This window comes from Pectinophora gossypiella, unplaced genomic scaffold, assembly GCF_024362695.1.
Source record: "Pectinophora gossypiella unplaced genomic scaffold, ilPecGoss1.1 Pgos_32, whole genome shotgun sequence".
Taxonomy (NCBI): domain Eukaryota; kingdom Metazoa; phylum Arthropoda; class Insecta; order Lepidoptera; family Gelechiidae; genus Pectinophora; species Pectinophora gossypiella.
In genome coordinates this window covers 25,529-169,707 of record NW_026063242.1, presented here as the reverse complement: position 1 = coordinate 169,707, position 144,179 = coordinate 25,529, and the positions used below count along the sequence as shown (strand labels likewise).

The window sequence follows — 144,179 nt, the reverse complement described above, 5'->3', positions numbered from 1 at the left end:
ATAGCATTACTAAGCAGGTCGTATTTGGCGTATTTGTTTACTAGTAAGTGGTGAAATAGACAACTAGAAGACAGTGTTGGTCGCATTTGTTTAGGTAGATAGCGTTAACTGCACGTCTTAACATTGATTATTGAGGTGTACACACCTCTTGTTCTAATCTATTGTAATAGTTGAAGCAACTAGCCCTGTCGCAATCGCATACAATGAACCAAATTTTATTTTACTTTGAGAGCTCTAAAATATGATGAATCTTCAGAAGTGAAGGGCAACAACATTTTCATGAAGAGTCACACTAAGTGCCATAATTGACACCAAACAATCACACAAATTCTATAAATAAACACATAAATAGCCATATATGTTCCACTGCTGGGCACAGACCTCTCAATCTGGAAGGGGTATGGAGCATACTCCACCACTCTGTTCCAGTGCGGGTTGGAACAACAACTAAATTATTATCTGTTAGTACTGGTTACTATCTACAGGCATGACTGATGCCTTCCAAACATTTTAGATTGAGTACCGATGCTCGCCACCTTTTTTGTCGTTTGGGTTACTCTATTTCGCCATAGAGTAACTAGACGTCGCTAGCAGCATAAGCTTAACATAAGTGCCATCTAGTGACAGTATGTTGTATCATTATGAACACTTTGACAGTTAGTACAACCGATCGCCGCGCTCCATTTGTGTGCGTTTATTAGGGTACGTATCATAAAATATAAAATTAAAAAATATAAGTTTTTAATGTATAAGTTCAAAACATATAAAATTATAAAATATAATGGTTAAAATAACTAATAATCTAAATTCATAAAGTTCATAATCCATAATAGTCGAAATGCATAAGTTCAAAACATATAAAATTATAAAATATAATGGTTAAAACAACTAATAATCTAAATTCATAAAGTTCATAATCCATAATAGTCGAAATGCATAAGTTCAAAACATATAAAATTATAAAATATAATGGTTAAAACAACTAATAATCTAAATTCATAAAGTTCATAATCCAACAAATAATAATAAAAATCCATAACGTATATGTACGGTTCACGTAACGGTATTATTATTTTCATTGGGTGTCAATATGAGTGGGTACATTTATAATTTGCTTAATAATTGTATTTTTATTAATGTCAATATGAGTGGGTAGATTTATAATTTGTTAGAGCAAATGAGTCTGTAGTGCGTTGTGTTTATTGCTGTCGGTTAATAATGTCTGAAGTCCAGTTATTTAAAAGTCAAAAAGGAGTACAAAAAGTATATCGAAATGGTTTTGCCTACTTCAAAAATAGAACGTGCGGTAGTAAAGTGTATTGGTGTTGTGAATTAGTCTATAATAGTACCTACAAATGCCGTGCCAGGTTGACAACGGTAATGGAAGGTGAATCATTATCCGTGTTATCATGTAGTGGTGACCATAATCACGAACCAAACCCGATCAGAGCAACCGTTGCCAATAATATTAGTGATTTGAAATCAAATACAAAATATCAGCGGATGGCCAAAACTTGTCAAATTGTCCAGGAACATATTGCATCAACTTCTATTGATATTGCGAGCTATTTACCTACAAAAGACGCATTAAGACAAATTGTTAATCGAGAAAAAAAGAAAGTATTCAAAACGATCAAAGAACCAACTACATTTGACTTTCAGCTTCAAGATGATGCAACGACGATGGAGGAGGGTGATAACTTTGTTATCAAAGACAAAATTTTTGGATCGACTAAAAGGGTGATTTTGTTAAGTACGAAACCATTAATGACCCATCTTGGGCAAGCTTTGTATTGGGTCATGGACGGAACATTTAAGATCGTACCTACCGTGTTCCAGCAACTGTATACCATCCATGGCCCTGTGCTAAACAGTGATAAAACATTTCCACTATTATTTGTTTTATGTACGAATAAAGATAAAGCTTCCTATGACGTAATGTTTGAATTGATTATTGAGTACTGTTCTGATAACAACATACGTTTGAATCCCTCGTTTGTCATAATGGATTTCGAAAAAGCAGCCAGTTTAAGCCTGAGACAAAATTTTGAATATGTCACTGTAAAAGGATGTTTTTTTCATTTACGCCAAATAATTTACCGGAAAATTCAAAAAGAAGGGTTCAGTACCAAATATAACACTGACCAAACATTTAATAATGATATAAAAAGTATTTTAGCATTGTGCTTCATTAATCCCCAGAACATACCAGCGTATTTTAATGCACTCATTCAATCATTGACCGACGACGACGCCCTAAAAATTGCACAATGGTTTGGACAACATTACGTTATTGGTAAGAATAACCAACCACCCCAATATAATCCAAACTTCTGGTGCCGCAGCAACGCCCCGAATATACCACGCACACAGAACAGTGCTGAATCGTTCCATCATCATATCAATCAAATTTGTGCAAAGCGACACATAGGATTTTATCGTTTAGTAGCAGAACTGATTAAAGAGACAAAAGTCAATAACGTTATTATTGAAAAATTACGAAATGGAGAACCTGAGGCCAAGAAAAGGAAGCAGAAAAACGAAGTTAAATTACAAAGAATAGATACTATTTCACAAAATATTAGTGACTACACATATACACAGTTCTTGAGAGCAATTGCTGCTAACCTGTAATTGTTTAGATTTATAAAAAATTTCACCAAAAAGTAATTAATCTTTGGTGAGAGACGTACCGTGATGTATTTGATTATTATCCGCGTTATTTGATTATTAAACAATTATTTAAATTCTTTTCTTTTATTGACCTTGTTTTTAAGAGACTTTGAAAACAATCGACAAAATTTTAGGAGATATTCTACAAACGATTAGAAAATGTGTTTTGGTACTTACCTACTTACGAAGAAGAAGTGACATTTTATGATAATTTTACTTTAAGTACTCTTATTTTCAATAATGAATACGACCTGCTCCTTAAATTTTATCAATCGAATCCAAAGTCACCCTGTATATATAAAACCCTTAACCTCTATAATAATGTTATATATTTTGCCCATTATTCATTCCAAGCTTAGTTGTTTTGAACTTATACATTGAAAACTTATATTTTTTAATTTTATATGTTATGACCATTATTGATTCCGAGACTAGTTGTTTTGAACTTATGGCAAATAACTTTATATATTTTGAAACATTATATATTTTGATTTTATGTGTTTTGAACTTATACATTGAAAACTTATATTTTTTAATTTTATATTTTATGATACGTACCCGTTTATTATATTGTTAGTTCCATACTAGAGTTCTGTACTTTAGCTTAAAAAAGTCAAAATGGACATAAGTTTACATCAGTTACAATAATTTAAAAAGATAATTTTGTACAATCGCCCAGCGTTAGATAATCGCACAGTTCAGTTACAGTTCTGTGTATCAGAAAGGTATCTGATTAGAATAAAAATTGTATTGAAAAGATGAAAGTGAACGTGTTTTTGTGGTGTTTAGGGTTCGAAGAGGGGTACGGTCTCCAGTTTCTGTTTGACCTCGTCGTTGGCGTCGTCGCAGAGCAGCAGGGAGTGGGAGTAGCCCATCGCGACCTGGGTCACATTCAGCCCCTCCATCTTTGTCACCTCTTTGGGCCGCGCGGTCGACTTCTTTATCTCCCCTGTGCCCTGTAATTAGCAATGATATTACAACATACCGTTTCAGTGGTATTTAATATTTTATCATATAAGCTGTTGGTGTACCTTTTTATAAGTAAATAAGTATGAAGTAGAAAGTTGTATGTATGAAATAATTAATTGTATGTTACCAGCTCGCCGTAGGTGGGTGATACGCCCCAGGCGATAACGGAGTCGTCCGCCGCGATCACAATCGAGGTGTTACTGCACCCTATGCTCCGGATGTTCCAGCCTGGAATGAGAAATACCTCGCTTAAGGTGATTCGTTTTCCATACAAAAGTTGATGCAGTGCTACAGGAAAACGGATAGAGGAATATTGTTATAAAACCGATAAATAGTAATATTTTGGTGTATTATTTTCGCAAACTAACAAAAATTTAGGGTCCGCATACGAGAAGTACCATATTTCAGACTCTCAATTTTGATCAATTCTACATTTGTAGTGGTGCAGATTACAGTGTATTTGCTGAGCGTGTAGAGGTGTCAATGTTAGTTTGTGTGCGTGATAGTTTTTTTTCTCTAAAGGCTTTGACTACTTGACAAGTGTAATAGAATGTCAGTGACAATTTATAAAGAGATTTTGTATGAAGAGAATAAATATAAATAAAAAACTAAAAATACTACAATCAGAGAAAAGGAATATTGGAAAAATATTTTTGTTTTAACGCATATTATTTAAACATTTTTAAATAATGGGTAAGTACCGTGTTTTAAAAGAGGACATATATTATAATAAAAAATCAATACATAAAATGAAATGGCTGTATGGGCATAGTTCCCTTTGCCTTACCCTTCGGGGAAAACCAAATCAAAAAAAAAGTTGTTGTATTTGCCGGCCTAAATAGTAGTCATTTATAATTAATTGTTTTTCCATCCAACATACAGATTTATTTATATTCTCTTTGCCGCGGACTTTTTGGTGGGAACGGGAAGGTTGCTTTCTTCATTGAATAATCTAAATAATCAATACGAAGTGGTGTTTTGTAGTTAAAGATCACATTAAGTTAGTCGGAAAACATTCCCGATAGTATTATTAAATCGGAATATTCAATAAACAAAGTGTACCTATCTATTTTCACTTTGCGCCAACAAGCCGCTTACTTCGTTTGGGGTTCGGAGTAGGAGTCCGCTCCGAGGGTGGGGGCTTAGGTTTCATTAATCATCATCAAGAAAAAAAAACACAAGACATGGCTGTATGGGCATAGTTCCCTTTGCCTTGCCCTTTGGGAAAAAAAATAAGATATATTTTGAAATTCTTATGTATAATAAACAAACATCACAGACATCATGACAGATCTAAAACTAACGAAAATCTTTTTTCTATTTGACTTATTTATGAATTTTAATCAAGAAAACGTGATAATAAGTTCGACAGCAATCAGTTCAGGTCCCCGAAACAGCCCATTTCAGGCCGCATATATATGGAAATATTACTTCAATACGTCCCAGCCTCGTCTTTTTTTTAACGTCCTCGTTAAAAAAAGACGTCCTAACCTGAACTAGCTAACCTAACAATAAACACCACGCGTAAATATAAGTCCAGAAATGCGCTGCAAGTCGTCTGGACTGGGCGCGAAAACAACATAGAATTCGATTAGCTGCTAAGTGTCCCGCATGCTAATCCATATGAAAATCCGTTCAGTAGTTTTTTAGTTAGCCGCATGTTCACTGATGCGATTAATGTCTGTTAGAATTTTACAAATTAAAAAATACGGAAATTACGGAAGGTACTTTAGTGCAAAGTACATTATTGTATAATTATAATATTATTGGTAAAAGTGATTCTTTTTGAAAATTCCGTAATAAATAGACGGGTTCGCCAAATTCAATTGTAAAAAAAATACAAAAAGTAAAGACAATTAAAACATGCACTTGGGTTTGAACCGTGAAACTTAAGAATGGCGGCGACTGCTTTACCAAATGCGCCATTTAGAAGTTAGAAGTAGACTTCAAATTATGCATCTCTTTTAATAGCTAACCTAGTTCGCATGTGTGTGTGACAGCTTCGTGTTTGTACACAAATTGAAATGACACCAACTTTTGATGCAATGTTTCAATATGATATCTGCAGTAAATACTTCAAAATTGTAGCTTAACTTAAAAATAATGTATGTAAGATTTCGCCACCTAACATTTCACTGGGTCAGAACTCAACACTAAACGAATAAATGGAAAGAAATACGAAAACTGCAGAAGTAACGCCATCTGTTGACGCAGCGTTACCTAGCTGACTGAAACGCATCACCTTAAAGTTCGGATTCCACCAGGGCGGAGGCTTACTGTTAGACATTAAGTAGAGGGTAGTTAGAATACTTTTGGCCGTTGGCTGCGCTCCACGGCTCGTAGTAAGGCAGTCGAATAAATCCTATGAACGCGTGAGGTTGTTTCCATTATCTCCGTTTCGACTCCCTCCTATACGCAGGAATAACAGTTGCGACTTGGTATATCGGAACCGCGTGCGTAATTAATAATGGCGAAACATACGATCGGTACATTAAGTGCGTTTAACCACGAAACACAAGAGTGGATTGTGTACAAGGACAGGTTGGATCAGTGGTTTTTAGCAAATGACCTGTTGGAGGACGGAGACAAAGCGTGTACAAAAAGACGCGCCATCTTGTTAAGCAATTTAGCGGAACCAACGTACAAACTAGTTCGTGATTTGGCTTTGCCAAAACAAGTGGGAACTCTAAATTACGAAAAAGTTATTGAATTACTTGACAATCATTTCGAAAGTAAAAAGTGTGGTTTCGCGGAAAGATTTAAATTTCATAGTGCGACACAGCAAGCTAACGAAAGTATGGCGGAGTGGGCGGCTCGGCTGCGCGGACTCGTTATCCACTGCGGGTACGCAGCAGACGGGCTGGATGAGCAACTGCGGGATCGGTTCGTGCTCGGGATGGTGATCGGACCTGAGCGCGATATGTTATTCACCAAAGACATGTCGAGTCTTACGCTTAGCAAGGCACTAGAAACGGCAGAGAACATGCGCAGCGCGCGAGTAGGTGCTAAGCAAGCGGTGACGATGGCGGGTACGGTACAAGATCCGCTGCAGGTGTTGAAGGTGGCGGGGCAGGCGCGCACGTCCCGTGCAGCCAGCTGGAGCACGCGTCCCGGTGCTCCTGTTGGCGGCAGCAGCTGCGCAGTGTGCGGCTACATGGGCCATCGGGCGGAGTCTTGCCGGCTTAAGGGGTATACGTGTAACCAATGCGGAGTGAAAGGACACTTGAAGAGAATGTGTTCGAAGCGGGTAGCACGACAACATTTTGTCGAGTGCAGTGCGGATGACGGTGACGATGGTAAGCAAGTTGTATGCAATATTAGGACTTATCAAGGTGAGCCCATGAAGGAATCTGTATTAGTTGATGAAGTAAAGCTTGAATTTGAAGTCGATACAGGATCCCAAGTAACCGTTATATCAGAGCAGGTGTATCAAAATTATTTCCAAAACTTAAAATTGAAGCCGACCGATCTGTTGTTGCGGGGTTATAACGGCGGTCGTATTGATACACTAGGTACGGTCTCGCTTCCGTTTGCATATAAAGAGAAGAAATGTGTACTTTTAGTATATATTGTGCGTGGTAACGGACCACTATTATTAGGACGAGATTTTATTTCAAAATTTAATCTTCAGATGTGTTCTATTAATTTATGTGGAAGAGAAGAACCGCAAGATTTAATAAATCGATATCCGAAGTTATTTGCGGATAAATTAGGTTGTTGCAAAGACGTAGAAGTAGAATTAAAATTAAAAGAAGGATCAAAGCCAATATTTTGTCGAGCGCGTCCTCTCCCTTTCGCGATGCGTGAAGGAGTTGAACGGGAACTAAACCGGTTAGAAACGCTAGGTATATTAGTGCCTGTACAATATTCGGAATATGCCAGTCCCATTGTGCCAGTGTTAAAGCAGGATAAGTCAATACGATTATGTGCCGACTATTCAGTATCGCTGAATAAACAATTATTAGTAGAAAAATATCCCCTACCAAAAATTGATGAGTTATTTGCCAAATTGAATGGCGGGATACAATTTTCAAAACTAGATTTGTCACGCGCATATAATCAGTTACGTCTGTCCGAGGAATCACAGTCCTTAACGTGTATTAACACGCACAAAGGGTTGTATAAATATACAAGATTAGTATTCGGGTTGTCAAGTGCGCCGGCGATTTTTCAACGCGTCATGGAGACCTTATTAACTGGCATAGACGGTGTTCTAATATATTTAGACGATATATGTGTTACGGGTAGAAATAAAAAAGAGCATGTGGAAAGATTAAATGAAGTATTTAATAGATTACAAGAAGCAGGACTAGTTTTGCAGAAAGAGAAGTGTTCATTCTTCCAGGATTCAGTGAGTTATTTAGGATTTAAAATAGATAAAGAGGGAATTCACAAATCTTAAGAAAAAGTTGAAGCAATTTTAAACGCAAAAACACCCACTAATGTTAGTGAGCTAAAGTCTTTTTTAGGGCTCGTTAATTATTACAGACAATTTGTAAAGAATGCGTCATCTATTTTAAATCCTTTACATGATCTTTTAAATAAAAAGAGTACTTGGGACTGGAAGCAAGAACACAACAATGCGATATTAAAAATAAAAAGTGAGTTAGCTTCGGAAAGGAATTTAGCACATTTTAATCCAGAAGCGAAACTTATTTTAACAGTTGATGCATCATCCAGTGGTCTAGGTGCGATCCTGTCGCAAGTAGAAAATAATGTGGAAAAACCAGTGTCATTTGCGTCGCGATCGTTGTCGGCGGCGGAAAAGCGTTACAGCCAGATCCAGAAGGAAGCCACAGCAATAATTTTCGGAGTACGTAAATACCATCAGTATTTATTTGGCAGGGACGTTCCGTTTGTCTTGAGAACTGATCATAAACCTTTGTTGTCAATTTTCAATCCTAGTAAAGGAATACCAGAAGTGTCAGCAAATAGACTACAACGTTATGCAATTTTCTTATCAGCCTATAACTATCAATTAGAATACGTATGTAGTGCAAAAAACACAGCTGATTTTCTGAGTCGATCTACTCATGAGAAACAGGTTCCTAATACCACAGATCATATAATACTAACGTACAGATGCCTCACGTCATACAACGAAAAGCACTAGATGCCGCTAAAACGCCCTTTTTTTTAGCGGCATCTAGTGGTCATTTATTGATGGGATCGAACGAATCGAGCGACATCTAGTGAAATTTCAGCTTACTGAGTGCAAGTTATTGCAAGCACAATATATTACTTAGAGTTAGAGTAAAATTAAGATAATAGATGGCGCAAACGGATTTTTTTTTCTCAACGTTGACATATTAGTATTATAATCTGTGACAATGATCTGTGACATTGTCAAGGTGACAGTTGTTAGTTGACATACGATTATTTCTGATGTTTGGTGGTCTTCATTTTGTATTGGCAAAAATATATCTCCAACTCCTGTAAGTATCTAATTAGTTACTAAAACTGGAAGATAATTAAAAACATAGATAAGGTCCTACCTAGAACGCAATCGTCCCTTATCATCCCGGGCGTTTCGTAAAACCGACTGAGGAGAACCTTTATAAAAAACAAGTCTTTTCTAGCATGATGAATCATTACATTGGACCACCGGTTAAGCACCTGAGGACTTTGTATAAAGTGCTTCCAAATTGGTCTCTGTTTACTCGTGGCTCTGCCCAGCCTAATCGGGATTACAGGCGTGAGTATAAGTATGTATGTAGTAGATACTTTTTTTGTGTAGCTGTCACCTATCTATGGTACAAATCATAATATACTGTTTGTTGAAAAAAGTTAAATAAGTCTAGTTAGGCAGTGAGCGTGTTGTGAATTTAAGCCTGTAACTTATTTCAGATCTCTAAAGACGATGATAACCATTGTGAAGAATGACATGCAAAGGCTATTAGAACCACATATTAACAATTTTCTGACCATGACCAAGTGATGAATATGATAAAAGTCTACCTCATGAAAGCCACACTACTTTTCAAAGAAAAATATTTTCTTTGGAGTTGTAGGTATTATAGTGAAAACTTAATCTTGACTTCTGTTCTGCATAAATGAGAATCGCACTATGCCAGGTATGTATGCTTAAATTATTATCCCATTTCTTTGAGCCCGAATATCTAAATGTTCAATAAAGTGGATAAATTTCAAACTCATCGGATTACATGCGTAATAGGTCATCCACGTGTCTAAATGTAAAAAATAGAACCTACTATTACTACTCCATTCCACCAATCTACTCATTGGTATAAGAGAGTATTAACTCACACTTACTCTCCTTAAGTCTCCTTCTCAGGGCGGACAGAGCAGAGTTTTGGCACACAAGGTGTATATACATTGCAATATACCTACTATTATTATAAAGTCACTATTACTCTAATATAAAATAGGTCATAATGGTACACTTGTTTGCATCTCAAACGATGAACACCAGTTCAAACCCTGGTACCGGACTTGCATTAATTTATTTTAAACAGTTCACATCTAGTACAGTTGGCTCGACCATTATAGGTAACGATACGGCCTATCGTTAGCCTAACAGAAAGCTTGTGAGGTGCGTGTGCTTAGTTCATCTTGTGATGAATGTTACTTTTGACTACCTCAATGGGATGCAAGATCTTGCTTATGTTATGTTATTATATTATCTGTGATACATAGATAAACTAATGCCTATAATACCTGATGGGTGGTAGAAATGTTTTGTTCTGAATATCATTGCCGAAAATTAATGTGCATGTTAAATTAATGTGCTCTTTTAATAACTATTATATTTTCATTTGTAGGTAACATAATGTAGCGAGTACCCTGGTTGAGTCAAGATAATATAAAATAAGTGGAAAGATAATGTGGCTCAAGTAGTAAAGGAAAGGATGTGCAAACAGCCGAATGTGAATCTGGCAATAATGTGCCTGTTTAAATGAGTTTTAGTTGAGTACCAAATAGTTACCTAGGTTTTCCTGGGAAAAACACTGATCCAGCCTTTCTGATTCAACTGAGTTTTTGTATGGTTTTGAATAAATAACTAAACAATAGAAATGTGTCTTTTTTATTTTACTATCCCCTTTCCATTACATAGATAGGTATCATTTAAAGTAACTATAAATAATTAATTGTTCATTACAATTTATATACAAATAGTATTAGTTTATGATAATTAAGATACCTACTTGATTATTAAAATTAACAAATGACAATGGGCACTTTTGTATGAAACTTGGTCCAAGAACCTCCACTGATGAGACTTATATGTAATGAAAGCTTATGCTTTCCCTATGAATCTGGCAAAGTTCTATCAGATTCTGTCCCGGGGTTCTTTTTTTACGGCCATGTTTGTCCTGGCTAAAAATGTGATAAAATACAGTGGGAGCTAACATCGACTCAAGATTTCTTGCTGGATAACTAAGTGTACATAAATAATTATGTATCATATTGTATATCATTTTAAAGAAAATCTTTTCCAGAATCCGAAACAAAAAAAAAACAAAAAAAATCTTTTTGTTAGCGAATTATAGTCAATTTATATCTGCAGCGCCATTGTTTCTCGGTAGCTAAGTTCAAGTTTCATGCCTTTTACCCCTTCCAAAAGTATCTTACCGATTTTTTTTATATTGCTTCCGGAATTTGATCTGAGTGATAATAACAAGAAAAATAAATAAACACCTCTCCGATAGAGACCGCCTAAGCTATTGCCTATTGCAAGAAATCGTCATCATTAGCAAGTCATTACGGTATTGCATATAAGCTTATCAGCAACTTGGAACTTGGTCCAAGAACCTCCACTGGTGAGACTTGCATGTAATGATAGCTTATACTTGTCCTATGATTCTGGCAAAGTTCTATAAAACTCTGTCCTAGGGTTTTTTTACGGCCAAGTTTGTCCTGAGTGTACAGTAGTGGACTGCAAAATCACCTCAGGATCTGTTGTCGAAAAACTATTTAACTAAGTCTATATACATAATTATATATCATAATGTATATCAATTTTAAAGGGGAAGGTTATCAGAATCAGAAACACAAATAAAATGCATTATGTAAACGACTTTTAGCCAACTCACGTCCGTAGCACCATTTTTCTTAGCAGCTACGTACGAGTTTCGCGCCTTCCAACCTTTCCAAAGGAGCCCAATCATTTTTTCCTTCTTCTGATATTGCATTCTTAACCTGACAAGTGACAACAAAGAAAAAAAAAATAAGAAGAAATAAAATAGATACCATTCCGATAGCGGCCGCGTAAGCTATGGACCTATTGCAAGATAACGTACTCAAAGGCTAGTCATTATAATCCAACAGACGTAACATAATTAGAATGCGGCGGGACGGAAATGTAGTACATCGCCTTATGCGAAAGAGACGAAATATGTGTCTCTTTAACACTAACAGTATATAGCTTAGTACGAGAGAAACAAGAAATAAGTCATTCTAATCAAGATGCAATGTAATGACTCTATTGTATACAAAAGAAACACATTTATTAAACAAGTTCAGGCAATAACTGGTGCAAAAGGCGGCTTTATTGCCAAGGTAGCAATTACTACCAGGCAACCTTACGTTTACGATACGTTTGTTGTACCATTCGGCATTGTTTATAAGACAAGATATAAGCCTGGATTAATAAAACAAGATTGTGGTGAAAGAAAACATACTACATTTGCGTCCTCCCGCATTCTAATCATGTTACGTCTGTTGGATTATAATGACTACCCTTTGAGTACGTTATCTTGCAATAGGTCCATAGCTTACGCGGCCTCTATCGGAATGGTATCTATTTTATTTCTTGTTGTTGTCACTTGTCAGGTTAAGAATGATTCTTCGTGCCGTGGTCGAGTTATGATGACCGGAATCCTCCAACGCGCGGCCAATGCCTTGGGCAAGTGGTTTCGCAAATGGAGAATCGAGGTAAACCCGGAGAAAAGTGCAGCGGTGTACTTTTCAAAGGGCTATTATAACACGCCACGGTCACGCCGTCAACTTAAAATCATTAAGATGTTTGGCAAGCCGATCCCTTGGGAGGAGCAAGTCAAATATCTCGGCGTAGTCTTAGATAGACGTCTTACTTTCAAGGCCCATATCAAACGTGTGCGCGATCGCGCCGCGTTTGTAATGGGCCGTCTTCACTGTCTTCTTAACAAGCGAAGTAAATTGTCCCTTAGGAATAAGGTGAAAATCTACACGACTTGCATCCGTCCGATCATGACCTATGCAGGGGTAGTTTTCGCTCATGCGAGTCCCTCTCAAATCCACCGTCTACAGGTAATACAAAATCGTTTCATGCGGAAAGCCACGGGAGCTCCGTGGTTCCTTCGCAATGAAAATCTGCACATTGACCTAGGTCTGCCAACCATTGCCCAATGGCTCAAATTAGCTTCCAAACGTTTTTTCGATTCTGCTCCGCACCACCCAAATCCCCTGGTAGTTGCGGCTTCCGAATACATCCCGCTTAGGGACGGTACTGAAAAGTATCGGCGTCCGAAGGACGTAATATACGATCCCGACGACCCGATTACTCTAGCCATAGAGGCAGCCAATCAGCTCGCGACACCAAACACTTCAGGACCCCGATACCGACCCCGCCGGCGTGGTCGACGATTTCCCTCATTCAGCGCTTATCGCTAATTCTTTCAATTCGCTCGATTAATTCTTTCAAATATTTTTCCTCTCAGACGACGCCCTGAGCCGAGGTTCGCGCCCAACTGGGCACCCTCAGGCCTGTTGTCTTAAACGTTGTACCGGGTGAGAGCCTTCAGCGCTCCCCATTTGTCCGGCCAAGTAGTTAATGCCATCTGCGGCAAATCTACAATAAGTCACGTCAAAAAAAAAAAAAAAAAAAAAAAAAAAAAAAAAAAAAAAAAAAAAAAAAAAAAAAAGTTAAGAATGCAATATCAGAAGAAGGAAAAAATGATTGGGCTTCTTTGGAAAGGTTGGAAGGCGCGAAACTCGTACGTAGCTGCTGAGAAAAATGGTGCTACGGACGTGAGTTGGCTAAAAGTCGTTTACATACTTAATGCATTTTTTTTATTTGTGTTTCTGATTCTGATAACCTTCCCCTTTAAAATTGATATACATTATGATATATAATTATGTATATAGACTTAGTTAAATAGTTTTTCGACAACAAATCCTGAGGTGATTTTGCAGTCCACTACTGTACACTCAGGACAAACATGGCCGTAAAAAAACCCTAGGACAGAGTTTTATAGAACTTTGCCAGAATCATAGGACAAGTATAAGCTATCATTACATGCAAGTCTCACCAGTGGAGGTTCTTGGACCAAGTTCCAAGTTGCTGATAAGCTTATAATATGCAATACCGTAATGACTTGCTAATGATGACGATTTCTTGCAATAGGCAATAGCTTAGGCGGTCTCTATCGGAGAGGTGTCTATTTATTTTTCTTGTTATTATCACTCAGATCAAATTCCGGAAGCAATATAAAAAAAATCGGTAAGATACTTCTGGAAGAGGTAAAAGGCATGAAACTTGAACTTAGCTACCGAGAAACAATGGCGCTGCAGATGCAAATTGACTATAATTCGCTTACATAAAGACATTTTTTTTTTTTATGTTTCGGATTCTGGAAAAGATCCTCTTTAAAATGATATACAATATGATACATAATTATTTATGTAGACTTAGTTATCCAGCAACAAATCTTGAGCCGATTTTAGCTCCCACTGTTTTTTTACCCACGACGGAACGGAGCAGGTATATGCGTTTAGGGTGAGAGATGTTTGTGTGTGCGTTTGTGCAAAGAAATGTTATTAATTATCTTCTAAACTAATAATCCGATTTTGATGCGGTTTTCAATAACGGGTTTGTGTTTGATGAGTTCATGTTATTAGACAGGTGTCATGTCTGTAACTCACTAGGGGGCGCCACAATATTAGAGTTTAGAGTCAATATTATTCGAAACGCCTCTTCAGTTTATAATAGCAATTTATTTGCAATTTATTTGCAATAGTTTTTATTAGTTAATTGTTTCTGACAGGCGTTTTTTTTTCGGTTCCATTGATTACACGTAATTACGTCGAACACGGTGCTGTTTCATTGCTACCTAAATCCCTTAAAAATCAGTAAAAAGGCATATCAGGCATATTCATGGTCCTTCGAGCCAGATTTCAGAGAAGATCACAATCAATAAATTGTAGATAATACGAAGTGATTGGCGAAGATTAAAGAAAAATCAAGATCGACTATAAGTGGCACGTGGATTGTGTGGTCAAGTGAATCAAATTCATCCAATTAATCCTCATTTAATTCATAAACTTGAACCCATCACTCAATAATCAGGTAGTATTAAGTAAACAGCCTCCGTGGTCTAGTGGTTAGAGCGTTAGGCTCACGATCTGGTGGTCCGGGTTCGATTCCCGATGGGGACATTGTCGAAATCACTTTGTGAGACTATCCTTTGTTTGGTAAGGACTTTTCAGGCTTGAATCACCTGATTGTCCGAAAAAGTAAGATGATTCCGTGCTTCGGAGGGCACGTTAAGCCGTTGGTCCCGGCTATTAGCCGTAAAAATACCTCCATCAACCCGCAGTGGAGCAGCGTGGTGGAGTATGCTCCATACCCCCTCCGGTTGATTGAGGGGAGGCCTGTGCCCAGCAGTGGGACGTATATAGGCAGTTTATGTATGTTATGTATTAAGTAAAGCAAAGTGTTGTTAATTTACGGTTAGTATAATTTTAATTACATTTATTACCCCCGACGGAACGGAGCAGGTATATGCGTTTAGGGTGAGAGATGTTTGTGTGTGCGTTTGTGCAAAGTAATGTTACCACCTATCTTTTAAACTAATGATCCGATTTTGAGGCGGTTTTCAATAACGGGATTGTGTTTGATGAGTTCATGTTCTTAGACAGGTGTGATGGCTGTAACTCACTAGGGGGTGCCACAATATTAGTGCAAAACAATGTTGCAATATAATCAAAACGAAATGTCCGATTACAATAAATTCTGTTTTCGGCAATGTGTACGTGGTAGCTTATTGCATGTTCCCAAATAATATAAAAATTACGTCTTTCTAGAGGGTGCTACAATATTAGTGAAAAATAGTATTGCAATAATATTAAAACGAATTGTCCAATTTCAATGCGGTTTTCAGCAATGGGTTCGTAGTTGAATGGTGCATGGTCTAAGATAAGTCTTATGATATTAACTCACTAGGAGGCGCTGCTATATTAGTGTGAAACGTTTATATTGCAATATTATTAAAATTAAAACGTATTGTCTGATTTCAATGCGGATTTCAGGAATGAGTTCGTGGGTGATTGGTGCATGTTTTCAGATGAGTGTTATAGAGGTAACTTTAAACAGAAAGCAACTGTATAATATATAATAAGGGACTTAATATTATGTGGTAGGATGAATCACACTTATTGTTTTGCGAGATCTTACCTACACATTATATAGATTATAATTCGTATATGCTCTCTAAAAAGTCTGAAATAAAATTAAGCAAAATTAAAAATTTTGGAAAAACCCACGACGGTAAAAATATCATCGAAAAAGAATAAAATAACTCAAAACCCCCGACTTAACCCAATTATTATGTAACGAAATATTATATTAGACTTAAAAATACTTTCTAAAAAAAAGAGTTGATATCTCGAGACATCGGTAATAGATATACTTAAGTACCTAAACAATGAATATGGATGTTTACAGTTTTTTCCTAACGTGTCTGTTTCTCGAAGATATACTTAAATGTAGCGATAATAATTTTACCATAATACATAACCGAGGAATATCCGTCGGGGGCTGCCATTAACCCAGCTAAAGTTTTTCTAGTGACGTGAATACAATTATTGAAGAATTGTAGATGTTTAACGACGACATAAAATACACTTATGAGTATGATTAAATTTCTGTTGAAATTTCATATAGAAAAGGCAGCCCCCGACGGATATTCCTCGGTTATGTATTATGGTAAAATTATTATCGCTACATTTAAGTATATCTTCGAGAAACAGACACGTTAGGAAAAAACTGTAAACATCCATATTCATTGTTTAGGTACTTAAGTATATCTATTACCGATGTCTCGAGATATCAACTCTTTTTTAGAAAGTATTTTTAAGTCTAATATAATATTTCGTTACATAATAATTGGGTTAAGTCGGGGGTTTTGAGTTATTTTATTCTTTTTCGATGATATTTTTACCGTCGTGGGTTTTTCCAAAATTTTTAATTTTGTTTATCACATTTTTAGCCAGGACAAACATGGCCGTAAAAAAAGAACCCCGGGACAGAATCTGATAGAACTTTGCCAGATTCATAGAGAAAGCATAAGCTTTCATTACATATAAGTCTCATCAGTGGAGGTTCTTGGACCAGATTCGCCCATTCTCCTTTAATGCAGTTGGATTTTTTTAATGACTAGAATGAAAATACAATAAATATTCAATTAAACTACTTCTTTAATTCAAAAGGTATTACATTTTGTTTTTGTTAGATACAATACTAATTTCTTTTTTAATACTTTGCATTTTGGCGTGTCTTCAGTAATTGACAACCGTCTTCTCTTCGGCGTGTTACACTGGTATGCTACTGCTGGCGGCTCCACGAGCTCTTCAAGTTCGCAGTCGCGAAGCCGTTTATTTTTGTACACCTTTTTCGGTGTCAGTACTTTAAAAGTACCTGATGAACCTAAAAAGAAAAATAGTATGTATTAAATAATGTCGTGAATCTTATTTTCTTGTCGTGGGTGGAATACCAGCCTAATCAACCCTAGTGTCAGGGTTATGATTGAGTCGCCAAAGGCCCCAAAAGGTGAATGTAAAGCAAAGTTGTTGGAGGTAACATACCTAACATAAAGGAAGAAAAGGGCAATTATAACATTCATTAAAGTAGGTAGGTAACTAACGTATTAACGTAGCCATTTTATAAATATTAAATAAAATGTGTATGATAAGTGATTCCTAAAAGATAGACATAGGTAGGTACTTATAAAATTCCACAATACATTGTTTTGTTATATCTCAAAACCATGAGGCAGCTTTTTCGATGAAAGCTAGTTAATTGTAATGTTTTCTGATACCTAGGTACTAACTACTTAATTACAATCACGCATGTAAGAAACTGTAATAACCCACTCAGTAAAGGAACAAACGGGTTTTACATTTAGAGGGGCTAAGGGGCGCCAAAGTGACGTCACCACTGAAAGAAACATTCGTGTAATGGTGACTGGAGTGGACGCCACGTAATAATAATAATATCTTTATTTCGTACCATTAAAGCCTTAAATATATGACAATATTTGTTTACATTTATAAATATGTAGTTACAGGCTGTGACATAATTGCTATGAGTCGGCTGTTATCCCTAAAAGTTTTAAAACTGAGCTAAGGATACCAGCTACCATCCAAAAGTTGTATGCAAAAGCCAAAAGTGAGGGTGCTGACAATGAATATTGTTATAATATTTAAAATTTGAATGATATCAAGTTATCAATAAAAAGAGAAAATAATAATTAATAGTTAAGGTAAAATGCCTAGGCCCTTGGTCTTGGTTCCATACAAGACCATTAACCCGGCCCCAGGGGGGACAGAGTCATCTTCTCTGCCCTCCACTGGGGCAATTCCTGTTCGGCGCGTCCTTGCCGCGGGGGTGGGCGCCTCTTACTTTAGTAGGCCGGAGTGAGATGGTGGCTGAGTTCGAATAGGGACCCAGACCTACGGGGTATAACGTAGAACCCTTGCCCAGGGATACGGGTGAAGAACTCAACGGCTGCAGAGGCGGAGATGGGAGCCATCGGTACGGCAATGCAGGACGGAAGGGGCATGTCACAGGGACTGTAACCTGGAACCTGACAGAGGGCAGCAGTAACTGTCAGTACTATTCAGAGGCAGAGGACAGGAGTCCTAGTATGGCTTTGTAATAGACTACTCTGGGCACCATCCCACTCGCGTCATACAGAGTACTGCGGGGTGGAAGGCAAGAGGGAAACCACTGCCCTATTTTTCCCTAAAAAAGTAGCATGGAGAGTATTTTACTGAAAAGGAACGTTCTTGACAACGGGCTTCCACGATGTCACATCCCGTGGCGGTCTGAGTCCGGCAGGGGTAGTAATAGCAAGGCTACCTCGGTCGTCAGCATGCGAAACCCTTGCTCTATTGGCACATGGAATGTGCGAACAATGTTAGAAGATGGAAAGATGGAGGAAGTGAAGTTGGAAATGGAAAGAATGAGAATAGATATTTTGGGACTTAGTGAAATGAGGTGGGAAGGCAGCGGTGACTACTGGAGTGATAACTTTAGAATAATTTACACAGGTGATATAAAACAGGGAAGTAATGGAACAGCAATAATCTTGAACAAAAAATGGGGAAATAAAGTGGAAAATACTATTCATCACAGTGATAGAATTACAGCGATTAAAATCAAAGCAGAACCTAAAGATCTTGTTATAATTCAAGTGTACATGCCAACAGGAGATCGTAAATATGACGAAGAAGTTGAAATTATGTATGAACAGCTCGACTCAATAATAGATGCTGTAAAGAAAAATGATAATTTAATTATAATAGGCGATTTTAATGCTGTAGTGGGGGAAGGGAAGGATGAAAATATTGTGGGTAGGTTTGGCCTAGGAAAAAGAAATGACAGAGGAGATAGATTGGTACAGTTCTGCAAAGAAAATAACATGACTATTTGCAATACGCAATTTCAGCTGCCAAAAAGAAGGCTCTATACCTGGAAAATGCCGGGAGACATTGGACGATACCAATTAGACTACATAATAGTTAGAATGGAAAATAGGAACCTAGTCACTTCATGCAAAGCCTACCCAGGAGCTGATCTAAATACGGATCACAATCTTCTCCTGAGCAAGTTTAATTTAGGATTAAAAAGGACCAAAAGGACACACAAATATAAGAATATTGATCTCAATAAATTAAAGTATACCAAATATCAAGTGCAATATAGTAATAAATTGAAAGATAAATATTTAGAATATAAGAAAAATCGTGATTTAGAGGTAAATAGTATAGAAGAGAAGTATAATAAGGTTAGAGATATAATTAAAAGTACCGCAGAAGAATGCTTAGAAAGCGAAAAGTTAGTCCCAAGGAAGAAATGGCTAAGCCAAGATATTATTGATATTATGATAAAAAGGAGAACGTTAAGAAATAAGTCGGATGACGCCAGTATTGTTGAATATAGAAAACTTACTAACAGAATAACAACACAATGTAGGAACCGTAAAGAAAAAGACTTAGAAAAGGATTGTGATCTCGTTGAGCATTATATGAAAGCAGGTAAAATGGATCTAGCATATAACATAATAAAAAGTTTAAATAGGAAGAAAAAGACAAGAAGTACAGCAATACTAGATGAAGATGGAAAGATTTTGATTGATAATGAGGATATAGCTAACAGATGGAAGAGATACATAGAAGGATTATATCAGGGAGATGGACTAACCGAGGACGATATAGAGGATGAACAAGAGGTGGAAGAGGATGATCGTGGCCCGGACATCTTGAGAGAGGAATTTGATAAAGCTTTAAACAGTTTAAAAAATAAAAAAGCGGCCGGAGACGACAAGTTGTTTATAGAATTGCTAAAATCTGCAAACCCCTTAGTTTTGAACGAAATTTACGAATTAATCAATCTAATGTATACAACTGGCAAAATACCAACAGACTTTCAAGTTAGTAAAACTTTGGCATTACCAAAAAAACCAAATACTTTGAAATGCGAAGAACACCGGACACTGAGCATAATATCACAGGCTTCAAAAATTTTAGATTATCTCGTTGAGAGCAGACGTGTGTGTCGCTGGTCAACTTGGAGTGAAAATATTATTTCCTTAAATTTAAATAACTTTTTGTCTCGGCTTTTGTGAACATCGGTCGCTCTCTTACTAGCTTTGAATACTCGCCATTTAACGCACGCGCCATATTGAAAATTGTATAGCGGCATCCCTCTCGGCTGTCGTCATTAGCATCAGTGCATAGAAACTATACAAAGTGCAAACAAGAAAAATATACTGTGAAAAGAAAGTGCGGATGCGGGACTCGAACTCGGTGTCTGATATTCTGCGACCAGCGTTGTTCGAACGCGCCAACTAGAATCTGCAGCCTGCGGCGAAATAGTGACTCACATACAAGGTGTACGATTAGCCCTATACCACCTTCGCAGCGATAGATTAACGATTCGTCACACTATCGCTTTTAATACATCGACCGCTACCACGATACGTATACTTTTAATAATTATTATTTACTTAACTCACCTACGCAACTCAGCGTATTGGACAAATACTGCTCAAAAAAAGCTTTTACCATGTTTCATTCATCGAACATAAACAAAGACTACTCTAGTAATCCTGATCTTGCATCTGGGTCCGACCTTAACACCACGCACAGGAAACGCAAACAACCCGACGATGACCTCACAGAGACCTTTTGTGGTCTTGCAAAAGAGCTGAAAGCTACATTACACGAGTGGAAATCAGATTTTGACAAAAAATTTGAAATTATAACCGATATAAAAACGGCCACAGATAGTCTAACCAAATCCATTGAAGACATTAAATCAGAAATAAGTTCCCTAAGCACTAACCAACAATCATTGAAACAAGACATAAATAAGTTGAGTCGCGAAAATACTGAAGTTAAAAAGAGCTTGTCAACCTTGGAAACAGCGGTGCAGTTCCACGCTGATCAACAAGAAGACATCTTATGCCGCGTTTCCAAATTAGAGACTGCTATGAAGAACTCGCATGATCCGCAAAAAAAGATTACTAATTTAGAAGCTAAAATAAACTCTTTAGAGCAACACGCACGCCAGTACAACATTGAAATCAACAACGTACCGGAAAGAAAGGGCGAAAACCTTATGAACATAATAATAGACATTGGCAAACAGATTCATGTGCCTCTGTCTTTGAATGATGTTACGTCCATACATCGTGTTCCACACGCCAAACAAGGGCAAAATAATCCGAAGAATATAATCGCCAAATTTGCTTCAAGAAACTTGCGCGACAACTATTTAAGCGCTTATCGAAAAAACAAAGGACTAAAATCAGACCAAATCAACATCTCTGGTACGGCACAAGTGATATACATGAATGAACACCTTACCCTGCAGAACAAGATTCTTTTTCGCGAGGCCAGGGAGGCTGCTACTCGTCATAATTTTAAATACGTGTGGGTCAAACACGCTACTATACTCATACGGGAATCAGATACTTCACCTATTTTCGCAATTAGAACCCATAATGATCTTCAAAAAATCAAAAATCGCGACGCTTCCAATTGATATCGTTTACCTTTGCTATCACTTATACATATTCTCTTATATCGTAGATGCAACTGTTAAGGACCTGGAAATGAACACCCGTATGTCACAATATGTCAGGAAACTCAAAAAACTTATTAAAGATCTTGCCAACGCCTATTTTATATTTAAAACATCTAATTCTATATATACACTATTTACAAAGGTTCCAACTAGTATTAACACTCTAAATTTAATACCAAGTATAGAAACTCGAGATTATGGCTAACAAACTAAGTTTATATTACCAGAACTGTAAGGGGCTACGTACTAAATTGAATATCTTATACATGAATATCCTGGCCTTCTCATATGATGTAATTATATTGACGGAGACCTGGCTTGTCCCTGAAATATCAGATAGTGAATTCATAGACAAGCGTTATGTTGTCTTCCGGGAAGATCGAGACCGGGTATCTACTAATAAAGCTGATGGAGGAGGAGTCTTAATAGCTGTACTACGAGAACTAAAACCTGTCAGGCTTTACCCAATCAGAGACACGGTCCTTGCTGCTTGCTTAGAATTCTTATTCATTGAAATCACAGTATCCAACACTCGTAATACTATCAACGTAACATATATACCACCTGATACAAAACTTGACAATTACCTTGAATACTTGAATATGCTTTCTGAAAAACTAAATACTCTTGCAAACTTTGTTGTAATAGGCGATTTTAATTTACCACATATAAAATGGACTCCAAGTCCGATAGGTAAACGCGGTCTAACATGTGGCGGCACATCTAACATAGAATGTGAATTAAGCAATTTTTTGGCGCTATTGGATGCTACACAATATAACCATATAGAGAACAACTTAAACAGAATCTTAGATCTAATAATGTCTAATGTGGAATGTAGTGTTTCACTGTCTAACGTACCCTTGACAAAAGTTGACCCTCTACACCCTCCTCTCTTAGTATCAGTACCTTTTGGAATAACCACTTCTTATATAGCAAAACATACAATAATAAAGCCCAATTTCCACAAAGCAAATTACGAAGATATTAATAAGTCATTTGCAAAGATAGACTGGAATACACTCTTAGATGATTTACCAGCAGAAGCTGCTGTTGCAACATTTTACGAGCAGCTATATAGTATTATCAAATCCCACGTTCCAACAACAGTGCGTAAGGGTACTAATTTCCCACCCTGGTTTTCCCCGTCATTAATTCATATATTTAAAAACAAAAACAAAGCTTGGATAAAATGGAAAATCTATGGCAACGAAAGTGACTATCATATTTTTTCCATGTACAGAAAGCGATTTAAAGACGAGTGTCACAATGCGTATGTAAAATACAAACGTTCACTGGAAACAAATATCAGGTCAAACGTAAAATATTTCTGGAAATTCGTTTCAGGTCTCAGAGACAAGCCGGGTATCCCAACCAAGATGGTATACGAGAACAAGAATGCTGGAACACCATTAGAAATATGTAATTTATTTGCAATGTTCTTTAAATCGGTTTACGAGATATCCGCATTAGACATTGAAAATTACTGTCCACCACAAGATCACAGTAATAATGACATAATCATTAGTCAAATGCGCATTCACGACAGTGAAATAAAGTCTGAACTGAAAAAAATAGATCATACAAAAGCTCCTGGGTCTGATGGTGTTCCAGCATTGTTTCTCAAGAACACTGCGAGTCATATCTGCAAACCCCTATTCATTATTTTCAATAAATGCTTGTCTGAAGGGGTATTCCCGGACATATGGAAGCAAGCAAATGTTACGCCCATTTACAAAAGCGGGACTAAAGAGAATATTGCAAACTATCGCCCAATTTCAATTTTACCCGCCTTGTCCAAGCTCTTTGAGAGACTGGTCCATCGCCAAATTTACCCCATTGTTCACAAAATTATTATTAAAGAGCAGCACGGATTTGTTAAAAACCGATCTACCTGCACTAATCTGCTACTGTTTGTTGAAAACCTTTTCAAAAATATGGATAGAAACATACAAATCGACGCGGTATACACTGACTTTCAGAAGGCTTTCGATAAGGTGGACCACAAAATGCTGCTTGATAAGATTGCATTTAACGGAATCAAAGGTAACTTACTGCGATGGTTTGCTTCTTATATATCGGGGCGAAGTCAAAGAATAGTCATCTCAGGGCATAAATCCGAAGCGATTCTCGTGACCTCTGGCGTCCCGCAGGGATCCATACTGGGACCGCTATTGTTTGTCGTTTACATTAATGATATTGGCCAATGTTTTCATCATTCCAATTTTCTGTTATATGCAGATGACTTGAAAATATTCCGACCAATCACGTCTATTCACGATTGCCATCTAATACAAGACGATCTGGACCGCCTTGATAATTACTGTCTCGAAAATAAGCTATATCTTAGTATTTCAAAATGCAATTTTATTAGATTCACAAAAAAAAGAAAGGAAATTCAATTTAACTATAAATTAAACAACATTCAACTGAAGAACGTACGCTCACTGCGGGACCTGGGCATACATCTGGATTCAAAACTACACTTTGATGTTCATATCCAAAAGATCGTTAATAAAGCTTTCAGTATGTATGGTTTTGTAATGAGATCATCTAAATACTTTGAATCGCCCCACACTTTTCTGTATCTGTTCAAGACATTAATTAGATCACAATTAGAATACGCCTGTCAAATTTGGAACCCATATTACGATAAGTATAGTAACATAATAGAAAACGTTCAAAGAAAATTTTTAAAATCTATGATTTACAAATGCAAAATAGGTCGTTTATCATATGTACAATCGCTTATCAAATATAAACTTCACACTACAAAAAACCGTCGATTACTTTTAGGAGCCATGCTGCTCTATAAGATCTGCAATCATAAGTTAGATTGTATCGACATTCATAACATGGTGCGTTTTAACGTACCACGAGCTGCTCGACAGCGATCATTACGAACCCGCCCGGTGTTCGCGCCTATTAGCAGTCGCACAAACGCTGGTAGGCGCGCGCCGCTCAACGCGCTCATGACATCCTATAATGTTCATTTCCAGGATATTGACATTTTCTCACTGCCTGCGCCTACATTTAGAACCTCAGTACTAAATAAAATTGGTGCTATGAGCGGCAGCAGTTTAACCGGCCAATCGCATAATCAGTAGGTACTTAAGATTTCTGTTAGGTTAAAGAAAAAAACCGGACTGTAGGGATGGCGCATTGTTACAGTGATTTGTTTCAGTTTATCAATTCGACACACCCAAGAATAAAACCTATAATTACATAAATAACGTTGAGTCTACTAACACTGGCGCCATCCACCTGGGAAATTTATTTCAATATTTCAATATTATATACTTAAATAGAAACTGTACCTATTTTCATATGCCTACATTTACGTATAGTTATACATAACTGCGTATAGTTATGCGTAAATGTGGGTACAGTTGTCAGCACGCATCTTAACGAGATCCTAAAAATGTAAACTGTATACATAAGCTGTGGATAATGTAGTTGGTTGCATGTTAAGATAAATTTTGTTTTAAGCTATTACAATTTGTAACATTATAATATGTAACTGTTTGTTATCCCAAATAAAAAAAAAAAAAAAAAAAAAAAAAAAAAACCCGACTGAGACCTAAAGCTGAGGGATGTCTGGGAGATGACCAGTATGGGTTCAGGGAAAAGAAAGGTACAAGAGAAGCAATATTAGCTTTAAGACTGATAATTGACAGGAGATTGGATTTAAGCATGGATACCAGCGTGGCTTTTATAGACCTTGAAAAGGCTTTTGACAAGGTAAACTGGAGGAAAATGATGAGGGGGTTGAAGGAAGTAGGAATGGATTATAGAGACCGAAGGATAATATACGAACTATATAAACACCAGGAAACTGTCGTAGAAATAGGAGAAGTGAAGAGAAAAGCTAGAGTACGGCAAGGTGTAAGACAGGGCTGTTCCTTATCTCCACTAATATTTAACATTTTCATAGAGGGTGCCATGAAGGAAATAGCTAAAATCAGTAACGGAATAACAATAAATGGACAGAATATAATTAGTATCAGATTTGCAGACGATATTGCGGCACTGGCCAGTAATAAAGAAGACCTAGAAACCCTACTTAACACAATGAACACAGTTTTTGAAAAATACGACCTTAAAATTAATATAAGTAAAACCAAAATTCTAACAATTTCCAAAACTCCAAAAATAGACAGCCAAATAATTAAGTTAAATAATATCCCGATTGAAAATGTAAAGAACTTTAAGTATCTAGGCAGCATAATAACGAATGACTCAAGATGTACTTTAGACGTTAAAACCAGAATAGCAATGGCAAAACAAGCTTTCCATAACAAAGGGTGCATATTCAAGGCTAGGATTGCCAAATCTATCAGAAAAAGATGTGTCAAAACCTTCGTATGGAGTATAGCCCTCTATGGATGTGAAACTTGGACACTGACACAGAAGGACAGAGAGAGACTCGAGGCCTTTGAAATGTGGTGTTGGAGGAGGATGGAAAGAATAAGTTGGACAGAAAGGGTTACAAATGAGGAAGTGCTAGTAAGAGTAAGGGAAAAGAGACAAATACTGAGAATTATTGAGGACAGAAGAGGCAAGATGATTGGACACCTAATAAGACACGACGAATTCATTAAAAACATCATAGAAGGAAAGCTAGAAGGAAAGAGAGGAAGGGGAAGACCAAGAAGAGCTTACATGGAACAGATTAAAGAAAAGGTTAACGTCGTGTCTTATAGGGAAGTCAAGGAATTGGCCTTTGATAGACTGGAATGGAAAATGCTACACCGACAAGAGCGTGGCTCTTAAATTGATGATGATGAAGGTAAAATGCAACTTGCTATGTGCGTGTGTGTGTGTGTGTGTGTGTGTGTGCGTGTGCGTGTGTGTGTGTGTGTGTGCGTGTGTGTGTGTTGTGTGAGGTGTATCTACTTGTATATTATTATGTTTACTAAAGGTAATCAACCAACAGGTTTAAGTAAATTCTCCGTGTCATCGTATGATAGTCTTTGTAACCATTTGGTAACAGCCTTTTTGCAAAGTAGTGTTGATTGGGAGTGAATGAAAAGATTACGTTGAAGCGTGTTGTACAGAAAGGGACCCAAAAAGCAGAAGAATCTATGGCTACAACTGGTATTGAAGAAGGAAGATTTTGCGACTAAGTGGTTACGCCTTGTATATGTAACGTCGATGTCAACGGGAGTCTGGGAGTGTTGCATAAGTATAGTATGAAGAATGAACAGTTGTCGGACGGTAAGTACGTCACATACCTCATAGAGTAGAGAGGTGGAAAATAGCACAGGTTTGAATGTAGCTACTTTTAACAGTGCCCTTTGTGCACGTTCTACAGATTTGAAAATGGTTTTTGGTGCACCGCCCCATGTAGTGATGCAATAAATAAGTATTGATTGACAAAGTGCTATATAAATCATTTTTAAAGTTGGAGGGTCTGCTACATGTCTTAAATGTTTAAATACAAATATTAATTTACGGACTCTATTTGATATGAGGCTAATGTGTGAGTTAAAAGTGAGGTTGCTATCTATAAGGACTCCGAGGTATTTAATGCTATTAGTTCTTTCTATTTTAGGACAATTACAAGGTGAAGTATGAGGGATTTGAGTGGAGTGTGCAGCGATGGTAAATATTGCCGGAAGATGTTTAGTACGCAAAGTAAAAATCATATGCTACATTTAAGGTGAGCAGGTTTTGGTTCAACCAATCAGACACTACATTGAACCCAAGCTCCCACTAGTCTTGATTTTTTTCGGACATAGATTGAACATCATCGCTCAAAAAGTGGGACGCAAAGTTACTGTTAATATAGCGACGTGAGTGACAGTTTAGTGTTAACTTGTGTGCCTTAGGGGGTGGGGTTTCCCTAAGGGAGTCTCTACGTTATCGACCTTGGTGTGTTATTGGGGCTCATGAATAAAATCACTTAATAGGGATCACTGTCTATTTTCCAGAAAAACATAGTAAATTTACATTACACTTTATCAACACAGTAAAGCGCGCGTTCTACATAAAATATTAGAAAAGCCAATTCTGAGGCGTGTTGCCCCGTTGCCCGGACCGTAGAGACTAAATGTAAAGTGAGGCGAGGGGCTGCCTCCGCTAGCTGTGCGCTAGCGCTGTGTCAGCACCTACAATACTCCCCCCCTTTTATAAAAAATTAAATAAATTTGAAAAGAAAAAAAAATAAAGAATGTCCTAAAATTTACAATCATAGGGTAACCCTTACTTTAATTTGTTACAGTACAAAATAACGCTATTGACTTTATAAACAAAGTATGCATTTGCTGACACATGACTCGAACACACAGTGGCAACGGGCACGGGTGTAAAATTACATTCACTGAATTGAATACAATGCTATGCAAAACAAAAATAAGGACTGATTGTTACATGTTGTTATGAACAAGTAGTTGCCATCTCTTACGGGGTAGACAGTACATATAAGTTACGTTATCTAATTTAAAATTACACAGAATTACGAAAATGGAAATACAAAAATGTTATGTGTAAGCCTATTATACTTACTGACTCTACTTAAAAATTTAACACAATACGCAATAATTAAACAATACCGTTATCAATAAAATGTAGAAGATGCAGAGGAATTGGGAGGTTTCGCGGCCGGCGGGCCTGCTGTTTGGGCTACTGCCCCGGCTGCGCGTCCCTGCTCTGCCATCGAGATGATATCCTTCATTACTCTTTCCTTCACACTTCGGCCACATCTTCTACACCTCACGTAGATACATATACACATGATTATCACTATCATCGCTATAGCAAGTAAACTAAAAAGTTCTAACTTTCTCTCAATAGCGGCAGTGGCCGAGTTATCTGATCCTTGCTGAGCAATAACAACTTCAGCGTTCTTAGATTGTTGTTTGCCCATAGTCACTATGATAGGCATCTATCACAATATTTAAACAAAGTATACTCTTGAGAGTTCTACGTAAAATGATTGAAACTTTGAGGTTACATTTACAAGAAATTTCATATGACATACATTTAATGATTACTCTATATTATATAAGAAAACGCACCGGTGGCCTACTGGTTCTGCCACACCGGGTGGTATAAGTGATTAACTTATCGTTATTCTCTCTACTTAATTCTGAATTTAAATCTACGTTTGTACTGCCTGATATTGGACCTGATTTCTCAACACATGTTTCTGACTCTAATAAATATGCAGGTTTTAACCTATCTATAGCTATATTTACCTGTCTGTTGTCTAACTGAACTTTAAAAACTTTATCTGTCCTACTTATGACGCTGTATGGGCCATCGTAAGTAGGGGTCAAAGGTTTCTTCACTGCGTCATTCCGGATAAATACACTTTTGCAAGTCTTGAGATCTTTATGTATAAATAACTTACGAGGATCGCTATCAACTCGAGGCTTGGGTCGCACACTGTGCACTATGTTGCGTAACTTCTCTACAAAAGTATATTGATCAACAGAACTGAGACATGTGTCGTTATAAAAATCTCCGGGTAAGCGTAATGACTGACCTGTTACTAACTCGGCTGCACTAAGGCCTGTGTCACACCGGCTGGCGGCGCGTAGTCCAAGCAGTACGGTGGGTAATTCTTCATCCCATGACGTGTTATCAATTAACCGGCTAGTAAGTGCTGCCTTTAGAGATCGATGCCATCTCTCTATCTTACCATTACTCTGTGGATGGTAGGGTGTTGTCCTGATCCGCTGTACTCCTAGTAATCGAAGTAGGCTGCTAAAGAGTTCGCTTTCAAACTTCCTACCTTGATCACTAGTCAGCTGGGAAGGGCAACCGAATCTACTAATCCAGTTGTCGTATAATGCTCTGGCTACTGTATCTGCTGTGATGTCACTGGTAGGTACTGCCTCTGGCCAATGCGTAAATCTGTCTATTATTGTAACCAAATACCTGTGACCTCGTTGCGTGGTGGGTAACGGACCAACAATATCTATGTGTATATGCTGAAATCTTTCGCTGGGCAAAAACTGACCTAAACTCGATACTGTATGACGATTTACCTTACTCTTTTGACAATTTACACAAGTTTTCGCCCATGTACGTACATCCTTATTAATACTCGGCCAAAAGAACCTAGAAGCAACCATCTTCATTGATGTTCTGATGCCTGGGTGACTAATTTGATGAACTGACTCGAAAACTTGTTTCCTGAACTTCTCTGGAATATAAGGTCGAATATTACCTGTTGATACGTCACAATAAATACCTTTGTTCGCGCCTGGCAAGCTGAGTCGTTTCAACTGCACGCTCCCCACACTGTATCCGCCCTGAGTCTGCGAAATTAGATCGTCGTTTTCCTGCGCTGTTGCGAGTTCGTCGAAGTCTACATTCGTGGGGCATGTTATCGTCTCAACACGTGATAGCGCGTCAGCTACTATGTTTTCGCTTCCGCTCACATGTTGAATGTTACTGGTATACTCACTGATATATAACAATTGTCGTATACGCCTATGGGTTTCCTTTTCTGAACTCACCTTTGTTAATGCATAAGTTAACGGCTTATGATCTGTGAATACCGTAAGTTCGCGTCCTTCAATAAGGTTCCTGAAATGCATTATTGACATGTATATGGCAAGTAGCTCTCGGTCGTACGTACTATATTTACGTTGCGTCTCTGATAGACCTTTACTGAAATAACCCAACGGTTGCCATACATTGTTGACTCTCTGCTGTAAGACTGAACCTACGCACGTGTTTGATGCGTCTGTCATCAACGCTAATGGAACTTCTGTTGCTGGATGTGATAGTGTAGCGGCGCTTTTTAGGCTTTCCTTACACTTCTCAAATGCAGCTACTGCCTCAGTGTCCCATTCAATCTTAGTCTGATCCTTTTTCCTAGAGTTATGTAAGAACTTGTTAAGATGAGCATGATCTTGTGCTGCATGCGGCAAATGCGATCTATAAAAGTTAACCATCCCTAAAAATCGTCTTAACTGTTCAATCGTTCCAGGTTTTGGAAAATCTGATATTGCCTGTACCTTATCCGGAAGGGGTGAAATTCCTTCTGACGTAACGTTATACCCCAAAAAATCTACTTGTTCTTGCCCAAATATGCATTTACTCAAATTAATTGTCATTCCAATTTTGTTTAACTGTTCAAAAATCATCTTAACATGTTCTCTATGTACCTCGTCATTTTCTGATGCAATGATGACATCATCGATGTAACAAAATAGTGTGGATGTTCCTTTATCAGATGACCCAATACTTTCGATGCCATAAAGTACAGTGTTGTCCATAAACCTTTGGAAAGTTTGTGCTGCGTTTCGTAACCCGAAGGTCATTCGCGGGAACTCGAACAATCCAAACGGTGTTATGATTGCTGTCTTCTCTATGTCTTTCTCCGCTACCTCAATGTAATGATAAGCACGGTTAATATCAATTCTACTAAACACTTTTTTACCTGACAATCCATAGGTAAAGTCGTGAAGTCTCGGAACTGGGTAGCGATCGGGTTTCGTTACGGCGTTAAGGCGACGATAGTCTCCGCATGGTCGTAACTTACCGTCCTTTTTTGGTACAACATGTAATGGTGAAGCCCATTGACTTCTTGATGGTCTGCAAATGCCGGCTTCCTGCATAAAACGGAATTCTTCCCTTACCTTAAGAAACTTGTCTGGCGGCAGGGGTCTCGGCCGCGCGTGGACGGGTGGGCCGGTCGTTTCGATGTGGTGCTTCACTGCATGTGACGGTGTTTTCTCCTTGAATGACACGGGACGGGTTATCTCTGTAAATTGTTCCAATAAATCACGATAAGGGTTATCATCCTGAATACTTTTGATTACTGGTTCATCATGACTTACGATGATACCTATCGCACATAATTCGGTTACTCCATCTACCAATTTTTTATTGTACAAATCGACTAACAATTGATGTTTGTTTAAGAAATCAGCTCCAATAATAGGTTTGTTTACATTACAAATAATAAACGGCCATGTGAAACTTCGCCTTAAGCCTAAGTTAAGTTCTAGCGTTACTATACCGTATGTTTTTATTTCCGTACCGTTCGCAGCGAAAAGTTTATATGAACAGTTTGTATCATATTTATTAGGGTTCACTTTAGACATGGGGACAACGGATACATTAGCACCGGTATCTATAAGAAAGTTCATTCCCGACTTTGAGTCTGTTACACACAAGCGATGATTTTCATTGTAACTCGTACACTCCGCCACCGCACCAGACTGTACCGACGTTAGTTTCCCGGACTGTTCGTATTGTCTCTCTGCACAGTAGGCTTGTTTACCCAGTTACAGGGCGCCTCACACTTCCACGCTGCTCCGCGGTATCGGTAGTGATGCTTACATAACCAGTCAGGGCTCTGTGGTGTACGTCTTGGCCTGGACTGCGAGCGGGATCTGCTGCGACCCCAGCGGCCGTTTCCGCGCTGTAATGGTCGGCCGCGTCCTCTGATGCTGTTCACCTCACATCGTAAGGCCTTGAGCTCCATTGACAGGTCTCTTACTTGCGATAACAGCTCCAATTTGACGGCTGATGTAGATGCCGTCGGTGTGTCCACTGCTGCTATGTCACCACTCCGTAGATTGTCCATAATCTTGTCTGCCATGCTCGCGAGGTCATCAAGCTTCGTGTCCGCGCTTGAGCTTGCTAATATAGCACGTACCCAACCCGGTAGTCGAGTCATCCACAGGTTCTTAAGAGTGTCACCTGCTGTACCTGAGTTCTTCGCTAGTTCACGCATCTTGGCAAGCAACTGTGATGGACGCTGACTACCTAAGTCCATCTCCTTGACGAGCTTGTGGAACTGAGCCTCTGCACTCTCTTGAAATATCTTCATCAGACGATTCTTGAGCACTGTATAACGTTGCTGTTCTGGTGGGTCGTCAATCAAGTCGGAAATCTGGCTTAACTCCTCTTTGTCTAGCTTTGATAGCACAAGGTCAAACTTAACTGCTTCGCTTTGATGCTGAGACCCTATGACGGCTTCAAAACGGGCAAACCACATGCGCGGCATATCGCGCCAAAACGCTGGGATCCTCGACACAAGGCTGATAGCAGCCAGGTCATGGCTGACTTCTTGCCGCAACTGACGTCGCTGCTGATCTTCCTCCTGGCGTGGCGGTGGTGGCGGCTGCGCCATGATGCAGGAATGCCACACTTTTTGACACACTGATCCTCCGTAACGCACGCGTGAATGTCCGAGCAACGGGCGGGGTCACCACTTTAGTGTTAACTTGTGTGCCTTAGGGGGTGGGGTTTCCCTAAGGGAGTCTCTACGTTATCGACCTTGGTGTGTTATTGGGGCTCATGAATAAAATCACTTAATAGGGATCACTGTCTATTTTCCAGAAAAACATAGTAAATTTACATTACACTTTATCAACACAGTAAAGCGCGCGTTCTACATAAAATATTAGAAAAGCCAATTCTGAGGCGTGTTGCCCCGTTGCCCGGACCGTAGAGACTAAATGTAAAGTGAGGCGAGGGGCTGCCTCCGCTAGCTGTGCGCTAGCGCTGTGTCAGCACCTACAACAGTATTTCTCCGCGGTGCGCGATTAGGCGCCGAACTGGCAACATGCGAAGTGCGTGGTAAAAAGTTGCAAATATAGAAGCTCAAAGAAAAAAATATATAACACTTCTTAAGTCATGACATTGGTGCTAATTCCTGTAAACACATCTAATTTTATTTTAAGTTATATCTGTCATTATTTTTTTTTTTTTCTTTTGAGTTAGCCGCCAACAAACAGACGAGCGAATGGCGTGGGAGCTTTGTTTTATAATGTTATTATAATGACAGATAGAATAAAAAAATAATAATGACAGATATAACTTAAAATAAAAATAATGATTAGATTACTGACGTGTTAAAGGCAACCAGACGAGATATAGAATGTAAACAAAGTTTCAGAGGTTCAAAACATTTATATTTGAATAAATTATCATAGAGTTCGAATTTTAATCGCTGTCGTCTGTACTAGACAAAGATGATTCGTCGGAAGAGTCCGAGTCAGCTGTGTTTATGATAAAACTATCTATCGTATTATCAATCATGTTGTCAATACTGTGTTTAAATCAACAACTACTCACAATACTAGCAAAAATCAAAAATAAAAGTAACAGAAACGGAATAATAAGAACAAAAATCTAAGTAGGTAAATACGGGGACGAAAAAATATGTATCACTTCGAACGCAATCCAAACAGGAATGAACTTGTTCATAAAATGGCGGTCCAAATGTTGACAGCTGCGGTACCGACTGCTTTCCTGTAGGTACCTACCACGAAACACAACGACAGCTATCGTTGATTAACTGACGCCATAACTGCGCGTACGAGTGATAAGGACAGAGATGATAATCCCTGGTTATCGCAATGTAACTCAGTAATGGTCCGTTTGTTTACGTTTTTTATCTCGTCTGGCTACGCTGCGGTAAAGGTTTTGCGTTAAAGAGCCACAAACATAGTAGGTACCTACCTACTTAAGTAAGTGGAATGATAAGGTTTTATTACCTACATTAACTCGATTCATCTGCCACACACGTTGCGTCAGGTCATCGTGTGTACCAATGTAACCTACCTACCTACCTATAAAATGTATGACGAAATCGTGGGTCGCCCACCAATGAACTATTTATTATAACACCGCCCGATCCCGATGCCCGAGCCCGCGATCTCGAGTAATCTCGACGCATCGCGTTTGGGTAGTTTAATAACCGCTATAATATGTATATGTCACCGTAAAATTGTAATATACCTATAAGCCCTGTAAGCGCGGTGCACTGTTTTGTACAAGATTGTAAACAACTACGTCTCAATTACGTGTGTCGAGCAACTATAGACTTTATGTCATTATAAAGATAAGATCCATTCTGGCTTGTTGCGTTGCGCGAGGTCACGTGTTATTACGATTGTAGGTAGGCAGGTACCTACCTACTGGCTGAGTCGCGCTAACGCAAATGATAGGTCCGATGCGATGCGATGCGTAGTAGGTATGTAGGTAAATCTGCCTATATGTTTGTTACCTCTTCAGACTTAAACAAATGGTTACGTTATGGTAGGTTACATTACCTACGCATCTACGACAATCGCCGTCTGCGTAAAGTTGAAAGCGAAAAGCTACTTTTTCTACCTATAGCTACCTAACTTACCTATTAGGGTATTAAGTAGGTATTATAGATAGTAGGTAGGTATCTTGGTATAGGTACAATCCGTACAATAAAGTCGTAAATTTCTGTTTTCATAATATTTTACGTCTTTAATTATTTTAAACCCTACAATTTATGTTAATACGGCTTTATTATAGTTTTGTTACTGAAAATGGTTCAGAATCGAGACGTCTATAGGCACCTATCGAACCTAACTATCATCACAGCCCGGACACTTCATACAAACAACCTATCCCCTACTTTAAACATTTAACTAGGTAGGTAGGTACCTACATTAACTTGTCTACATCTAAGTAGTAGGTAAGTTGTAATTAGCTAGGTACCTAACATTTCAAAAAACTCAAGGTCGGTAGGTATCATTCACGTAATAACTCACTATCACTATACTAAAACCCAATATTATGTAGATATTCAAGCAATAGGTAGGTACCTAAACTACAATAAAAATTTTGATTGTATTTGTATTAATTCGGTGGTAGGTAAGTACCTACCTACCCAATTGTAGGTAATAACTTGACAAATTAATTGTGCTTACCTGGTGAGGAAGTGCTTGAGCGATTTTGAAGGTCTTGAGTCTGATATGGTTCTGGAACTGCACTTCTCTGGAGTCTTTTTCTATGACCAGTCTCATTTCGTACATACTTGATATTGAAATGGTCAATGCATAAATACCTTGACTGCAAATTTTCTGCAGGCAAGTGGGCAATGTTCATATTACCTACAAGAAAAGAATATAATGTTCAATAAAACATAAATAGCCTATAGATGTTCCACTGCTGGATCGTCTCTACCCTCTACCCTCAAATAACAGGAGGTAATCGTTTTGGTGGTAGCCCGGACCAACTATATAATTTCTGAAGCAAAGCTTACTCTTAGACTAAGAGGGCGCTGCAGTCGCCACGTAAAGATCTAGTCCATGTTATTTAAATTTTTAATAATCAAAGAAAGCAATATCCAGTCATAATTTTGATAGTTATATGTGGAACAACTTGATTTAAAGTACCAGTATTGGAGTGATCAAAAAAGGATCAATACTTACGGTGATATAGTGCAACAAATGTTTATAACAACAAAGTGAATAGTGAATAGGTTTCAGCATAAATATTATTATAAATACTTACAACAAGCTTTGCTGTGAATATTGGATGACAATTACTTAACAAATAAGGACTTAAACAGTGAGTAAGAACTATTATTACGAAATAACCACCCGTGATGTCCGTTGAACAATTTGAATATAAACATAAGACAGCTGAGCACTGACTCATTTACCGATGGTCAAGTCCAACCTATACCTACCGACCGAGCAACTTTGGAAGAAATTGCTTAAACAGGCCTCCCGTTTGTACTGTAGTAGGTATGTTGCATAAATTTTTGTATGTTCTAACTGTTTGTAATCATTAAAAATATTTGATTTGTGATGAATAATCTCACAAAGTAATTTTGATAATATCAGGAACAGTATCCGGACCTCCAGATCATAAGCCTAATGTTCTAATCAATAATACACAGAGGCAGAATCCACTAAAACAGCAACTTTTGACATGTCTTATTAAGTTCTTGTAGGTACCTACCTATACATAATGTATGTATAGATTGGTACCTGCTGAAAGGTGGTCAGGCGTGAGCGAGACCAAGATACTAGGTATACCTCATTTGGGTTCCTGGCTTCTGTACACAGTCCCGATGTGTGAAATTGGTATAAAACTGTAGGTTTGGTAGATAGTAATTTATCTTAGGTACCTATTAAGACTGTATAAGAAGAAATAAATTAATGTTTTATTTTTATTTATTTTCAACTTAAATTAAAAGTAAATGTGTAAGTAGATATCTAAGTAGATGTCAAAATGGCTACATCAAAGCAATTCATCTAAGAAAGCAATATTGCTATTTGACAATTTGTTTGCATCGCACACTTACTTTTATATGCACAAATGTGAAACTGCAATATTGCTTACATAGATGAATTGCTTCAATGTGGGTATTTTAACTGCCCTGGTCTATAAACTGTTCAATAAAACAGTCCAAAATTCAAAAATAATTATGAACTTGATTGACTTTTTTTAACTTTTGTCCCTTTTATTCCACAGTTCACTTGGAAATATAAATGCATCGCATACAGTATTGGCATATAGTAGGTACTTTACAAGTTTTTGACTATTCCAGTGCTTTAGTAGTTCCCAGTAAGAATATGTTAAAAATCACTAATTAAGACTTTCAAGTTTGATTAGTATATCTATATGCCATGCTAAATTACCCAATTGTACAAAAGTTAATTTAATAATTCCAAATTGACATTGAGCACAATACCTAATTATATTATGTTCTTCAGACAGAAAAACCTGTTCTACTGCTCTAAACTGTTGATCTCAGCTTGATTTTAAGTATTACATTAATTATGGTAAACTAAATGGTGACAAATGATAAACCGATTGTCAAAATAATAGTCTAGCAAATAGGGGGAGTGGCAATAACTTTACCACCATGTTAAGTAGGTATTTCTTTTTATTTTATTCCAGTCTTGATTGTCATTGATTCTTTCAAATTGTTTGTTTGATAACTTTTTGCAGTTTAATATTAAAAATAAATAAAAGTAAACATTTAACTACTTACCGCAATTCTCAAGCCATACTTTTAGGCGGTTGACGTCATTCCACGGAAAACGGAACATTGACTTCTGTTCCGAAGAATTTGTACAATTATAATAAGAACAATTGTCTGCAGGCATTTTTTATAACCACTGTTCCTGTGTCGCTACGTGAAAGCAGGTTTCATGAAGCCAAATCAAAGTCCGATTTCAGTCCAGGGTCAGTTTGTAAATCACAATACACAAAACGTAGAAGGCGCGTTCGACTCGGAATTCAAACGAACGAAAACAAACATTTTCAAACATAGGTATATAACCTACCTACGTTATTTGAAAGTTGCGTTTTTTTTGTTCTCAAATTTAGTTTCTAATGATATCTATAGGTGGTTATATTATTTTTAAAATTTGATATTGTATCTCCCATAATTATTACAACGGAATTACAACTAAACATTTAATAAATTCAATAAAAATGTATTTTGCAAATAAACACAAACTTTTAAAAACGTAATATTTTATTATCTGTGGCAAAGCTAGATCGATGTTGCAATAATTAACGATAGATGGCGCAACTTTAAGCGAGCTTCTTACACACAATTATAGATGGCGTTGATAAAAACGAGACCGTTCAACCCCTCAACAAGCTCCATACTCGACGTAGTTCCGACGTAAATCCGCTAGAGTAACCACTAAATTTAAAAATATAAAAATCTCCATTAAATGCCAATATCTTTGATTAACTTTTGGTTGGAGTATAACTTTTAAATTATAAAACATAATTTTAGTGCCTATTTATCGATTATTGGCTTTTAAAGAAACTTTAATTAAGTTAACTTTAACTTTAATTAACTTTAACTTTAATTAAGACACGACGTTAACCTTTTCTTTAATCTGTTCCATGTAAGCTCTTCTTGGTCTTCCCCTTCCTCTCTTTCCTTCTAGCTTTCCTTCTATGATGTTTTTAATGAATTCGTCGTGTCTTATTAGGTGTCCAATCATCTTGCCTCTTCTGTCCTCAATAATTCTCAGTATTTGTCTCTTTTCCCTTACTCTTACTAGCACTTCCTCATTTGTAACCCTTTCTGTCCAACTTATTCTTTCCATCCTCCTCCAACACCACATTTCAAAGGCCTCGAGTCTCTCTCTGTCCTTCTGTGTCAGTGTCCAAGTTTCACATCCATAGAGGGCTATACTCCATACGAAGGTTTTGACACATCTTTTTCTGATAGATTTGGCAATCCTAGCCTTGAATATGCACCCTTTGTTATGGAAAGCTTGTTTTGCCATTGCTATTCTGGTTTTAACGTCTAAAGTACATCTTGCGTCATTCGTTATTATGCTGCCTAGATACTTAAAGTTCTTTACATTTTCAATCGGGATATTATTTAACTTAATTATTTGGCTGTCTATTTTTGGAGTTTTGGAAATTGTTAGAATTTTGGTTTTACTTATATTAATTTTAAGGTCGTATTTTTCAAAAACTGTGTTCATTGTGTTAAGTAGGGTTTCTAGGTCTTCTTTATTACTGGCCAGTGCCGCAATATCGTCTGCAAATCTGATACTAATTATATTCTGTCCATTTATTGTTATTCCGTTACTGATTTTAGCTATTTCCTTCATGGCACCCTCTATGAAAATGTTAAATATTAGTGGAGATAAGGAACAGCCCTGTCTTACACCTTGCCGTACTCTAGCTTTTCTCTTCACTTCTCCTATTTCTACGACAGTTTCCTGGTGTTTATATAGTTCGTATATTATCCTTCGGTCTCTATAATCCATTCCTACTTCCTTCAACCCCCTCATCATTTTCCTCCAGTTTACCTTGTCAAAAGCCTTTTCAAGGTTGTTACGTAACCGGTACCTTCGCCCGCCTGCTCACACCCATACGCCGTGACCAGCGTCGTTCCACGAGTTCAAGTCAGCGTAATTAATGGAACAGCCAGCCTGCTGAGCCAGCGCCCGAACGCGATGCGCTGACGTCAATCACGCCACCAAATTGTGACCTCGATTTAGCCATAATGTAAAATAGTTTTTAAGTAAAATTCAGTGTAGTCCTAACTTCGGACTCATTCGCACCTAGGTTAGTTAGGTTTAGCTGTAAATTTAAAATATAATTTCATTCTAAGTGATTCTAGTTTCTCTTCTTCACCCTCCGTCTGTCGCTCACTTAATTGGCGCAGTCGGTAGGATACTCGCGGGTCAGTTTGCGAGCAAATTCAGGCGTATCTCACATCGAACACCGTGCTCCGGGCTGCCCGGGTGACTATCAAGCACCATCTCGAGTATTCAGAATCTACGTGAAGTCACAACGGAGGTTATCCAAGCATCGATAATGAAGAAGGGAACAGAGTGTAAATTAAGCCAAGAAAAAATGTAAGAAAAAAGAAAAAGAAGAAAATTAAGTGAAGAAAAAAGAGGTCAGAAAAAAAGAAGAATAATTACTTCGCCGGTGCAGTACCTTATGGTTCGTCCCAGTCCTTCAGTGCATCCAGGTCTTCTAGGAATCCCAGAAGCAGGACACCGATGGATATGCAGTATGCCCTGAAGACTAATGTATATGCGTACCTCGCCATCCCCGAAGTCCACCAGGCACCCATGCTCGGGCAATAGACCACCTATCCACCGCTCCGCGTCGTAATAGGCCATGAATTTCCAACATCAGAACGGTGAATTCCTTTCCCGCCTAGGGCAATGGAAATGAAGCGCAGCGAGGACCACACAAGCCACTAAAGGTTCAGTTTCCATATTTTTTCCCAACAGGAAGAGAGGAAAAGATGTCGAGATTTAATGCAACACGACAGACGTACTTACAGAAATGCACCAAAACCTAACAGTGTGGGAACTTCGAGATGAAGCCACTTCAAATTACAAGTAACGACGAAAATTTCAAATGTTATCTGAGTTACTTGCAAGCAATTACTACGATACTGCCGTAATCTGACCGGGAAGAATCCAAGAACCTAACATGATATCAAACCATCGATTCAACCAGGAACATCGATTCTCCGTGCAGGAAGGCCAGGGTATACCACCCTGAAAAAAGATAACCCAAGAAATGGTGACCAGCACTATTCTCCACGATAGTCTTCGAATAGGTGCTGTTCTGAGGGTGGAGATGTTACGTAACCGGTACCTTCGCCCGCCTGCTCACACCCGTACGCCGTGACCAGCGTCGTTCCACGAGTTCAAGTCAGCGTAATTAATGGAACAGCCAGCCTGCTGAGCCAGCGCCCGAACGCGATGCGCTGACGTCAATCACGCCACCAAATTGTGACCTCGATTTAGCCATAATGTAAAATAGTTTTTAAGTAAAATTCAGTGTAGTCCTAACTTCGGACTCATTCGCACCTAGGTTAGTTAGGTTTAGCTGTAAATTTAAAATATAATTTCATTCTAAGTGATTCTAGTTTCTCTTCTTCACCCTCCGTCTGTCGCTCACTTAATTAGGTCTATAAAAGCCACGCTGGTATCCATGCTTAAATCCAATCTCCTGTCAATTATCAGTCTTAAAGCTAATATTGCTTCTCTTGTACCTTTCTTTTCCCTGAACCCATACTGGTCATCTCCCAGACATCCCTCAGCTTTAGGTCTCAGTCGGTTTTGAATGATTTTAAGTAAAATTTTTGAAGCCTGTGATATTATGCTCAGTGTCCGGTGTTCTTCGCATTTCAAAGTATTTGGTTTTTTTGGTAATGCCAAAGTTTTACTAACTTGAAAGTCTGTTGGTATTTTGCCAGTTGTATACATTAGATTGATTAATTCGTAAATTTCGTTCAAAACTAAGGGGTTTGCAGATTTTAGCAATTCTATAAACAACTTGTCGTCTCCGGCCGCTTTTTTATTTTTTAAACTGTTTAAAGCTTTATCAAATTCCTCTCTCAAGATGTCCGGGCCACGATCATCCTCTTCCACCTCTTGTTCATCCTCTATATCGTCCTCGGTTAGTCCATCTCCCTGATATAATCCTTCTATGTATCTCTTCCATCTGTTAGCTATATCCTCATTATCAATCAAAATCTTTCCATCTTCATCTAGTATTGCTGTACTTCTTGTCTTTTTCTTCCTATTTAAACTTTTTATTATGTTATATGCTAGATCCATTTTACCTGCTTTCATATAATGCTCAACGAGATCACAATCCTTTTCTAAGTCTTTTTCTTTACGGTTCCTACATTGTGTTGTTATTCTGTTAGTAAGTTTTCTATATTCAACAATACTGGCGTCATCCGACTTATTTCTTAACGTTCTCCTTTTTATCATAATATCAATAATATCTTGGCTTAGCCATTTCTTCCTTGGGACTAACTTTTCGCTTTCTAAGCATTCTTCTGCGGTACTTTTAATTATATCTCTAACCTTATTATACTTCTCTTCTATACTATTTACCTCTAAATCACGATTTTTCTTATATTCTAAATATTTATCTTTCAATTTATTACTATATTGCACTTGATATTTGGTATACTTTAATTTATTGAGATCAATATTCTTATATTTGTGTGTCCTTTTGGTCCTTTTTAATCCTAAATTAAACTTGCTCAGGAGAAGATTGTGATCCGTATTTAGATCAGCTCCTGGGTAGGCTTTGCATGAAGTGACTAGGTTCCTATTTTCCATTCTAACTATTATGTAGTCTAATTGGTATCGTCCAATGTCTCCCGGCATTTTCCAGGTATAGAGCCTTCTTTTTGGCAGCTGAAATTGCGTATTGCAAATAGTCATGTTATTTTCTTTGCAGAACTGTACCAATCTATCTCCTCTGTCATTTCTTTTTCCTAGGCCAAACCTACCCACAATATTTTCATCCTTCCCTTCCCCCACTACAGCATTAAAATCGCCTATTATAATTAAATTATCATTTTTCTTTACAGCATCTATTATTGAGTCGAGCTGTTCATACATAATTTCAACTTCTTCGTCATATTTACGATCTCCTGTTGGCATGTACACTTGAATTATAACAAGATCTTTAGGTTCTGCTTTGATTTTAATCGCTGTAATTCTATCACTGTGATGAATAGTATTTTCCACTTTATTTCCCCATTTTTTGTTCAAGATTATTGCTGTTCCATTACTTCCCTGTTTTATATCACCTGTGTAAATTATTCTAAAGTTATCACTCCAGTAGTCACCGCTGCCTTCCCACCTCATTTCACTAAGTCCCAAAATATCTATTCTCATTCTTTCCATTTCCAACTTCACTTCCTCCATCTTTCCATCTTCTAACATTGTTCGCACATTCCATGTGCCAATAGAGCAAGGGTTTCGCATGCTGACGACCGAGGTAGCCTTGCTATTACTACCCCTGCCGGACTCAGACCGCCACGGGATGTGACATCGTGGAAGCCCGTTGTCAAGAACGTTCCTTTTCAGTAAAATACTCTCCATGCTACTTTTTTAGGGAAAAATAGGGCAGTGGTTTCCCTCTTGCCTTCCACCCCGCAGTACTCTGTATGACGCGAGTGGGATGGTGCCCAGAGTAGTCTATTACAAAGCCATACTAGGACTCCTGTCCTCTGCCTCTGAATAGTACTGACAGTTACTGCTGCCCTCTGTCAGGTTCCAGGTTACAGTCCCTGTGACATGCCCCTTCCGTCCTGCATTGCCGTACCGATGGCTCCCATCTCCGCCTCTGCAGCCGTTGAGTTCTTCACCCGTATCCCTGGGCAAGGGTTCTACGTTATACCCCGTAGGTCTGGGTCCCTATTCGAACTCAGCCACCATCTCACTCCGGCCTACTAAAGTAAGAGGCGCCCACCCCCGCGGCAAGGACGCGCCGAACAGGAATTGCCCCAGTGGAGGGCAGAGAAGATGACTCTGTCCCCCCTGGGGCCGGGTTAATGGTCTTGTATGGAACCAAGACCAAGGGCCTAGGCATTTTACCTTAACTATTAATTATTATTTTCTCTTTTTATTGATAACTTGATATCATTCAAATTTTAAATATTATAACAATATTCATTGTCAGCACCCTCACTTTTGGCTTTTGCATACAACTTTTGGATGGTAGCTGGTATCCTTAGCTCAGTTTTAAAACTTTTAGGGATAACAGCCGACTCATAGCAATTATGTCACAGCCTGTAACTACATATTTATAAATGTAAACAAATATTGTCATATATTTAAGGCTTTAATGGTACGAAATAAAGATATTATTATTATTACGTGGCGTCCACTCCAGTCACCATTACACGAATGTTTCTTTCAGTGGTGACGTCACTTTGGCGCCCCTTAGCCCCTCTAAATGTAAAACCCGTTTGTTCCTTTACTGAGTGGGTTATTACAGTTTCTTACATGCGTGATTGTAATTAAGTAGTTAGTACCTAGGTATCAGAAAACATTACAATTAACTAGCTTTCATCGAAAAAGCTGCCTCATGGTTTTGAGATATAACAAAACAATGTATTGTGGAATTTTATAAGTACCTACCTATGTCTATCTTTTAGGAATCACTTATCATACACATTTTATTTAATATTTATAAAATGGCTACGTTAATACGTTAGTTACCTACCTACTTTAATGAATGTTATAATTGCCCTTTTCTTCCTTTATGTTAGGTATGTTACCTCCAACAACTTTGCTTTACATTCACCTTTTGGGGCCTTTGGCGACTCAATCATAACCCTGACACTAGGGTTGATTAGGCTGGTATTCCACCCACGACAAGAAAATAAGATTCACGACATTATTTAATACATACTATTTTTCTTTTTAGGTTCATCAGGTACTTTTAAAGTACTGACACCGAAAAAGGTGTACAAAAATAAACGGCTTCGCGACTGCGAACTTGAAGAGCTCGTGGAGCCGCCAGCAGTAGCATACCAGTGTAACACGCCGAAGAGAAGACGGTTGTCAATTACTGAAGACACGCCAAAATGCAAAGTATTAAAAAAGAAATTAGTATTGTATCTAACAAAAACAAAATGTAATACCTTTTGAATTAAAGAAGTAGTTTAATTGAATATTTATTGTATTTTCATTCTAGTCATTAAAAAAATCCAACTGCATTAAAGGAGAATGGGCGAATCTGGTCCAAGAACCTCCACTGATGAGACTTATATGTAATGAAAGCTTATGCTTTCTCTATGAATCTGGCAAAGTTCTATCAGATTCTGTCCCGGGGTTCTTTTTTTACGGCCATGTTTGTCCTGGCTAAAAATGTGATAAACAAAATTAAAAATTTTGGAAAAACCCACGACGGTAAAAATATCATCGAAAAAGAATAAAATAACTCAAAACCCCCGACTTAACCCAATTATTATGTAACGAAATATTATATTAGACTTAAAAATACTTTCTAAAAAAGAGTTGATATCTCGAGACATCGGTAATAGATATACTTAAGTACCTAAACAATGAATATGGATGTTTACAGTTTTTTCCTAACGTGTCTGTTTCTCGAAGATATACTTAAATGTAGCGATAATAATTTTACCATAATACATAACCGAGGAATATCCGTCGGGGGCTGCCTTTTCTATATGAAATTTCAACAGAAATTTAATCATACTCATAAGTGTATTTTATGTCGTCGTTAAACATCTACAATTCTTCAATAATTGTATTCACGTCACTAGAAAAACTTTAGCTGGGTTAATGGCAGCCCCCGACGGATATTCCTCGGTTATGTATTATGGTAAAATTATTATCGCTACATTTAAGTATATCTTCGAGAAACAGACACGTTAGGAAAAAACTGTAAACATCCATATTCATTGTTTAGGTACTTAAGTATATCTATTACCGATGTCTCGAGATATCAACTCTTTTTTAGAAAGTATTTTTAAGTCTAATATAATATTTCGTTACATAATAATTGGGTTAAGTCGGGGGTTTTGAGTTATTTTATTCTTTTTCGATGATATTTTTACCGTCGTGGGTTTTTCCAAAATTTTTAATTTTGCTTAATTTTATTTCAGACTTTTTAGAGAGCATATACGAATTATAATCTATATAATGTGTAGGTAAGATCTCGCAAAACAATAAGTGTGATTCATCCTACCACATAATATTAAGTCCCTTATTATATATTATACAGTTGCTTTCTGTTTAAAGTTACCTCTATAACACTCATCTGAAAACATGCACCAATCACCCACGAACTCATTCCTGAAATCCGCATTGAAATCAGACAATACGTTTTAATTTTAATAATATTGCAATATAAACGTTTCACACTAATATAGCAGCGCCTCCTAGTGAGTTAATATCATAAGACTTATCTTAGACCATGCACCATTCAACTACGAACCCATTGCTGAAAACCGCATTGAAATTGGACAATTCGTTTTAATATTATTGCAATACTATTTTTCACTAATATTGTAGCACCCTCTAGAAAGACGTAATTTTTATATTATTTGGGAACATGCAATAAGCTACCACGTACACATTGCCGAAAACAGAATTTATTGTAATCGGACATTTCGTTTTGATTATATTGCAACATTGTTTTGCACTAATATTGTGGCACCCCCTAGTGAGTTACAGCCATCACACCTGTCTAAGAACATGAACTCATCAAACACAATCCCGTTATTGAAAACCGCCTCAAAATCGGATCATTAGTTTAAAAGATAGGTGGTAACATTACTTTGCACAAACGCACACACAAACATCTCTCACCCTAAACGCATATACCTGCTCCGTTCCGTCGGGGGTAATAAATGTAATTAAAATTATACTAACCGTAAATTAACAACACTTTGCTTTACTTAATACATAACATACATAAACTGCCTATATACGTCCCACTGCTGGGCACAGGCCTCCCCTCAATCAACCGGAGGGGGTATGGAGCATACTCCACCACGCTGCTCCACTGCGGGTTGATGGAGGTATTTTTACGGCTAATAGCCGGGACCAACGGCTTAACGTGCCCTCCGAAGCACGGAATCATCTTACTTTTTCGGACAATCAGGTGATTCAAGCCTGAAAAGTCCTTACCAAACAAAGGATAGTCTCACAAAGTGATTTCGACAATGTCCCCATCGGGAATCGAACCCGGACCACCAGATCGTGAGCCTAACGCTCTAACCACTAGACCACGGAGGCTGTTTACTTAATACTACCTGATTATTGAGTGATGGGTTCAAGTTTATGAATTAAATGAGGATTAATTGGATGAATTTGATTCACTTGACCACACAATCCACGTGCCACTTATAGTCGATCTTGATTTTTCTTTAATCTTCGCCAATCACTTCGTATTATCTACAATTTATTGATTGTGATCTTCTCTGAAATCTGGCTCGAAGGACCATGAATATGCCTGATATGCCTTTTTACTGATTTTTAAGGGATTTAGGTAGCAATGAAACAGCACCGTGTTCGACGTAATTACGTGTAATCAATGGAACCGAAAAAAAAACGCCTGTCAGAAACAATTAACTAATAAAAACTATTGCAAATAAATTGCAAATAAATTGCTATTATAAACTGAAGAGGCGTTTCGAATAATATTGACTCTAAACTCTAATATTGTGGCGCCCCCTAGTGAGTTACAGACATGACACCTGTCTAATAACATGAACTCATCAAACACAAACCCGTTATTGAAAACCGCATCAAAATCGGATTATTAGTTTAGAAGATAATTAATAACATTTCTTTGCACAAACGCACACACAAACATCTCTCACCCTAAACGCATATACCTGCTCCGTTCCGTCGTGGGTAAAAAAACAGTGGGAGCTAAAATCGGCTCAAGATTTGTTGCTGGATAACTAAGTCTACATAAATAATTATGTATCATATTGTATATCATTTTAAAGAGGATCTTTTCCAGAATCCGAAACATAAAAAAAAAAAAATGTCTTTATGTAAGCGAATTATAGTCAATTTGCATCTGCAGCGCCATTGTTTCTCGGTAGCTAAGTTCAAGTTTCATGCCTTTTACCTCTTCCAGAAGTATCTTACCGATTTTTTTTATATTGCTTCCGGAATTTGATCTGAGTGATAATAACAAGAAAAATAAATAGACACCTCTCCGATAGAGACCGCCTAAGCTATTGCCTATTGCAAGAAATCGTCATCATTAGCAAGTCATTACGGTATTGCATATTATAAGCTTATCAGCAACTTGGAACTTGGTCCAAGAACCTCCACTGGTGAGACTTGCATGTAATGATAGCTTATACTTGTCCTATGATTCTGGCAAAGTTCTATAAAACTCTGTCCTAGGGTTTTTTTACGGCCATGTTTGTCCTGAGTGTACAGTAGTGGACTGCAAAATCACCTCAGGATTTGTTGTCGAAAAACTATTTAACTAAGTCTATATACATAATTATATATCATAATGTATATCAATTTTAAAGGGGAAGGTTATCAGAATCAGAAACACAAATAAAAAAAATGCATTAAGTATGTAAACGACTTTTAGCCAACTCACGTCCGTAGCACCATTTTTCTCAGCAGCTACGTACGAGTTTCGCGCCTTCCAACCTTTCCAAAGAAGCCCAATCATTTTTTCCTTCTTCTGATATTGCATTCTTAACTTTTTTTTTTTTTTTTTTTTTTTTTGACGTGACTTATTGTAGATTTGCCGCAGATGGCATTAACTACTTGGCCGGACAAATGGGGAGCGCTGAAGGCTCTCACCCGGTACAACGTTTAAGACAACAGGCCTGAGGGTGCCCAGTTGGGCGCGAACCTCGGCTCAGGGCGTCGTCTGAGAGGAAAAATATTTGAAAGAATTAATCGAGCGAATTGAAAGAATTAGCGATAAGCGCTGAATGAGGGAAATCGTCGACCACGCCGGCGGGGTCGGTATCGGGGTCCTGAAGTGTTTGGTGTCGCGAGCTGATTGGCTGCCTCTATGGCTAGAGTAATCGGGTCGTCGGGATCGTATATTACGTCCTTCGGACGCCGATACTTTTCAGTACCGTCCCTAAGCGGGATGTATTCGGAAGCCGCAACTACCAGGGGATTTGGGTGGTGCGGAGCAGAATCGAAAAAACGTTTGGAAGCTAATTTGAGCCATTGGGCAATGGTTGGCAGACCTAGGTCAATGTGCAGATTTTCATTGCGAAGGAACCACGGAGCTCCCGTGGCTTTCCGCATGAAACGATTTTGTATTACCTGTAGACGGTGGATTTGAGAGGGACTCGCATGAGCGAAAACTACCCCTGCATAGGTCATGATCGGACGGATGCAAGTCGTGTAGATTTTCACCTTATTCCTAAGGGACAATTTACTTCGCTTGTTAAGAAGACAGTGAAGACGGCCCATTACAAACGCGGCGCGATCGCGCACACGTTTGATATGGGCCTTGAAAGTAAGACGTCTATCTAAGACTACGCCGAGATATTTGACTTGCTCCTCCCAAGGGATCGGCTTGCCAAACATCTTAATGATTTTAAGTTGACGGCGTGACCGTGGCGTGTTATAATAGCCCTTTGAAAAGTACACCGCTGCACTTTTCTCCGGGTTTACCTCGATTCTCCATTTGCGAAACCACTTGCCCAAGGCATTGGCCGCGCGTTGGAGGATTCCGGTCATCATAACTCGACCACGGCACGAAGAATCATTCTTAACCTGACAAGTGACAACAACAAGAAATAAAATAGATACCATTCCGATAGAGGCCGCGTAAGCTATGGACCTATTGCAAGATAACGTACTCAAAGGGTAGTCATTATAATCCAACAGACGTAACATGATTAGAATGCGGGAGGACGCAAATGTAGTATGTTTTCTTTCACCACAATCTTGTTTTATTAATCCAGGCTTATATCTTGTCTTATAAACAATGCCGAATGGTACAACAAACGTATCGTAAACGTAAGGTTGCCTGGTAGTAATTGCTACCTTGGCAATAAAGCCGCCTTTTGCACCAGTTATTGCCTGAACTTGTTTAATAAATGTGTTTCTTTTGTATACAATAGAGTCATTACATTGCATCTTGATTAGAATGACTTATTTCTTGTTTCTCTCGTACTAAGCTATATACTGTTAGTGTTAAAGAGACACATATTTCGTCTCTTTCGCATAAGGCGATGTACTACATTTCCGTCCCGCCGCATTCTAATTATGTTACGTCTGTTGGATTATAATGACTAGCCTTTGAGTACGTTATCTTGCAATAGGTCCATAGCTTACGCGGCCGCTATCGGAATGGTATCTATTTTATTTCTTCTTATTTTTTTTATTTTTTTTTTCTTTGTTGTCACTTGTCAGGTTAAGAATGCAATATCAGAAGAAGGAAAAAATGATTGGGCTCCTTTGGAAAGGTTGGAAGGCGCGAAACTCGTACGTAGCTGCTAAGAAAAATGGTGCTACGGACGTGAGTTGGCTAAAAGTCGTTTACATAATGCATTTTATTTGTGTTTCTGATTCTGATAACCTTCCCCTTTAAAATTGATATACATTATGATATATAATTATGTATATAGACTTAGTTAAATAGTTTTTCGACAACAAATCCTGAGGTGATTTTGCAGTCCACTACTGTACACTCAGGACAAACTTGGCCGTAAAAAAACCCTAGGACAGAGTTTTATAGAACTTTGCCAGAATCATAGGACAAGTATAAGCTATCATTACATGCAAGTCTCACCAGTGGAGGTTCTTGGACCAAGTTCCAAGTTGCTGATAAGCTTATATGCAATACCGTAATGACTTGCTAATGATGACGATTTCTTGCAATAGGCAATAGCTTAGGCGGTCTCTATCGGAGAGGTGTTTATTTATTTTTCTTGTTATTATCACTCAGATCAAATTCCGGAAGCAATATAAAAAAAATCGGTAAGATACTTTTGGAAGGGGTAAAAGGCATGAAACTTGAACTTAGCTACCGAGAAACAATGGCGCTGCAGATATAAATTGACTATAATTCGCTAACAAAAAGATTTTTTTTGTTTTTTTTTTTGTTTCGGATTCTGGAAAAGATTTTCTTTAAAATGATATACAATATGATACATAATTATTTATGTACACTTAGTTATCCAGCAAGAAATCTTGAGTCGATGTTAGCTCCCACTGTATTTTATCACATTTTTAGCCAGGACAAACATGGCCGTAAAAAAAGAACCCCGGGACAGAATCTGATAGAACTTTGCCAGATTCATAGGGAAAGCATAAGCTTTCATTACATATAAGTCTCATCAGTGGAGGTTCTTGGACCAAGTTTCATACAAAAGTGCCCATTGTCATTTGTTAATTTTAATAATCAAGTAGGTATCTTAATTATCATAAACTAATACTATTTGTATATAAATTGTAATGAACAATTAATTATTTATAGTTACTTTAAATGATACCTATCTATGTAATGGAAAGGGGATAGTAAAATAAAAAAGACACATTTCTATTGTTTAGTTATTTATTCAAAACCATACAAAAACTCAGTTGAATCAGAAAGGCTGGATCAGTGTTTTTCCCAGGAAAACCTAGGTAACTATTTGGTACTCAACTAAAACTCATTTAAACAGGCACATTATTGCCAGATTCACATTCGGCTGTTTGCACATCCTTTCCTTTACTACTTGAGCCACATTATCTTTCCACTTATTTTATATTATCTTGACTCAACCAGGGTACTCGCTACATTATGTTACCTACAAATGAAAATATAATAGTTATTAAAAGAGCACATTAATTTAACATGCACATTAATTTTCGGCAATGATATTCAGAACAAAACATTTCTACCACCCATCAGGTATTATAGGCATTAGTTTATCTATGTATCACAGATAATATAATAACATAACATAAGCAAGATCTTGCATCCCATTGAGGTAGTCAAAAGTAACATTCATCACAAGATGAACTAAGCACACGCACCTCACAAGCTTTCTGTTAGGCTAACGATAGGCCGTATCGTTACCTATAATGGTCGAGCCAACTGTACTAGATGTGAACTGTTTAAAATAAATTAATGCAAGTCTGGTACCAGGGTTTGAACTGGTGTTCATCGTTTGAGATGCAAACAAGTGTACCATTATGACCTATTTTATATTAGAGTAATAGTGACTATATAATAATAGTAGGTATATTGCAATGTATATACACCTTGTGTGCCAAAACTCTGCTCTGTCCGCCCTGAGAAGGAGACTTAAGGAGAGTAAGTGTGAGTTAATACTCTCTTATACCAATGAGTAGATTGGTGGAATGGAGTAGTAATAGTAGGTTCTATTTTTTACATTTAGACACGTGGATGACCTATTACGCATGTAATCCGATGAGTTTGAAATTTATCCACTTTATTGAACATTTAGATATTCGGGCTCAAAGAAATGGGATAATAATTTAAGCATACATACCTGGCATAGTGCGATTCTCATTTATGCAGAACAGAAGTCAAGATTAAGTTTTCACTATAATACCTACAACTCCAAAGAAAATATTTTTCTTTGAAAAGTAGTGTGGCTTTCATGAGGTAGACTTTTATCATATTCATCACTTGGTCATGGTCAGAAAATTGTTAATATGTGGTTCTAATAGCCTTTGCATGTCATTCTTCACAATGGTTATCATCGTCTTTAGAGATCTGAAATAAGTTACAGGCTTAAATTCACAACACGCTCACTGCCTAACTAGACTTATTTAACTTTTTTCAACAAACAGTATATTATGATTTGTACCATAGATAGGTGACAGCTACACAAAAAAAGTATCTACTACATACATACTTATACTCACGCCTGTAATCCCGATTAGGCTGGGCAGAGCCACGAGTAAACAGAGACCAATTTGGAAGCACTTTATACAAAGTCCTCAGGTGCTTAACCGGTGGTCCAATGTAATGATTCATCATGCTAGAAAAGACTTGTTTTTTATAAAGGTTCTCCTCAGTCGGTTTTACGAAACGCCCGGGATGATAAGGGACGATTGCGTTCTAGGTAGGACCTTATCTATGTTTTTAATTATCTTCCAGTTTTAGTAACTAATTAGATACTTACAGGAGTTGGAGATATATTTTTGCCAATACAAAATGAAGACCACCAAACATCAGAAATAATCGTATGTCAACTAACAACTGTCACCTTGACAATGTCACAGATCATTGTCACAGATTATAATACTAATATGTCAACGTTGAGAAAAAAAAATCCGTTTGCGCCATCTATTATCTTAATTTTACTCTAACTCTAAGTAATATATTGTGCTTGCAATAACTTGCACTCAGTAAGCTGAAATTTCACTAGATGTCGCTCGATTCGTTCGATCCCATCAATAAATGACCACTAGATGCCGCTAAAAAAAAGGGCGTTTTAGCGGCATCTAGTGCTTTTCGTTGTATGACGTGAGGCATCTGTACGTTAGTATTATATGATCTGTGGTATTAGGAACCTGTTTCTCATGAGTAGATCGACTCAGAAAATCAGCTGTGTTTTTTGCACTACATACGTATTCTAATTGATAGTTATAGGCTGATAAGAAAATTGCATAACGTTGTAGTCTATTTGCTGACACTTCTGGTATTCCTTTACTAGGATTGAAAATTGACAACAAAGGTTTATGATCAGTTCTCAAGACAAACGGAACGTCCCTGCCAAATAAATACTGATGGTATTTACGTACTCCGAAAATTATTGCTGTGGCTTCCTTCTGGATCTGGCTGTAACGCTTTTCCGCCGCCGACAACGATCGCGACGCAAATGACACTGGTTTTTCCACATTATTTTCTACTTGCGACAGGATCGCACCTAGACCACTGGATGATGCATCAACTGTTAAAATAAGTTTCGCTTCTGGATTAAAATGTGCTAAATTCCTTTCCGAAGCTAACTCACTTTTTATTTTTAATATCGCATTGTTGTGTTCTTGCTTCCAGTCCCAAGTACTCTTTTTATTTAAAAGATCATGTAAAGGATTTAAAATAGATGACGCATTCTTTACAAATTGTCTGTAATAATTAACGAGCCCTAAAAAAGACTTTAGCTCACTAACATTAGTGGGTGTTTTTGCGTTTAAAATTGCTTCAACTTTTTCTTAAGATTTGTGAATTCCCTCTTTATCTATTTTAAATCCTAAATAACTCACTGAATCCTGGAAGAATGAACACTTCTCTTTCTGCAAAACTAGTCCTGCTTCTTGTAATCTATTAAATACTTCATTTAATCTTTCCACATGCTCTTTTTTATTTCTACCCGTAACACATATATCGTCTAAATATATTAGAACACCGTCTATGCCAGTTAATAAGGTCTCCATGACGCGTTGAAAAATCGCCGGCGCACTTGACAACCCGAATACTAATCTTGTATATTTATACAACCCTTTGTGCGTGTTAATACACGTTAAGGACTGTGATTCCTCGGACAGACGTAACTGATTATATGCGCGTGACAAATCTAGTTTTGAAAATTGTATCCCGCCATTCAATTTGGCAAATAACTCATCAATTTTTGGTAGGGGATATTTTTCTACTAATAATTGTTTATTCAGCGATACTGAATAGTCGGCACATAATCGTATTGACTTATCCTGCTTTAACACTGGCACAATGGGACTGGCATATTCCGAATATTGTACAGGCACTAATATACCTAGCGTTTCTAACCGGTTTAGTTCCCGTTCAACTCCTTCACGCATCGCGAAAGGGAGAGGACGCGCTCGACAAAATATTGGCTTTGATCCTTCTTTTAATTTTAATTCTACTTCTACGTCTTTGCAACAACCTAATTTATCCGCAAATAACTTCGGATATCGATTTATTAAATCTTGCGGTTCTTCTCTTCCACATAAATTAATAGAACACATCTGAAGATTAAATTTTGAAATAAAATCTCGTCCTAATAATAGTGGTCCGTTACCACGCACAATATATACTAAAAGTACACATTTCTTCTCTTTATATGCAAACGGAAGCGAGACCGTACCTAGTGTATCAATACGACCGCCGTTATAACCCCGCAACAACAGATCGGTCGGCTTCAATTTTAAGTTTTGGAAATAATTTTGATACACCTGCTCTGATATAACGGTTACTTGGGATCCTGTATCGACTTCAAATTCAAGCTTTACTTCATCAACTAATACAGATTCCTTCATGGGCTCACCTTGATAAGTCCTAATATTGCATACAACTTGCTTACCATCGTCACCGTCATCCGCACTGCACTCGACAAAATGTTGTCGTGCTACCCGCTTCGAACACATTCTCTTCAAGTGTCCTTTCACTCCGCATTGGTTACACGTATACCCCTTAAGCCGGCAAGACTCCGCCCGATGGCCCATGTAGCCGCACACTGCGCAGCTGCTGCCGCCAACAGGAGCACCGGGACGCGTGCTCCAGCTGGCTGCACGGGACGTGCGCGCCTGCCCCGCCACCTTCAACACCTGCAGCGGATCTTGTACCGTACCCGCCATCGTCACCGCTTGCTTAGCACCTACTCGCGCGCTGCGCATGTTCTCTGCCGTTTCTAGTGCCTTGCTAAGCGTAAGACTCGACATGTCTTTGGTGAATAACATATCGCGCTCAGGTCCGATCACCATCCCGAGCACGAACCGATCCCGCAGTTGCTCATCCAGCCCGTCTGCTGCGTACCCGCAGTGGATAACGAGTCCGCGCAGCCGAGCCGCCCACTCCGCCATACTTTCGTTAGCTTGCTGTGTCGCACTATGAAATTTAAATCTTTCCGCGAAACCACACTTTTTACTTTCGAAATGATTGTCAAGTAATTCAATAACTTTTTCGTAATTTAGAGTTCCCACTTGTTTTGGCAAAGCCAAATCACGAACTAGTTTGTACGTTGGTTCCGCTAAATTGCTTAACAAGATGGCGCGTCTTTTTGTACACGCTTTGTCTCCGTCCTCCAACAGGTCATTTGCTAAAAACCACTGATCCAACCTGTCCTTGTACACAATCCACTCTTGTGTTTCGTGGTTAAACGCACTTAATGTACCGATCGTATGTTTCGCCATTATTAATTACGCACGCGGTTCCGATATACCAAGTCGCAACTGTTATTCCTGCGTATAGGAGGGAGTCGAAACGGAGATAATGGAAACAACCTCACGCGTTCATAGGATTTATTCGACTGCCTTACTACGAGCCGTGGAGCGCAGCCAACGGCCAAAAGTATTCTAACTACCCTCTACTTAATGTCTAACAGTAAGCCTCCGCCCTGGTGGAATCCGAACTTTAAGGTGATGCGTTTCAGTCAGCTAGGTAACGCTGCGTCAACAGATGGCGTTACTTCTGCAGTTTTCGTATTTCTTTCCATTTATTCGTTTAGTGTTGAGTTCTGACCCAGTGAAATGTTAGGTGGCGAAATCTTACATACATTATTTTTAAGTTAAGCTACAATTTTGAAGTATTTACTGCAGATATCATATTGAAACATTGCATCAAAAGTTGGTGTCATTTCAATTTGTGTACAAACACGAAGCTGTCACACACACATGCGAACTAGGTTAGCTATTAAAAGAGATGCATAATTTGAAGTCTACTTCTAACTTCTAAATGGCGCATTTGGTAAAGCAGTCGCCGCCATTCTTAAGTTTCACGGTTCAAACCCAAGTGCATGTTTTAATTGTCTTTACTTTTTGTATTTTTTTTACAATTGAATTTGGCGAACCCGTCTATTTATTACGGAATTTTCAAAAAGAATCACTTTTACCAATAATATTATAATTATACAATAATGTACTTTGCACTAAAGTACCTTCCGTAATTTCCGTATTTTTTAATTTGTAAAATTCTAACAGACATTAATCGCATCAGTGAACATGCGGCTAACTAAAAAACTACTGAACGGATTTTCATATGGATTAGCATGCGGGACACTTAGCAGCTAATCGAATTCTATGTTGTTTTCGCGCCCAGTCCAGACGACTTGCAGCGCATTTCTGGACTTATATTTACGCGTGGTGTTTATTGTTAGGTTAGCTAGTTCAGGTTAGGACGTCTTTTTTTAACGAGGACGTTAAAAAAAAGACGAGGCTGGGACGTATTGAAGTAATATTTCCATATATATGCGGCCTGAAATGGGCTGTTTCGGGGACCTGAACTGATTGCTGTCGAACTTATTATCACGTTTTCTTGATTAAAATTCATAAATAAGTCAAATAGAAAAAAGATTTTCGTTAGTTTTAGATCTGTCATGATGTCTGTGATGTTTGTTTATTATACATAAGAATTTCAAAATATATCTTATTTTTTTTCCCAAAGGGCAAGGCAAAGGGAACTATGCCCATACAGCCATGTCTTGTGTTTTTTTTTTCTTGATGATGATTAATGAAACCTAAGCCCCCACCCTCGGAGCGGACTCCTACTCCGAACCCCAAACGAAGTAAGCGGCTTGTTGGCGCAAAGTGAAAATAGATAGGTACACTTTGTTTATTGAATATTCCGATTTAATAATACTATCGGGAATGTTTTCCGACTAACTTAATGTGATCTTTAACTACAAAACACCACTTCGTATTGATTATTTAGATTATTCAATGAAGAAAGCAACCTTCCCGTTCCCACCAAAAAGTCCGCGGCAAAGAGAATATAAATAAATCTGTATGTTGGATGGAAAAACAATTAATTATAAATGACTACTATTTAGGCCGGCAAATACAACAACTTTTTTTTTGATTTGGTTTTCCCCGAAGGGTAAGGCAAAGGGAACTATGCCCATACAGCCATTTCATTTTATGTATTGATTTTTTATTATAATATATGTCCTCTTTTAAAACACGGTACTTACCCATTATTTAAAAATGTTTAAATAATATGCGTTAAAACAAAAATATTTTTCCAATATTCCTTTTCTCTGATTGTAGTATTTTTAGTTTTTTATTTATATTTATTCTCTTCATACAAAATCTCTTTATAAATTGTCACTGACATTCTATTACACTTGTCAAGTAGTCAAAGCCTTTAGAGAAAAAAAACTATCACGCACACAAACTAACATTGACACCTCTACACGCTCAGCAAATACACTGTAATCTGCACCACTACAAATGTAGAATTGATCAAAATTGAGAGTCTGAAATATGGTACTTCTCGTATGCGGACCCTAAATTTTTGTTAGTTTGCGAAAATAATACACCAAAATATTACTATTTATCGGTTTTATAACAATATTCCTCTATCCGTTTTCCTGTAGCACTGCATCAACTTTTGTATGGAAAACGAATCACCTTAAGCGAGGTATTTCTCATTCCAGGCTGGAACATCCGGAGCATAGGGTGCAGTAACACCTCGATTGTGATCGCGGCGGACGACTCCGTTATCGCCTGGGGCGTATCACCCACCTACGGCGAGCTGGTAACATACAATTAATTATTTCATACATACAACTTTCTACTTCATACTTATTTACTTATAAAAAGGTACACCAACAGCTTATATGATAAAATATTAAATACCACTGAAACGGTATGTTGTAATATCATTGCTAATTACAGGGCACAGGGGAGATAAAGAAGTCGACCGCGCGGCCCAAAGAGGTGACAAAGATGGAGGGGCTGAATGTGACCCAGGTCGCGATGGGCTACTCCCACTCCCTGCTGCTCTGCGACGACGCCAACGACGAGGTCAAACAGAAACTGGAGACCGTACCCCTCTTCGAACCCTAAACACCACAAAAACACGTTCACTTTCATCTTTTCAATACAATTTTTATTCTAATCAGATACCTTTCTGATACACAGAACTGTAACTGAACTGTGCGATTATCTAACGCTGGGCGATTGTACAAAATTATCTTTTTAAATTATTGTAACTGATGTAAACTTATGTCCATTTTGACTTTTTTAAGCTAAAGTACAGAACTCTAGTATGGAACTAACAATATAATAAACGGGTACGTATCATAAAATATAAAATTAAAAAATATAAGTTTTCAATGTATAAGTTCAAAACACATAAAATCAAAATATATAATGTTTCAAAATATATAAAGTTATTTGCCATAAGTTCAAAACAACTAGTCTCGGAATCAATAATGGTCATAACATATAAAATTAAAAAATATAAGTTTTCAATGTATAAGTTCAAAACAACTAAGCTTGGAATGAATAATGGGCAAAATATATAACATTATTATAGAGGTTAAGGGTTTTATATATACAGGGTGACTTTGGATTCGATTGATAAAATTTAAGGAGCAGGTCGTATTCATTATTGAAAATAAGAGTACTTAAAGTAAAATTATCATAAAATGTCACTTCTTCTTCGTAAGTAGGTAAGTACCAAAACACATTTTCTAATCGTTTGTAGAATATCTCCTAAAATTTTGTCGATTGTTTTCAAAGTCTCTTAAAAACAAGGTCAATAAAAGAAAAGAATTTAAATAATTGTTTAATAATCAAATAACGCGGATAATAATCAAATACATCACGGTACGTCTCTCACCAAAGATTAATTACTTTTTGGTGAAATTTTTTATAAATCTAAACAATTACAGGTTAGCAGCAATTGCTCTCAAGAACTGTGTATATGTGTAGTCACTAATATTTTGTGAAATAGTATCTATTCTTTGTAATTTAACTTCGTTTTTCTGCTTCCTTTTCTTGGCCTCAGGTTCTCCATTTCGTAATTTTTCAATAATAACGTTATTGACTTTTGTCTCTTTAATCAGTTCTGCTACTAAACGATAAAATCCTATGTGTCGCTTTGCACAAATTTGATTGATATGATGATGGAACGATTCAGCACTGTTCTGTGTGCGTGGTATATTCGGGGCGTTGCTGCGGCACCAGAAGTTTGGATTATATTGGGGTGGTTGGTTATTCTTACCAATAACGTAATGTTGTCCAAACCATTGTGCAATTTTTAGGGCGTCGTCGTCGGTCAATGATTGAATGAGTGCATTAAAATACGCTGGTATGTTCTGGGGATTAATGAAGCACAATGCTAAAATACTTTTTATATCATTATTAAATGTTTGGTCAGTGTTATATTTGGTACTGAACCCTTCTTTTTGAATTTTCCGGTAAATTATTTGGCGTAAATGAAAAAAACATCCTTTTACAGTGACATATTCAAAATTTTGTCTCAGGCTTAAACTGGCTGCTTTTTCGAAATCCATTATGACAAACGAGGGATTCAAACGTATGTTGTTATCAGAACAGTACTCAATAATCAATTCAAACATTACGTCATAGGAAGCTTTATCTTTATTCGTACATAAAACAAATAATAGTGGAAATGTTTTATCACTGTTTAGCACAGGGCCATGGATGGTATACAGTTGCTGGAACACGGTAGGTACGATCTTAAATGTTCCGTCCATGACCCAATACAAAGCTTGCCCAAGATGGGTCATTAATGGTTTCGTACTTAACAAAATCACCCTTTTAGTCGATCCAAAAATTTTGTCTTTGATAACAAAGTTATCACCCTCCTCCATCGTCGTTGCATCATCTTGAAGCTGAAAGTCAAATGTAGTTGGTTCTTTGATCGTTTTGAATACTTTCTTTTTTTCTCGATTAACAATTTGTCTTAATGCGTCTTTTGTAGGTAAATAGCTCGCAATATCAATAGAAGTTGATGCAATATGTTCCTGGACAATTTGACAAGTTTTGGCCATCCGCTGATATTTTGTATTTGATTTCAAATCACTAATATTATTGGCAACGGTTGCTCTGATCGGGTTTGGTTCGTGATTATGGTCACCACTACATGATAACACGGATAATGATTCACCTTCCATTACCGTTGTCAACCTGGCACGGCATTTGTAGGTACTATTATAGACTAATTCACAACACCAATACACTTTACTACCGCACGTTCTATTTTTGAAGTAGGCAAAACCATTTCGATATACTTTTTGTACTCCTTTTTGACTTTTAAATAACTGGACTTCAGACATTATTAACCGACAGCAATAAACACAACGCACTACAGACTCATTTGCTCTAACAAATTATAAATCTACCCACTCATATTGACATTAATAAAAATACAATTATTAAGCAAATTATAAATGTACCCACTCATATTGACACCCAATGAAAATAATAATACCGTTACGTGAACCGTACATATACGTTATGGATTTTTATTATTATTTGTTGGATTATGAACTTTATGAATTTAGATTATTAGTTGTTTTAACCATTATATTTTATAATTTTATATGTTTTGAACTTATGCATTTCGACTATTATGGATTATGAACTTTATGAATTTAGATTATTAGTTGTTTTAACCATTATATTTTATAATTTTATATGTTTTGAACTTATGCATTTCGACTATTATGGATTATGAACTTTATGAATTTAGATTATTAGTTATTTTAACCATTATATTTTATAATTTTATATGTTTTGAACTTATACATTAAAAACTTATATTTTTTAATTTTATATTTTATGATACGTACCCTAATAAACGCACACAAATGGAGCGCGGCGATCGGTTGTACTAACTGTCAAAGTGTTCATAATGATACAACATACTGTCACTAGATGGCACTTATGTTAAGCTTATGCTGCTAGCGACGTCTAGTTACTCTATGGCGAAATAGAGTAACCCAAACGACAAAAAAGGTGGCGAGCATCGGTACTCAATCTAAAATGTTTGGAAGGCATCAGTCATGCCTGTAGATAGTAACCAGTACTAACAGATAATAATTTAGTTGTTGTTCCAACCCGCACTGGAACAGAGTGGTGGAGTATGCTCCATACCCCTTCCAGATTGAGAGGTCTGTGCCCAGCAGTGGAACATATATGGCTATTTATGTGTTTATTTATAGAATTTGTGTGATTGTTTGGTGTCAATTATGGCACTTAGTGTGACTCTTCATGAAAATGTTGTTGCCCTTCACTTCTGAAGATTCATCATATTTTAGAGCTCTCAAAGTAAAATAAAATTTGGTTCATTGTATGCGATTGCGACAGGGCTAGTTGCTTCAACTATTACAATAGATTAGAACAAGAGGTGTGTACACCTCAATAATCAATGTTAAGACGTGCAGTTAACGCTATCTACCTAAACAAATGCGACCAACACTGTCTTCTAGTTGTCTATTTCACCACTTACTAGTAAACAAATACGCCAAATACGACCTGCTTAGTAATGCTATCAGCAAAATAAGCATACAATACACGATAATACTACATATAGAAGAGACACTCTTCGCCCCGCGCCGTTATGAACTTGTTTTACCTCACCCCCCGTTGCGGTTCACTTTAGACTAAGCCGTTAAGTGGCAAGGAAGCGCGCGTGGGCCGTGTCTAGCGCGCACACTGTATTTATGTATGTATGAGTAAGAACCACATTTTTGTATGGAGTATCTGAGATGTGACATAGGTTAGAAATGTACCATGCAGTGAAACAGGACCTAAACCTTGCCTTGTGATTATGCACGTCACTGCCATAAAGTAATAGTAGAATTGTCAATTTTAAACAAATTTAAGATTATGGTATCAAAGTTATGCGTATTCCAAATGACTCGTTTACCTAACCTGAAGATTTGACAGGTCCGGTGACACGCGACTGCCTGTCTGACCTTCTAACCGCGTATTGTTTATTTGTCCTGCCTACATTAGCCAATTAAAATACACGATGGGAAGAGAGTTAGTGGTAAGCAGTGAACGTGTTTATGTAAAAAAGATGGAATTCAATGCCTACCTTGTCCAAACTAAATAACTCCAGAAAGACTTATAGACTTGCTTCACCATGGAACAACTGTTACACATTTAAGAGTAACCCTTGTGGATTACGTTATTTGACTGATAGACTAGCTGGAGTATCAACAACCGTCCACCGACCAATACTGCTTCTCCTCGTGGGATGAGACGCGAACGATTATTTTTCTTAGTCTAATCAACACCTGACTAGATCACAATAGTATTACAAACACAAATCGTTTGAACACGTTTTCATTCACACGCCTCGAATTTGAATGATATTATTTTAGTTAATTTTATGTGAGAAGTTGATCATTCGCTTAGTTTTTAAGTTTATTTCTAAGCAGACTTTTAAATAGCAATAAGTTAGTTGGTTTACGATCAAACTGGATGCATGATTTATGTCACATGACCGTTTTAGCGACCAATAATTTGTATATTTGCAGAATGAACAAGGTACAAATTATAATAACATTCACCATTTTTAAAAGTAAAATATGTTATTCAAATACAGCTTGGCGAAAAAGAGAAACTTGAAAAATACTTTTTAAATTAGTTGCGCACTGATCTCAATCAAAAAATATACTAGTATTGCTAATGAGGCAACAGAGCGCGGTGTCATTCTAATTCTTTGCCGAGCTGTATGTTTTTTCCAATGGAATTATGCTTTAAGATGGTTAAAGCTTTCAATTTTCGAATTATTCGGTTTATACGAATTAATTACCGATTAATTTAAGCTTCATAATTTATAGATAACTTTTAAATATGTGTAATTCGATATAAGTAATGAATAACGAAACATTTCGCGTTTATACAAGTCAGTTATTGTTCATACTGAAACTGATATTCGGAAAGCTGTTCTTCACATAATAGTTCAACTATCAACGAATTATCTTTGTACTTTAATGACAAAATATCCTGTTATACTAGTTGTAATGTTTCCTACAATGTTTTCGTGTTATATATATTCACAAGTGCCTGGCATTATAGGTACATAACAAACATTAGATTTCAGTATGAACAATAACTGTGGTTTTCGATCAACGTAATCAGACTTTAAATAGATGTATCTGTATAATTAAGAAATGTATGTTACGTTGTAAGCTCTGCGTGTACACCACCGCTCGAAGACTGCGATAGTGTGCAGTGTTTGTTATAAACGTGTTGTATCATAGTTACGAATTAAATGTGTAGACAAATGTGTCTTCAATGCGCCGGGGACATTGCTGTATCTGTGAAACTAGACTACATAACCATACAGAAGGAAGAGTTTGATTTTGTAACAAGTAGAGCCGCTAGACCACGGCGCGAGGAGCCCGGCCACCCACCGTCTCGTGTCCCCTTGCTGCGGGCGCCCTCCACACCCTGTATACGACATAGATTGTAACTACCGTGCAATTAAGCACGTTTACCCTTTTGAGTTGTTAATTTACATACGAGTATATCGAATTTACTGAACTTTTTCTACGATTTTTAAAGATTTATTTTTAATTATGACTAAGGTTCAATCTTCGTACTTATAAAGTGGTAATGTAACAATTAATGTTAAGATTAATAATTAGATACGCTATCTCAAACGTTTTTGTGTCTAATGTTACCTCCTTTGAGGAAATACATTCCTTCACTGGTGACTTTTAAGTAAGCAAGACAATTAACAAATATAGTTTTCATCTCATAAACTTTGCCTATTGGTTCACTTGTTTGATTAAAAGTCACCATTTTAAATAAGTATTATAATAAAGCTTGTAGGTTATCACGTAATCTTTTTGCTCGGGATATTGTGAAAGTAACGGGTACAAACTGATATTTATTTTGTCTATCATTACTGCAGTCAACCAACAGACTTGTGATCTATACTTATAATAAATCTGTAGAGAGGTCAATTCTGTACATTAAATATTTTTTCAAAATAACTATCAGGGGGTGATAAGTGGTCGATACTGATGCCAAAAATGCAATCAGTAAAATTTTTGTCTGTCTGTCTGTCTGTCTGTCTGTCTGTCTGTCTGTCTGTATGTTCCTTATAGAAACAAAAACTACTGGACGGATTTTAATGAAACTTGGTACAATTATTCTTCACACTCCTGGACAGGTTATAGTATACTTTTCATCACGCTACAATCAATAGGAGCAGAGTAGTGAAGGGAAATTCTTTTGTATGAAAAATCTAAACCACTCAAGTTAGACGTTTGAAATTTGGCATGCAGGTACCTTAGATACCGTAGAGGTGCACTAAGAAAGGAATTCCCGAAAATCCTACGGGAACGGGAATTAGCGGGAAAATCCTTTTGTATGAAAAATCTAAACCACTCAAGTTAGACGTTTGAAATTTGGCAAGCAGGTACCTTAGATACCGTAGAGGTGTACTAAGAAAGGAATTTCCGAAATTCCTACGGGAACGGGAATTAGCGGGAAAATCCTTTTGTATGAAAAATCTAAACCACTCAAGTTAGACGTTTGAAATTTGGCATGCAGATACCTTAAGTACCGTAGAGGTGCACTAAGAAAGGAATTCCCGAAATTCCTACGAGAACGGGAATTAGCAAGAAAATCCTTTTGTATGAAAAATCTAAACCACTCAAGTTAGACGTTTGAAATTTGTCATGCAGGTACCTTAGGTACCGTAGAGGTGCATTAAGAAAGGAATTCCTGAAATTCCCACGAGAACGGGAATTAGCGGGAAAATCCTTTTGTATGAAAAATCTAAACCATTCAAGTTAGATGTTTGAAATTTGTCATGCAGGTACCTTAGATACCATAGAGGTGTACTAAGAAAGGAATTCCCGAAATTCCCACGGGAACGGGAATTAGCGGGAAAATCCTTTTGTATGAAAAATCTAAACCACTCAAGTTAGACGTTTGAAATTTGGCATGCAGATACCTTAAGTACCGTAGAGGTGCACTAAGAAAGGATTTCCCGAAATTCCCACGAGAACGGGAATTAGCAAGAAAATCCTTTTGTATGAAAAATCTAAACCACTCAAGTTAGACGTTTGAAATTTGTCATGCAGGTACCTTAGGTACCTTAGAGGTGCATTAAGAAAGGAATTCCCGAAATTCCCACGAGAACGGGAATTAGCGGGAAAATCCTTTTGTATGAAAAATCTAAACCACTCAAGTTAGACGTTTGAAATTTGGCATGCAGGTACCTTAGATACCGTAGAGGTGTATTAAGAAAGGAATTTCCGAAATTCTTACGGGAACGGGAATTAGCGGGAAAATCCTTTTGTATGAAAAATCTAAACCACTCAAGTTAGACGTTTGAAATTTGGCATGCAGATACCTTAAGTACCGTAGAGGTGCACTAAGAAAGGAATTCCCGAAATTCCCACGAGAACGGGAATTAGCAAGAAAATCCTTTTGTATGAAAAATCTAAACCACTCAAGTTAGACGTTTGAAATTTGTCATGCAGGTACCTTAGGTACCGTAGAGGTGCATTAAGAAAGGAATTCCCAAAATTCTCACGGGAACGGTAGTTAGCGGGAAAATCCTTTTGTATGAAAAATCTAAACCATTCAAGTTAGATGTTTGAAATTTGTCATGCAGGTACCTTAGATACCGTAGAGGTGTACTAAGAAAGGAATTCCCGAAATTCCCACGGGAACGGGAATTAGCGGGAAAATCCTTTTGTATGAAAAATCTAGGACTTATGATGACCAAATTGGAGATGTCCTTAGAAAAGGTTCAATACGATCTACTCTGAACCGGCGTGCGTGTATGAAGCGATTGATGAATGTGGAGGAAGCAAGAGAAGTGTGTCAGGATCGAAGCAAATGGAATTCTATAGTCTCTGCTTACCCCGGTGGGAAATAGGCGTGAGTTTATGTATGTATGTATGTATGAAAAATCTAAACCACTCAAGTTAGACGCTTGAAATTTGGCATGCAGGTACCTTAGTTAACTTAAAGCTTAGTTGCAACAGGATATTGCAAAATTCCCACGGAAACGGGAGTTAGTGGGAAAAAAACATTTGTATGAAAAAATCGAAACCGCGTAAGATAGATATTTTCAATTCAATTCAATTAAATTATTTATTGCATTCCATGTAGTACAATGGGGTGTTACATAGGCATAGGAACTAAAACATGGACCCTGTAGGGCACAGCAACGTTGAAGGGAAGAGAGGAAGTGTGTATTAAAATTAAAACTCAATGAACAATCAATTAAAAAAAAATCAATTCAATCAATTGATTCAATCTAGCATGCATGCATACCTTAGTAAATATAAAGTTTATTTTTGGCTGTATTTTGAAAAATGGGAGTTATTGGGAAAAAAAAAAATGTACTTATGAAAAAATCTAAACTGCATAAGTATGCACTCCCACACACACAAAGATCTCTCTCTTATATAACACGCCACGCGGACGAAGTCGCGGGCAAAAGCTAGTTTGGTAAATAAAGTTGTCTTTTAATCTGACTAGTTTTTAATTTAAATACCTCTTAAAACTATATAATAACAAAATAATCTGATAAAAATAAAGCAGTACCTAGAATTTAATCAATGCTAACATTACTGAGAAATCAGATCTTCGCTACCTGCTGTAGTTATCGAGATACAAAAAAAGAGGTCCTAGAATAAGGATTTCGTAGGCGCTGTCACAAAAAATCTTTGTTAGTGAAATCAGATCCTCCCTAGGTGCTATAACAAAACAGTGATGCTAAGGAAAGCCTTATCGGGACACTGCCACCAAAAAATGCTTATAACTTTGAAACGGCAGACCGACACAAATTTCTGATATTTGGCGAAAAAATTTCGCCATTTTTTTGTGTAGTCAGAATCCCTGTCCGTCATGTTGCCAGGGCCAGGAAAAGAGACATGACTACCTTTGTCCTTTTGGGGTATGCATCTACGTGATAAGAAATGAAAGAACATCTAAGTACATACTTAATACGGTTTATTTATTTATTACAATTATTTAAAAAATCAATCAGATCAACATTGCCAGATGATCTGTGTTAATAATAAAAAAATAAATTAGTACACTTACAAAATGAATTGTAATGTATTGCAATCTCATAATCATCGAAGTCGTATACTTATCCATATTTATTTATTTATTTATACACAATTTACATAGTCATTACAGGCAATCCCAATTCAACTATGTAACATTATTAAGTAACGAAAACTTTGAGGGATGACTCAGAGTTGATATCAAGTGGAATTATCCGTCGCAAAAGTACAGAACTGAAAAAATACTAAAATTTTCATGACTTTTACAACAGATAATTCCACTTGATATCGACTCAGAATCATGGTCTGAATCATCCTCTTCAGTATCTGTTATGGTGTCACTAACACCCTACCTGTACTTGTATGGCTACCTGTATTTATTTGTATGGGGTGTAAGGAGACATCGTAACAGATACTGAGAGGGGTGATTCAGTTGATTACACTGATTATATCAAGTGGAATTTTCCATCGCAAAAGTATAGAATTGAAAATTATCAAAAAAGTCTAAAAAATCATAATGAATTTTGCGACGGAAAATTCCACTCGATATTAACTCAGAATTATAGTCCCTTAGTATATTCGTTACAATGTCATTAATACCCTACATAAAATTACCACTCGCCGCTCCTTCGAAACCTTTTATTTCTCCTACTTTTAGTAAGAAACATCAACTGTATCTCAAAAAACGCAACAGCTCCACAGCTGAAATATTCACTAATTATGTATTTCTACATTGTTTGAAGTTTCTACCTACTCCACTCCAATGCCAGATGATCTGTGTTAATAAGTAAAAAAATAATTTCTTAAGTACACTTACAATATGAATTATAATGTATTGAAATCTCATTAATCATCGAAGTCTATTATAATCTACTTATACTTATCCACATTAAATCCAGATTATTATTAAGAATCAGACAATGTGCGCGCGCGAAGTGTTCGTGCGTGTCTTATTAATATTCAATATTTAAGTCAATATGGCAAAAGTGACCTTAGAAGCTATTGAAAAACGAATTCAGAAGGACTTAGCACCTATGGATCAAAAAATAGTGCTAGAATCATCGGAATTAAAGAAGATTGAAGAAAAAAAATCTCAAATCGAAAACAGAAAGCCGAGCACTTTGACGCGTGGTAACTTAGACACATCACCACCAGCAAGCCAATCCACACCTAAAAATGCGACTCATAAGGCGTCAGTAAGATTAGATAGATACTGACTGATACATGATAACAGAGATGGAAATAATTACAATATACAGAGCTAATTAATGTATACGGAGTGTTAGTGACATCGTAACGAAAACTTCGAGGGATGATTCAGACCATGATTCTGAGTTGATATCAAGTGGAAATTTCCGTCGCAAAAGTACAGAAGAAAATTTTCATGACTTTTTCAACAGGTAATTCCACTTGATATCGACTCGGAATCATGGTCTGAAGCATCCCCTTCAGTATTGGTTATGGTGTCACTAACACCCGTACGTACTTGTATGGCTACCTGTATTTATTTGTATGGGGTGTAAGGTGACATCGTAACAAATAGTGAGAGGGGTGATTCAGTTGATTACTCTGATTAATATCAAGTAGAATTTTCCATCGCAAAAGTATAGAATTGAAAATTATCAAAAAAGTCTAAAAAATCATCATGAATTTTGCGACGGAAAATTCCACTTGATATTAACTCAGAATCATAGTCTGAGTCATCCCCTTAGTATATTCGTTACAATGTCATTAATACCCTACATAAAATTACCACTCGCCGCTCCTTCGAAACCTTTTATTTCTCCTACCTTTAGTAAGAAACATCAACTGTATCTCAAAAAACGCAACAGCTCCACAGCTGAAATTTTCAGTAATTATGTATTTCTATACGTACATTGTTTCGTCGTCCCGTGATCATGGCACTTGCGCTTCGCCTATCTTGGCTTTTAGTTTAGTGTTGGGTTTGTTAGTAGTTTGCCTTCACGCCAGCGGATTCGGCAACATCTGCTATAATATTTAAAAACAGTAAATAAATATCCTTTATTAAAACAGGTAGCGCAATCAATTTTGTGCGAGTATTTAATTGAATAGAAATTAACATTACCTATTTACGGATGTTTAGTAGTACTCAGACGGCGACGAGTTGAGCGACGAGTTAGGCGACGGCTATTGTTGAGCGAATGAACGGGAGACGGGGCCGCGGCCATTCTCCGAGTGACCGGGTAGGCGACGGAGCCGGCCATGGTCCGAGTGACGGGGTAGGAGACGGAACCGAACATGGTTCGAGTGACGGGGTAGGCGACAGGGCCGGCCATGGCGACCGGTAGGGTGCCGGCACGGGAGACGGGGCCGGCCATTCTCCGAGTGACCGGGTACGCGACGGAGCCGGCCATGGTCCGAGTGACGGGGTAGGAGACGGAACCGACGATGGTTCGAGTGACGGGGTAGGCGACAGGGCCGGCCATGGCGACCGGTAGGGTGCCGGCACGGGAGACGGGGCCGGCCATTCTCCGAGTGACCGGGTAGGCGACGGAGCCGGCCATGGTCCGAGTGACGGGGTAGGAGACGGAACCGACGATGGTTCGAGTGACGGGGAAGGCGACAGGGCCGGCCATGGCGACCGGTAGGGTGCCGGCACGGGAGACGGGGCCGGCCATTCTCCGAGTGACCGGGTACGCGACGGAGCCGGCCATGGTCCGAGTGACGGGGTAGGAGACGGAACCGACGATGGTTCGAGTAACGGGGAAGGCGACAGGGCCGGCCATGGCGACCGGTAGGGTGCCGGCACGGGAGACGGGGCCGGCCATTCTCCGAGTGACCGGGTACGCGACGGAGCCGGCCATGGTCCGAGTGACGGGGTAGGAGACGGAACCGACGATGGTTCGAGTGACGGGGAAGGCGACAGGGCCGGCCATGGCGACCGGTAGGGTGCCGGCACGGGAGACGGGGCCGGCCATTCTCCGAGTGACCGGGTACGCGACGGAGCCGGCCATGGTCCGAGTGACGGGGTAGGAGACGGAACCGACGATGGTTCGAGTGACGGGGAAGGCGACAGGGCCGGCCATGGCGACCGGTAGGGTGCCGGCACGGGAGACGGGGCCGGCCATTCTCCGAGTGACCGGGTACGCGACGGAGCCGGCCATGGCTCGAGTGCCAGGGTACGAGACGGAGCCGACCATCGTCCGAGTGACGGGGTAGGAGACGGAACCGACCATGGTTCGAGTGACGGGGTAGGCGACAGGGCCGGCCATGGCGACCGGTAGGGTGCCGGCACGGGAGACGGGGCCGGCCATTCTCCGAGTGACCGGGTACGCGACGGAGCCGGCCATGGTCCGAGTGACGGGGTAGGAGACGGAACCGACGATGGTTCGAGTGACGGGGTAGGCGACAGGGCCGGCCATGGCGACCGGTAGGGTGCCGGCACGGGAGACGGGGCCGGCCATTCTCCGAGTGACCGGGTAGGCGACGGAGCCGGCCATGGTCCGAGTGACGGGGTAGGAGACGGAACCGACGATGGTTCGAGTGACGGGGAAGGCGACAGGGCCGGCCATGGCGACCGGTAGGGTGCCGGCACGGGAGACGGGGCCGGCCATTCTCCGAGTGACCGGGTACGCGACGGAGCCGGCCATGGTCCGAGTGACGGGGTAGGAGACGGAACCGATGATGGTTCGAGTGACGGGGAAGGCGACAGGGCCGGCCATGGCGACCGGTAGGGTGCCGGCACGGGAGACGGGGCCGGCCATTCTCCGAGTGACCGGGTACGCGACGGAGCCGGCCATGGTCCGAGTGACGGGGTAGGAGACGGAACCGACGATGGTTCGAGTGACGGGGAAGGCGACAGGGCCGGCCATGGCGACCGGTAGGGTGCCGGCACGGGAGACGGGGCCGGCCATTCTCCGAGTGACCGGGTAGGCGACGGAGCCGGACATGGTCCGAGTGACGGGGTAGGAGACGGAACCGACGATGGTTCGAGTGACGGGGAAGGCGACAGGGCCGGCCATGGCGACCGGTAGGGTGCCGGCACGGGAGACGGGGCCGGCCATTCTCCGAGTGACCGGGTACGCGACGGAGCCGGCCATGGTCCGAGTGACGGGGTAGGAGACAGAACCGACGATGGTTCGAGTGACGGGGTAGGCGACAGGGCCGGCCATGGCGACCGGTAGGGTGCCGGCACGGGAGACGGGGCCGGCCATTCTCCGAGTGACCGGGTACGCGACGGAGCCGGCCATGGTCCGAGTGACGGGGTAGGAGACGGAACCGACGATGGTTCGAGTGACGGGGAAGGCGACAGGGCCGGCCATGGCGACCGGTAGGGTGCCGGCACGGGAGACGGGGCCGGCCATTCTCCGAGTGACCGGGTAGGCGACGGAGCCGGCCATGGTCCGAGTGACGGGGTAGGAGACGGAACCGACGATGGTTCGAGTGACGGGGAAGGCGACAGGGCCGGCCATGGCGACCGGTAGGGTGCCGGCACGGGAGACGGGGCCGGCCATTCTCCGAGTGACCGGGTACGCGACGGAGCCGGCCATGGTCCGAGTGACGGGGTAGGAGACGGAACCGACGATGGTTCGAGTGACGGGGAAGGCGACAGGGCCGGCCATGGCGACCGGTAGGGTGCCGGCACGGGAGACGGGGCCGGCCATTCTCCGAGTGACCGGGTACGCGACGGAGCCGGCCATGGTCCGAGTGACGGGGTAGGAGACGGAACCGACGATGGTTCGAGTGACGGGGAAGGCGACAGGGCCGGCCATGGCGACCGGTAGGGTGCCGGCACGGGAGACGGGGCCGGCCATTCTCCGAGTGACCGGGTAGGCGACGGAGCCGGACATGGTCCGAGTGACGGGGTAGGAGACGGAACCGACGATGGTTCGAGTGACGGGGAAGGCGACAGGGCCGGCCATGGCGACCGGTAGGGTGCCGGCACGGGAGACGGGGCCGGCCATTCTCCGAGTGACCGGGTACGCGACGGAGCCGGCCATGGTCCGAGTGACGGGGTAGGAGACAGAACCGACGATGGTTCGAGTGACGGGGTAGGCGACAGGGCCGGCCATGGCGACCGGTAGGGTGCCGGCACGGGAGACGGGGCCGGCCATTCTCCGAGTGACCGGGTACGCGACGGAGCCGGCCATGGTCCGAGTGACGGGGTAGGAGACGGAACCGACGATGGTTCGAGTGACGGGGAAGGCGACAGGGCCGGCCATGGCGACCGGTAGGGTGCCGGCACGGGAGACGGGGCCGGCCATTCTCCGAGTGACCGGGTACGCGACGGAGCCGGCCATGGCTCGAGTGCCAGGGTACGAGACGGAGCCGACCATCGTCCGAGTGACGGGGTAGGAGACGGAACCGACCATGGTTCGAGTGACGGGGTAGGCGACAGGGCCGGCCTTGGCGACCGGTTGGGTGCCGGCACGGGACACCGGATCGGTGGCAGGGTCAGCGACGAGTTGGCTGACGGGGCGGGCGTCGACTTGGGCGAATGGACGGGAGACGGGGCCGGCCATTCTCCGAGTGACCGGGTAGGCGACGGAGCCGACCATGATCCGAGTGACGGGGTAGGAGACGGAACCGACCATGGTCCGAGTGACGGGGCAGGCGACACGGCCGGCCGTAGGTAGTGCGATGGGTCGGGCGAACAAACGGGAGACGGGGCCGGCGGCGAGTTGGCCGACGAGGAGGGCGACAGTGCCGGCGACGGGTTGGGCGACGAGGTGAACAACGGCTCAGGCCACGGGGCGCGCCGTGTACGGATGGTTCCTGCAAAGAATCAACCTTCTATAACATTTAAAAAAATAAACACAACAAACAAATTTAAAAAAATATATCTAGAAATCTAAAACTTATAGAGACTCGCGCTACTAAGTCTATGGTTATACTCGTAATTATACTACTTACACCTACCAAATTTTCCAAACAACATAAACATATTGACTGTCTACTAAAGTATACTATCTATACTTCACAGCGTTCTAAAGTAAGTTTAGATATGGTTTCTCGAACTAACACTTACGACTTCATTCAGCCAAACATGCTTGCTGATGATTCGATTTCTCTATAATAAACTTTAAACACAATCCGGAGGTCCCGGGTTAGAATCCCGGTAGGGAAAAATGACAAAAATAAGAATAATTATAATAATTAAGATTATTATAAGCTGTAAAGTTTGCAATAAACGATTAAATAAATAAATAAATTACTTTCTAATCCCTAGTTTGGGGCTCTAATCCCTAGGTCACTAACATCCTGTATTTGTAAGCATTATAACGCATCTCCCGAAACTCACCCACTGACGTGGCTCTACTGCCAGTCTCTCGTCCATTCTGACTGCCAGTCTCGAAATTATGACTCAAACGATCCACTAATACTACAGGGGAGTGTCCGTGTAAATCTGAAATAAGCAAAGTGTATCTACAATTACGAGAAGACCGAAAAACGTACAATTGGCGGTTTTTTGGAAAATACCAATTTCTTCCAGGCAACATCAGGTATTATTTTTGTAATTTGCTACTAACTTTGGAATGACACGATGTCCAGAAGACTCTTAGCCGACAGTTGGTTGTGCTTATGGATAATCCTGTCTTTCTTAACCTCCTTCGAAGGACCGTGCTTTACGGCTGCATGGCTACCGTCAGTCTTTGGTTTGTTTTGTGCAAATTTTCTTAATGCTTGTACACGTCTGCAACAAGGGAAAAAACTATGTTAGAATATACATAGTTGTACAGCTGGAACCCACAGAGAATGTAATCACTCGATCACTGTAAATCACGCTTAGGGGCGGTACTGGATGAATTCTTTCAAATATTATCGTCTCGTTCTCATTTCATGAGGGAGGAACGGGGAGATATATACCATACAAAGTCGATCAAAACTTGATTCAAGTCCTGGCTTCGTAGTGATCAATAATTTTAAAATTTCCTGTGCCATACTAATTTCACACGAAACTCCTCGACTGGCGATGGTCCATACAAAATCGATAACAAAATCTAAGTCACATCTAGATAAACATTTAGGGTGGTACTCGTATTAATAAACTAATCTCAACTTCGAGACTGCTTTCAAGATCATGTCAATGTGACAGTTCTTATATAAAAACAGGGGCTTGAGCTGAGTTTCAGCTGAGATTAGTTTATTATTACCACCCTTTTAAATTGTAGTCATCAGTTTTTTGTATCGGATCGTTTTGCATATTATCCAAACACTTTTGTTTGCTAAGCGGATGCATTAGTGAATTATTTACGGGGATCGAAACGACCACCCTGCTACGGTCCCCGTATATAACTGACAGGAGTCAGGTCAGGAACTACACGAGCGACCAGCTTGTGAATTTCATCCCGTCACCGCACCCCGCCCCCTTTCCGCGCCCTTCCAGTGGCCCCTCCCATCCAATTTCCGCCTCCCACTTGTCTTGGAAGCACATGCACTAGTGGCCATTACATTACACAAGAATAACTCAGGTTTACAATAAAAAGCAGTCGCAGTATATCCAATTAATAATTCATCTAATATTTTATAATACACTTATTTAATGTTTTTTTATTGCCATAAATGCAGTGAAAAACATGTTACAAAGAATAATTATCGTGCATTTCAATTATAATAATCATGCAAAAATTATAAAAAAGAAGAAAATGAATATGTCAATTTATACGTACATAAGACTCCCATAAATAAAAAATATATACGTATAATTACAATCACATTATTTTGCACAAATTTAAAATACGTCGTACATATTTCATAAACATAAATTCATAAAAGCAAATTAAACAAAAACATGTAAAGTACATTTAATAAGGGACATTTAAATAAAGTGTATATGAAGCTAGGTGTATGATAGTATACCAATAATTTAAAGAGAACAACAATATTATTTCAACGACTACTCTTCGGCATGAGGACCAAATAGGCAACCCGATATCATAATTCAAATTCAAAAATATCTTCATTCAGTAGGTAACATAGTTACACATTGAATCGTATTTTTTACATAACGAACGTCTCATTCGCCCTAAAACTTTTGCAGCTTCTCACAACCTGTATAGCCGGGGAAAAGAAGCTGCAAGAAAAACCTGGGCACAGGGCCATAGAATAAGAAATAATATGACAGGGCCTTAGACATTTTTTTGTAAGGCAAGTTCATGCTTATTCCGGGTATTAACAATGTGTTGATCACTATAAGTATTTTTAATCAAATGATACTTTTTACGAAATGTCGAAACGCATTATTATATTCTTTGGAGATTGTATGGGACTGGTGGGATGTCATCAATAAAAGCGGTCGCACTCGTTTTTACATCATTCCTAATTTAAATTCGAAAATAAGACTAAAAGAAAAATGAGATTGATTTTCGATCATCTTATACCGTTTAAATTATTATTAAATTAAATTATTATATACACTTTCTAAATTATTTTATAATTTATGAAATAAACTAGCGACCCGCCCCGGCCCCCGGGTACCCGGAGCTACTCCGTCAAGTCAGTAATACAGAGCGTTACCTTCTGAAAAACCGTGGCTTGAAAGAACTAGACCACTATCTCTACTCAGCAAGTGCTCGGAAGGATATAAATATGAATCTTAAATAAGTGCGGTAGGTAGGCAGGCTGATAATACGGCCACTTCCATATTATAAAGAAATACCCGAGAAAGAAAAATAAAGTGTTTTCGGAAGTGTATGTGACTTAATTGGGCTGGTTTGAGTTGAAAATTCAAGCAGTTGTTTCTGTTAAAACCTGAAACTTCGGTCAGGTAGGTGTGAAATATGATGACTATCCCCCCTTACATGATACAAAAAGGAGCCCCTTTGTTCACATATTTTTTTATTCATAACATTGAAGTTCACATTAAAACATATCGCACCCTTCGTGGAAAAACGCAGTAAGTTGATTTTATCAACTTTTCAGGAGCTAAAAAAAACTGTCCTACTAATTAGTTATAAGTTCTGGAAATAACCTTCAAAGAGAAAATAATAGCAAAATGTAGCCCGGATTGACTCACATTTATTAATTTTTAATTAATTGTGTATATTTATAAAAAAAATAAAAAAACACGATTGCGTAGATATTCCACGAAACTATAATCAAACGTTCCGTTGTAAGTACAGACACTGCTTTATTATTACGTAGTGCAAACAACATTGACAGTTGTAACTTTACCTACAACGTTGTTCACCTTCCGATTTCATCGTACTCGGATGTTGTAAGTATAAAGAGCAGGGAAATTATACTCAGTCTTCTTATATGGACAGGTAATTTAATTCCGTAAACGGGCAGGGTTTCCCCTTACAAAATGTTAGCAAAAAAAAGGAGACGACCAAAAGTGCGCGCTCGCTTAAATAGGCGGGCTTCTCGATCCCACTCCCACCACAAGGCTTGGCTAGGCGGGTGGCGGGTGATACATGATTGGCTGGCTGGCTGGCTGGCTAGCTTCCGGCTTGGCGGCATAGGTGGCAGCAGTGGCGTTACACTCGGCCGTCCTGCAACAATTGCTCCCGCAATGGGATGAGAGGACAATATTAGGTAAGGTTCAAAACACTCAAAGAACAATAATAATATAAACTGATATGGTAAACTAGCTTTCTAAAAGGTCAATGAGGTCCTCAGTCTCTAACTGGTCATCTGTAGTAGTCTCACTATCAGACATAGGTGCAACACTCTTATAAGGCCTAATAGCATCTGCTGAGACAAGTCCGCTGAACTTCTTGTACCCCCTCAGCCCCTTTATGCTTCTTATTTTGTATCTGTCCTTTCCTAGAACAGTCACTACGACATACGGCCCAGAATAAAGGTCATCTAACTTGGAATTGACTTTGCTAGCGCTACAAGCTGGGGCCTGTTTCCAAAGAACAAAATCACCCTTTTTATAAATTGTACTATGTTTCCGCTTCCTATCGTGCTGATATTTCATTCTTGCACTAGCCACCTTATTCCTAGCCACTGCCTTCGTACGCCGTGATTGTACGGGCTCCGCGAGTCGGTCAGGAATTGAGACGTCACAAACAGATCTACCAGCACGTGCAAACATTAAATCGTATGGTTTGTAGCCTGTCGAGGCGTTTGATGTGTTATTAATACCCCACACGACATTAGGTAAACTGCTATCCCAATTATTCCCTGCCTCATTTGGTTCAGTAGCCCTTAATGCATCTAAAATTGTACGGTTTGTCCTTTCTACCTGTCCATTTGCTCGTGGGCATGCAATGGTACACAAGGTATGACGGAACTGCTTTTCAGTCGCAAACCTTTTGAAGTGTCTGCTTGTGAAAGCTTTGCCATGGTCAGTTACTACGCGATCAGGGATCCCAAATAAACTATAAACCTTTTTCAAGACACGTATACTCTCAATCGAATTTACTGTACGGGTTGGTTCAACAATAACAAATTTTGAAAAAGAGTCAGTAATCACCAACATATATTGATATCCCTTCTTGGTTTTGCAAAAAGGGCCAAGGTGATCGATATGTATCATCTTCATGGGCTCTGTGGGTTTAGGTATGGGATGCAATTTACCTTCCTTTTTTCCGTATTCTCCTTTACCATACGCGCAGTGAATACAAGATAACACGTATTTTCTAATGAATCGCGACATCTTTGGGAACCAGAAATCTGCTTTGATGAGTTCAGTGCATCGTTTAAGTCCTACATGACCGACGTCATCGTGGTGCATCTGCAATATTTTCCAACGTGCAAATCCCGGAACTATCAGACGATTACCGTGAAGGGTTTTGCGGTACAGTCTATTATCAATTAGGGCGTAATTGTTAACTATATCAGTATCAGTACAACCACTATTTATCAGTTCAATAACCTTATTAAGCTTTTCATCTTGCTGCTGAATTGTATAAAACCAATCTGACACTTCCAGACGATTTATATTGACAGTATCTATGACTGGAGCAGTTTCTAAACGTTCGGATACACGCTCAGCATTAGCTTGAGATTCAACCGGAGGATCGACCGGATTCCGGCTGAGCGCATCGACATGTTTCATCCGTTCACCGGGTCTATAGACAATGTCAATATCATAGTCTTGGATTAGAAGCCACCAACGCGCAATTCGTGGAATGAGGTCACGTTTGGACAGTGTTGCACTGACAGCGGTACAATCTGTAACAACCCTCACTTTTTTTTCGAATATATAAACACGGAATCTGCGTAATGATTCGACTACCGCCAACGTCTCTAATTCGTAACTGTGATAGACACTTTCTTCTCGGGTAGTAACGCGGCTAAAATACATAACAGGACGTAAAGTGTTATCGGTGTGTTTTTGCATTAGTATACCGGCGATGCCCAGTCTGCATGCATCCGTGTGAATTTCTATTGGCAGTGAGGGATCATAAATAGCCAAAACCGGTTGACTACATAAGTGACGTTTCAGTTCATTGAAACTGTTTACCTGTGTTTCACCCCAAGACCACGGGGCGTTTTTCTTCGTAAGTTCAGTAAGTGGTCGTGCTATTACCGCAAAGTTGTAAATGAACTTGCGAAAATAACTACACAACCCAACAAATTGCCTTATTTCATGCACATTTTGCGGGGTAGGAAATTCAGAAACCGCTGCCAATTTTAATTCACCCGGTTGTATACTATTTGGCGAGATTTTGTGGCCCAGATATGAAACCTCTTTTTGCAGGAATGAACATTTACGTATGTTTAATTTTAGGTTTTCAAATTGGAGTTTAGTAAGTACTTTTCTCAAATGCTCAATACCCGTATGCACATCAACGGAAGGTAACAGTATATCATCTAAAAAGGCAAGAATTTCCGTACTACCAATTGATTCCACAACATTATGTATCAACCGCATGAAAACAGAAGGGGCATTAGCGAGGCCAAAGGGTACGCGCGTATATTCGTAGTGGCCGTGCGGAGTTATGAATCCAGTTTTGTATGTATCTTCAGGGCTTATAGGCACCTGATGATAACTCTGAGCCATATCTAGACTTGTAAAGTAATGTTTACCTGCTAGCTGAGACAATTGATCATCAATATTAGGCAGGGGATATCGATCGCGTATTGTCACGGCATTTAACGCGCGGTAATCAACACATAAGCGAACTTCACCATTTTTCTTTTTAACTAATATAACCGGTGAAGCATAACTAGATTCAGACTTCTTGATAATACCTGCGTCTAATAGTTCGGAAATTTTTGATCTGACGGTTTCTAACTCGCTATGGGAGAGTCTATAGGGACGATAGTAAATGGGCTGGTCGTTATTTAACCGAATTCGCATCTGAACTAAATTAGTACAACCGAGGTCTCGAGTGTCGCACGCAAAGCAATCTCTATATTCCGACAACAAAGCAATCAACTGTTTATATTCGCTATCGCTAATAGAACCTACATTGATGTCAACAACGTCTACTCCTCCTATTTTCTGCGTATCAGTAGGCTCGACTAAACTGGCACTAAGAACATCTTTGGCTAAGGGAGAACAGTTATTGGCATTGTGACTGACCTGACTGGCTGGCTGCATTGATATCTCTTCGCAGCTCTCGGCACGAAGCAAGACGGTGCCTGCGCTCCACTTCACGCCTTTGCTGCCTGTGTTGACGACCTTCAAGTAGCCTTCGCTGCCCCGAAGTAGTGTAGCTGGCAGAGAATAGGTGACACCTTGCAGGTCAAAATGTCGAACTGATGTAACCACGTCATTGGCTTCGCGGTTTCCAAGGATGTGAACCTTGACGATACTTGTCCCCGGTGGTAAACATTCTTCAGTGGCAGTAGTAACCATGAAGCGTTGATTCTCCTCAATTATATCGATACTCGCCAGATTGTCGGTTTCAGCAGCTTTTAGGGTGGCTGTGCCGTTTTGCACTATGAGTGATACACCTTCGCTATTTATAACGGGCTGACCGATTAGCAAGTTAATTCCGTTCATCTTGACGTCAGTCAATTGAGCTTGGCATAACATATCGAGACCATCAATTTCAAGTCTAAATTGCACCTCACCTTTGCTCTTGACTCTATCACCATAAAATCCCCTTAGCTCGACGAGTGAAGGTTTCACATCTAGATCGAGAAGTTCTGCGACTTCTATATTCAGTATATTGACTTGGCTTCCGGTGTCCACATATGATTTAACGTAGATTCCATTAATTTTGCCAGTCTTTTTGTAGATATCGTTGTAATTCTGTATCAGTTTTACTTCCTTAATACACGTAATGTTAGCCGCCCTGTCGATGAGTTTGAGGTTATTAGAACAACGTGGTGCGATATGACCTTGTGCACCACATTTGAAGCAGCTCCGTTGATCTGGTAAAGGGCAGTTTCGTACCAAGTGTCCGGTCTTCTTGCAGCGTGGACAGGGATCAGTCTCAATGTTTACAAGGCCCTTTTTCTCTGTTCCTTGACGTATATTTTCCTTATGTGAGCGGGTAGATTCCATGCGTTGACACGGTGTGCGAAAATCATCTAAGGCACACAAGAAACTTTCGTACAGCTGCATCCCGTTACACCGCGGATGATGCAAGAAACTGTTGCGGCGTTAGAGAGTTTGCAGCGAAAGCACATGGCCGTTTTTTCTTGATAGTACTTTGTCATGCTCTCATCCGGCATTTTTTTTCTGTTCAGCATTTCTTCAAGAGTGCTGGCGTAGTCTCTATGTTTCGGGAACGCGCGAAGTAACATTTCCTTCCATTCTTCCCATGAATAGTCATACTCTTCGAGGCGGTTATACCACTTACGTGCTTGGCCCCTTAGCTTGTCTTGGAGGTGGAAAGACTTCGTTGATTCTTCCCAGCCGTGAATGTCTCCCAATTGTTCGATCTTCTTCAGCCATGTCCGTACAGTGCAGTCCTCGTTTTCCGGGTCGAATTCGGGTATAAGTGATGCAGCTCGGTGATGCTTCGGTCGAGTGAAAGTGGGTAGGTCATCTTCCAGCTCACAGAACGCCTTCTGTACCTCTTGCGTCAAAAGGCTCCTTAGGATTTTCCTTGCGGGTGGCGTAGATGCACCGTCGTTGGCATCTTGCCCGCCGTTGGCAACATCGGCGTCTCCAGTAGAGTCGGTGGATGATTCCATATCCCAATCAGGCGGCCGTGGTCGTTTATACGCGCTTGATGACCTTGCTTTCATCGTAGATAATCCCACTTCTGAGTATAAAGAGCAGGGAAATTATACTCAGTCTTCTTATATGGACAGGTAATTTAATTCCGTAAACGGGCAGGGTTTCCCCTTACAAAATGTTAGCAAAAAAAAGGAGACGACCAAAAGTGCGCGCTCGCTTAAATAGGCAGGCTTCTCGATCCCACTCCCACCACAAGGCTTGGCTAGGCGGGTGGCGGGTGATACATGATTGGCTGGCTGGCTGGCTGGCTAGCTTCCGGCTTGGCGGCATAGGTGGCAGCAGTGGCGTTACATAAGTATTAGTTACTTCGTTCTTACACGAAAAATTTTAACAAAATGTTTTGCGTAAGTTGAGAAACCTATTTGTTCCACGTGAAAGTAAATGATCTTTTATAGTGTAACTATAGAAATTGCTTTTTTAATAAGGAAATATCTCAAAATTATTGTATGTATCTTTAAATACATGTTTGTTGCAGGGGTTAAGTCTAGAATGTAGAAGTATGTATGCTCATACATTATACGGGGTGGCCCAGAACTTCAAGTTCAAAATGAAAAATTAGATAGAGTGGCTCATTGGCTACTAGAAACACCCCCATGTATGTTCAGCCATAATTTATTATTATTTATAGTTTAGGAGATATGACCTATTTTGTACCTTTTTTCTAGATTTTCTAGCTTACTGCAGTAATCATCATTTTGTCGGTATCTCTTACTTCATAATTATCTTATTATACTTCATAACTATGTCTAAAGACATATACCGCTAGGTAAAAAAATAAAAACAGTCAAATCAAAGATAAAAAAATTTTTATTGGAAGTCAAAGTGAGAATTGGACCAAAATTGTCACAGTTGTTAAAACTTCGCCGAAGAATAATTAACACATGAGATTGGCATGGACGCTGAAAGTAAGTATCTCTGAAAAACTGCTCCATTTAATAGGCTTTTAGACACATCCCTAAATAGAATAAGTACCCTTAATAGAAGCAAAAAACTAAGTAATTAGACCTCAAAGATTGCAAGATAGATTTGAAGGAAAAATTACATTCTCATACAATGTAGGTAGCTGCTTCTTTCTAACGTTGTTAAAGGTGCTCAAAGACACATTTTCAATAAAAAAATCACGCTCATAATCGCTAACAGGGTAGACATAGCAACAGTCTGAAGACAAAACTTGCAGTTACTTTTGGTATTCATATTGTAATGAAGGAAAAAGTTTGGGTATCCCCAAACCGTTACTACATACATACTATGAGATACTAAAATAAAATCTTTCTGTCTTAAAATCTTTGAGGGCTAATTACTTAGTTTTATGCCCAGGAGGTCGCGGGTCGGGCGGGCCGCTGGATGCGGGCAGCGCAGGACCGATCGTCGTGGAGATCCTTGGGAGAGGCCTATGCCCAGCAGTGGGTGTCATACGGCTGATGATGATGACCCTATTAAGGGTACTTTTTTGGATGTGTCTAAAAGCCTATTAAATGGAACAGTTTTTAAAAACACTTTCAGGGTTCATGACAATCTCATGTGTTTATTATTCTTCGGCGAAGTTTTAACAACTGTAACAATTTAGACGAATTCTCACTTTGAATTCCAACTTCCAATGACTTTTTATCTTTCATTCGACTGTTTACCTAGCGATACACATCCTTAGGTATAGTTATGAAGCAAAATAATTAGAAATTAGAAAGAAAAAAATTGAATTATTAAAAAAGGGATAGCGACAAAATGATGATTTCTGATGTAAGATAGAAAATTAAGAAAAAGGTGTAAAATGGGTCAGATCTCCTAAATCGTAAATAATCGCTGAACATACATGGGGGTGATTCTGGTGGCTAATAAGCCCCTCTATCAAATTTTTCATTTTGAACGTGAACTTTTGGGCCTGTATATTGAAATAAATAAAATCAGTGTTAAATTAAGTGTTTATTCTAATTTGTTTTAAAAAAATTAATATTTATTTACTAGCTGTGCCGAAAGCCGTTTGACCCGCATGGGTTTTCAGTTTTCAGGGAGTTATTTATATTTGTAATTAAAATCTAACTTTGAATTTTAAAACGTTTATTAATTACTAGCTTTTGCCCGCGACTTCGTCCGCGTGGCGTGTTATATAAGAGAGAGATCTTTGTGTGTGTGGGAGTGCATACTTATGCAGTTTAGATTTTTTCATAAGTACATTTTTTTTTTCCCAATAACTCCCATTTTTCAAAATACAGCCAAAAATAAACTTTATATTTACTAAGGTATGCATGCATGCTAGATTGAATCAATTGATTGAATTGTTTTTTTTTAATTGATTGTTCATTGAGTTTTAATTTTAATACACACTTCCTCTCTTCCCTTCAACGTTGCTGTGCCCTACAGGGTCCATGTTTTAGTTCCTATGCCTATGTAACACCCCATTGTACTACATGGAATGCAATAAATAATTTAATTGAATTGAATTGAAAATATCTATCTTACGCGGTTTCGATTTTTTCATACAAATGTTTTTTTCCCACTAACTCCCGTTTCCGTGGGAATTTTGCAATATCCTGTTGCAACTAAGCTTTAAGTTAACTAAGGTACCTGCATGCCAAATTTCAAGCGTCTAACTTGAGTGGTTTAGATTTTTCATACATACATACATACATAAACTCACGCCTATTTCCCACCGGGGTAAGCAGAGACTATAGAATTCCATTTGCTTCGATCCTGACACACTTCTCTTGCTTCCTCCACATTCATCAATCGCTTCATACACGCACGCCGGTTCAGAGTAGATCGTATTGAACCTTTTCTAAGGACATCTCCAATTTGGTCATCATAAGTCCTAGATTTTTCATACAAAAGGATTTTCCCGCTAATTCCCGTTCCCGTGGGAATTTCGGGAATTCCTTTCTTAATGCACCTCTACGGTACCTAAGGTACCTGCATGACAAATTTCAAACGTCTAACTTGAGTGGTTTAGATTTTTCATACAAAAGGATTTTCTTGCTAATTCCCGTTCTCGTGGGAATTTCGGGAATTCCTTTCTTAGTGCACCTCTACGGTACTTAAGGTATCTGCATGCCAAATTTCAAACGTCTAACTTGAGTGGTTTAGATTTTTCATACAAAAGGATTTTCCCGCTAATTCCCGTTCCCGTAAGAATTTCGGAAATTCCTTTCTTAGTACACCTCTACGGTATCTAAGGTACCTGCATGCCAAATTTCAAACGTCTAACTTGAGTGGTTTAGATTTTTCATACAAAAGGATTTTCCCGCTAATTCCCGTTCTCGTGGGAATTTCGGGAATTCCTTTCTTAATGCACCTCTAAGGTACCTAAGGTACCTGCATGACAAATTTCAAACGTCTAACTTGAGTGGTTTAGATTTTTCATACAAAAGGATTTTCTTGCTAATTCCCGTTCTCGTGGGAATTTCGGGAAATCCTTTCTTAGTGCACCTCTACGGTACTTAAGGTATCTGCATGCCAAATTTCAAACGTCTAACTTGAGTGGTTTAGATTTTTCATACAAAAGGATTTTCCCGCTAATTCCCGTTCCCGTGGGAATTTCGGGAATTCCTTTCTTAGTACACCTCTATGGTATCTAAGGTACCTGCATGACAAATTTCAAACATCTAACTTGAATGGTTTAGATTTTTCATACAAAAGGATTTTCCCGCTAATTCCCGTTCTCGTGGGAATTTCAGGAATTCCTTTCTTAATGCACCTCTACGGTACCTAAGGTACCTGCATGACAAATTTCAAACGTCTAACTTGAGTGATTTAGATTTTTCATACAAAAGGATTTTCTTGCTAATTCCCGTTCTCGTAGGAATTTCGGGAATTCCTTTCTTAGTGCACCTCTACGGTACTTAAGGTATCTGCATGCCAAATTTCAAACGTCTAACTTGAGTGGTTTAGATTTTTCATACAAAAGGATTTTCCCGCTAATTCCCGTTCCCGTAGGAATTTCGGAAATTCCTTTCTTAGTGCACCTCTACGGTATCTAAGGTACCTGCATGCCAAATTTCAAACGTCTAACTTGAGTGGTTTAGATTTTTCATACAAAAGAATTTCCCTTCACTACTCTGCTCCTATTGATTGTAGCGTGATGAAAAGTATACTATAACCTGTCCAGGAGTGTGAAGAATAATTGTACCAAGTTTCATTAAAATCCGTCCAGTAGTTTTTGTTTCTATAAGGAACATACAGACAGACAGACAGACAGACAGACAGACAGACAGACAGACAGACAAAAATTTTACTGATTGCATTTTTGGCATCAGTATCGACCACTTATCACCCCCTGATAGTTATTTTGAAAAAATATTTAATGTACAGAATTGACCTCTCTACAGATTTATTATAAGTATAGATTACATGCATAATCACAAAATATATTTATACGGTACATTTTGGCACTTGCCTTTATTAGAAAAACCTTCATTTTTAGTTAGTCATTAAGAGTTTTCTTGAACATTTTGCTCCTTTCCGATCACCCCCTCTTTGCTTTTCGGTAGAACCTGCAAATGACAAAATATAAAAAACTATTAAGTATGATAATAAATTACTAAAAAGAAAAATAACCATTAATACCTATTATAGTAAGCTTAGAGATGAGCCAATTTTCCAACGTATCCAAAAAAGCGACAGTGTCAGTGATAAAAATGTATGTGATTACATGTCAATCTCTCAAATCACTGTCACTGTCGTTTTACGTATTTAATCGTTTGCAACTTGGCTAAAACCCCATAAAAGCCAGTTGGTTTGCATAAGAGATAACTCTAGAAAAAACTACATTAAGCAAATCAAAAATATTTGTGGTTGTTATGATAAGAGGAAAATAACAGAATAATTATACCACAAATACACAGGCACTGACTATTTCAGAGAAACTTTACCACGCGCCGCTTCCAGGTTAGTAGGTAAATACCTATATCAATCTGGAATACAAATACTGAAAGGATATTCCGGCATACAAAACATGGAACGTTTTCAGCTGCTTATCTTCCCGGCCAAGTCGTAAATCAGAAATGGTACTAATATTAATTTTAATATTAGTAGTATTTCTTAATTACCGACATACATAAGTACTCAAAGTGACACCCATATCGCAGCCGAGCGGCGATATCACTAGGACATTGCAGTCTGGTTACCGGATTGCCCAAAAGTAAGATGATCTGTGCGTCGGAGGGCATGTTAGGCAGTCGGTTGCGGCTTAAATAAGTATGCAGGTGTGTCGTCGTTACATGAGGCATGTCAAGGACCTATGGCGGCTCCGTAGTAACCCTGATACCAGGGTAGATGAGGTCAGTCAATTGTCTCAACCCACACGAGAGAAGGAGAAGTTTACTCGACTTTAGTAGGATACGGATAGGTACATACGAACCTTGAAGAGAATGTGTCTCATGTTGACTACGACGAGAAAATATCCCATAGTTTCTTGAAATATTTTTGCATTTCTGGTCATTCTTCCACTGGGTTGTACTGGATTGGGTTGCAGTATTAGTGGAATCTGTTAATTGTAACAATGGTTTAAATACATTGTTTGTAGGTAGGTACATAATGGACGGTAAGAAATAAAAAGGACCCATTACCAAATCACCCTAATAATTAGACACAAACCTAGATATTTTATCGTTATTTAGGTATTAAATAGAAGGTTACAATGCGTTAATAATAAAATGCATATCAAACTCAAGCGAACAAATAACAACAAAATCAAGGGAGTTTTTGCAAAAGTTAACTTATATAACTAGGTAGATTATTCACAACCACGCCGAAATACTACAGTTGATGCTTCTGTGTAAACCTTACAAAACAAAATATTTATAATATTAATAGTCTAATAAATAGTAATATACTAAGTAGGTAAGGTAATAGGTACTTACCTAAAATCTAGCTAGTCTATTTATAAGTAAATTACTCACCATCTTTGATTTTGTCCAAGTTGAGCATACGTATAATCCTTGGGTTTTTTACTTCCACACAAAGATATGCACGCTTCGAGTAGCCACCATGAACAAATTAAATAGAGAGATAATTATTACATCTATCCAACATTCGTCAATCATGACTTTTTATTCTAACAAAAATCGACCTTATTATTACTACAATGCGATCGTTATTTTGTAGGGTCGTATGCTGACTGACGGAATACCGTGGTAAAACCACGATCACAAATAGACAATCAGCTTTCATTCTACAAATAAAGATCACAGTGAAATATTAATAAGGTCGTTTTTTTATAAACTTCGTCGGCAATAATTTTGTCTATGGGTGATCTTTTTTTTACCGTGGTAAAACCACGATCAGCATACGACCCTACAAATAACGATCACAGTACAGTAATAATAGGGTCGATTTTTGGTTGAATAAAAAGTCGAGATTGACAAAAAATTGGTGGATAGATGTAATACCTCTCTAATATAGCCGGCGCGGCGTAAGTACAGTAACCAAATAAAACGTAGGGATTTACGCTAGTGATAACTAAGTATATTTATTTAGGACATTAATAAGTAGTATATGCACCATTCAATTCAGCGTACACGAATACACCTTCTCACAAATTTTCATTACGATATCAGTAAAAATGAAGAAAATATTACAAAAATAATGAAATTGTGCAACATTCATAAAAATATTTTTCCCCCATAATAAGAAAGTAAGTATAAATACATGATTTTTTTTTTCTAATTTTCCCATATAGTAAAGTCATAATAACACTTACGTCGATTTTACACGAAAGTTTTTTAGGATGGTCGAGTCGTAAGTAAACGTACTGACATGTTTCACGACATTATACGACACGACAATGGTTGTACGTCTAGTTACTTCGTTCTTTCACGAATCTTGTAGCGTTACTTTTTGGTGTAACTCCAGCTACTTGCCTATTCTGCGAATCTTTTAGCGTAACGGTTTGGTGTAAATATAAATACGTAGTTTTTTCCAAGCAAGGTTTGATATTACTATTACGTTATTTCATTTAACTTCATTTTTCGATGACATATTTTACACTATACTCTTCGTAAATATAAATACAACTCTTTTAAAGGCAATAATTTGAATCATTTGTCGTGTTATTCTAATTACCTACAAATATATACTACTTATTAATGTCCTAAATAAATATACTTAGTTATCACTAGCGTAAATCCCTACGTTTTATTTGGTTACTGTACTTACGCCGCGCCGGCTATATTAGAGAGGTATTACATCTATCCACCAATTTTTTGTCAATCTCGACTTTTTATTCAACCAAAAATCGACCCTATTATTACTGTACTGTGATCGTTATTTGTAGGGTCGTATGCTGATCGTGGTTTTACCACGGTAAAAAAAAGATCACCCATAGACAAAATTATTGCCGACGAAGTTTATAAAAAAACGACCTTATTAATATTTCACTGTGATCTTTATTTGTAGAATGAAAGCTGATTGTCTATTTGTGATCGTGGTTTTACCACGGTATTCCGTCAGTCAGCATACGACCCTACAAAATAACGATCGCATTGTAGTAATAATAAGGTCGATTTTTGTTAGAATAAAAAGTCATGATTGACGAATGTTGGATAGATGTAATAATTATCTCTCTATTTAATTTGTTCATGGTGGCTACTCGAAGCGTGCATATCTTTGTGTGGAAGTAAAAAACCCAAGGATTATACGTATGCTCAACTTGGACAAAATCAAAGATGGTGAGTAATTTACTTATAAATAGACTAGCTAGATTTTAGGTAAGTACCTATTACCTTACCTACTTAGTATATTACTATTTATTAGACTATTAATATTATAAATATTTTGTTTTGTAAGGTTTACACAGAAGCATCAACTGTAGTATTTCGGCGTGGTTGTGAATAATCTACCTAGTTATATAAGTTAACTTTTGCAAAAACTCCCTTGATTTTGTTGTTATTTGTTCGCTTGAGTTTGATATGCATTTTATTATTAACGCATTGTAACCTTCTATTTAATACCTAAATAACGATAAAATATCTAGGTTTGTGTCTAATTATTAGGGTGATTTGGTAATGGGTCCTTTTTATTTCTTACCGTCCATTATGTACCTACCTACAAACAATGTATTTAAACCATTGTTACAATTAACAGATTCCACTAATACTGCAACCCAATCCAGTACAACCCAGTGGAAGAATGACCAGAAATGCAAAAATATTTCAAGAAACTATGGGATATTTTCTCGTCGTAGTCAACATGAGACACATTCTCTTCAAGGTTCGTATGTACCTATCCGTATCCTACTAAAGTCGAGTAAACTTCTCCTTCTCTCGTGTGGGTTGAGACAATTGACTGACCTCATCTACCCTGGTATCGGGTTACTACGGAGCCGCCATAGGTCCTTGACATGCCTCATGTAACGACGACACACCTGCATACTTATTTAAGCCGCAACCGACTGCCTAACATGCCCTCCGACGCACAGATCATCTTACTTTTGGGCAATCCGGTAACCAGACTGCAATGTCCTAGTGATATCGCCGCTCGGCTGCGATATGGGTGTCACTTTGAGTACTTATGTATGTCGGTAATTAAGAAATACTACTAATATTAAAATTAATATTAGTACCATTTCTGATTTACGACTTGGCCGGGAAGATAAGCAGCTGAAAACGTTCCATGTTTTGTATGCCGGAATATCCTTTCAGTATTTGTATTCCAGATTGATATAGGTATTTACCTACTAACCTGGAAGCGGCGCGTGGTAAAGTTTCTCTGAAATAGTCAGTGCCTGTGTATTTGTGGTATAATTATTCTGTTATTTTCCTCTTATCATAACAACCACAAATATTTTTGATTTGCTTAATGTAGTTTTTTCTAGAGTTATCTCTTATGCAAACCAACTGGCTTTTATGGGGTTTTAGCCAAGTTGCAAACGATTAAATACGTAAAACGACAGTGACAGTGATTTGAGAGATTGACATGTAATCACATACATTTTTATCACTGACACTGTCGCTTTTTTGGATACGTTGGAAAATTGGCTCATCTCTAAGCTTACTATAATAGGTATTAATGGTTATTTTTCTTTTTAGTAATTTATTATCATACTTAATAGTTTTTTATATTTTGTCATTTGCAGGTTCTACCGAAAAGCAAAGAGGGGGTGATCGGAAAGGAGCAAAATGTTCAAGAAAACTCTTAATGACTAACTAAAAATGAAGGTTTTTCTAATAAAGGCAAGTGCCAAAATGTACCGTATAAATATATTTTGTGATTATGCATGTAATAATTAATAAACGTTTTAAAATTCAAAGTTAGATTTTAATTACAAATATAAATAACTCCCTGAAAACTGAAAACCCATGCGGGTCAAACGGCTTTCGGCACAGCTAGTAAATAAATATTAATTTTTTTAAAACAAATTAGAATAAACACTTAATTTAACACTGATTTTATTTATTTCAATATACAGGCCCAAAAGTTCACGTTCAAAATGAAAAATTTGATAGAGGGGCTCATTAGCCACCAGAATCACCCCCATGTATGTTCAGCGATTATTTACGATTTAGGAGATCTGACCCATTTTACACCTTTTTCTTAATTTTCTATCTTACATCAGAAATCATCATTTTGTCGCTATCCCTTTTTTAATAATTCAATTTTTTTCTTTCTAATTTCTAATTATTTTGCTTCATAACTATACCTAAGGATGTGTATCGCTAGGTAAACAGTCGAATGAAAGATAAAAAGTCATTGGAAGTTGGAATTCAAAGTGAGAATTCGTCTAAATTGTTACAGTTGTTAAAACTTCGCCGAAGAATAATAAACACATGAGATTGTCATGAACCCTGAAAGTGTTTTTAAAAACTGTTCCATTTAATAGGCTTTTAGACACATCCAAAAAAGTACCCTTAATAGGGTCATCATCATCAGCCGTATGACACCCACTGCTGGGCATAGGCCTCTCCCAAGGATCTCCACGACGATCGGTCCTGCGCTGCCCGCATCCAGCGGCCCGCCCGACCCGCGACCTCCTGGGCATAAAACTAAGTAATTAGCCCTCAAAGATTTTAAGACAGAAAGATTTTATTTTAGTATCTCATAGTATGTATGTAGTAACGGTTTGGGGATACCCAAACTTTTTCCTTCATTACAATATGAATACCAAAAGTGACTGCAAGTTTTGTCTTCAGACTGTTGCTATGTCTACCCTGTTAGCGATTATGAGCGTGATTTTTTTATTGAAAATGTGTCTTTGAGCACCTTTAACAACGTTAGAAAGAAGCAGCTACCTACATTGTATGAGAATGTAATTTTTCCTTCAAATCTATCTTGCAATCTTTGAGGTCTAATTACTTAGTTTTTTGCTTCTATTAAGGGTACTTATTCTATTTAGGGATGTGTCTAAAAGCCTATTAAATGGAGCAGTTTTTCAGAGATACTTACTTTCAGCGTCCATGCCAATCTCATGTGTTAATTATTCTTCGGCGAAGTTTTAACAACTGTGACAATTTTGGTCCAATTCTCACTTTGACTTCCAATAAAAATTTTTTTATCTTTGATTTGACTGTTTTTATTTTTTTACCTAGCGGTATATGTCTTTAGACATAGTTATGAAGTATAATAAGATAATTATGAAGTAAGAGATACCGACAAAATGATGATTACTGCAGTAAGCTAGAAAATCTAGAAAAAAGGTACAAAATAGGTCATATCTCCTAAACTATAAATAATAATAAATTATGGCTGAACATATATGGGGGTGTTTCTAGTAGCCAATGAGCCACTCTATCTAATTTTTCATTTTGAACTTGAAGTTCTGGGCCACCCCGTATAATGTATGAGCATACATACTTCTACATTCTAGACTTAACCCCTGCAACAAACATGTATTTAAAGATACATACAATAATTTTGAGATATTTCCTTATTAAAAAAGCAATTTCTATAGTTACACTATAAAAGATCATTTACTTTCACGTGGAACAAATAGGTTTCTCAACTTACGCAAAACATTTTGTTAAAATTTTTCGTGTAAGAACGAAGTAACTAATACTTATGTAACGCCACTGCTGCCACCTATGCCGCCAAGCCGGAAGCTAGCCAGCCAGCCAGCCAGCCAATCATGTATCACCCGCCACCCGCCTAGCCAAGCCTTGTGGTGGGAGTGGGATCGAGAAGCCTGCCTATTTAAGCGAGCGCGCACTTTTGGTCGTCTCCTTTTTTTTGCTAACATTTTGTAAGGGGAAACCCTGCCCGTTTACGGAATTAAATTACCTGTCCATATAAGAAGACTGAGTATAATTTCCCTGCTCTTTATACTCAGAAGTGGGATTATCTACGATGAAAGCAAGGTCATCAAGCGCGTATAAACGACCACGGCCGCCTGATTGGGATATGGAATCATCCACCGACTCTACTGGAGACGCCGATGTTGCCAACGGCGGGCAAGATGCCAACGACGGTGCATCTACGCCACCCGCAAGGAAAATCCTAAGGAGCCTTTTGACGCAAGAGGTACAGAAGGCGTTCTGTGAGCTGGAAGATGACCTACCCACTTTCACTCGACCGAAGCATCACCGAGCTGCATCACTTATACCCGAATTCGACCCGGAAAACGAGGACTGCACTGTACGGACATGGCTGAAGAAGATCGAACAATTGGGAGACATTCACGGCTGGGAAGAATCAACGAAGTCTTTCCACCTCCAAGACAAGCTAAGGGGCCAAGCACGTAAGTGGTATAACCGCCTCGAAGAGTATGACTATTCATGGGAAGAATGGAAGGAAATGTTACTTCGCGCGTTCCCGAAACATAGAGACTACGCCAGCACTCTTGAAGAAATGCTGAACAGAAAAAAAATGCCGGATGAGAGCATGACAAAGTACTATCAAGAAAAAACGGCCATGTGCTTTCGCTGCAAACTCTCTAACGCCGCAACAGTTTCTTGCATCATCCGCGGTGTAACGGGATGCAGCTGTACGAAAGTTTCTTGTGTGCCTTAGATGATTTTCGCACACCGTGTCAACGCATGGAATCTACCCGCTCACATAAGGAAAATATACGTCAAGGAACAGAGAAAAAGGGCCTTGTAAACATTGAGACTGATCCCTGTCCACGCTGCAAGAAGACCGGACACTTGGTACGAAACTGCCCTTTACCAGATCAACGGAGCTGCTTCAAATGTGGTGCACAAGGTCATATCGCACCACGTTGTTCTAATAACCTCAAACTCATCGACAGGGCGGCTAACATTACGTGTATTAAGGAAGTAAAACTGATACAGAATTACAACGATATCTACAAAAAGACTGGCAAAATTAATGGAATCTACGTTAAATCATATGTGGACACCGGAAGCCAAGTCAATATACTGAATATAGAAGTCGCAGAACTTCTCGATCTAGATGTGAAACCTTCACTCGTCGAGCTAAGGGGATTTTATGGTGATAGAGTCAAGAGCAAAGGTGAGGTGCAATTTAGACTTGAAATTGATGGTCTCGATATGTTATGCCAAGCTCAATTGACTGACGTCAAGATGAACGGAATTAACTTGCTAATCGGTCAGCCCGTTATAAATAGCGAAGGTGTATCACTCATAGTGCAAAACGGCACAGCCACCCTAAAAGCTGCTGAAACCGACAATCTGGCGAGTATCGATATAATTGAGGAGAATCAACGCTTCATGGTTACTACTGCCACTGAAGAATGTTTACCACCGGGGACAAGTATCGTCAAGGTTCACATCCTTGGAAACCGCGAAGCCAATGACGTGGTTACATCAGTTCGACATTTTGACCTGCAAGGTGTCACCTATTCTCTGCCAGCTACACTACTTCGGGGCAGCGAAGGCTACTTGAAGGTCGTCAACACAGGCAGCAAAGGCGTGAAGTGGAGCGCAGGCACCGTCTTGCTTCGTGCCGAGAGCTGCGAAGAGATATCAATGCAGCCAGCCAGTCAGGTCAGTCACAATGCCAATAACTGTTCTCCCTTAGCCAAAGATGTTCTTAGTGCCAGTTTAGTCGAGCCTACTGATACGCAGAAAATAGGAGGAGTAGACGTTGTTGACATCAATGTAGGTTCTATTAGCGATAGCGAATATAAACAGTTGATTGCTTTGTTGTCGGAATATAGAGATTGCTTTGCGTGCGACACTCGAGACCTCGGTTGTACTAATTTAGTTCAGATGCGAATTCGGTTAAATAACGACCAGCCCATTTACTATCGTCCCTATAGACTCTCCCATAGCGAGTTAGAAACCGTCAGATCAAAAATTTCCGAACTATTAGACGCAGGTATTATCAAGAAGTCTGAATCTAGTTATGCTTCACCGGTTATATTAGTTAAAAAGAAAAATGGTGAAGTTCGCTTATGTGTTGATTACCGCGCGTTAAATGCCGTGACAATACGCGATCGATATCCCCTGCCTAATATTGATGATCAATTGTCTCAGCTAGCAGGTAAACATTACTTTACAAGTCTAGATATGGCTCAGAGTTATCATCAGGTGCCTATAAGCCCTGAAGATACATACAAAACTGGATTCATAACTCCGCACGGCCACTACGAATATACGCGCGTACCCTTTGGCCTCGCTAATGCCCCTTCTGTTTTCATGCGGTTGATACATAATGTTGTGGAATCAATTGGTAGTACGGAAATTCTTGCCTTTTTAGATGATATACTGTTACCTTCCGTTGATGTGCATACGGGTATTGAGCATTTGAGAAAAGTACTTACTAAACTCCAATTTGAAAACCTAAAATTAAACATACGTAAATGTTCATTCCTGCAAAAAGAGGTTTCATATCTGGGCCACAAAATCTCGCCAAATAGTATACAACCGGGTGAATTAAAATTGGCAGCGGTTTCTGAATTTCCTACCCCGCAAAATGTGCATGAAATAAGGCAATTTGTTGGGTTGTGTAGTTATTTTCGCAAGTTCATTTACAACTTTGCGGTAATAGCACGACCACTTACTGAACTTACGAAGAAAAACGCCCCGTGGTCTTGGGGTGAAACACAGGTAAACAGTTTCAATGAACTGAAACGTCACTTATGTAGTCAACCGGTTTTGGCTATTTATGATCCCTCACTGCCAATAGAAATTCACACGGATGCATGCAGACTGGGCATCGCCGGTATACTAATGCAAAAACAAACCGATAACACTTTACGTCCTGTTATGTATTTTAGCCGCGTTACTACCCGAGAAGAAAGTGTCTATCACAGTTACGAATTAGAGACGTTGGCGGTAGTCGAATCATTACGCAGATTCCGTGTTTATATATTCGAAAAAAAAGTGAGGGTTGTTACAGATTGTACCGCTGTCAGTGCAACACTGTCCAAACGTGACCTCATTCCACGAATTGCGCGTTGGTGGCTTCTAATCCAAGACTATGATATTGACATTGTCTATAGACCCGGTGAACGGATGAAACATGTCGATGCGCTCAGCCGGAATCCGGTCGATCCTCCGGTTGAATCTCAAGCTAATGCTGAGCGTGTATCCGAACGTTTAGAAACTGCTCCAGTCATAGATACTGTCAATATAAATCGTCTGGAAGTGTCAGATTGGTTTTATACAATTCAGCAGCAAGATGAAAAGCTTAATAAGGTTATTGAACTGATAAATAGTGGTTGTACTGATACTGATATAGTTAACAATTACGCCCTAATTGATAATAGACTGTACCGCAAAACCCTTCACGGTAATCGTCTGATAGTTCCGGGATTTGCACGTTGGAAAATATTGCAGATGCACCACGATGACGTCGGTCATGTAGGACTTAAACGATGCACTGAACTCATCAAAGCAGATTTCTGGTTCCCAAAGATGTCGCGATTCATTAGAAAATACGTGTTATCTTGTATTCACTGCGCGTATGGTAAAGGAGAATACGGAAAAAAGGAAGGTAAATTGCATCCCATACCTAAACCCACAGAGCCCATGAAGATGATACATATCGATCACCTTGGCCCTTTTTGCAAAACCAAGAAGGGATATCAATATATGTTGGTGATTACTGACTCTTTTTCAAAATTTGTTATTGTTGAACCAACCCGTACAGTAAATTCGATTGAGAGTATACGTGTCTTGAAAAAGGTTTATAGTTTATTTGGGATCCCTGATCGCGTAGTAACTGACCATGGCAAAGCTTTCACAAGCAGACACTTCAAAAGGTTTGCGACTGAAAAGCAGTTCCGTCATACCTTGTGTACCATTGCATGCCCACGAGCAAATGGACAGGTAGAAAGGACAAACCGTACAATTTTAGATGCATTAAGGGCTACTGAACCAAATGAGGCAGGGAATAATTGGGATAGCAGTTTACCTAATGTCGTGTGGGGTATTAATAACACATCAAACGCCTCGACAGGCTACAAACCATACGATTTAATGTTTGCACGTGCTGGTAGATCTGTTTGTGACGTCTCAATTCCTGACCGACTCGCGGAGCCCGTACAATCACGGCGTACGAAGGCAGTGGCTAGGAATAAGGTGGCTAGTGCAAGAATGAAATATCAGCACGATAGGAAGCGGAAACATAGTACAATTTATAAAAAGGGTGATTTTGTTCTTTGGAAACAGGCCCCAGCTTGTAGCGCTAGCAAAGTCAATTCCAAGTTAGATGACCTTTATTCTGGGCCGTATGTCGTAGTGACTGTTCTAGGAAAGGACAGATACAAAATAAGAAGCATAAAGGGGCTGAGGGGGTACAAGAAGTTCAGCGGACTTGTCTCAGCAGATGCTATTAGGCCTTATAAGAGTGTTGCACCTATGTCTGATAGTGAGACTACTACAGATGACCAGTTAGAGACTGAGGACCTCATTGACCTTTTAGAAAGCTAGTTTACCATATCAGTTTATATTATTATTGTTCTTTGAGTGTTTTGAACCTTACCTAATATTGTCCTCTCATCCCATTGCGGGAGCAATTGTTGCAGGACGGCCGAGTGTAACGCCACTGCTGCCACCTATGCCGCCAAGCCGGAAGCTAGCCAGCCAGCCAGCCAGCCAATCATGTATCACCCGCCACCCGCCTAGCCAAGCCTTGTGGTGGGAGTGGGATCGAGAAGCCCGCCTATTTAAGCGAGCGCGCACTTTTGGTCGTCTCCTTTTTTTTGCTAACATTTTGTAAGGGGAAACCCTGCCCGTTTACGGAATTAAATTACCTGTCCATATAAGAAGACTGAGTATAATTTCCCTGCTCTTTATACTTACAACATCCGAGTACGATGAAATCGGAAGGTGAACAACGTTGTAGGTAAAGTTACAACTGTCAATGTTGTTTGCACTACGTAATAATAAAGCAGTGTCTGTACTTACAACGGAACGTTTGATTATAGTTTCGTGGAATATCTACGCAATCGTGTTTTTTTATTTTTTTTATAAATATACACAATTAATTAAAAATTAATAAATGTGAGTCAATCCGGGCTACATTTTGCTATTATTTTCTCTTTGAAGGTTATTTCCAGAACTTATAACTAATTAGTAGGACAGTTTTTTTTAGCTCCTGAAAAGTTGATAAAATCAACTTACTGCGTTTTTCCACGAAGGGTGCGATATGTTTTAATGTGAACTTCAATGTTATGAATAAAAAAATATGTGAACAAAGGGGCTCCTTTTTGTATCATGTAAGGGGGGATAGTCATCATATTTCACACCTACCTGACCGAAGTTTCAGGTTTTAACAGAAACAACTGCTTGAATTTTCAACTCAAACCAGCCCAATTAAGTCACATACACTTCCGAAAACACTTTATTTTTCTTTCTCGGGTATTTCTTTATAATATGGAAGTGGCCGTATTATCAGCCTGCCTACCTACCGCACTTATTTAAGATTCATATTTATATCCTTCCGAGCACTTGCTGAGTAGAGATAGTGGTCTAGTTCTTTCAAGCCACGGTTTTTCAGAAGGTAACGCTCTGTATTACTGACTTGACGGAGTAGCTCCGGGTACCCGGGGGCCGGGGCGGGTCGCTAGTTTATTTCATAAATTATAAAATAATTTAGAAAGTGTATATAATAATTTAATTTAATAATAATTTAAACGGTATAAGATGATCGAAAATCAATCTCATTTTTCTTTTAGTCTTATTTTCGAATTTAAATTAGGAATGATGTAAAAACGAGTGCGACCGCTTTTATTGATGACATCCCACCAGTCCCATACAATCTCCAAAGAATATAATAATGCGTTTCGACATTTCGTAAAAAGTATCATTTGATTAAAAATACTTATAGTGATCAACACATTGTTAATACCCGGAATAAGCATGAACTTGCCTTACAAAAAAATGTCTAAGGCCCTGTCATATTATTTCTTATTCTATGGCCCTGTGCCCAGGTTTTTCTTGCAGCTTCTTTTCCCCGGCTATACAGGTTGTGAGAAGCTGCAAAAGTTTTAGGGCGAATGAGACGTTCGTTATGTAAAAAATACGATTCAATGTGTAACTATGTTACCTACTGAATGAAGATATTTTTGAATTTGAATTATGATATCGGGTTGCCTATTTGGTCCTCATGCCGAAGAGTAGTCGTTGAAATAATATTGTTGTTCTCTTTAAATTATTGGTATACTATCATACACCTAGCTTCATATACACTTTATTTAAATGTCCCTTATTAAATGTACTTTACATGTTTTTGTTTAATTTGCTTTTATGAATTTATGTTTATGAAATATGTACGACGTATTTTAAATTTGTGCAAAATAATGTGATTGTAATTATACGTATATATTTTTTATTTATGGGAGTCTTATGTACGTATAAATTGACATATTCATTTTCTTCTTTTTTATAATTTTTGCATGATTATTATAATTGAAATGCACGATAATTATTCTTTGTAACATGTTTTTCACTGCATTTATGGCAATAAAAAAACATTAAATAAGTGTATTATAAAATATTAGATGAATTATTAATTGGATATACTGCGACTGCTTTTTATTGTAAACCTGAGTTATTCTTGTGTAATGTAATGGCCACTAGTGCATGTGCTTCCAAGACAAGTGGGAGGCGGAAATTGGATGGGAGGGGCCACTGGAAGGGCGCGGAAAGGGGGCGGGGTGCGGTGACGGGATGAAATTCACAAGCTGGTCGCTCGTGTAGTTCCTGACCTGACTCCTGTCAGTTATATACGGGGACCGTAGCAGGGTGGTCGTTTCATACATACATAAACTCACGCCTATTTCCCACCGGGGTAAGCAGAGACTATAGAATTCCATTTGCTTCGATCCTGACACACTTCTCTTGCTTCCTCCACATTCATCAATCGCTTCATACACGCACGCCGGTTCAGAGTAGATCGTATTGAACCTTTTCTAAGGACATCTCCAATTTGGTCATCATAAGTCCTTCTCGGTCTTCCTCTGCCAGCCCTACCATCAACTTTCGCTTTATATACCGCTTTTGCAATCCTATTATCCTTCATCCGCTCTACGTGTCCAAACCAACCTAACATTCCCTTCTCAATCCTAGTCACTATATCGTCTTTTACACCACATCTCTGTCTTATCACACTGCCTCACTGTCTGTTCGTTTCGATCCCCGTAAATAATTCACTAATGCACCCGCTTAGCAAACAAAAGTGTTTGGATAATATGCAAAACGATCCGATACAAAAAACTGATGACTACAATTTAAAAGGGTGGTAATAATAAACTAATCTCAGCTGAAACTCAGCTCAAGCCCCTGTTTTTATATAAGAACTGTCACATTGACATGATCTTGAAAGCAGTCTCGAAGTTGAGATTAGTTTATTAATACGAGTACCACCCTAAATGTTTATCTAGATGTGACTTAGATTTTGTTATCGATTTTGTATGGACCATCGCCAGTCGAGGAGTTTCGTGTGAAATTAGTATGGCACAGGAAATTTTAAAATTATTGATCACTACGAAGCCAGGACTTGAATCAAGTTTTGATCGACTTTGTATGGTATATATCTCCCCGTTCCTCCCTCATGAAATGAGAACGAGACGATAATATTTGAAAGAATTCATCCAGTACCGCCCCTAAGCGTGATTTACAGTGATCGAGTGATTACATTCTCTGTGGGTTCCAGCTGTACAACTATGTATATTCTAACATAGTTTTTTCCCTTGTTGCAGACGTGTACAAGCATTAAGAAAATTTGCACAAAACAAACCAAAGACTGACGGTAGCCATGCAGCCGTCAAGCACGGTCCTTCGAAGGAGGTTAAGAAAGACAGGATTATCCATAAGCACAACCAACTGTCGGCTAAGAGTCTTCTGGACATCGTGTCATTCCAAAGTTAGTAGCAAATTACAAAAATAATACCAGATGTTGCCTGGAAGAAATTGGTATTTTCCAAAAAACCGCCAATTGTACGTTTTTCGGTCTTCTCGTAATTGTAGATACACTTTGCTTATTTCAGATTTACACGGACACTCCCCTGTAGTATTAGTGGATCGTTTGAGTCATAATTTCGAGACTGGCAGTCAGAATGGACGAGAGACTGGCAGTAGAGCCACGTCAGTGGGTAGTGGGGTTCACAGACCCTCAGGAGGCCGCGACCTCGCCAAAGGCTGTGACGCGTCTTCAGGGCGAGAAGGAAAAAGAAGTACGACACACAACGACACTCGCGTACTAACTGCTAGATTGGAAGAACCCAATCATATTAAAGACGACGATACGAGCTCAATAGCTGGTTCTTTAAGTGAAAGTTCAAAGGGCAATCGAGAAGATGAGCGCCCAATGAAGGATTTCAAAGTAAATAACCAAAACACGACGGCGTTGCAAGCCACACCAGGTATGTAACTGCAAGCTTTTATATCATTAGCAAAAGTGTTCGTAATGTCGTTCTTGTTCATCAACAAGTAGATAGAGAAAAGAACTTAAAGCTGTGCTTCTACTGGAGCGGTTTACGTTTACGGAGCGTGCGGAGCGTTCATATATCTTGCATTTTGTTTTTTAACAAAACCGCGCCTGCCCCCGCGTAGTCTCGATTTATATCGAAGCTCTCATCCAATAGGTTACGACGCTTATCTGCGTAGGTAGCATTCGCTGCGTCTATTGGTATAATAAAATAAACCCTAACATAATAAAAACATTGATATCATTCGCGCTGCGCGCACCGCGTTTGGTCTGCCGCGGGTGCTTTGCTATCGTAACAACGCAGACAAGTAACATTCAAGCAAACCGCGGATTCAAGATCTTGTAAGGTTTATTATTTATATGACAAAACAAATATATTTTTTTTTATTTTAGAACGGGGTCCTTCGGCAAGTATTACTCGTCCAACCACCAAAACAGCTCTGGCGACAAGACGTAAGTAGATGAACATAACATTACATAAGATATGATATTGTTGTCTTTCTTTTTGTGTATGGAGTCCTTTCATAATAAACTATTTCTATTCTATTCTATTACTAATTTCGCCTGTGGTTCATAATGGTGTGAACAGGGACGTGAGAAATCTATCGAATATTTCTGACACGAAGTCCTAAGATGGATGTTCTATACTACGTATGGAATGGACACTCCCCCCCACCGATCCGATCTTATCTCACCTCTCCCCCGATATTTGGTTCCGTGCGTGACTACACACAAGAGTTGCTGATGATTATTGTTTCGAATCGATTTCACTGTCTGTTTCGCTAGCACGCAAGGGTTAGTTATGGGTAACGCGAACAAAACCAAGTGTGCCCAAGAATGAGTGTATTTTATGATGGAGTCTCCGGAGTGTCCCATGGGAAAACTTATGCAGAAGGAAGCTAAGGGTGTTATATATTTCTTTATTATTTTTAGCAACCCCATCCCGTGCACCGTCTTCATCGACGTCGAGTCAGGATGGCGAGTGCTTTAAACGTCGTGATTTACCAATAGGAGTCGCTAAATCGGATAAAAAGCCAGGTAAGATATTTTTTGGTGCATTAAAGTGATTTTTGTATTGTAAAAAACAATACAGGTGTCAAATGTACAAATTACATGTGTATGTTTTCTATCACAATTACTTCTTGCCTGAGTTTCGGGAGATGCGTTATAATGCTTACAAATACAGGATGTTAGTGACATCGTAACGAAAACTTTGAGGGATAATTGAGAATTGATATTAAGTGGAATTTTCCGCCGCCAAAGTATGGAAATGAAAATAGTTTAAAAAAAAACAAATCAATATCATGAGTTTGTATAATAATATGCTATATTCACGATTCAAATATACACTCACCTGCAAAACTTAGGTACTACAATTTTAAATATTTTTTTTTTCTAAACTTTAGAATTTAAAAATATTCTACTTATAGATAATTTTATCAGCTTTCTTTGCAACTTATGAACTATACATCACTTGTAGCTTAGTGTCAAAAAATCAATTAACATGTATAAGTGTTTTCTGTACGTTCGTGTACATAACTAATAGTAACAGAATCAAAATTTTAGCACTGCTGGTACAATAGGTACAACCTATGCTATAAGTACCAGCTATCTCCCATCTATACTTATAATAAATCTGTAGAGAGGTCAATTCTGTACATTAAATATTTTTTCAAAATAACTATCAGGGGGTGATAAGTGGTCGATACTGATGCCAAAAATGCAATCAGTAAAATTATTGTCTGTCTGTCTGTCTGTCTGTCTGTCTGTCTGTCTGTCTGTCTGTCTGTCTGTATGTTCCTTATAGAAACAAAAACTACTGGACGGATTTTAATGAAACTTGGTACAATTATTCTTCACACTCCTGGACAGGTTATAGTATACTTTTCATCACGCTACAATCAATAGGAGCAGAGTAGTGAAGGGGAATTCTTTTGTATGAAAAATCTAAACCACTCAAGTTAGACGTTTGAAATTTGGCATGCAGGTACCTTAGATACCGTAAAGGTGCACTAAGAAAGGAATTCCCGAAAATCCTACGGGAACGGGAATTAGCGGGAAAATCCTTTTGTATGAAAAATCTAAACCACTCAAGTTAGACGTTTGAAATTTGGCATGCAGGTACCTTAGATACCGTAGAGGTGCACTAAGAAAGGAATTCCCGAAAATCCTACGGGAACGGGAATTAGCGGGAAAATCCTTTTGTATGAAAAATCTAAACCACTCAAGTTAGACGTTTGAAATTTGTCATGCAGGTACCTTAGGAACCGTAGAGGTGCATTAAGAAAGGAATTCCCGAAATTCCCACGAGAACGGGAATTAGCGGGAAAATCCTTTTGTATGAAAAATCTAAATCATTCAAGTTAGATGTTTGAAATTTGTCATGCAGGTACCTTAGATACCGTAGAGGTGTACTAAGAAAGGAATTCCCGAAATTCCCACGGGAACGGGAATTAGCGGGAAAATCCTTTTGTATGAAAAATCTAAACCACTCAAGTTAGACAATTGAAATTTGTCATGCAGGTACCTTAAGTACCGTAGAGGTGCACTAAGAAAGGAATTCTCAAAATTCTCAAGGGAACGGGAATTAGCGGGAAAATCCTTTTGTATGAAAAATCTAAACCACTCAAGTTAGACGTTGGCATGCAGATACCTTAAGTACCGTAGAGGTGCACTAAGAAAGGAATTCCCGAAATGCCCACGAGAACGGGAATTAGCGGGAAAATCCTTTTGTATGAAAAATCTAAACCACTCAAGTTAGACCTTTGAAATTTGTCATGCAGATACCTTAAGTACCGTAGAGGTGCACTAAGAAAGGAATTCCCGAAATTCCCACGGGAACGCGAATTAACGGGAAAATCCTTTTGTATGAAAAATCTAAACCATTCAAGTTAGATGTTTGAAATTTGGCTCGCAGGTACCTTAGATACCGTAGAGGTGCACTAAGAAAGGAATTCCCGAAAATCCTTTTGTATGAAAAATCTAAACCACTCAAGTTAGACGTTTGAAATTTGGCATGCAGGTACTTTAGTAAACTTAAAGCTTAGTTGCAACAGGATATTACAAAATTCCCACGGGAACGGTAGTTAGCGGGAAAAAACATTTGTATGAAAAAATCAAATCTAAATAAAAGGAGAAACTGACTGACTCAGTGACTGACATATCAACGCATAGCCTGAACGGCTAAACGTAGGCATTTGAAATTTGGAAGGGACATAGCTTAGGTACCGTAGAGGTGCACTAAGAAAGGAATTCCCAAAATTCTCAAGGGAACGGGAATTAGCGGGAAAATCCTTTTGTATGAAAAATCTAAACCACTCAAGTTAGACGTTGGCATGCAGATACCTTAAGTACCGTAGAGGTGCACTAAGAAAGGAATTCCCGAAATGCCCACGAGAACGGGAATTAGCGGGAAAATCTTTTTGTATGAAAAATCTAAACCGCTTAAGTTAGACGCTTGAAATTTGACATGCAGGTACCTTAGTTAACTTAAAGCTTAGTTGCAACAGGATATTGCAAAATTCCCACGGAAACGGGAGTTAGTGGGAAAAAAACATTTGTATGAAAAAATCGAAACCGCGTAAGATAGATATTTTCAATTCAATTCAATTAAATTATTTATTGCATTCCATGTAGTACAATGGGGTGTTACATAGGCATAGGAACTAAAACATGGACCCTGTAGGGCACAGCAACGTTGAAGGGAAGAGAGGAAGTGTGTATTAAAATTAAAACTCAATGAACAATCAATTAAAAAAAAAACAATTCAATCAATTGATTCAATCTAGCATGCATGCATACCTTAGTAAATATAAAGTTTATTTTTGGCTGTATTTTGAAAAATGGGAGTTATTGGGAAAAAAAAATGTGCTTATGAAAAAATCTAAACTGCATAAGTATGCACTCCCACACACACAAAGATCTCTCTCTTATATAACACGCCACGCGGACGAAGTCGCGGGCAAAAGCTAGTTGACACAATAATATCCATAACAGTTTGAGCGGAGTTCTAATACAAGATGCAATTACTATTATTTTAGAAGTCTGTTAGCTCCGGCTTTATGTTCTCCACTATTTTAATATATTTTCCGTGCTAGTTCGTGTGTATGTATGAGGGTGTGCGATGTGTGTGAGGGTGTTTTTTGTAATTGTAAGTTCTTTGGTCTGCTCGTAATTGTTGGTATTGTATGAAAACACTTTGCTCATTTCAGATTTACACGCATACTTCCCTGTGGTATTAGTGGAACGTTTGAGTCATAATTTCGAGACTGGCAGTCAGAATGGACGAGAGACTGGCAGTAGAGCCACGTCAGAGGGTAGTGGGGTTCACAGAACCTCAGGAGGCCGCGACCTCGCCAAAGGCTGTGACGCGTCTTCAGGGCGAGAAGGAAAAAAAAGTACGACACACAACGACACTCGCGTACTAACTGCTAGATTGGAAGAACCCAATCATATTAAAGACGACGATACGAGCTCAATAGCTGGTTCTTTAAGTGAAAGTTCAAAGGGCAATCGAGAAGATGAGCGCCCAATGAAGTATTTCAAAGTAAATAACCAAAACACGACGGCGTTGCAAGCCACACCAGGTATGTAACTGCAAGCTTTTATATCATTAGCAAAAGTGTTCGTAATGTCGTTCTTGTTCATCAACAAGTAGATAGAGAAAAGAACTTAAAGCTGTGCTTCTACTGGAGCGGTTTACGTTTACGGAGCGTGCGGAGCGTTCATATATCTTGCATTTTGTTTTTTAACAAAACCGCGCCTGCTTCCGCGCATTTCTAATATAAAGAAATGGTACATTGAATAGAAAATTATACTTATTATTAAATTCTTTACTTCAAAATTCCACTTGATGTTAACTCGGAATGATGAGCTGAATCATTCCTCTCAGTATTCGTTACGATCTCACTTACACCCCTTACAAGTACATAAAGGTAGCCTTACAAATAGGTATGGGTGTTAGTGATACCGTAACAAATACTGAGGGGGATGATTCAGACCATGATTCTGAGTTTATATCAAGTGGAAATTCCTGTCGGAAAATTCATGAAAATATTTAATGTTTTATTTTTTTAAAATTAATCTCAGTTTCATGCATACGTTAACACAAGTGAGGCTAACACAGCAGTGTCGGAAACATTTTCATGTTCATATCTAAAAGCACACGTGTATTACTATGAAAATGCCAAGTCGTTTGTCAGCGTGAGAATGACAGCGTGAGTCAGGTACCTTGGCCATGCGCCTGCGCCGACCTCGTCGCCACTCGTTAACTTTGAATGACTGGTCGTGATGACTCATCTTCCGTCTACGCTTTTGGAGAAGAACATCCGCGCGAAATTCTACTCGGGAGTCGAGGCGACTATTTTCATGTAATCGATATTTTAGTCGATTATAAACAACTGCGTCATAATGTTTGTTTATAGTTGACGCAATGTGGTTTATTTCGCTAGAGTGACGTAAAAATAATAATTTTGCGTGGAATACTTCCGGGTACAAAAATTAAAGAATTAAATAATTACAAAATACTCACTACCGCTCCACGTAACTAATAATTGCGCCGCCGATATTCTCATGTATATATTATATTTCTTTATTATTTTTAGCAACCCCATCCCGTGCACCGCCTTCACCGACGTCGAGTCAGGATGGCGAGTGCTTTAAACGTCGTGATTTACCAATAGGAGTCGCTAAATCGGATAAAAAGCCAGGTAAGATAGTTTTTGGTGCATTAAAGTGATTTTTGTATTGTAAAAAACAATACAGGTGTCAAATGTACAAATTACATGTGTATGTTTTCTATCACAAATACTTCTTGCCTGAGTTTCGGGAGATGCGTTATAATGCTTACAAATACAGGATGTTAGTGACATCGTAACGAAAACTTTGAGGGATAATTGAGAATTGATATTAAGTGGAATTTTCCGCCGCCAAAGTATGGAAAGAAAATAGTTTAAAAAAAAACAAATCAATATCATGAGTTTGTATAATAATATGCTATATTCACGATTCAAATATACACTCGCCTGCAAAACTAAGTACTACAATTTTAAATATTTTTTTTCTAAACTTTAGAATTTAAAAATATTCTACTTATAGATAATTTTATCAGCTTTCTTTGCAACTTATGATAATAATAATAATAATAATAAAATTTATTTATTTCCACACAAAGCCATTTAAGAACAATTTTAGAGTTACAAAATTAGTAAGGAGCAAGTTACAGAATAATAATTTCAGCTGATGTCTAAAATAGACTCAAGCCTGTGCTATAGGCATCAGCTACCATCTTAGTGTTACAATATTTTATAGATATAGACAGTATTAGATTGTGGACATAGATTCGTGAAACAAGCTTAGCTTAATGTTTGACAAAATTTCGACTGCGAAAAGAAAATTTATAAAAGAACAGAAATTTAGCATAATTAAAATTAAAACAAAAATATGCCATATTTGTGTATATGAGTATAATATGAGACCAGTGGTTTATATGAAAGGTAGATTATGTGTGTGTGAGTGAGTGTGTGTATGTGTGTGTGAGTGTATGTGTGTGTGGGTGTATGTATGTGTGTGGGTGCGTGTGAGTGTGTGTCAGGCGTGAGTGAGTGAGTGTGTGCTAAGTAAAGTAGAAACAGCTCTCTGGCTAGCAGTCATACATACATAAACTCACGCCCGTAATCCCTAGTGGGGTGGGCAGAGCCACAAGTAATCAAAGACTAGCAGTCCTACAACAAAAATCGGTTTTGAGGTCACTAGGCAGGTAGAGAGGAGATGTATGTGATAGATGTTTATCAGTGGATGTTCATATCTAAGCAATTTGGTGTAGAAGGGATTCAGTGTCATCGTGAGACAGACTCTGAAGCCATTTTTGTGTGGTTAACTTATATTCTAGTTTAGTAAGCGAATGAGTGTTTAAAGTTTTGTGTAAATTATTATATACAAATGGGCCAAGAAAACAAAAGAATCTATGGCTAAAGGTAGTTCGAAACTTCGTTGATTTTGCTATTAGATGATTTCGTTGCATTTGAGTAGTTTCAGTAAAAGGTGTAATGGAGTGTTGTAAGAGTGCCGTGTGTAAGATGAATAGTTGGCGAACTGTAAGAACTTGGCAAAATTGATATAATAGTTGTGTAGGGTATAAAGGAGGTTTAAAGGTGGCCACTTTTAGCAGAGCTCTTTGGGCACGCTCTAGTTCAGGGGTTCCCAAACTTATAAGTATCACGCCTCCCTACTGCTTAAAATGAACATGCCTACGCCTCCCTTCGGCCCAGGGCCCAGCAAGTAGTAGCAAGTGGGCTCGCCAAGCAATTGAAAATAAAATAATAAGGGTAATAAAACCCAAAAATACATTTTCAGATGTTTAATTATAAAAAAATATTGCTTTTACACACTTATAATAAAGAAGAATCAATGTGACGGATGAGCTTGCATATTTTTGATAAGATTTCCAATTCTGGGTTCAATAGAAGAAATTGCACAACGTAGATCACTTGCAATATCTAGTTTGCTCCTGTACTTTGTTTTAATTGCAACAACTGCTGAAAACGCTTTTTCGCACAAGTAAGTGCTTGAAAAGGGTAAAAACAATTTTAGTGCTTGCTCTGCTGTGCTGGGATAAACTTTGAGATATTTAACCCAAAATTGTGCCTTATCCATCTTCTCAAAATCATATTGGGCAGCAGAATCATTTTTGATTTCCAAAGCTTGCTCTTGTAACGCATCTGGCAGCATTTCTATGTCAACATGAAAAGGATCGGTCGCTAATCGATAAATTATATTATCGCACGAATCGGGAAAGTAGCGCTTGAATTCGTCCGTGAGCTGCTGCAAATGGTGTGATATTTTATTCTTGGTATCAATTTCATCCAAAATCTCCTTAAAACACGCTTCTTCTGTGATCGCAAATAATTTAGGAAAGCAGGAATAGTTGGACGCTAAAATTTTGCGTCTCCACAGTTGCAACTTCTCACTGTAAGCCATGATAGCATCCCGATGATAAATTATGTTCGAGTCTCCGCCTTGTAATTTCAAATTTAAAGTGTTCAATGAATCAAAAATATCTGATAGATAAGCAAATATTACTTGGACCCATGGTTTTTTTAAATTCCATAAACAATTCAGTTTGCTTTTGAATTTCTAAAAACTGAATTATCTCATCTCGCAGTTCAAACAATCTTGCCAACATATTTCCTTTTGAGAGCCAGCGCATCTCTGTATGAAATAACAACGTCTTGTGTTCTGTGCCCAAATCTTCACAGAGAGCCGTAAACAGCCGCGTGTTTAATGCACTCTTCTTAACATAATTAACAATTTTAATGCATAATTTTAAGACGTCATAGAGTTCGTTTGAAAGTGTTTTAGCTGCCAAGGCTTGACGGTGTATAAAACAGTGAATAGTTATTACGTTGGGATTTTTTTCTTTGACCAACTGCACGAATCCTGAACGAGATCCAAGCATCGCCGGAGCGCCGTCTGTGCACACACCTATCAACTTTGTCCATTGCAGTTCATGTTTATCAAAGAATCCAGAGATCGCTGTCATTATATCAATTGCCTTCGAAGTTGTCGTTAACTCTGTTGAAAACAGCAACTCGTCTTTGATTGTTTCGTTTTTTATGTATCGAACGAAAACTAGCAGTTGACAACATTGCGCAACATCCGTACTCTCATCCAACTGTATTGCAAAAAAACATGATTCCTTCACGGCCTCCACTACTTGATTTTTTATATCTTCAGCCATATCATCAATACGACGTTTCACAGTATTATCAGAAAGAGGTATTTGTGAAAATTTTTGTTTATTTTCTGTTCCAAGAACGATATCAGCTGCTTTCAATAAGCAGGGTTTAACGAGTGTTTCTCCGATAGTATGGCTTTTCTTAGCTTTTGCAATAAGTAGCGACAATTCATAGGAAGCTTCGAGTACTTTCTCAGATGACTGAGCAAAGGTTCCAGTACTATCCAATTTCATGCGCTTCAAACTTGCAGATTTTGAAGCGAAAAACTGTTTCGGCTTATCTTTTAAAGCGCTGTGTTTTGTTGACAAATGACGTTCCAAACGAGACGGTCTCATAGCATCATTGCTCAGTACTTCATAACAAATAACACACTGCGGATGGTCGATACCATTTTTATTCATAGATACAAAACCGTATTTGATATAATCATCATTATATTTGCGTTTTTTTGCAGAGCTCATGGCGAAATATAAGAAATAATCGGTCACTGTCGCTACCTACTCTTACACAAAAATAACAATAATAGCACGACGATTGTTTGTTTTTGCATCAAGTGCACACGTGTTCTCGCAATGCGCGTACGGCGCGGGAATGCGCGGGCGTCCGGGGTGAGACCGCTGCCCGCACCCGCGCCCCCCTCTTCATGTCTTCGGGCCTCCCTAGTGGGGCGCGCCCCCCACTTTGAAAATCAATGCTCTAGTTTAATAAAGTGCTTATCAACGGCACCTCCCCATGTCGTGACACAATATGTGAGAAGGGATTGACATAGAGCTAGATAAATCATTTTTAAAGTGTCAACGTCAGCAACATGGCGGAGTTGCTTAAACACAAATATAAACTTACGTAGCCTAGATGAAAGAAGCTGTATGTATGGTTTGAAGGTGAGGTGACTGTCAATAAGCAAGCCTAAATATTTTATCTGATCAGTTCTTTGTATGGTTGGACAGTTGCATGGTGACGTTAAGTCATGGTTAGTGTGAGCTTTTATAGAAAAGTTATTTTGATCGGGAAGTCGCCAATTTCGAATGGAGAATATCATATATTTGGTTTTATCAACGTTTAAGGTAAGAAAGCTTTGATTCAGCCATTTAGTTACCAGATTGAAGCCCTGTTGTGAGGATCTAAAGACATCAGACCATGTATTTCCTGAGAAGAATAAAACTGTATCATCGGCAAAGGAGAGGATGTTTCCATTTGGTATTTTGATGTTAGATAAATCGGTTATATATGTCAAAAACAGACTAGGCCCTAATATGCTCCCCTGAGGGACGCCGTATTCAATTTGAAGATCACAACTAGTGAAAGGGCGTGTAAATAGCCCAATCTTGGGTGGGTGATTTACCCTAGTAAAAATTTTAAGATTATGTGGATTGCTTCAAGTAACATAAACAGACTCCCGTGCAAGTACAAAGCCACTCACTCACCTGCTTTGACAAAGTGCCGCCTTCTAGCTGCAGGAGGCGAAGATTCGACTCCTCTTCAAAGTAATTTTAAAGAAAACTCGTCGCACAGTCACAGCGAGTCACAGCGTGGAAGTCGGTGACGAAAAAGTCAGGAAGATTGCGAGGTACCTCGTATAATAACACTTCACACACACGAGCACAAGTTTATAAAGTTATTTGAAAGAAATCCGGTGGCTTTTTTAGTCAAAGAACACTAAAAATATTTATTTATTTGACGGAGCTAAAAATTATGCAGCCGCCATGAAGCCGACGAACAATTCGAGAGGGGGCCGCGTCGATCACGACCAATCAGCACGCAGCTTTTCATTGGAAAATGGTGTAACTAGCGCCACCTCTGCGAGCCATCCAGCAACACTCGCTACTCACGGTCAAGCGAGCGCCGTGCACAAACAGCGGGAATCTCAAATGTTTTTACTCGAAGCAATCAGAACACACATATTTAATAATTAAATAAATACAAACTTAATGGTGCTTAACCAACTAGTGTGGCCATCAACGGTTACAGATTGTATTCGGTTTGTTAAGTAGCTTTGGAATAGTTTTAGTTGATTGCCACGAATACCGAGGGATTCTATTTTGTCCAGAAGTATGGGGAACGAGACCGTGTCGAACGCTTTGGCGAGGTCCAAGAAAATTGCAACACATTTATTTCCTTTATCTAGATTACGTACTAGGTAATCAGTGAGTTCGTGTACAGCTTGTGCTGTTGACTTTCCTTTCCGGAATCCATATTGTCTATCACTTAATAAATTATGTTTTTCAAGGTATTCAACAAATCTGGTATTTATCAAACGTTCCAAGACATAGATAATATAGGAAGCACAGATATTGGGCGATAATTATTTACACAGTTTCGCTCACCACTCTTATATATTGGATGAACAAGGGCCCTCTTGAACACTGACGGGAAAACTCCAGAACTTATAGATAGGTTACATATATGCGTTAAGGGTGGGACTATAATATCTTTATACATCTTAATGAAAGTTGTAGAAATATTGTCCCAACCAACTGCGCAATCGTTTCTTAATGACATAATAATGCATTCAACTTCTGTATTGTCAGTTGGAAGAAAAGCTAGGGAGTTACATATGGAGATCGAATTAGAATTTTTGGTAGTGATGGAATGAGAACCTGCATTTTTTATCTTTTCTGCTAGTGTCTTCCCGATACTCACAAAGAAACGGTTTGTTTCATCAACCGACTCCTGTGGCGTATTTTTGCAATTTAGTAAGTCACGAGAGCTTAACCTCTCCTTGCTTAAGTACGCAACGTCCTTCATAACACCCCATAGTTTTTTGTTATTCGACCCAGCTTCTCTTAGCCGATTTTTATCGAATGCCCTTTTGACTTTTTTTAGAAGACTATTGCAAAATTGCCTGTAGCGTTTATATGTTAACCGGAGCGTGTCGTTGTTTGGAGACCTTTTTAATTTTTTATTTAAATTATCTCTATTTCGGATGCATCTTAATAAACCTGGTGTGATCCAGGGTTTTATTGTCCTGCGACGCCGAGGTATGATTTTTACTACAGTGTTTTGTTCTATTTTATTACGAAGGATCTCAATCATTTTATTTGCGGCTAAATCTGCATTTGTCTCTGAATATATATGTGATAAATCTACTTGTAGCATGTCTAGATGAAGTGAATCATAATTTATTTTTTTAGAGAATTTACTACTATTTAAGGACTTTTTCATAGAGAGTGACAGAAGAATAGCACAATGATCTGTGATAGCAGATTCAATGACAAGTGTAGTAGCTTGGTGTGTTGACTTTATGATAACATGGTCCAGACAAGTTAAAGAGACAGCGCGCGTGGGTAAAGTGTGGGCTGGCAGTAGTCCGTGTGTAGCCAGTAAGTTCAGATAGTCGTCTGCGCGTGGATGTCGACTGTCCGGACCTATGTCGATGTTTATATCACCAGTGATAATAACTGTGTTAAAAGAAGAGAGACTAAGAATTATATGACTTAGCGAAAGCATAAAGTTCTCAACATCAGCCGTCGAAGGTGAACGATAGATCCCAAGAATTGCCGTATCTTGTCCAATTTTAATTAATAGACAACTAGCATCTGTAAGTGCTGGCTCGCTGACGGATACATTTTTTAGGTTGTCGTTTACATATGCCACAACGCCGTCATTTTTATTTATCGGATTTGTTGAACAAAAATGTATATAATTCGTGAGAGGAGGAATGTTGGGGTTGAATTCAAGCCAACATTCTGTGAATATAATTATGTCACAATGTATATTAATTTTTTTCAATAAAATATCAAAAGCCGATATATGAGCGGACACACTACAAATATTTTGTGTTATTATGTTGAGATTTTTTGCATGATTAGGTATAAGATTTGTGCATTTTTCAGGCTCACAGGAGTTACAGGAAGAAACGGAGGTAAGATCAATATCATTAATGAGTTCATTTAACATCGCGAATTTTAAATAGTTTTAGGTTGTTGTATGTGAAGGAATTTGGCGGAAAGACATAAAACTTGCGCATATGTGCTTGAAGACTATGAAAGAGAATTATTATACAAGAATAGTTTAGTTTAGGGGATGTTAAGTGTAGGGTGATAGAGATGTCAGAGCGTTTAATGTTTGTAGAGAGTGGTTTGTTCAGGTTTAAGACTCGAGGGTTGGTGAGAGAAGGTATAATTGTGTTTATGAGTGAATGTGTTAGGTGTGGTTTGTGTGTGTTGTGCGTATGGCATGTAACAAGATAATTTTTTAAAATTTGGCATACTAGCGAGACTAAAATACAGACATAACTTAGTAAATAGCAGTTAAGTAAAAAATGAGTTTTAGGACCAATTAACAAATATGAGTTATGTAATCTATTAAAGTGTCTCGTACAAAAAATGAGCTTACATCTCATTAAAGCTAGTCATTTTTCGCTCTTTTTTATTAGGTCATTTATTTGAGATTCGTCAGTCACAATAATAGTCTTCGCTCCCTCTCTCTCACGCAGAAGCACTCTTGCATTAGCAGTCCAGCAAAACTGGAATATGCCCGACTTGGTGAGCTGCCGGGCTAAGTAATATAATCGTTTACCCTTTATAGTTAAGTGTTCGTCCAAATAGATGGGTTCCGGAGTGCTGTTTGGAGAAATCAGTGACGTGTTCAGCTTACAATTTTTGTTTCTAGCATTATACACCTTAACAGCTTGTAGTATGGAGTTTTTTAAAATAACAGATTTTAAAGTGACTAGAATCGTCTTCTTTTCTGTTTTGGACGGTAGCCTACGAATGTCCAGTACATCTGATCGGTCAACCGACGCCGATAACACGTTGAAAATCTCCAATGTCGTTTTCAAGAGATCTTCAGTTGTCTCTTTATGTTGGCAGGGTACATTCCGTATTTCTAGGAGGTTAAGGTTGAATTTCCTATTTTGCTCCTCTACAATATATTCCAACTCCTTTATACGAGATTCATGGGCGGTGCACTTTTGTCCTAGATCAACTAGATTCACTTTCATATTATCATACTCTGAAGACAGATAATCGAGAGACTTTTCTATGTCAGAATTTGTTTTCTGAATGTCAGAGATTTGGGATTTCATATCTGCGATGGAGGTGCTCAAGTCCTGTAGCTGTGTTTGTTGTTCATTTCTCCAGGAGTCTAACATAGTCTTGAGGGATTCAAAAGAGCGAGAGATATCCGAGCATCTGCAGTGTGAGCGGAATGTGATATTTCCTTCGCGTTTATCAGATGGACATTCCTGTTCCAAATCGGAGTTTATTTCAGGTGAAGTTGGAGGAGCAGGAGATTTATTACTCTTCAGTTTTTTTTGTGGTGTCCTCACCGGCTTAGGCATTATTGTATATATACAATCTGCTTCTGGTTCCTAAAATATGTAGCGGAGCAACAATAGTTGAGTCCGTGATTTGTCTCTCAGAGACAGGAGCAAGTAAAACGTCTGCACTTAACAACTCTTTGCCGAATGGACGCGTCGACGTCACTAACTATTGCGTGCGCGGGAGTTTGACCTATCGGCCACCCGCGTAACGATGACAGTCGCGCGAACTTTTCACTCAACAATGGCGTCGAAGGGCGTGACCAATATTCACCGGTAAAAATTCACTTGTTTATTTTACTTTAAATACACAATTTTTCTATAAGATTATTACGAAGTAAGTCTCACTATACACTAATCACACTGTTTAGATGTTGTTTGAGTTTGAACTTGTAGGTTTTTCTATATATTTCGAAATAAATGTCGGGAGATGCAAAATTATACGTATTACTTGTTTCGTTGCGCGTCAAAGAAAAAAAGTATATGAACTATACATCACTTGTAGCTTAGTGTCAAAAAATCAATTAACATGTATAAGTGTTTTCTGTACGTTCGTGTACATAACTAATAGTAACAGAATCAAAATTTTAGCACTGCTGGTACAATAGGTACAACCTATGCTATAAGTACCAGCTATCTCCCATTGACACAATAATATCCATAACAGTTTGAGCGGAGTTCTAATACAAGATGCAATTACTATTATTTTAGAAGTCTGTTAGCTCCGGCTTTATGTTCTCCACTATTTTAATATATTTTCCGTGCTAATTCGTGTGTATGTATGAGGGTGTGCGATGTGTGTGAGGGTGTTTTTTGTAATTGTAAGTTCTTTGGTCTGCTCGTAATTGTTGGTATTGTATGAAAACACTTTGCTCATTTCAGATTTACACGCATACTTCCCTGTGGTATTAGTGGAACGTTTGAGTCATAATTTCGAGACTGGCAGTCAGAATGGACGAGAGACTGGCAGTAGAGCCACGTCAGAGGGTAGTGGGGTTCACAGAACCTCAGGAGGCCGCGACCTCGCCAAAGGCTGTGACGCGTCTTCAGGGCGAGAAGGAAAAAAAAGTACGACACACAACGACACTCGCGTACTAACTGCTAGATTGGAAGAACCCAATCATATTAAAGACGACGATACGAGCTCAATAGCTGGTTCTTTAAGTGAAAGTTCAAAGGGCAATCGAGAAGATGAGCGCCCAATGAAGTATTTCAAAGTAAATAACCAAAACACGACGGCGTTGCAAGCCACACCAGGTATGTAACTGCAAGCTTTTATATCATTAGCAAAAGTGTTCGTAATGTCGTTCTTGTTCATCAACAAGTAGATAGAGAAAAGAACTTAAAGCTGTGCTTCTACTGGAGCGGTTTACGTTTACGGAGCGTGCGGAGCATTCATATATCTTGCATTTTGTTTTTTAACAAAACCGCGCCTGCTTCCGCGCATTTCTCGATTTATATCGAAGCTCTCATCCAATAGGTGTACGACGCTTATCTGCGTAGGTAGCATTCGCTGCGTCTATTGGTATAATAAAATAAGCCCTAACATAATAAAAACATTGATATAATTCGCGCTGCGCGCACCGCGTTTGCGCAACAACGCAGACAAGTGATATTCAAGCAAACCGCTGATTCAAGATCTTGTAAGGGTTATTATTTATATGACAAAACAAATATATTTTTTATTTTAGAACGGGGTCCTTCGGCAAGTATTACTCGTCCAGCCACCAAAAGAGCTCTGACGACAAGACGTAAGTAGCTAAATATAACATTACTAATTTCGCCTGTGGTTCATAATGGGGTGAACAGAGCCGTGAGAGATCTATCGAATATTTCTGACACGAAGTCCTAAGATGGATGTTCTATACTACGTATGGAATGGACACTCCCCACCCCACCGATCCGATCTTACCTCTCCTCTCACAAGAGTTTGGCTAGTACGCAAGAGTTAGTTATGGGTAACGCGAACAAAACAAAGAGTCTCCGGTTTGTCCCATGGGAAAACTTATGCAGAAGGAATTATGAATTTTAACTGATAATTAAATACACGAGTCTAATTGAAAAGGTAAGTATAGAAATCTATACTTATAATAAATCTGTAGAGAGGTCAATTCTGTACATTAAATATTTTTTCAAAATAACTATCAGGGGGTGATAAGTGGTCGATACTGATGCCAAAAATGCAATCAGTAAAATTATTGTCTGTCTGCCTGTCTGTCTGTCTGTCTGTCTGTCTGTCTGTCTGTCTGTATGTTCCTTATAGAAACAAAAACTACTGGACGGATTTTAATGAAACTTGGTACAATTATTCTTCACACTCCTGGACAGGTTATAGTATACTTTTCATCACGCTACAATCAATAGGAGCAGAGTAGTGAAGGGGAATTCTTTTGTATGAAAAATCTAAACCACTCAAGTTAGACGTTTGAAATTTGGCATGCAGGTACCTTAGATACCGTAAAGGTGCACTAAGAAAGGAATTCCCGAAAATCCTACGGGAACGGGAATTAGCGGGAAAATCCTTTTGTATGAAAAATCTAAACCACTCAAGTTAGACGTTTGAAATTTGGCATGCAGGTACCTTAGATACCGTAGAGGTGCACTAAGAAAGGAATTCCCGAAAATCCTACGGGAACGGGAATTAGCGGGAAAATCCTTTTGTATGAAAAATCTAAACCACTCAAGTTAGACGTTTGAAATTTGTCATGCAGGTACCTTAGGAACCGTAGAGGTGCATTAAGAAAGGAATTCCCGAAATTCCCACGAGAACGGGAATTAGCGGGAAAATCCTTTTGTATGAAAAATCTAAATCATTCAAGTTAGATGTTTGAAATTTGTCATGCAGGTACCTTAGATACCGTAGAGGTGTACTAAGAAAGGAATTCCCGAAATTCCCACGGGAACGGGAATTAGCGGGAAAATCCTTTTGTATGAAAAATCTAAACCACTCAAGTTAGACAATTGAAATTTGTCATGCAGGTACCTTAAGTACCGTAGAGGTGCACTAAGAAAGGAATTCTCAAAATTCTCAAGGGAACGGGAATTAGCGGGAAAATCCTTTTGTATGAAAAATCTAAACCACTCAAGTTAGACGTTGGCATGCAGATACCTTAAGTACCGTAGAGGTGCACTAAGAAAGGAATTCCCGAAATGCCCACGAGAACGGGAATTAGCGGGAAAATCCTTTTGTATGAAAAATCTAAACCACTCAAGTTAGACCTTTGAAATTTGTCATGCAGATACCTTAAGTACCGTAGAGGTGCACTAAGAAAGGAATTCCCGAAATTCCCACGGGAACGCGAATTAACGGGAAAATCCTTTTGTATGAAAAATCTAAACCATTCAAGTTAGATGTTTGAAATTTGGCTCGCAGGTACCTTAGATACCGTAGAGGTGCACTAAGAAAGGAATTCCCGAAAATCCTTTTGTATGAAAAATCTAAACCACTCAAGTTAGACGTTTGAAATTTGGCATGCAGGTACTTTAGTAAACTTAAAGCTTAGTTGCAACAGGATATTACAAAATTCCCACGGGAACGGTAGTTAGCGGGAAAAAACATTTGTATGAAAAAATCAAATCTAAATAAAAGGAGAAACTGACTGACTCAGTGACTGACATATCAACGCATAGCCTGAACGGCTAAACGAAGGCATTTGAAATTTGGAAGGGACATAGCTTAGGTACCGTAGAGGTGCACTAAGAAAGGAATTCCCAAAATTCTCAAGGGAACGGGAATTAGCGGGAAAATCCTTTTGTATGAAAAATCTAAACCACTCAAGTTAGACGTTGGCATGCAGATACCTTAAGTACCGTAGAGGTGCACTAAGAAAGGAATTCCCGAAATGCCCACGAGAACGGGAATTAGCGGGAAAATCTTTTTGTATGAAAAATCTAAACCGCTTAAGTTAGACGCTTGAAATTTGACATGCAGGTACCTTAGTTAACTTAAAGCTTAGTTGCAACAGGATATTGCAAAATTCCCACGGAAACGGGAGTTAGTGGGAAAAAAACATTTGTATGAAAAAATCGAAACCGCGTAAGATAGATATTTTCAATTCAATTCAATTAAATTATTTATTGCATTCCATGTAGTACAATGGGGTGTTACATAGGCATAGGAACTAAAACATGGACCCTGTAGGGCACAGCAACGTTGAAGGGAAGAGAGGAAGTGTGTATTAAAATTAAAACTCAATGAACAATCAATTAAAAAAAAAACAATTCAATCAATTGATTCAATCTAGCATGCATGCATACCTTAGTAAATATAAAGTTTATTTTTGGCTGTATTTTGAAAAATGGGAGTTATTGGGAAAAAAAAATGTGCTTATGAAAAAATCTAAACTGCATAAGTATGCACTCCCACACACACAAAGATCTCTCTCTTATATAACACGCCACGCGGACGAAGTCGCGGGCAAAAGCTAGTTATAAATAAATAAGTAGAATTCGAGGATACAAACGATAACATCTGAATTGTAGATATAATCACAACAAAACAAAATCTTTCGTAGAGTGGTTAAAAATACGTAACCAGAAGGTAATTTGCAAGTTCTCTTGTACACATATGATACATACAGGGTGGTAGTGACATCGTTACGAATATTGAGGGGAATGATTCAGACCATGGTTCTGAGTTTATATCAAGAGGGATTTTCCGTCGCAAAATTCATATTTTTTTAAATTATTTTCAATTCTACTATTTGCGAGAACACATAAAATACAAAAAGGTGGTAGAATTATTCTAATAACAATGTTGTGATATGTTCGGCCTGCATGAAGGCGTACAAAAATACATAAAAAATAATAATAAAGAAATGGTACATTGAATAGAAAATTATACTTATTATTAAATTCTTTACTTCAAAATTCCACTTGATGTTAACTCGGAATGATGAGCTGAATCATTCCTCTCTGTATTCGTTACGATCTCACTTACACCCTTTAAAAGTACATAAAGGTAGTCTTACAAATAGGTATGGGTGTTAGTGATACCGTAACAAATACTGAGGGCGATGATTCAGACCATGATTCTGAATTTATATGGAGTGGAAATTCCTGTCGGAAAATTCATGAAAATATTTAATGTTTTTTTTTTAAATTAATCTCAGTTTCATACATACGTTAACACAAGTGAGGCTAACACAGCAGTGTCGGAAACATTTTCATGTTCATATCTAAAAGCACACGTGTATTACTATGAAAATGCCAAGTCGTTTGTCAGCGTGAGAATGACAGCGTGAGTCAGGTACCTTGGCCATGCGCCTGCGCCGACCTCGTCGCCACTCGCTAACCAATCATATTAAAGACGACGATACGAGCTCAATAGCTGGTTCTTTAAGTCAAAGTTCAAAGGGCAATCGAGAAGATGAGCGCCCAATGAAGTATTTCAAAGTAAATAACCAAAACACGACGGCGTTGCAAGCCACACCAGGTATGTAACTGCAAGCTTTTATATCATTAGCAAAAGTGTTCGTAATGTCGTTCTTGTTCATCAACAAGTAGATAGAGAAAAGAACTTAAAGCTGTGCTTCTACTGGAGCGGTTTACGTTTACGGAGCGTGCGGAGCGTTCATATATCTTGCATTTTGTTTTTTAACAAAACCGCGCCTGCTTCCGCGCATTTCTAATATAAAGAAATGGTACATTGAATAGAAAATTATACTTATTATTAAATTCTTTACTTCAAAATTCCACTTGATGTTAACTCGGAATGATGAGCTGAATCATTCCTCTCAGTATTCGTTACGATCTCACTTACACCCCTTACAAGTACATAAAGGTAGCCTTACAAATAGGTATGGGTGTTAGTGATACCGTAACAAATACTGAGGGGGATGATTCAGACCATGATTCTGAGTTTATATCAAGTGGAAATTCCTGTCGGAAAATTCATGAAAATATTTAATGTTTTATTTTTTTTAAATTAATCTCAGTTTCATGCATACGTTAACACAAGTGAGGCTAACACAGCAGTGTCGGAAACATTTTCATGTTCATATCTAAAAGCACACGTGTATTACTATGAAAATGCCAAGTCGTTTGTCAGCGTGAGAATGACAGCGTGAGTCAGGTACCTTGGCCATGCGCCTGCGCCGACCTCGTCGCCACTCGTTAACTTTGAATGACTGGTCGTGATGACTCATCTTCCGTCTACGCTTTTGGAGAAGAACATCCGCGCGAAATTCTACTCGGGAGTCGAGGCGACTATTTTCATGTAATCGATATTTTAGTCGATTATAAACAACTGCGTCATAATGTTTGTTTATAGTTGACGCAATGTGGTTTATTTCGCTAGAGTGACGTAAAAATAATAATTTTGCGTGGAATACTTCCGGGTACAAAAATTAAAGAATTAAATAATTACAAAATACTCACTACCGCTCCACGTAACTAATAATTGCGCCGCCGATATTCTCATGTATATATTATATTTCTTTATTATTTTTAGCAACCCCATCCCGTGCACCGCCTTCACCGACGTCGAGTCAGGATGGCGAGTGCTTTAAACGTCGTGATTTACCAATAGGAGTCGCTAAATCGGATAAAAAGCCAGGTAAGATATTTTTTGGTGCATTAAAGTGATTTTTGTATTGTAAAAAACGATACAGGTGTCAAATGTACAAATTACATGTGTATGTTTTCTATCACAAATACTTCTTGCCTGAGTTTCGGGAGATGCGTTATAATGCTTACAAAACAGGATGTTAGTGACATCGTAACGAAAACTTTGAGGGATAATTGAGAATTGATATTAAGTGGAATTTTCCGCCGCCAAAGTATGGAAATGAAAATAGTTTAAAAAAACTAATCAATATCATGAGTTTGTATAATATGCTATATTCACGATTCAAATATACACTCGCCTGCAAAACTAAGTACTACAATTTTAAATATTTTTTTTTCTAAACTTTAGAATTTAAAAATATTCTACTTTGTACGAGCGAACTCGCACATTATTATTTTACGCTGACATATCTTTTCATATATATTGTAAATTACGCAAACTAGTGACAATTAAACACTCAATCTAAACGCACGTGCCTTTCCTTTCCGGAACCTAACAACGCAACATATATGTAGGGATTACGACCCGACATATTGGTCCTTCGAGAATTTTTGTGAAGTGAAGTGTTGTGTTTTGTGTGATCTGTACTGTGATATTGCGATCGGTCCGACAGGCCTCCCAGAAGCGGGTCTCACCCGTCGGATTGAGAAGGCGCTCTACGATTACAGCAAAGGTCCAAACACGGTATTTTATTCACTGTAAACAACCAGCAACGCTCTTTTGAGCTACGATTAACATTGAACAATCTGAACATCAAACATTGAACATCTTTAACATCTAAACAACATATTTAACATTTAAATAACATCTTTAAAGAACTTTTGAACATTATTCTTCAATATGGAGGCTCTTCTAGAACGTCAAAACACGATTGAGGACAGCATTCGGAGAGTGATAACTAACTTTGGAAAAGATTCCGTGCATAGGAAGACTCCCGAATACCTCAAATCGCGAGTGGAAACACTAACCAACTTGTGGGGTGAATACGAAGCCAACGATACACTTCTTCAGCAAGAAGATGATAAGTCTGCTTCATATTTCATTCAAAACAAAAAAGAAATATTACATCTTTATTATACCGGAGGATTGGAACGTATTAGGAACACGAAACCATATAACATAACAACATTAACAACTGACAGGGATGAACATGGCAGCGCGGGTGAAGGTGGTTCCCAAGATAACAGAAGCCGGAACAAGGGATCACCCTCCCAGAGTGATGAACTTTTGAGTCAACAGAAAACCAACTTTCGAGCTTTTGATCGTGTTGTGAGAAATATCAACTTGGATATTTTGAAGGAAAAGTGGGAGATCAAGGATAAACTTGAGATACTTCAGGCTCGGTGGAAAGTCATCGACGAACTACATTGGAAAATTGACAATCTGTTAGAAGGTTCCAACTACGAGTATGAAGAGGAATTTTCTAATTATGAACAAACATATGAGAACGCCAAATCAGGATTGAACCGTAAAATGAACAATGTGAAACATCAAATCGACTCTACACCGCATATTGAACTGCCTACATTCACAGGTAACTACCTAAACTGGCCTGCTTTTTCTGATTTGTACACTGAGGCAATTCATAACAACCCTACGCTCAACAAGTGCCAAAAAATGCAACATTTAAAAGGAAAACTCAAGGGTGAAGCCGAGCGCCTTGTCCAACATTTAACTATCTCATCTGACAACTATGACACTTGCTGGGAAATACTGAACCGTAGGTACAACAACCTTCAACTTCTGTTTACTAAACTAATGCAAACTTTCATGAACCAACCACCGATGCAAAAACAAACCGCTTATAAGATAAAACGACTTCACGATATTAGTCTGGAAACAGTACACGCCATCCACAACCTCGGGGTAGATACGTCAACGTGGGATCCCATTCTTGTCCACATTATGACTGAAAAAATGGACCCTGAAACATACAGTGCTTACATGGACGCTCGAAAAGATAAACGAAACTTACCTGTCTTTGACGAGCTCATTTCAATACTGGAAAGCAAGTTTACAGCATTAGAACCCCTGAACAAAAAGACCAAACAGGGTAGACAGGGTACTCCACCTTCAAAGGAAAATGAACCTAAACATAAAGAGAACATCAACGACTCAAGGTTCAAGTTCGCAAAAACGTTCAAAACAACTTGGGAACGCATTTGACCATTGTGTAAAACGAACGAACATGTCCTACTTACATGTTCAAAGTTCTTAAATATGACACCGGACGTAAAAATACACACTATAAAGACATTGCCTGTCTGTGAAAATTGTCTGTTTTATCACAAATATAAATGCACGTCTAAAAACAAATGTAAAATATGCAATCGAGGCCATCATACGATTCTACACGACGCGTTACATGACACCTCCACCGCTTCAAACAATGTACAAATGTCGGCAAATTCAAATGCGACCGCTTCAAGCTCTACTTCACGGAAGTCGAACCACGTCTCTGGGAACTTGAATGAAGTATTACTAGCCACTATCGAACTTAAAATACGCGCCAGAGATGGAGCATGGTTAACAATGCGATGCCTATTAGATCAGGGGTCGCAAATAAATTTGATCACTGAAGATGCTGCACAACGTTTAGGACTCGAGAGATGTAATCAGAGTTCGTCAGTTTTCGGAATAGGCACCTCCGCCACTCAGAGTAAAGGAGCTGTACAACTGGTCTGCGAGTCACGCTACAACAATTATACATTCATAACAAATGCTTTGGTGATGCCGAAGGTAATAGGACTCCTACCTAACTTTACTTTTGAAAAACAACCCTGGTCGCACTTACATAATCTTAACCTAGCTGATCCAGAGTTCAACATATCCAAGCCTGTTGATGTACTTTTGGATGCCACGGTCTACGCTGAAATAATTATGGATGGGATACTGCGCGGCTCAAACAACGCGCCTATCGCTCAGCAGACAAGGCTGGGTTGGATTTTGACAGGTAATGTTAGAACATTTAACTGCCACGCAGTCTTGAACAACCTGGAAGAGATTTCACAATATTGGGAGATGGAAGAAATAACACAACATAACAGTAACATGACACCAGCCGAAGAATATTGTGAAGATCTATACCAAAGAACAACGACGCGGCGTTCAGATGGACGATACGAGGTCAAGTTACCTATGAAACCCAATTTTGAAGAGCACTTGCCTTCATTGAGGCCACAAGCTGTCGCTCAATTTAAGCAGCTGGAAAGAAAATTTGTCGGGGACACATCTCTATCTGAAAACTACAAAAAATTCATGGCTGAATATGAACAATTAAACCACATGAAACTGTGTACCATCCCGCGGGACCCGAGCTGTTATCTTCCGCATCATGGGGTGATTCGGTTGGATTCGCTAACTACGAAACTTAGAACAGTTTTTAATGCTTCTTGTAAGGCAAAAACGGGCTATAGCCTAAATGAACTCATGGAGGGCGGCCCTAATCTCCAAAAGGACTTACAAGCTATGATATTATTATGGAGAAAGTTTGAATTCGTATATACAGCTGATATTGAGAAGTTTTACCGCCAAATATTAGTTCAAGAACAGGATCAACATTTACAGAAAATAGTGTGGCGGGAATCTACATCTCAACCTATTTCAGATTACCAACTGTGTACAGTCACATACGGGACTAAGGCCGCTCCTTACCTTGCCATGCGAACCATCGCCCAACTAGTGCAGGACGACGGACACAAGTACCCATTAGCCACGGATATTTTGAACAAACAGCTGTATGTCGATGACTTACTCGGCGGCTGCAATAACATACAAGAAGCTAAAGAAGCACAACAACAAATAATTAACATCCTAATCGGCGGCGGTTTTAAGTTACGTAAATGGGACAGTAACAACAACCAACTCCTTGAACATTTACCGAACGATGTGATAAGTCAAAATATGTTTGACTTTAAACACGCTGAAACAAACAAAACGCTCGGCCTGTCGTGGAATCCGCGTACCGATCAATTTACATTTTTAAGCGTCATACAGACACGCGATGAGATGCGGCCAACAACAAAACGCACATTATTATCGAGCATATCTAAAATCTTTGACCCGCTCGGTTGGCTGTCTCCTATAACAATTAAAGGCAAGCTCCTGTTTCAAAAAGTATGGGCTATAAACTTGGCCTGGGATGATGTACTTCCGGAGGAAGTGCAGCAGGAGTGGAACACGCTACAAGAAGATATACACAACATTGCCGATATAAAAATTCCTCGGTGGATGGGCGATACTAATAAGCCTATAGAACTACACGGATTTTGTGACGCATCGGAGAAAGCATACGCATGCGTCATCTACTGTAAATCCGTGACTAACGATAACAAACATATAGTAAAATTAGTGGCAGGGAAGACAAAATTATCACCACTCAATAAAACTATGTCGCTCCCACGGCTGGAGTTATGCGGTGCATTATTGCTCGCTAAACTAATGAAAAAAGTCATAGACACAATAAACATTCAGACAGGAACAATTACAATACATGGGTGGACCGATTCAATGGTAGTTCTGGGTTGGTTGCAGGGAGAAATTGGACGTTGGAAAACGTTTGTTGCCAACCGAGTGACTGAGATTAAAGATGTCATGCCATCACATTGCTGGAGACACGTGAAGTCAGAGGACAATGCCGCGGACTGCGCTAGCCGAGGACTATTGCCTTCTCAGGTGCTTAAACATGACTTATGGTGGGAAGGTCCGAAATGGCTCAAAACCATCAACATGGAACACCAACCAACGATGACATATGAACCTGTCACGGATGAAGAGAAAAAACCAAAGGTTTTCACTATCAACTCTAACTCCCAACCAACGCTCGTCGAGTCCCTTCTAAACAATCACAGCTCTGTGGGGAAGGTGACGCGCATACTGTCTTGGGTATTACGTTTCATTCATAATCTACGGAACAAAAATAATAAAACTACATCGAACTTGAATGTGAATGAAATCCGAAACGCGCAATACTTTATTATCAGGGCTGTGCAACACAAACATTTCAACAAAGAATTTGAACAACTTTCTAACGAAAATAAACTACCACGGAAAAGTCCACTGTTGAACTTGAATCCTTGGATTGATCAGCACGGCATATTGAGAGTCGGCGGCAGAATTACCCTTTCAAACCTGGAAGAGCAAAACAAACATCCTATGATCATACCTAGTAAGGATCGATTGGGTACTCTCCTGATTGACTGGGCACACAAAATGACCTTGCATGGTGGGGCAAGGCTTACACTAACTTACCTGCGGAACCAATACTGGCCGCTTGGCGGCATGACGGCTGTCAAAAAAGAACTACACAAATGCATCAAGTGCCTGCGCTTTGGAGCTCTCAGTAAAAACCAGATAATGGCTGACCTGCCAAGACCCCGCGTCACGCCATCACGCCCCTTCACACATACCGGGGTAGATTTGGCCGGACCTGTGGATGTAAAATCTAACAAAGGCAGAGGCATAGCAACAACCAAGGGGTACATAGTGATCTTCATTTGCATGTCTACCAAGGCCGTTCATATAGAGCTGGTATCTGATCAAAGCTCTATAACATTTTTGGCTGCTTTCAAACGACTGTGTGCTCGTCGTGGAACTCCAAAACACATGTACAGTGACTGTGGCACCAATTTCGTTGGAGCTGCCCACAGCCTGAAACGAGAACAGACAGAAGCTTTAAAACATTACTTACCTTCGGAAGTTATGGAAGACCTCACGAACTGCGGCGTCGAATGGCATTTTAACGCTCCTTCATGGCCAACAGCAGGCGGTTTGTGGGAAGCAGCAGTTAAACGAATGAAACATCATTTGAAGAGGGTGTTAGGGGAGCAGAAGTTAACATTCGAAGAGTTCGCTACTCTATTAACACAAATTGAGTTTTGTATTAACTCGCGGCCCCTAGTCGCGTTAACAAACAGCATTGAAGATTTGGACTGTCTCACACCTGGACATTTCCTAACTGGAGACCAAACATTAGCCCCTCCGCTTTCGGAAGAGGTAGAAAACATTAGCCTGGGAACACGCTGGAAGCTCACGGAAAAAATGCATAAAGATTTCTGGCGAAGGTGGTCCGCAGAATATCTTCAATCCTTACAAACACGAAGCAAATGGCATTACGCTGGAAAGGATTTCCAAGTCGGTGATCTCGTGATCATCAAGGAGGATCATGTACCGCCAGCTCGTTGGCTGCTGGGCAGGGTCATTCTGACTCATCCTGGTAATGATGGCCATGTGCGCGTGGTAACTCTGAAAACTAAAAACAGTGATGGAGTCAAGCGTCCGACCAGCAAACTGATCCGATTGCCCATTGACTCACAGGAACCTGAAACACAAAAAACAAACATTAATCACAGTCAAGACAAAGATGAAGCACAAAACGCCAACAATCAACAAAAACAACGTAAACCTAAAACAAACACGGGAACATTCAGCAACTTATATAATATCTTATACATATTATTAACAACATTCTGCATCTCTGTAACCGCAAAAGAAATACCACGGAAAATGGAAGTGACAACCCTAAATCACAATCAACCGCTTTACTTTGATAAGGTTGCTGATATGCAACTGATACAAGACGAGTGGAAAATGGTCATTTATTACAACTTATCTATTTACTGGCATAGTTTAACAAACATCGAGTACCATGTAACCATGTTGGATGACTTGAGTAAGGACGAACCGGCCTTCAAACCGTTGACATCTCAGTTAAGACATGAAGTAAAGGAGCTTCAACATTACAGCACGATTCTGAAAACCGAGCATGGCAGACGATATAGAAGAGGTCTCATTGACGGGGTGGGCTACGTGGCTAACTCGTTATTCGGTGTGCTCGACGAACGATTCGCCTCCAAATATGATGAAGACATTAAAACGATTCAAACCAATGAGAGCTCTACTCAACTTATATAAACAGCACACTTCGATTATTGAGGGAGAACACAACATTATAAAACGAAACGAAGAGATGATGGTCAAACAGTTCTCAAGCATTAGTGAACAAATGTCTGACTTGAACAACCTAATCCAGGGTGAACAAAGGAAGGCTATGCACATTACTGCAGCAGCCCTTACAGCCAACTTGATTATCGACAATTTAAGACGCTTACAACAGCAACTACTTGATCTGGTAACAGATGTACGAAGCGGTCATTTGGACACTCATTTATTAAACCCAGAAGAGTTTGAAAACCAACTTAACATTATCACAGCTCAGATCCCAAATGACGTCACGCTGCCATGTATCAGTAGTCAACAAGACTGCATTCGCGAAATGTATAAACTTTCAAGAGTGCATGTACGACTTACAGACTTCTTGATATTTGAGATAAAGCTGCCCCTGATCAACAGTGAGCCTTTTGAACTGAATCGAGTAATACCTATTCCGATTATCAACCTGAACGAGGCCGCATTTATCAAACCAACAGCCAAGTATTCCGCTTTAAATCTCAAGAAGGACATGATCATACCGCTAAATGAAGAAGAGGTACATTCAGGATGCATATCATTCAAAGACAACAAACTATTATGTCGGCTAAACCTACCTATACATACAACTTCTAAGGAACGATCTACACTTTGTGAGTCACAAATCATAAACAATAAAAACTTATCTAATTGAGGCACCGTTGTATCGAGTTGTCGCGATGAGTGGATCATGTTACACAGCCGCGCCGACTGGCTGTTCATAAATGTTGTCAGGAATGCGCTGTACGCATTTTTTGCCCGGACGATACGGTGAAAACTGAAACACTGCATGGTGCCGGTATTATAAAGATAAGGCTCGGCTGCATGCTGAAGGGAGATAACATCGTAATACATTCGTCGAAAACTTATCGATCAGAGGTTATACTAAACAATGATGATGAGATTTATTGGCCTGAGTCGGAAGTTAACCACATACTGAAGGAAATTAACTTCACTTATACGCCTGAAACCCACGATAAACAGTTAAGAGTCATACAAGAACAAATTCATACAGTAAAGAAAACACAAGACAATCTCAACACACTTCAACTTTCCCATGACGTACATCACTACACATTATACGGATTTATTGTGTTAGTTATCATCATCATCACTGTAAGTCTTGGGTTATATTGCAAAATGAAGAAATCCAAGACTCACAAGATCGAAGTAATTGAGCTGCAGAAAACTGAAGTAAAACGGGAACCACCTGCGATGAAACCTGTGGAACGACAGTCTACTAGGCGTGTCAATAAACAAACTACTCCTTAATTTTGATGATTTATTGTATTTCGTTCTTTTCTTAAATTTCGGCAGCATGTACGAGCGAACTCGCACATTATTATTTTACGCTGACATATCTTTTCATATATATTGTAAATTACGCAAACTAGTGACAATTAAACACTCAATCTAAACGCACGTGCCTTTCCTTTCCGGAACCTAACAACGCAACATATATGTAGGGATTACGACCCGACATACTTATAGATAATTTTATCAGCTTTCTTTGCAACTTATGAACTATACATCACTTGTAGCTTAGTGTCAAAAAATCAATTAACATGTATAAGTGTTTTCTGTACGTTCGTGTACATAACTAATAGTAACAAAATCAAAATTTTAGCACTGCTGGTACAATAGGTACAACCTATGCTATAAGTACCAGCTATCTCCCATTGACACAATAATATCCATAACAGTTTGAGCGGAGTTCTAATACAAGATGCAATTACTATTATTTTAGAAGTCTGTTAGCTCCGGCTTTATGTTCTCCACTATTTTAATATATTTTCCGTGCTAGTTCGTGTGTATGTATGAGGGTGTGCGATGTGTGTGAGGGTGTTTTTTGTAATTGTAAGTTCTTTGGTCTGCTCGTAATTGTTGGTATTGTATGAAAACACTTTGCTCATTTCAGATTTACACGCATACTTCCCTGTGGTATTAGTGGAACGTTTGAGTCATAATTTCGAGACTGGCAGTCAGAATGGACGAGAAACTGGCAGTAGAGCCACGTCAGAGGGTAGTGGGGTTCACAGAACCTCAGGAGGCCGCGACCTCGCCAAAGGCTGTGACGCGTCTTCAGGGCGAGAAGGAAAAAGAAGTACGACACACAACGACACTCGCGTACTAACTGCTAGATTGGAAGAACCCAATCATATTAAAGACGACGATACGAGCTCAATAGCTGGTTCTTTAAGTGAAAGTTCAAAGGGCAATCGAGAAGATGAGCGCCCAATGAAGTATTTCAAAGTAAATAACCAAAACACGACGGCGTTGCAAGCCACACCAGGTATGTAACTGCAAGCTTTTATATCATTAGCAAAAGTGTTCGTAATGTCGTTCTTGTTCATCAACAAGTAGATAGACAAAAGAACTTAAAGCTGTGCTTCTACTGGAGCGGTTTACGTTTACGGAGCGTGCGGAGCGTTCATATATCTTGCATTTTGTTTTTTAACAAAACCGCGCCTGCTTCCGCGCATTTCTCGATTTATATCGAAGCTCTCATCCAATAGGTGTACGACGCTTATTTGCGTAGGTAGCATTCGCTGCGTCTATTGGTATAATAAAATAAGCCCTAACATAATAAAAACATTGATATAATTCGCGCTGCGCGCACCGCGTTTGCGCAACAACGCAGACAAGTGATATTCAAGCAAACCGCTGATTCAAGATCTTGTAAGGGTTATTATTTATGTGACAAAACAAATATACTTTTTATTTTAGAACGGGGTCCTTCGGCAAGTATTACTCGTCCAGCCACCAAAAGAGCTCTGGCGACAAGACGTAAGTAGCTGAATATAACATTACTAATTTCGCCTGTGGTTCATAATGGGGTGAACAGAGCCATGAGAGATCTATCGAATATTTCTGACACGAAGTCCTAAGATGGATGTTCTATACTACGTATGGAATGGACACTCCCCACCCCACCGATCCGATCTTACCTCTCCTCTCACAAGAGTTTGGCTAGTACGCAAGAGTTAGTTATGGGTAACGCGAACAAAACAAAGAGTCTCCGGTTTGTCCCATGGGAAAACTTATGCAGAAGGAATTATGAATTTTAACTGATAATTAAATACACGAGTCTAATTGAAAAGGTAAGTATAGAAATTATAAATAAATAAGTAGAATTCGAGGATACAAACGATAACATCTGAATTGTAGATATAATCACAACAAAACAAAATCTTTCGTAGAGTGGTTAAAAATACGTAACCAGAAGGTAATTTGCAAGTTCTCTTGTACACATATGATACATACAGGGTGGTAGTGACATCGTTACGAATATTGAGGGGAATGATTCAGACCATGGTTCTGAGTTTATATCAAGAGGGATTTTCCGTCGCAAAATTCATATTTTTTTAAATTATTTTCAATTCTACTATTTGCGAGAACACATAAAATACAAAAAGGTGGTAGAATTATTCTAATAACAATGTTGTGATATGTTCGGCCTGCATGAAGGCGTACAAAAATACATAAAAAATAATAATAAAGAAATGGTACATTGAATAGAAAATTATACTTATTATTAAATTTTTTACTTCAAAATTCCACTTGATGTTAACTCAGAATGATGAGCTGAATCATTCCTCTCTGTATTCGTTACGATCTCACTTACACCCTTTAAAAGTACATAAAGGTAGCCTTACAAATAGGTATGGGTGTTAGTGATACCGTAACAAATACTGAGGGCGATGATTCAGACCATGATTCTGAATTTATATGGAGTGGAAATTCCTGTCGGAAAATTCATGAAAATATTTAATGTTTTTTTTTAAATTAATCTCAGTTTCATACATACGTTAACACAAGTGAGGCTAACACAGCAGTGTCGGAAACATTTTCATGTTCATATCTAAAAGCACACGTGTATTACTATGAAAATGCCAAGTCGTTTGTCAGCGTGTGAATGACAGCGTGAGTCAGGTACCTTGGCCATGCGCCTGCGCCGACCTCGTCGCCACTCGTTAACTTTGAATGATTGGTCGCGATGACTCATCTTCCGTCTACGCTTTTGGAGAAGAACATCCGCGCGAAATTCTACTCGGGAGTCGAGGCGACTATTTTCAAGTAATCGATATTTTAGTCGATTATAAACAACTGCGTCATAATGTTTGTTTATAGTTGACGCAATGTGGTTTATTTCGCTAGAGTGACGTAAAAATAATAATTTTGCGTGGAATACTTCCGGGTACAAAAATTAAAGAATTAAATAATTACAAAATACTTTAAAAAAACTAATCAATATCATGAGTTTGTATAATATGCTATATTCACGATTCAAATATACACTCGCCTGCAAAACTAAGTACTACAATTTTAAATATATTTTTTTCTAAACTTTAGAATTTAAAAATATTCTACTTATAGATAATTTTATCAGCTTTCTTTGCAACTTATGAACTATACATCACTTGTAGCTTAGTGTCAAAAAATCAATTAACATGTATAAGTGTTTTCTGTGTTATAAATATAATATTTTATTAATAACAATAGTTTCAGAACGTATGACGTTGTCAATACTTATGACGTTTCAACTTTTTTTAAAAAGTAAAAATATATTGTCTCTTGTTTCCCTTCCGTCTGGTCCGTCAACTACATTGCCACGTTGATATAATTATTCGGTTTTTCGTATTTATATAGTTTATAAATGATATTGCTTAATCTTTGTTTCTGTATAATAAAGATTATTGGCAATGTGAACCACGTTGTTTTTCATGAGGATTCCTGCTGCCCAAGTATCGTCGAGTCACCACTGTTCGATCCACGTGCCACGGGGTAACCTCTTTGGTCACATTTTTCTTCAAGACAATTCCATCAGGTTTCGGGTCCAGGACGCTAGTGGCCCTTTAACAGAGTGAGTTATTCATTACTGTATTTAACGGCAAGAAATATGCCTAACGAAGAGAAAGACAGCAGCGTGCTTATCGCCGGCTACAACATTGAAAAACTTAATGGTTCACATAATTATAACAACTGGAAATTTTCTATTAAAATGCTTTTATCGCTGGAAGGCCTATGGAGATGTATTGTGGGTGAAGAGACTGATTTAACAAAAGATGAGAGAGCATTGGCTCGCATCTGCTTATCAGTGCATTCCAATTGCTATCAGTATGTCCGGGAAGCAAGAACAAGCAAAATAGCATGGGAAAATCTCGCTAATGTATTTGAAGACAAAGGCTTGTACCGACGGGTGCTTCTGTTAAGGAAACTGCATAAAATAGAGTTCAGTTCCTTCAATTCTATGTCTGAATACATCGAACATACTATGCTCCTAGTGCAACAACTCGCTGACATCAACCGTAATATAGATGACGAGGAGGTGGCTGAAATTTTATTATCGGGATTGCCACAAGACTACGACATGCTCGTTTCTGGTTTAGAAACCGCATGTATGACTACAAGACTGTCAAGTGAAGTCGTACGAGCCCGATTATTGCAGGAAGAACTTAGGAAAACCAATGGCATTAATACAGAGACCAACACAGCTTTCATATCAAGGTCAAAATTCAAGAACGTCATCTGCACTTATTGCAAGAAAACTGGCCATGTCAAAAACAAATGTTTCAAACTCAAAAATGAGAAGAAGAAGAAGAAACAGGAAGAGCAAACATTTTTGGCAACGGCATTTTTAGCAAAAACATCCAATACTTCATGGATTGTCGATAGTGGTTGTTCGCAGCACATGTGCAATGATACATCATTGTTTTCAAATCTTGAAGAAAAGAAAAGCAGTGTTATTATTGCTAATAATAGTGTATTGGACTGTATTGGTCAAGGATGTGTTAATTTAAGCTTAGGTGATAAGCAAACACAAATTGATAATGTACTATATGTACCCGAGCTCTCTGCAAATCTCCTCTCGGTGAGTTGTCTGACTTCTAGTGGTTATAAAATAGCATTTGATAATGTAGGTTGTTTTATATATAAAGCTAATGAGTGTAAAATTTCTGGTACACCTTTATGTAAGGCTTCTTATTTAAATGGGACATATCAGCTTAGTGGTAAGTCATCTTCGTGTGCAGTGGTGCATTCTTCGGTTCTCTTGCCAATGCAAGACGCACAGAGTGTGAACGTGGCTGAGGTGCCAATTGACTTATGGCACAGGAGGCTAGGCCACTTAAGTCTGTCAGGTATGTTAGCAATTAAGGGTGTGGCTAAGGGTATATCTTTTCAGGTTGACAAAACAGCATTGAAAAGCTGTGTGCCGTGCTTGGAAGGAAAAATGGCTGCAAAGCCTTACCCCAGCGGTGAAGCTCAACGTGCTACAGCTCCTCTTCAGCTGATACATACCGATGTCTGCGGACCCCTGCCCGTCGAGAGCTGGGGGGGCGCAAGATATCTTGTTACCTACACCGATGACTACACCAGAAAAAGCTTCGGATGTCTCCTTAAGAAGAAAAATAAGGTATTTAATTCTTTTATTAATTTTAAGAATTTTGTTGAGAAGCAAACGGGTTTACGTATCAAAGTGTTACGTTCCGATAATGGAGGGGAATACTGCAGCCGTAAATTTTGTGATTTTCTTAAGAAAGAGGGCATTTTACACCAAACTTCAGTTCCTTACTGTCAACAACAAAATGGCGTCTCTGAGCGTCTTAATCGGACACTCATAGAGAAGGCTAGATGTATGTTGATTGGGGCAGGCTTAGACAAACGTTATTGGGGCGAGGCAGTTATGACTGCCATTTATTTAAAAAATCGTAGTCCTACATCGGCTTTGTCTGGTCTTACGCCAGAGGAAAGATGGACTGGTTCGAAACCAGACCTAAGTCACTTACATGTGTTTGGGTGTATTGCCTACTCTTTATTGCCTGATTGTAAGAGGCAAAAATTGGATCCCAAAAGTAAGCCATTTATATTTGTAGGTTATAGTGACACCTCTAAAGGCTTTCGACTTGCAGACCCTTTAAATCCTAAAAATGTAATTATATCCAGAAATGTTGCTTTTATTGAAAATCAATTTTACACTCAGACTGACAGGAAGGATTTTAAAAATGAATCAGAAATCAGAATCATTTATTCAACGTAATTATCATGGATAAACTTGTTGAAGGTCAATGTAACATTTTGAATTTACGTCATTTCGCAAGGTGTTATGGCTGAGGAGAAGAAATGACAAGAAACTGCAACAGCAACACATCTTTTAAAAACCAATGAGGATATACATTACAAGTTATTTAATAACTAGAGGAACACATTCAATACCAGACATTTTTATCATTTAGGTAGTCATTAATCTTATAATAAGCTTTTTTACATAAAGTAAGCTTCACGTGAGCTTTAAATTTATTTTCTGACAAATTTAAAATATTATCTGGTATTTTATTGTAAAAACGTATACATAACCCCAAAAAAGATGAATTTAATTTACTTAATCTAGAATTTTGAATAGCAATTTTATGTTTATTTCTTGTATTGTAAGTATGCCTTTCACAGTTTCTCGGAAGGAGAGATAAGTTTTTACGTACATACATAATGTTTTCATATATATATTGACTTGCGACCGTCAGTATATTTATTTCTTTAAACAGCTCCCTCAAAGAGTCCCGACAACGCAGCTTATAAATAGCGCGAACTGCTCTTTTTTGAATGATGAAAATAGTTTCTACATCAGCGGCTCGACCCCACAGCAAAATACCGTAAGACATTATGCTGTGGAAGTAGCTGAAGTAGACAAGTCTAGCAGTGGGTACATCTGTGAGTTGTCGGATCCTTCCGACGGCATATGCTGCTGAACTTAGCTTGCCCGCTAGTGATACAATATGTGGGCCCCATTGAAGTTTTGAATCTACAGTAATTCCTAAGAAAACTGTGTGTTCAACAAAATCTAGTTTCTCGTCGTTAATTTTAATGTTATTATTTACTTTCTTTACGTTTGGTAGAACAAATTTAATACACTTCGTTTTCTTAGCATTTAGAACTAGGTTATTTACTGTAAACCAACTTAGAACCTGCGACACAGCGCTGTTTGCTTCGTCAAATTCCTCTAACTTTCTGTCGATTTTAAATATAAGAGAAGTGTCATCCGCGAACAGCACAATGTCAGCTTGGTTCTGTACTACATAAGGTAAATCATTTATGTACACTAAAAAAAGAAACGGACCCAAAATGGATCCTTGAGGAACTCCCATTTGAACATGAGAGCCCGAAGAAGTTGTACTATTGATTTGTACCTTTTGTATCCTACCACCTAGATATGAATTTAACAAACTGAGAGCTCCATTATTTAGTCCATAGTGCCTCAATTTCAAAAGCAAGGTCTCGTGATCCACGCAGTCGAACGCCTTAGACAAGTCACAGAATACTCCTACGGCATTCTGCGACTTCTCCCAAGCATCGAAAATGTGTCGAACAAATGTCACACTCGCGTCTGTTGTAGACCGACCCTTAGTAAAACCAAACTGCTGGCTGTGGAGTAAGTTATTTAAATTAAAATGACATAGCAGTTGGTCGAGAATAATTTTCTCGAAAATTTTACTAAGTACTGGTAGAATAGAAACCGGTCTATAATTCGTGGGGTCTGATTTTGTGCCCGATTTAAAAAGAGGTATAACTTTACTGATTTTCATTAAATTTGGAAAAGTGCCATTTTCAACACTCATATTAAAAATGTAAGCTAGATATGGTGCTAAGATATCAATAACAGAGCTCATCAATTTGACAGACAATCCCCATAAATCTTTCGAGGTTTTAAGTTTCAGCTGTTTGAATACTTTAACAATACTACTCGGATCAACGCGTTTAAAATCAAATAATTCAGTGCAAGCAGTAACATTACTTTTTAATAATATATCAGCTTGAACAGGAGAGGACCTGAGAGATTCTGTAGTTTTTACAGGGATGTTCGTGAAGAATTTATCAAAAACTTCAGCTACATCTTTATCTTGTTTTACTAACCCAGTGCCCGATTCTATATTGTATTCTAATTCACGCGGTTTAGAAGCCTTTGTTTCACTATTTATTACTTGCCAAACTGCCTTTATTTTATTATCCGCGGTCTTTATTTTACTACTAATATGCATCTGTTTGGCTGTATAACACACTCTTCGAAATATTTTAGAATAATTTTTGACGTAGCTTTTGAAACTATCAGCGTGTGTATACGTTTTTTCCTCATATAAAGAATAAAGAGTATTTCTACTTTTGCGAATGCCTACGGTAGCCCAGTCACTGAACTTGAATGATTGACTGTTGGTAACTACCTTTTGAGGAAAATTATTTTCAAATTCTTTATGGATAATAGTGAAGAAATCCCTGTAAAAATCGTCAGGATTGTCTGTATCAAAGTTTGGACAAGGTAAGTTACTAATAAGACTATTTCGATATTTCTCTATCCGATTATCAGTGATGGGTCGAGTACTAAATTTAATTTTTTGCACATTTTTAAGTACTGGAAAACTAACCAACTGCCCACTGTGATCAGACTTAAAACAATTAAGGATACTGTTATCTTGGAAATCACAATTGCAAAAAATGTTATCTAAACATGAGGCAGTTTGAATTCAATAATAATTTTACATTTTATGAAATTAATGAATTTAATAATAATGATTTATTATCTAGTTATAATGTGAATTCTAGTCAAGAAATTAATATTAATAATTTAAATAATGATGAAATCAATTTATCTGTTGACATCAATGAACTTAATTCTTGTTTAAATAAACCGAATTCTAGTTTTACTGGTCAAATAAAAGACTCTTTTACAATAACCGACAATAATAATTCATCTGTGATTTCAGGAGAAGATGAAGAATGCTATCGTACCGGCAGTGAGCATGAGTCGGACTCAACTTCATCTCCGATCGCGGAATCATTCCCTGAAAGAATGACGTCATCGATCGAGGTGACGGTTGGAAGGGAAGTACCTACTCCCGTTTCGTCTCTCAGCAATTCACAACGGCCAGTACGTAGTACTCGTTCTAAGATGCCAATCAGGTACAATGATTATGCTACTGATTTTTCTCTCCTTGCTCGTGATGGGGCAGTGAATCCAGATGATCCTCAATCGTATGAGAAGGCTGTGTCTGGCTCCGATAGTCAACACTGGCAAGCTGCTATGCAGTGCGAATATGATTCGCTTATCGAAAATAAGGTATGGGAACTGGTGGATCGTCCCATAGATGAAAAAGTAATCAAATGCAAATGGGTGTTTAAACGCAAACATGATGCTTCTGGTAAGTTCGACAAATACAAAGCACGTCTGGTGGCCAGAGGCTTTACACAAGTTTATGGTGTAAATTATAGTGATACTTTTTCACCAGTCGTTAGACACTCGTCTTTGCGAATATTGTTTTCATTAGCAGCTGAGCTCGATTTAAATATTGATCACATAGATGTCGCCACCGCATTTTTAAATGGTGATCTTTCTGAAACTATATATATGGAGCAGCCTCCAGGTTTTATAAATACTGACAATAATAAAGTTTGTTTATTGCGTAAGGGTATTTATGGCCTCAAGCAAGCCAGTCGTATCTGGAACATAAAAGTACACAACTTATTAATTGAAGCCTAGCAGAGTAAATGTGAGCCTTGTGTTTACACTAAGAAAAATGGTAAAGACCTTATAATAATTGCACTTTATGTAGATGACTTTTATATTTTCTATAGCTCAAAAATTAATGAGTTGTTGTCTTTGCTTGAGACCAATTTTAACATTAAGAACCTAGGCACTATAAAAAGTTGTTTAGGTATAAACATATGTAGAGATAGGTCTAAAAGATGTATAAAATTAGACCAGACGGAGTATATCAAATCATTGTTAACTAGGTTTGGTATGGAAAATTGTAAAACGGTCTCTACCCCAATGGCTAGTAATTGTAAATTACATAAAGCTGAGTCTCAGGTTCTGGATGATGATACATATAGATTTAGAGAACTATTAGGTTGTCTTATGTACCTTTCAGTATGCACCAGGCCTGACATAGCATTTGCATGCAGCCAATTGAGCCAGTTTGGTCACGCCTTCGATAAAACACATTGGCAGGCTGCTAAGCGTGTATTAAGATACTTATCGGGTACGCTAAATTATAGTCTATATTTTTATGGATCTAATAGTTTAGATTTAACCGCATACGCTGACGCGGACTGGGCTAACGACATTGTTGATCGTAAATCTTACACAGGCTTTGTGATTAAACTTGGGCGTAATGTTGTAAATTGGGAATCGCGAAAACAGCGATGTGTAGCACTGTCCAGCACCGAGGCCGAGTATCTGTCGATAGGGGATGTCTGTAAAGACCTTTGTTTCACCAAAAACTTTCTTACTGAAATCTTAGTAAGTTATACCCCTAAGATAATATTGTACAATGATAATCAGAGTGCGCATAGGATACTAGAGTCTAAGGAGTATTCACATAGACGCACTAAGCATATTGACTTGCGTTACCACTTTGTCAAAGATTTAGTACATAATGGTTTTATGGTTGTAAAATATTTACCAACAGATCAAATGGTGGCAGACATTCTGACAAAGTCTCTTGGTTCTAATAAGCATACTTGTTTCACTAAAGAAATGAATGTATTTTAAATAGTTTGTTTCAGCATGTGTTTGAATAAGTTTTTCTTTTTGTGAAACTGCATGAATATGTTTATGTAAGTATGTATGTAATGAGTATTTGCTTAATAGTTATATTTCATTTGTGTATGGTTAAGAGACACTTGTCACATATTGTAGATACTAAGCTTGTCATAGTGAGAGCCATGTAGAGCTCAATTTAAATTGTTATTATTTCAAAATCTTAAAGGGAAGTGTTATAAATATAATATTTTGTTAATAACAATAGTTTCAGAACGTATGACGTATATGTCAATACTTATGACGTTTCAACTTTTTTTAAAAAGTAAAAATATATTGTCTCTTGTTTCCCTTCCGTCTGGTCCGTCAACTACATTGCCACGTTGATATAATTATTCAGTTTTTCGTATTTATATAGTTTATAAATGATATTGCTTAATCTTTGTTTCTGTATAATAAAGATTATTGGCAATGTGAACCACGTTGTTTTTCATGAGGATTCCTGCTGCCCAAGTATCGTCGAGTCACCACTGTTCGATCCACGTGCCACGGGGTAACCTCTTTGGTCACATTTTTCTTCAAGACAATTCCATCATTCTGTACGTTCGTGTACATAACTAATAGTAACAGAATCAAAATTTTAGCACTGCTGGTACAATAGGTACAACCTATGCTATAAGTACCAGCTATCTCCCATTGACACAATAATATCCATAACAGTTTGAGCGGAGTTCTAATACAAGATGCAATTACTATTATTTTAGAAGTCTGTTAGCTCCGGCTTTATGTTCTCCACTATTTTAATATATTTTCCGTGCTAGTTCGTGTGTATGTATGAGGGTGTGCGATGTGTGTGAGGGTGTTTTTTGTAATTGTAAGTTCTTTGGTCTGCTCGTAATTGTTGGTATTGTATAAAAACACTTTGCTCATTTCAGATTTACACGCATACTTCCCTGTGGTATTAGTGGAACGTTTGAGTCATAATTTCGAGACTGGCAGTCAGAATGGACGAGAGACTGGCAGTAGAGCCACGTCAGAGGGTAGTGGGGTTCACAGAACCTCAGGAGGCCGCGACCTCGCCAAAGGCTGTGACGCGTCTTCAGGGCGAGAAGGAAAAAGAAGTACTTCAACCAACACCATGTCATCATCCACCTCGCTTCATAACACGACACACAACGACACTCGCGTACTAACTGCTAGATTGGAAGAACCCAATCATATTAAAGACGACGATACGAGCTCAATAGCTGGTTCTTTAAGTGAAAGTTCAAAGGGCAATCGAGAAGATGAGCGCCCAATGAAGTATTTCAAAGTAAATAACCAAAACACGACGGCGTTGCAAGCCACACCAGGTATGTAACTGCAAGCTTTTATATCATTAGCAAAAGTGTTCGTAATGTCGTTCTTGTTCATCAACAAGTAGATAGAGAAAAGAACTTAATAAAAACATTGATATAATTCGCGCTGCGCGCACCGCGTTTGCGCAACAACGCAGACAAGTGATATTTAAGCAAACCGCTGATTCAAGATCTTGTAAGGTTTATTATTTATATGACAAAACAAATATATTTTTTATTTTAGAACGGGGTCCTTCGGCAAGTATTACTCGTCCAGCCACCAAAAGAGCTCTGGCGACAAGACGTAAGTAGCTGAATATAACATTACCAATTTCGCCTGTTGTTCATAATGGGGTGAACAGAGCCGTGAGAGATCTATCGAATATTTCTGACACGAAGTCCTAATATGGATTTTCTATACTATGTATGGAATGGACACTCCCTCCCACCGATCCGATCTTACCTCACCTCTCCCCCGATATTAGGTTCCGTGCGTGACTACACACAAGAGTTGCTGATGATTATTGTTTCGAATCGATTTCACTGTCTGTTTCGCTAGCACGCAAGGGTTAGTTATGGGTAACGCGAACAAAACAAAGTGTGCGCAAGAATGAGTGTATTTTATGATGGAGTCTCCGGAGTGTCCCATTGGAAAACTTATGCGGAAGGAAGCTAAGGGTGTTATATATTGCTTTATTATTTTTAGCAGGCCCATCCTGTGCACCGCCTTTACCGAGGTCGAGCCAGGACGGCGAGTGCTTTATACGTCGTGATTTACGAATAGGAGTCGCTAAATCGGATAAAACACCAGGTAATATATTTTTTGGTGCATTAAAGTGATTTTTGTATTGTAAAAAAACAATACAGTACAATGACCTAAAGCTCAGCCATACCCAGCCGGTTACGTTGATGCCGGTATGGAGCATACTCCACCACGCTGCTCCAATGCGGGTTAGTGGAGGTGTTTTTACGGCTAATAGCCGGGACCAACGGCTTAACGTGCCCTCCGAAGCTCGGAAACATATTACTTTTTCGGAAAATCAGGTGATTCAAGCCTGGAAAGTCGTTACCAAACAAAGGACAGTCTCACAAAGTGATTTCGATAATGTCCCCATCGGGAATCGAACCCGGAACTTGATGTCGGAGGCTGTTAATAACATAATATACCAACGTTCATTTACCTTTATTTTGTGTGCTGCACCAATATCATGGGAAGCAAGCAAGCAGCGTACAGTCGCGCTTTCTACTACAGAGGCGGAGTATATGGCTCTAGCAGAAGCTTGCTAAGAGGCGATTTACCTCAAAACTCTCTACATAAAATCTTCGCCACATTGTGTCCCATCACCATACATTCAGACAATCAAAGTTCATTAAAACTGGCACACAACAATACGTATCACGCACGTACAAAACACAAGAAGTGAAGAAGTCTAGAGCTACCCAAGCGCGCGAAAATATTAATGTGGTAGAAGCTGCTACTCCTAGTGCCGCCCCCTCAAAACCTAAAACTAATCCCATAAAAAAAATCTCACGAATGATAGAATAGAATAGAATAATTTCATTTGCTTGGATACATGGTTGTTACAAGATGGTCACAATTTATGTATAAGGATCTCATGATCCACCAAGTGTATGGCATGCAAAATCTTACAAGAAATGAGATAATCATAAATGATTACAATAATTATTACAATGAACGACATAATTAACAAAATAATGTCAAAGAAATTAATATACAATATTACAATTATTTAAATTGATAACATTCAATGTCAATTATTACGGAATGTCAACGTGATTAAATAAATATATCAATTGATGATGCAACGTGCTATGAACACAATCAACGCTAAGATCGGAAAACTTGAACAGCAAATAAAAGCTACGTCGTCGGCGGGATCGTCTACTGAATTATCAGAACCACATCCTCAAGAAACTGTTGCTAGTTACTCAACATCCACGCCCTTAGTTGTACATCCTACCGTTGCACCAATTTACTACCCGATGAGCCAACTCTTACCTGAAAAGCCAAAATTCCCTTCTAAGAATAAACATCATCGAAGATTTAATGGCGTATTTGAAGAAGATTCCACCAGGCGCAGGGTAGGTATGTTATCGATCTTATTATAGAATGTTTAGAGGGAGAAACTAGGAACTAGGCATGAATATACAGAGACAGATGGGTTCAACTAGAAGATTTCAAAAGGGACTTTTTGGATACTTATTGGGGTGAGTCAGAACAGAATAATTTGAGAAGACAAATAGTACATAATACCTGGGATAGTACTAAAACAACAATGCCGAGCCATTTCAGTACGTTGTGCGGACAAGACAAATGTTAACCTATCCAATTCAAGAAAGACAACTCATCAGAGACATCATGCATCATTTTCCGAGCGAAGTTCAGTATGCATCGGTCACGAGCCGAAGCACATCAATTCTGGAAGCAACTGAATTTCTACGAAAACTTGACGACATCAACAGGCAATCAAGTTCTGTACCACACAGCGAACTTCAACAACATTCTACTTCCGCGAACTGTTATGAACATGTCACAAAAATGTCTAATCATGCTCCTGTTATCAAACGTTCGTATCCAATTCCTTATGCATATAGGTCGCGAATGGAGGAAAAATTAAGTGAGATGGTAGATATGGGGATAATATCTCGGGGGTCTACTCCGTATAGTAGTCCGTTGACGTTTGCCGTAAAGCTAGATGGTTCGCTAAGAGTACTACTGGATGTGAGGGAAATAAATAAGCATATGATATCTGAATCTGAAGCGCCTCCAATGCAGTTAGACGTT

General features: G+C 38.7%; 2 protein-coding genes and 4 long non-coding RNA genes across 6 annotated transcripts; 3 read left to right on the top strand and 3 right to left on the bottom strand.

Moving 5' to 3' along the window:
- The first annotated feature begins 8,800 nt into the window (after positions 1 to 8,800).
- Positions 8,801 to 10,693, top strand: LOC126380951 (uncharacterized). Its single transcript, XR_007568592.1, has 3 exons — positions 8,801 to 9,077; positions 9,490 to 9,716; positions 10,425 to 10,693. It is a non-coding gene; the product is annotated as an uncharacterized LOC126380951 (long non-coding RNA).
- A 6,347-nt stretch (positions 10,694 to 17,040) lies between these two features.
- LOC126380943 (uncharacterized) lies at positions 17,041 to 37,964 on the bottom strand. The gene is made up of 3 exons (XM_050030522.1): positions 37,689 to 37,964; positions 35,611 to 35,793; positions 17,041 to 17,287 (listed from the first exon to the last, which is right to left on the bottom strand). The coding sequence occupies exons 1-3, from the start codon at positions 37,801 to 37,803 to the stop codon at positions 17,064 to 17,066; spliced, it is 522 nt and encodes a 173-aa protein (XP_049886479.1). The 5' UTR covers positions 37,804 to 37,964; the 3' UTR covers positions 17,041 to 17,063.
- A 12,988-nt stretch (positions 37,965 to 50,952) lies between these two features.
- LOC126380952 (uncharacterized) lies at positions 50,953 to 52,845 on the bottom strand. The gene is made up of 3 exons (XR_007568593.1): positions 52,569 to 52,845; positions 51,930 to 52,156; positions 50,953 to 51,221 (listed from the first exon to the last, which is right to left on the bottom strand). It is a non-coding gene; the product is annotated as an uncharacterized LOC126380952 (long non-coding RNA).
- Positions 52,846 to 85,548: 32,703 nt separating this feature from the next.
- On the bottom strand, positions 85,549 to 87,217 carry LOC126380950 (uncharacterized). The gene is made up of 3 exons (XR_007568591.1): positions 87,093 to 87,217; positions 86,552 to 86,677; positions 85,549 to 85,685 (listed from the first exon to the last, which is right to left on the bottom strand). It is a non-coding gene; the product is annotated as an uncharacterized LOC126380950 (long non-coding RNA).
- Positions 87,218 to 88,734: 1,517 nt separating this feature from the next.
- Positions 88,735 to 90,439, top strand: LOC126380949 (uncharacterized). The gene is made up of 3 exons (XR_007568590.1): positions 88,735 to 88,859; positions 89,275 to 89,400; positions 90,266 to 90,439. It is a non-coding gene; the product is annotated as an uncharacterized LOC126380949 (long non-coding RNA).
- A 33,636-nt stretch (positions 90,440 to 124,075) lies between these two features.
- Positions 124,076 to 128,455, top strand: LOC126380961 (uncharacterized). The gene has a single exon (XM_050030527.1). It carries the CDS (start codon positions 124,076 to 124,078, stop codon positions 128,453 to 128,455), a length of 4,380 nt encoding a protein of 1,459 aa, XP_049886484.1.
- Positions 128,456 to 144,179: the final 15,724 nt, after the last annotated feature.

Coding starts and splice junctions, on each gene's coding strand:
- LOC126380961 (XM_050030527.1), top strand. CDS start 124,076: ATGCGATGCCTATTAGATCAGGGGTCGCAAATAAATTTGATCACTGAA.
- LOC126380943 (XM_050030522.1), bottom strand. CDS start 37,803: ATGCCTGCAGACAATTGTTCTTATTATAATTGTACAAATTCTTCGGAA. Junction 35,794..37,688: donor AGTATGGCTTGAGAATTGCG/GTAAGTAGTTAA, acceptor CTTTTCTTGTAG/GTAATATGAACATTGCCCAC. Junction 17,288..35,610: donor CTCAAGCACTTCCTCACCAG/GTAAGCACAATT, acceptor TTTTCTTTTTAG/GTTCATCAGGTACTTTTAAA.